We start from the raw sequence: 125,558 nt of genomic DNA, 5'->3' as shown, positions 1-125,558 counted from the left end.
TGATACAAGTAATTTTTCCAACAATTGTTTACAGACACATTATTTAATTTATAATCCACTGTATAACAATTCCAGTGGGTCAGTCGTTAACATACACTAAATTGACTGCCTTTAAACAGCTTGGAAAATTTCAGAAAATAATGTCATGGCTTTAGAAGCTTCTGAAAGGCTAATTGACATAATTTGAGTCAATTGAAGGTGTACCTGTGGATGTATTTCAAGGCCTACCTTCAAACTCAGTGCCAAACTCAGTGCCTCTTTGCTTGACATCATCGGAAAATCAAAAGAAATCAGACAAGACCTCAGAAAAAAGTTGTTGACCTCCACAAGTCTGGTTCATTTATTGGGCGCAATTTCCAGACACCTGAAGGTACCATGTTCATCTGTATAAACAATAGTACGCAAGTATAAACACCATGAGACCACGAGGCTGTCATATTGCTCAGGAAGGAGACGCATTGTGTCTCCTGGAGATGAATTTACTTTGGTGTGAAAAGTACAAATACATCCCAGAACAACAGCAAAGGACTTTGTGAAGATGCTGGAGGAAACAGGTACAAAAGTATCTATATCCACAGTAAAACGAGTCCTATGTCTACATAACCTGAAATGCCACTCAGCAAGGAAGAAGCCACTGCTCCAAAACTGACCCAAAAAAAGCCAGGCTACGGTTTGCAACTGTCCTCTGGTCTGCAAACCATGACAGATAAGTTTGAGACCGAAAGGAGCAAGTGCGACACTCACATGTCCAAAATCAGTACTCTAAGCGCTCAAGTGGACTCTGCAATGCAGCAGAATACCACCCTTAGGTACCATCTGGAGAAAGTCCAGAATGGTCACGCTCTACGGCACTGAGTAATATGGCACCTCTCGGCCAACAAAGCCAGAGCTTGGCTTCTCCTCTTGGCCTTTCGGCCCCACTTTCCCCACAGGATGAAGCCAACCCTCTCCGCCCGCTTGACGCGGAATCCCTTGACAAACCCGTCAAGAATTTCCCCACCTTTGACCCCGTTCCAGGTCAGCCAAATGATACTGAGACGTTCCTAGCTGACATAGAAGACGCGTTGGATGGCTACCCGAACGCTACGGGTTCTGACAGGGTTTACTTTTTGAAGCGAACTTCGAATAGACACGTGACAAGGTTCATTCACCTACAATACAACACGTGCTAAATGACGCTAAACTTGCCACAGCTTTGATATTAGAATTCAGTGGTTCTGCGACTCGCAAACACGATAGCTCACTGGCTAACATGGTCAAACAAGCTCGGAACAATCACCCACAAGCTTACTATCATAGGCTTCGTTCAGCTTACTTTGGCCTACTCACTGAAACAGGCATGGAAGACCTGTTACCATTTAAACAAATGTTCCTGTCGAACATGTATTCTACCTTCATTACCTACTTGGGCCCTGCCGCCCACGTTGGCTTGCCTATCTTACAACTTAGAGAGCTTGCAAGCACAGCTTTTGAGGAATCAAAAGCTCGCAACGCTAAGAGCCCTTGGTTTTGAAGTTTGACCAGGAGCACTCACTCCAGTTAGAGGGTGCATTATCAGGTATTGGAGCGTTAAGAGATGACGCACAACAACAGTTTCTACCACGAAACCATGATTCCAATAACCTCCGCAGTCGAAATAACTGTAATGTACGTCGCCATCAACATGACTACCGCTACAATCGACCTGTTCACTACGTTCCTGCACCCAACCCACACAAAGTGTCAGAGCACAAGGGTAACAAAGAGCACAAGGGTAACAAAGGGTTGAAGGATTATCAAAACGTAGACCAATGTTCTCCAGAAGTTACAATACGTGAAGAACTAAAGTGAGAAACATTTGAGAAAAGGGTAAAAGATAAGTCACAAGGACTAGACGGGGAATTACCGTACACCAGGTCCGCAGCAATTAACACCCATAGCAAGGAAGTTAAAATTCAAATCTCTCCCGCTCTCACTCGAGACCATATCCAGGGCCCGCTTGATCAAGAAACAAGCCCACGGGCTTTGTCTATAGACTCTGATACAAAGGTTGCGAAGAAAAAGTTCAAACGCTTCGTTAAAGCCAAGCCCACTCAAAATCTGAAAAATCAATCTGCTTCCACCTTGAACAGAATTGACACATTACGTTGTTGTGAACGACCACTCCACTTTGTGGGGAATATGTCCACTAAACACAAATCGAAACGCCCATACCTGGAAACAGTCCTGGAGGACTGCTTAACTTGTCATGCGCTAATTGATTCGGGTGCGACAACATCACTCATCTCTCAAACATTGTTTGATGATCTAAAAAGGGCTTTGAAGCCAACTAAACGTTGGTTAAAAGTGGAACGATGCGACACGAAGTGTCGAGGGGTCACTCCGACTACCTCGCCTCTCACATTGAGGGTCATGCTGAAACTACACTTCCAGGACGTATCGCTCGTTCACCCTGTGTATGTTACCAGCCTCGAAACTGTACCCCTGCTACTTGGAGCAGACTTGATGGATCGGTCACTCCCTTTGATGGTTTGGAAAACCTACCAGGTATGGTCACAGGCTACAGTGCCTTCTCCACCGACCACACTGTCTCCCCCTAACGCTAGCTGCAACGCAGTCATTCACGAGGGTTATCTGTCGAAAGCACCCCCTGGGAAAAAGACGTTTAGGAAACAATTGGTGCAGAATCCGATCCAAGGAGACATTACGATATCTCGACACATTCCATCAGCCAATCTGATTGAAAATGATCTTCATGATTTCGAGCCAGCTGTCTCTGTGAATGAGCAACTTCCCTCCTCCTTGCAGTCGTGCAATATGGTAGTTGAGATGAACTTCTCTTGCCCTTCGGACACATCCGCAAACACTGCGGCTGTCCCAGCAAGAAAAACTTTGATGTGCAGAGTATACTCTGCTTCCAATGATACACCTTCTGCTTTGTGGGAGATTGTCAACCCTTACATTGACACTAATTGCGTCAGTCCGGCAACTGACCCGATGACTCCCACTGGTGAAACACTTTGCGATATCACAGACCAATATCCTAGTCTCAGTTTGCAGGTACTGAAGAGGTTGCCACACGAGGACGTGGTGGTGACTGACAGACCTCGACAGCCACTGAGGGTATTGAAGCACAAACACCAGGAGATTTGGTTGAAAGGTTACAGCCACTCTCATAATAACATGGCCACTGACAACTCGTACATAGGGTCTGAACCTTTTGTTTGCACCTTGGATACCAACACCACGTGCTGGTGGGGGTTCCCGAGACACAAAGGGGGGGAATAGTAGCCCAGACCCATGTTGAGCCTTATCGAGGCCGGTGGGGGGGTCGAGACTATGGACAACACCGTACGAGGCCGCCAGAGCATAAATCAAATCTAGTTGTTAACTCCCCTTTGAGAACAGCGAGGAGCAGACAGGCCCCTAGACGGGGATTATCTTAGAACACATCTAAGATAGTACTGAGGTGTACCACACTGGTCGTAAAGGAAGTCCAGTGGACTTGTCCACCTCCAAAACAAATGGCAACAATAATCATTCCTTGCCATGTGTTGTAGTCACTACAAGACAACAGGTAAAATGCTCTAATGATGTATTCCTGTAGGATAACATTTCAGAATAAATCGTTAGGACAACTGGACCCCTTGAGTACCAGTACCAATACCACAGTCAGTCCAGCAACACTCAGTAAGAGGATTAGTAACCTCACAAGTTAAATTGCTATTGATAATAGCAACATAGGAGTCACTCAGAGTGCAGCACGGGGAAGGGAATCTCCATTGCACTCTTCCAATGGTTAACACACATGCCACTAATAAATAGAACCCTCCGTTCAGGAGAAAAGTTATTACAAGTCATGGACCACGATCACACCACGTACGACTGGTCTAATACTTAGAGTACTTCCGTCGTGAGGTTAGCTCCTCCGTGGATAATATAGCTATGAAGTATACTTCTTCATACCAACAGCCACTACAATAGCGGAAGACAGTGACTGGTAGTAAAACCACTACAGACTCCCTCGACACCAATTCTGACTGACCTCCAGGCAGTGACTTGAAAATTACCTGTTTACGTCAGACTCATTCTGAACAAGTTGTAATCTGCCAGGACACTTGGTTTCCTTCCCTTGACATGTGCGCTTGCGTAAGCATAAACGCACATGCACAACGGAACATCCAATTAGGATTTATGCTAGGATCACTTAAGGGTCCGAGCAAAATACCAGCCTTTGTAAAGTTGAACATTTATTTTGAGGCCTACAGCTACAGTACTAACTGTTTTCTTCTCAGAAGTCCATAGGTCATCCCAGTAGACTGCCCAAAACTAGTGCCTTACAGCTGGAGACTTATCATATAGTTATCAACTTAGGATAGTTCCCTAAGCAACACCCCGCAAATTAGGAAAGCCCTAGATATGACATTAGACAATGCCATGATAGGGTCATTTTTCCAAGACCATGGACGTAGATAGAATACAGTCCAATTAGATGATTAAGGGGGCATAACTATAATTTAGTTTTGTTTATGCTTTCATTCATTTTGTTTCATTTTCTTCGGCACATAGAAAGTGATAGAGCCATAAACAACTTCCCCATACAACCATCAGTTAGTGCCACAACACCGCTCATTTGGGAGGAAATGTAATGATATATTTCATGAGTGTGTGTGTGCGTTGTTAACATCTGCCTAAGTTACTGCCCAGATCTTCCTGTCTGGGCGACCATACGACGGGTCCGGAACTGCGATCCCAATCCGGACATCCGCTGCCCAGCCATGGAGTGGACTTCATTCGCAGAAACCCTACCCGGGTCGACCACCAGATGGGGACCACAACGATGGTCCACAACCAGGATAATCCACAGTAATTTTTATGTTGGTTTGCAACATGCAGGTTAATCGCAAGATTGAACCCAACATGGGGGGACTGTCATGACGTTGGCCTGGGTGTAGGTTTATGACAGTCATAAAAACCTCTTTCCCCTTTTTCCTCTCTCTACCCTACTGATGTTACATTTGCAAAACCCTTGGTTAACAAAGATACTCTGGGAACATCAGAAGGTGGGGAGAAATGAACTATATTCTGGTAATCCGACCAATGTGGTGGTACTTAATGAATATGATGTCAGTTCGGTTGTCATCTGAGACATTCTCATCAATGATAAGATGACATGAACTCTATAGTGGAAAGTCTACACATCAGAGTTATCGGATTCACATGGAATTGTTGTTCAATTTAAATGTTTGAATATGAAATTATTCGTGATGGGATGAAATGTGATTTTAGCTTCTAAAATGTGAGATTTGGGTTTTCGTAAGGTTAGGGCTCTGCTCAATCAGTGGCCCGCCCCTGTGGAGGGACATGGGCTATAAAACTTTTCAAACACGCCCTCCTCTCCCTTCCTATATAAAGCATTGACGACAATATAACCTCCTGTTCTGAGGATGTGGGGACGACGGTCCGATGTCAGAATGGTTCAGATAATAACTGCAGAACGAAGCCAACATCAGCGTGAGCTTTGGTTGCGAACGGTATGCACTTTGAACTCTTATTCACTACAGAAGTGATACCTCCTAGCCGCTGCAAATGAGGGTTAGGAAGGAACAGACAGAGTATCCCGTCTATTACACAACGACGTTACTACAACGTATCCAATTGACAACCAGAGACATTCTTCAAAGGACAAAGGACTCGGTTGGACAACACGACCTTCCATCTACCACCAACCTACCGAAGCGCAACTCAGAGTAAATATTTATTGCATTTTCCTTTTCCATATGGGCAGTAATTTAGAATGCATAAGATACTGTATTTACGATAGCACAGCTTCACCCTTTGTTCCTCAGTCTTCCCGCTCTTTCACTCAAACCCAGTCCCTTTTCTTTTGTGTAACAAGCTGTCATATAATTTCCGCCCGCTAGGGACGTTTTCGTTTATGACGTAATTTGAAATCAAGTTATGATTTAATTATGTGTATGTGTAATTCTGTGTGATTAGTTAGGTATTTAGTAAATAAATAATTAAACCCAATTTTGTATTGCTGATTCAACTTGTTAGCCAGGGTTCGTGCAGATAACCAAGAATTTACAACTTTCAGATGAGACTGAATTAAGATGACAATTAATATTGACTGCTATTGATGTAAAATATTACTAGGTCTTTAAGAGTTTATTTGGAAGATAACAGCTCTATAAATATTATTTTGTGGTGCCCCGACATTCTAGTTAATTACATTTACATGATTAGCTCAATCAGGTAATATTAATTACGGAGAAATTATTTTATAGAATAGCATGTCATATCACTTAATCCGGCATAGCCAAAGATATGACACTGGGAAGAAGCAGCACTGTGCGGGAACTTTTTAAATGTATTTTATTTTTATTTAACCTTTATTTAACTAGGCAAGTCAGTTAAGAACAAATTCTTATTTAAAATGCTGGCCTACCAAAAGGCAAAAGGCCTCCTGCGGGGACGGGGGCTGGGATTTAAAAAAAAATGACAACACAGCATGGTAGCAGCACAAAACATGGTACAAACATTATTGGGCACAGACAACAGCACAAAGGGCAAGATGGCAGAGACAACAATACATCAAGCAAAGCAGCCACAACTGTCAGTAAGAGTGTCCGTGATTGAGTCTTGGAATGAAGAATGAACTTGTCAAGCATTGAGCTGAAGTTAATACGTTTAATTACTGCAAGAGGTAGGCTAGGTGTTCCAACCATCACACACACATTAAATAATAATCTCTAATAATACACAATTATATCATGGACAATTTGATTTTAAAACACAGGTTTTTCCCCACTGTATTGTGCGGCTCTCTGGGGCCAGTTTGAGACAGTGAAACATTTTGGGGAACTTTGTGCCGGCCTGCAGGCAAACAACTTCTGCGGGGGGAGGGCCAGGGAAGTTGCCTCTCATTATTACAAAATGGATTGTGCAGAATATCTTACCTGGGCAAGTTAGATAGAGTGAAAGTATGAGAATGAGGCACCTGTGTGTGTGTGTGTGTGTGTGTGTGTGTGTGTGTGTGTGTGTGTGTGTGTGTGTGTGTGTGTGTGTGTGTGTGTGTGAGATATATGAGAGAAACTTCCTTTCATAGTATGTGCTGCAAGTAAAATTATAATTATTCACTCACTCCAGAGGCTAAGCAGGACTTGAAGTCATATATAACACATGTGAGAGACACCATTGATGACCCAGAGAAGGTTCAAGGAAAACTCAACAAGGAGGATAAGGTAACACAAATACATCAACTCTAAACTACTATACTCCGAGTAGATACGTCTCACTCTTGTTTTGTTTTTTACACCTACTAAATGAAGTCATTGTTTTCTCGCTTCTTAGAACATATGTACGAACACCTGCTCAGCGAAGTTGGATTGGATCCAGAATACCAAGAACTCATCTATCCAAGACTTAATTGGGCAATGTCTTCAGGACATTATTATACCCATTCTGTCCGAGCTCACGACTCAACGTGAGAAAGACTATTGAGGATGCCAAGGTAACCGGTCTAAATAACTACCGCCACGTACAGTTCTGTCTGTACTAGGTCTGAAGTTCAAATGTATGCAGATGATACAGTGATATATGTGCATGCAAAGAGCAAACAACAAGCTGCACAAGAACTCACTACTGTAATGGTCCAGGTTACAAAGTGGCTCAGTGACTCGTGTTTGCATCTCAATGTGAAAAAAACTGTTTGCATGTTCTTCACAAAGAGGGCAACAGATGCTGCTGAGCCAGATGTCCATGTGTCAAGGGAGAAGCTCCAGGTGGTATCTGATTTTAAGTACCTTGGCATCATACTTGATTCCAACCTCTCTTTTTAAAAGCATGTGAAAATGGTCATTCAAAATACCAAATTCAACCTAGCTCATTTCCGATTTATACGAAATTGTTTGACTACAGATGGAGCAAAACTGTACTTCAAATCTATGATACTCCCCCACTTAACATACTGCTTGACTAGTTGGGTCCAAGCTTGTTGTACAACATTAAAACCTATTCTGTCTGTCTACAAACAGGCTCTCAAAGTGCTTGATAGGAAGCCCAATAGCCATCATCACTGTTACATCCTCAGAAAGCATGAGCTCCTGAGTTGGGAAAATCTTGTGCAATACACCGACGCATGTCTTGTATTCAAGATCCTAAATGACCTGGGTCCCTCTCCACTCAGTATTTTTGTTAAACAGAAAAGATATGGCAACAGATCCACAAGGTCTGCCATGAGAGGTGACTGTATAGTTCCCTTAAGGAAAAGCACCTTAAGTAAATCTGCTTTCTCTGTGAGCACTTCCCATGTCTGGAATACACTGCCATCAGACACACATAACTGCACCACATTTCACACTTTCACAAAATGCATGAAGACATGGCTAAAGGTCCAGATTTATGAACATAATCCCTAGCTGTGTATTGCCACTTTCCATGGTGTCTGTTGTCTGTATCTTGTGAGGTGTGGAAACACTTTGTTGCTTTTATGAATTTTGTCTTGCTGCTTTTTGTTCTATGTTGCTGTCTGTATGCTACGTCTTGCTTGTCCAATGTTGCTCTGTCTGTATGCTATGTCTTGCTTGTCCTACATTGCTCTGTGTGTGCTCACTGCTCAGTGATCGTCTATATTGTAATTGTTTTTAATAACCTGCCCAGGGACTGCGGTTGAAAGTTAGCCGGCTGGCTAAAACCGGCACTTTTACTGAAATGTTGATTAATGTGCACTGTCCCTGTAAAAATAAAATAAGCTCAACCCAACATAGCACTCACATCTGTAGCCATGAAATGCTTTGAAACGCTGGTCATGGCTCACATCTACACGATCATCCCAGAAACCCTGGACCCACTCCAATTCACATACCGCCCCAACAAATCCACAGATGAGGCAATCTCTATTGCACTCTTTCACACCTGGACAAAAGGAACACCTACTTGAGAATGCTGTTCATTGACTACAGCTCAGCGTTCAACACCATAGTGCCCTTCAAGCTCATCACTAAGCTAAGGCCCCTCAGGGGTGCGTGCTCAGTCCCCTCCTGTACTCCCTGTTCACCCACGACTGTGTGGCCCCACACGACTCCAACACTATCATTAAGTTTACCGACAACACGACAGTGGTAGGCCTGATCACCGACAATGAAGAGACAGCCTATAGGGAAGAGGTCAGAGACCTCTCTCAACGTGGGCAAGGCAAAGGAGATAATCTTGGACTACATGAAACATAGGGCTGAACCCGACCTCATTCACATCGATGAAGCTGTAGCGGGTTGAGAGCTTCAAGTTCCTCAGTGTCCACATAACTTAGGACCTATTATGGTCCAAACACACCAACACAGTCGTGAAGAGGGCACAACTAATGCCTCTTCCCTTCAGGAGGCTGAAAATATGTGTCATGGGGGCTCAGAGCCTCAAAAAGTTCTACAGCTGCACCATTGATAGCAACTTGACTGGCTTTATCGTTGCTTGGTATGGCAACTGCTCCGCATCCGACCGCAAGGCACTACAGAGGGTACTGCGTATGGCCCAGTACATCACTGGAGTCGAACTCACACACCTGCATTGACTCCACACACACATAGACACATTTTCACACTCTTTACCTACACTGCTGCTACTCTGTTTATAATATATCCTGATTGCCTAGTCAATTTTAACCCTACCTACATACAGTGCCTTGCGAAAGTATTCGGCCCCCTTGAACTTTGCGACCTTTTGCCACATTTCAGGCTTCAAACATAAAGATATAAAACTGTATTTTTTTGTGAAGAATCAACAACAAGTGGGACACAATCATGAAGTGGAACGACATTTATTGGATATTTCAAACTTTTTTAACAAATCAAAAACTGAAAAATTGGGGAAGCAAAATTATTTAGCCCCCTTGAGTTAATACTTTGTAGCGCCACCCTTTGCTGCGATTACAGCTGTAAGTCGCTTGGGGTATGTCTCTATCAGTTTTGCACATCGAGAGACTGAAATGTTTTCCCATTCCTCCTTGCAAAACAGCTCGTGCTCAGTGAGGTTGGATGGAGAGCATTTGTGAACAGCAGTTTTCAGTTCTTTCCACAGATTCTCGATTGGATTCAGGTCTGGACTTTGACTTGGCCATTCTAACACCTGGATATGTTTATTTTTGAACCATTCCATTGTAGATTTTGCTTTATGTTTTGGATCATTGTCTTGTTGGAAGACAAATCTCCGTCCCAGTCTCAGGTCTTTTGCAGACCATCAGGTTTTCTTCCAGAATGGTCCTGTATTTGGCTCCATCCATCTTCCCATCAATTTTAACCATCTTCCCTGTCCCTGTTGAAGAAAAGCAGGCCCAAACCATGATGCTGCCACCACCATGTTTGACAGTGGGGATGGTGTGTTCAGCTGTGTTGCTTTTACGCCAAACATAACGTTTTGCATTGTTGCCAAAAAAGTTCAATTTTGGTTTCATCTGACCAGAGCACCTTCTTCCACATGTTTGGTGTGTCTCCCAGGTGGCTTGTGGCAAACTTTAAATTACACTTTTTAATGGATATCTTTAAGAAATGTCTTTCTTCTTGCCACTCTTCCATAAAGGCCAGATTTGTGCAATATACGACTGATTGTTGTCCTATGGACAGAGTCTCCCACCTCAGCTGTAGATCTCTGCAGTTCATCCAGAGTGGTCATGGGCCTCTTGGCTGCATCTCTGATCAGTTTTCTCCTTGTATGAGCTGAAAGTTTAGAGGGATGGCCAGGTCTTGGTAGATTTGCAGTGGTCTGATACTCCTTCCATTTCAATATTATCGCTTGCACAGTGCTCTTTGGGATGTTTAAAGCTTGGGAAATCTTTTTGTATCCAAATCCGGCTTTAAACTTCTTCACAACAGTATCTTGGACCTGCCAGGTGTGTTCCTTGTTCTTCATGATGCTCTCTGCGCTTTTGACGGACCTCTGAGACTATCACAGTGCAGGTGCATTTATACGGAGACTTGATTACACACAGGTGGATTGTATTTATCATCATTAGTCATTTAGGTCAACATTGGATCATTCAGAGATCCTCACTGAACTTCTGGAGAGAGTTTGCTGCACTGAAAGTAAAGGGGCTGAATAATTTTGCACGCCCAATTTTTCAGTTTTTGATTTGTTAAAAAAGTTTGAAATATCCAATAAATGTCGTTCCACTTCATGATTGTGTCCCACTTGTAGTTGATTCTTCACAAAAAAAATACAGTTTTATATCTTTATGTTTGAAGCCTGAAATGTGGCAAAAGGTCGCAAAGTTCAAGGGGGCCGAATACTTTCGCAAGGCACTGTACGTATCACCTCAATTACCTCAACTACCTTGTAGCCCTGCACATTGACTCAGTATCAGTACTCCTTGCATAGGCCTTGTTATTTTATTGTTACTATTTCCTTTTTTATTGAGTAAATATTTGCCTTAGTTTTTAACTCTGCATTGTTGAGAATAGGCTCGAAAGTAAGCATTTCACGGTGAAGTCTACAACTGTTGTATTCGGCGCATGTGACCAATACAATTTGATTTGATTTGAGTATGATCGTAATTCAAGTCTACCTCTTGTATCTTTTCTTGCAAAGGTCATTTTACTTTGTCCTTTTATCTACACGAGAAACACGCCACTTCGATACAAGCTACGACTGGAAGTGCATTTTTCGTAGCAGATCAGGAGAGTTTACGCAGCAGGTTAGAATAATTAACGTAGCAGTTTAGGAAAAGGTTAAGGTTAGGAAACAAGTTAGGACACATGTTCTCCTAACCTGCTACGAAGATCATTTCTGGTCGTAGCTGTATTGAAGTGGTGTGAAAAGAGTGTGCCCCTTATCTACACAGCCCATTATGCATAATCACTGACTGAATATCTGTTGCATGAGAGTGATTCATTGCTATTTCTATTTGCAGCTGAAACCACAGCTAAAGAAATCAAAAACTGGAGATATAGAATGTGTCACAATCAAATATGCTCACAAATAGTCCGGAGAAGGTGACCAAAGTGGAATTTGTCCATCATTGCATGTACTATCAAAATATTTTAAATAATAAAACATCAGAACCACCATCGTGTATTATGTGTGCATTGTCTTTGCAAGTTAGCAGATGATGGAAATTAATATGACTGGGTTGATGACTGGATTTAGTGTTTTAAGATTTAATTATCAACAGACTGTGAACTATAATTACCACAGGGTGGAGACATAATACAAAGTCCTATATTATGAGAAGCCTGAGTCTTCATGAGAGAGAAAATCACTTTGTATTTCAAGACATGCTGAAAGGTGGTATTTATGTAATGTATTGACAAATTATAAAACTAGCAATAACATCATTATGAGGTATAGTAGTTTCCCTCACTTGAAGAAAACTTAGCGCATTTTAAATGACAATCAAATAAGTCCATTAGGTATGAATTAAATGTATCAAATAGGAAATGAATGTCTGCCCCAGTTTTTTAAAAATATTACTTAAAAAATATATTCAATTGCAGTCTACATCAGACATACAGTTGAAGTCAAAAGTCTACATACACTTAGGTTGGAGTCATTAAAACTTGTTTTTCAACGACTCCACACATTTCTTGTTAACAAACTATAGTTTTGGCAAGTGACACAAGTAATTTTTCCAACAATTGTTTACAGACAGATTATTTCACTTATTATTCACTGTATCACAATTCCAGTGGGTCAGAAGTTTACATACACTAAGTTGACTGTGCCTTTAAACAGCTTGGAAAATTCCAGAAAATGATGAAGCTTCTGATAGGCTAATTGACATAATTTGAGTCAATTGGAGGTGTACCTGTGTATGTATTTCAAGGCCTACCTTCAAACTCAGTGCCTCTTTGCTTGACGTCATCGGAAAATCAAAATAACTCAGCCAAGACGTCAGAAAAAATTGTTGACCTCCACAAGTCTGGTTCATCCTTGGGAGCAATTTCCAAACGCCTGAAGGTACCATGTTCATCTGTATAAACAATAGTATGCAAGTATAAACACCATGGAACCATGTAGCTTTCATACCGCTCAGGAAGGAGACGTGTTCTGTTTCCTAGAGTTGAACGTACTTTGGTGCGAAAAGTGTAAATCGATCCCAGAACAATAGCAAAGGGTCGTGAAGATGCTGGAGGAAATAGGTACAAAAGTATCTATATCCACAGTAAAATGAGTCCTTTGTCTACATAACCTGAAAGGCTGCTCAGCAAGGAAGAAACCACTACTCCAAAACTGCCATAAAATAGCCAGACTACGGTTTGCAACTGCACATGGGGACAAAGATCATACTTTTTGGAGAAATGTCCTCTGGTCTGATGAAACACAAACAGAACTGTTTGTCCATAATGACCATTCTTATGTTTGGAGGAAAAAGGGTGAGGCTTGCAAGCCGAAGAACACCATCCCAACCGTGAAGCACAGGGGTGACAGCATCATGTTGCTTTGCTGCAGGAGGGACTGGTACACTTCATAAAATGATGGCATCATGAGGTAGGAAAATTGTGGCTATATTGAAGCAACATCTCTAAGACATCAGTCAGGAAGTTAAAGCTTGGTTGGAAATGGGTCTTCCAAATGGACAATGACCCAAAGCATACTTCCAAAGTTGTGGCAAAATGGCTTAAGGACAACAAAGTCAAGGTATTGGAGTGGCCATCACAAAGCCCTGACCTCAATTTGTGAGCAGAACTGAAAAGGCGTGTGTGAGCAAGGAGGCCTACAAACCTAACTCTGTTACACAAGCTCTGTCAGAATGAATCGGCCACAATTCACAACTTATTGTGGAAGTCTAGCTGAAACGTTTGACGGCAAGTTAAACAATTTAAAGGCAATGCTACCAAATACTGATTGAGTGTATGTAAACTTCTGACCCACTGGGAATGTGATTAAAGCAATTCAATCTGAAAGTTATTCTGACATTTCACATTCTTAAAATAAAGTGGAGATCCTAACTGACCTAAGACAGGGGATTTTTACTAGGATTAAATCTCAGGAGTTGTGAAGAACTGAATTGAAACGTATTTGGCTAAGGTGTATGTGAACTTCCGACTTCAACTGTATCTGCGATGTAAATACTATTTAAGCCGGTGCTTAAAATATTTATAATCATTATAAAATATGTGCATGATACATATAATAAGTACATCATAGTTGCTTAGGAATGTTTCTTCTAGTTTGTGGAATCTGACAGAAGGGCACGGCCCCTTTGAACCCATGCGTAAACGATTCTCTCTGGGATCCGCTGCTCTCTCCTGAATCCCTAGAATCTTGCGCTGGCATGTGATCGAAGTGGAACATTGGTTTGGATTTAAATGTGAAAAGGATTTTTGATCCCCTTGGAAGAGTGAAGAGAAACCCAACCTCGTGAGCGCTGCTTCGAGTATTCAAGAATGGGCGAATAATTGAGGCCATGGCCGCACAAACTTAATATTTAGTTCCCTACACAATTGCTTGGAACAACAGGGGAGCGTACCAGACGTTCGGGACTTTTTCTGCGCGTGGTCCTGTTGGAGCAGCACTCCACCTCTGATCTCTGGGCAGCGACAATGTCAACAGCGTAGCTAGCCATAGCTAAAAAAACGATTGATTCTAGACTACACAGACAGCTACCCAGCATTTACAATGTTGATTGCTAGCCCTCAGCAGTCTGGGAGATAAAAAAAAATAATATGGTAGGGCTTTCGTCTAGCCAGAACGGCTTGTGCCAAACAATGAAATAGCTTGGGCTAGCTAGTAAACGTGAGAGAATTTAGCCGGGTTAAACGTGATTATTTTGTTGTCATAAAGCTAACTTCCCAGCAGGTTATTGCTTCCCTTTGACGATTACGTCGTGGACTTCTCAGTTTTGGACTCTTGTTTCTACCTGGAAGTTGTTGGAAAGGTGATTTCTAGTATGGAGCCCGACTCAGCCATAGGCGACGTGGATTCTCTACATGGGGGGCTGCTTTCCTTGGATCCATTGCTGGACCGAATCCTGGTGGATTCTTTATGCCAGCAACAAGGATGGGTGCGCGTATATGGTGAGATGGACATACATTTTCAAAGATGCTTAGTTAACCAGTGCACTGAGATGAGAGGTGTAATATACGTTTTGGTTTTGACATCTCAAATCCTATTCCAAAGTTGTCATAACAACAGTGCCGTTGGTTGGAAAAAATGGGACCACTGTAACCAAGTTCTTCTGTCACATAGAAAAGTAACGTTAGGCTACATGGTTGAGGGAACGAGCCATGTATCCAATCATAGTATTACATAATTGTTTGGCCCTATTGCCAACATCACAGTATTTAGAGTGTTTGCCATTGCGTTGGTAGATATCCTTCTGTTGGATGGTAAATATTTAACTAACAACTTTATTTAATATTTGTGTAGGGTGAGTCATGGAGGGATTGAATTACGTATTTTGGTGACAAGAACACAGATGTCAAGTTCAGAAGACATGAAAGGCACATTTTCAGAATTCCATGTACATCACATGTCAACACAATGAAATATGGCAACAACCAAAGATAAATGAAGGTCATATATTTTTCTTGACATGCCTTCAATTCAGATGATCTACTACTAAGCCCAATAATGTAATTTTCAATATTTGGCATGCTTAGTTCCCAAGCCCTATCATAGGCTACACATAGACCGAAAGAGCTGTTAATTAAAACACCTCCATATTATCAGGGGGCAGTTTATGCTGCTGCCACCAGTAGTAGTGGGGAATTTAGAGGCTCTCACATTATGTATTTACATGAATATGTCATCCTTTTGTTGGGTCTGGATGAGGAGCAGTAGGAATAGACGTGATGGATGGGAGTTTTCCTCTGAAAAAAATGCAATATGGTTGTGACTTGTGATCATATCTTGTGTGGTCAGGGAAGATTAGTAACTGCTTTCAGCTGGTGTTAATTTACTGTCCTCATTAATGATTTAAGATTGCTAAATGGAAATGCTATTTATAGATAGCTTGGCTTTACAGCAAGGGTTTTATGTAAGAATGCTGGCTAAATTTGAACTGATGTGTCTTTGTAGCCTACATCCTGTAGTCATGTTGGCAGGGACTGTTGTCATGGTAGCTCACTTCAATGAATGGAAAGGGATAGCTCAATAATATTGTGCTTAGACAGAACGTCCTTTGCTTTCCACTACTGTTTTTCTTATTGTATGTATTAAGATCGGATTGCATTCTGTTTACATTTCTCTTGATGTTTGCAACCATTTTTTGTGTTTGAAATTACTCTTAACGCCTACATTGGCTTTGCATTTCCTTGGTCATGTTATAAGCTACCTAGAGTAGCTTTGGGTAATTGAACTCTAAGACTGGATTGATTTCTAGCTATTTTTTGATCCTCTCTCAAAGATTATTATTGAACCTTCAGAGGAAGGAGTGATACAATGGAGAACAGAAGCAGAATGATGTTGACAGTGTCTTGTTAATCTGCAATTCTGCTGCCCACTTGCAGAGTAACCGGAAGAGAGCTTTTTTCTTAATAAAAATGGAACATTTTGTTTTCTATGGATGAAGTTGTTCTCGAGGGACTCCTGGGAATGTTTTGCCAGGCCTATTTTTGGTTTTATTTGTTAATATCCTGGGAAAGTCACTTGATGTTAAGGGGTCAGTTGACACCATATTTAGTAGGCCATTAATAAATCTTAACTGCTACGTGATGTCTGATTTATGAGGATGATGTCAAATGTGCTGAAATATTGAGAGGGTGTCACTGTTCAGATTTTTGCTTTAGGCTAACATTGTTTTAATTGTTGTGGCTATAAAAAAAAAAAGTCACGGCTTGTATTTCAAATTGAAAGTGTGAACTGTTGAGTACGTAGGTGAGTTTAAGATTAGTTTGTTTTGCTCTGGAGATCTTTGGTTTTAGAGCAGGCGAGTGACTAGCCTACTGTAGCTGAAGTGAATAGTGTGATTGTACTGTGGCCCATAGACAGCAGCAGCTCTGTTTCTGAGTCCTAGCACACTCAGGATGTTTGCCTCCACTTCCCTCCTCTCCCCTACCTTTTTCAAATGACTCGCCGGAGCTGTGATGTAAGCAGACAGTTCTGTGAATGACCTCAGTGGCCAGGATTCCAGAGCAGCAGGCACCAGTGTTCCAACGTCACTGCGTTCCAACGCTGAAATAACTCAATAAGGATGCCGGGCCAGCTGATCCCAATGTCCATGTTTTTCCAGTAAGAAAAAAACCGTCTTCTCTTAGTGTTTTGTCATTAAGTTCCAGACATGTAACCAAAGGCCAAAAATGATCTACATTTTTAACTGAAGTTTGTATTTTCTTCTTCTTCAGAAAGTAGGCAACATTCTCAATTACATTGGTTGCCAGTTGAACTGGGAAATTGGGGATTCATTTGACTTTTTTGGCTATTCAGAAATGATTTGGTGTTGAATGAGTATCCAGTGTTCAGCCACAGTGGAACAAAAAAATGGCAAGGTATGGTAGAACAATTATACTCCTAATTTTTGCTTGTTGGCTGAGCTGGCAATTTTAGTTCTATTCAGGCTGAAAGAGTGGTTGTCATGGCTGCTTCTCATATAGTGCTCAGGGTCACCATAGCAGCTGTCTACAATTTCTTCAATTAGGCTAGTAAACACTCAGAACAACAATTGCAATTTCCAGATATGGGAATACATGTTGTTAAAGTAGGCACAGCCTAGATTTCAGATCCTAGGCCTAAGCGTTAGTTTGTGTTACTCAAAAGCAAGACTTGATCCAACTGTCTGTCCCTGAATATCAAACATAGCACCATACGGATTAGGATTATGTCCCATTAATAAGGATTGTGGTGCCCTGCTTGAATCCTTTGAAAACGTTGACAAAGTGCATTACCCAGAGAAAGGGCATTGTGCATAAGCCTATTAAAATTTGACTGAAGAAGGAAGACCGAAGAAAGGGTTTATCAGTGGCCCTCATACTCCTATTCAAATCAGCCATGCCTCATTTAAGGAAGTAGGCTTGGTAGTGAATTATTACAATATCATAAGTCTCTAGCTGTAGTTTAGGGGTAAACACAGATTTTATAATCCCTGTCCTCTAACAATACAGAATCGTTTTTTTTCTAATCCACCCCAACTCTATCGGTTTAGGCAATGGCCTAAATCGAGTCAATGAAATTGAAATCATAAACCAATCCCTTTACTGCCATAGTTCGTCCTCAGTAGTCCAAATGATCCATAGAGGTGCAATTTGCTTGTATGGCCTGCTGTTTTAGACAGTTTTATATTCCCATTCATAGAAGACCAGTGGTTGACGGCCTCCCTGTGTTTGACTGCAGATAAAGGCAGGTATCTACAAATCCTCAACCCATTCCTTCGACACAAAGACGAATTGGCTGCACGACAACATTCTGGGATTCCAGGCGTTACCTGAAAACACAGGAAGTCCCCTTCCTGTTTTAGATCCAATTCCAGATCTTTGAAGGACAGCCTGTCATTTCCAATGGGAACAAATGAGCCATAGTGGGCAGAACAAGTAAGGAGGGGGGGTAGAGCGAAGCACGAGCTTGAGAGATCCTATTGGTGCGTTCTAGCATCATCTGCTTATTTCCGTTAGGGAACGCCTGTGAAGTGCACGTGTGCAGTAACTAAATTTTCCTTTGCACTCCTTCTAAACAATGCAATTTGTTTTTCAAACTTTTGCAAAGGGTAATGTTTACAAACCTTATTCCACTCTGTTTATAACAGATTCTAGTTTTGGGAACAACTGTATTGAGATCAAATGTTTCATCGATGAGAAGATTTGCAGAATGTCGTCCAAAATCCATCTCATTTCATCTTCTCCCACTGCCCACCAGTGGGCTTCATCTCACTACGATATGTGGATGCAAAACATTTATACATCCAGTGAAATATCTGTCTCATTGTTCTGTCTGTGATAGGCAATGTTCCCGCTAATTTCTTTTGGCACTGAGCAAACTTCAGGACTTGTAAATGGACATTTGAATTCTGTGCCACTTCCAGTATCAATTTGAGCATAATGTAGGAGTGGCCTACCAAGAAAACCAATAGAGAAAATCCAATCACATTTTCACATGAAAATAGGCTATATCATAGAAATGAAAAGCTATGTGGTGTTCAATGCAAGCCTACATTCATCATGAGACTATTAAAACATTTTTTAGACTATGCAGGGCATGACATTAATTCATGTAACACCATGGGCCAAATAGGTGACTGCAAATGACATATTGTTGTATAATGCAAGGAACCACTTTACAAAGTACAAATCATTATTATTACCATACAGAAAACTAGACAATGTAGGCTACCCTCTGACTATTGGCTTTTTTGCATATTTAAGCCTGTTCCAAAATACTACACTGCCTCTTAAATATTAACAAGCTTTTTACCTGACTCGTTTTTCAAAGATTACTTAAAATGTGCTAGAGGTCGACTGATTAATCGGAAGGGCCGATTTCAAGTTTTCATAACAATCGGAAATCGGTATTTTTTGGCGCGATTTTTGACGATTTTTATTTTTTATTTTTTTTCTTTTTTTTCTTTTTTTATATAAATATTTTTTATACTTTTTTATTTAACTAGGCAAGTCGGTTAAGAACACATTCTTCAATGACGTCCTAGGAACGGTGGGTTAACTGCCTCGTTCAGGGGCAGAACAACAGATTTTCACCTTGTCAGCTCGGGGGATTCAATCTTGCAACTTTACAGTTAACTAGTCCAACGCAATAATGACCTGCCTCTCTCTCGTTGCACTCCACAAGGAGACTGCCTGTTACGCAAATGCAGTAAGCCAAGGTAAGTTGCTTGCTAGCATTAAACTTATCTTATAAAAAAACTATCAATCATAATCATTAGTTAACTACATATGGTTGATATTACTAGATATTATCTAGCGTGTCCTGCGTTGCATATAATCTGACCTAGCATATAAGCATTCAAAGCATTCATATCTGACTGAGCGGTGTTAGGCAGAAGCAGGCGCGTAAACATTAATTCAAACAGCACTTTCGTGCGTTTTGCCAGCAGCTCTTCGTTGTGCGTCAAGCATTGCGCTGTTTATGACTTCAAGCCTATCAACTCCCGAGATGAGGCTGGTATAACTGAAGTGAAATGGCTAGCTAGTTAGCGTGCGCTAATAGCGTTTCAAACGTCACTCGCTCTGAGCCTTCTAGTAGTTGTTCCCCTTGCTCTGCATGGGTAACGCTGCTTCGATGGTGGCTGTTATCGTTGTTTTGCTGTTTCGAGCCCAAGGAGGAGCGAGGAGAGGGACGGAAGCTATACTGTTAAACTGGCAATACTAAAGTGCCTATAAGAACATCCAATAGTCAAATGTTAATGAAATACAAATGGTATAGAGGGAAATAGTCCTATCATTCCTATAATAACTACAACCTAAAACGTATATAATAGCTACAAAATATGTACAGTGCATTTGGAAAGTATTCAGACCCCTTGACTTTTTCCAAACATTTCAGCCTTATTCTAACAGGTTTTGTTTTTTTGCAAATAAAAATGTAAAATAGATACCTTGTTTGCATAACTTTTCAGACCCTTTGCTATGAGACTAAACATTGAGCTCAAGTGCATCCTGTTTACATTGATCATCCTTGAGACGTTTCTACTAACTTGATTGGACATGATTTGGAAAGGCACACACCTGTCTGACTATAAGGTCCCACAGTTGACAGTGCATGTCAAAGCAAAAACCAAGCCATGAGGTCGAAGGAATTGTTCGTAGAGCTCCGAGACAGGATTGTGTCGAGGCACAGATCTGGGGAAGGGTACCCAAACATTTCTGCAGCATTGAAGGTCCCCAAGAACACAGTGGCCTCTATCATTATTAAATGAAAGGAGTTTGGAACCACCAAGACTCTTCCTGGAGCTGGCCCCCTGTCCAAACTAAGCCATTGGGGGAGAAGGGCCTTGGTCAGGGAGGTGACCAAGAACTTGGTCAGTCCGATAAAGCTCTGGCGTTCCTCTGTGGAGATGGGAGAACCTTCCAGAAGGACAACCATCTCTGCAGCACTCCACCAATCAAAAGGCACGTAAAGGACTCTCAGACCGATGAGAAACAAGATTCTCTGGTCTGATGAAACCAAGATTGAACTCTTTGGCCTGAATGCCAAGCGTCACATCTGGAGGAAAACCTGCCACCATCCCTACGGTGAAAGATTGTGGTGGCAGCATCGTGCTGTAGGGAGGGACTGGGAGACCTGTCAGGATCAAGGGAAAGATGAATGGAGAAAAGTACAGAGTACAGCTGTAATCGCTGCCAAAGGTGCTTCAACAAAGTACTGAGTAAAGGGTCTGAATACTTATATAAATGTGATATTTCAGTTTATTTTGAATACATTTGCAAAAATGTCAAACTGTTTTTGCTTTGTCATTATGGGATATTGTGTGTAGATTGAGGGGGGGGGGGGGGGGGGGGGAAACAATTTAACAATCACCCATCAATAGAATTGTACTCTGATGCACTCTGGCTCTGCCTAAAACAAATGTAGATTGTTTTTGGTTTGTTGCATCTCTGCGCGGCAGTCCTGGTGGAGGTGTGCGGCCACACACATGCTCAGCTTAGCGGGAACATGAGGCCTAAATGTTTTTTTTTTTTTTAGTTCTGAAATCAAATGAACAAGTTGTCTTGGAATTAATCTGGAAATGCACTACAACGAGGCTTAGACTTGGACCTAGGCTGCATTGCACATCTTCTAAATAAGTCGACCATTTGTATCTGAACCACCGTTAACTATGTCCTCCATTGGCATCAACACAAATGAAAACTTAAACGTTCCAGTTGTGCACAGGCAACACAGAGGGCTGTCTGCGTCAATGATGGATGGTGTGGCTATGCGGGTGTATTTAGGGTTTGACTGAGGTGAACATGTCATAAAAGATCCCTCTATGTAAAGCTGCAACATGAGCAGTGTTGAATGAACAACAGACGCTTTAGTCTTCCAGGATGTGCCTCATCGTACTACTGCACCGAAGATTCAAACCTTTGCCCTGATTCATTTCACAGCTCCAAAGGTAGTTAAGGGATAGGAGAGCGGGAATAGCCTACGTCTAGACCTTTTGCCTTTCATTCAATACAGCCTGTTATTCAAAACAATAAATAAACGGGGACTGAATAAAAAAAATGTTCAGTCCTCAAAAAGCAGAAGAGGATTTCGACACCCACCATCTCAGATTGTTCTGCAATTGTTTCTGTAGGGCAAAACAGATGATAATTTCCACAACATTATTTTGTTGAAATATAATTTGATCTCTGAGAATTGGCCATTTTTCAATTTATAGGATTCATATAATATTCAATAAATATAGTACCCAATGTCCGATTTGCACAAAAACCTCTTAACAATGATTTAACATGTGAAGAATACCATAAAGTTATCAAACTCCATCCACGGTCCCCCAAACCCCACACCACCGCCACCCCAATGGCCAGTACACAGTATCAGTTCTCTGTTTGACAAGTTATATTAAGCTGCGACGTGGAATATTTTCTTTACAGCTTTTAATATGTTATGTAAAAAAAAAAAAATTGTTCTGAGGTATTTGCCATTGACGGCGCTTACATTTTCCCCATAAATTAAGTGAAAGTACCAGGTTTTGACCACGAAATGCCGCTGTTCCCGCTACTGCCCTTTTTGTCCATTTTGCTGGTCTCTTGTGTTTATCGAAACTGTCACAACATTTTCTTTGTGACTTTGGGTAGAAAACCAGGCGTTTTTGCTCATGGTGAAAATGCTTTGTGGTCATCCTCAGGAAACTGCCACCTGTGTGCGTTTGAACAAGCAAACTATGAGGCGACACCAGTTCTAAAGGTTTCAGGACTATGGCCTCAGGGCTTTCAATGGTAAAAGTCAAGAAAAACACACTGTACAGTGTTTTGTAATGGTGTTTGGTTTAATGGTGTCAAGCTCATCTAGATGGCTTTACAGCAGACCCTCGGTGTCTCATGAATGACATACATGGTCTTCAACCATCCTACTACTGAAAGAAGATCGTAGCTAAGCATGCATCTGCATCTTTCTTCTCCACTGCTTTGTCGACGTTTGTTGAAATACAAGACCGGGAACTCCAAAATATTATGACATGATATAGCCTAATCCGCCTGTGAATATTTCCTCTTTGAGTTATTTACACTGACTGTTTCACTCTACACATAAAATGTTTTTTCAATCGCACACCACCACTCAGTGCTCTGCAAAGCGAAGTAGGCTTGCCAAGAGAAAGTGAGGCAGAAATAAATGGCTGTTGAAAATCCTGCTTAATGGTCAGGAGTGCAGGGCAGGGTGGCTATTTTCAGTTTGTTTTGTAGCAGCAGGCAACTTGGCAACTGTGAAGGGCTTAAGGATATTTGGCAGCGTTTTAGAGAACCTTCTGATTGTATGGTAGGAGCCTGTTAACTGGGGCCAGGTCATAGGCTGCAGCCCGAGAGGTTTTCTTATTCATATTGGATGGGGACTGTGGGAGTCTGCCTTGTTTTTTTCCCAGCTTATTCACACATGACACACCACACAAGGATGTATAGGCCTCTACATGGAGGATTGGATCTGTCATCTTAACACCCCTATCATGAATGTTTTTTTTTCTTCTCTTTTCTTTTTTTTAGTACCTTGCCAAGTCACCATGCTATTTGAAATAATATTTTGGCTGAACCTCTTTCTTTTTCCTTTCCTCCTGCCACTCGTTACAAATTCAGGTTACATTTTATATGGTATAGAATATTTATTGGTAGGCTGCCTAGACTAATAGGTTAGATATGAACCTCACGCTTTGGTTGTGCGTCACTGTGAGGAAACCTTTCTCTCTTGGAGAGAGGAGACATGGTTTATTGGTCATCTTTAACAAAGGAGAGAAATGCTTCCTGCACTGGAAGATTAATCCTCTCTCTAAACCAGGGCTGTTCAAGGTCGGTCGTGGAGGGCCGTAACACTCCTGGTTTCCATCCTCTCCTTTTAATAAGGGACTAATTCAGACCTGGGACACCAGGTGAGTGCAATTAATCACCAGGTAGAAACAAAAACCAGAAGAAGTGTTTCAGGCCTTCAGAACTGGAATTGAACAGCTCTCAACCTCATTTACCAATCCAAGGTCAATGCTGCATAACTGTTGTGCTATCTAGAAATGAGGTAAACGGCTATGAAGCACCATAACAGATTTGAAATGAAGTGTTGTGTCTACAGAAGAGTGATGGGGAGAAGAGGGAGATTAGGTCTACGTCTATCATTGTATGCCCTCCCTCCCAACCACCCTACAATGGCTCAGCAGAGACAGATCAGAGGAGGAAATGGAATGTTCCCTGTGTTCTTCTGTCCCACCCCAGCTTGCACCAAAGCAGCCATGCTGTCATTATGGGGTTGGGATGGGGGGCAGGATTTCCCTTCCCTTCTGAAAATCAAAACAAGAAACTAACCTGTGCTGTTTAAAAAAAAATAAGCACTTGTGTTTCAGTTTTTCTATCATCCTGGTGAGTGGAAGAACACACAGGTTAGGAAACTAGGCTGATTGTGTGTTAAGAGAATGGCTTGAGCTAGTTTTGTGTACTGATTGAGTTGCTGTTTTCTCAGATGCCTTTTTCTGTTTTGTAGTCCCTTTGGTGTAGCTAAGCTGTTGAATTCCAGTGATGGGATAATCATTATACGCAGCTATTTAGCGTTATTATAACAGCATTAAGCCATGTTTCCTATCATGAAGTGAAATAATTTAACAGCTCTTGGCTGGTTGTGGTGTCAAATACCATACCATACCATACTGCGGGTTTTATCAGAGAACCAGCAGTACTCCGGACCTCAGAGTAAGATTTGAACACTCCAGGTGTTCTATAGGCCCATTACTTTTGACCATACCCCTGGGTATAGGGTGCCATTTAAAACACAGACATTCGTATTTTTGCACGGGGGATGTTCAATGCTTTGTCACCCTATACCCCCCTCCCTCTTCACTCACTATTATTCATGGTCTGATTTATTGCCCTTTTTAATGGCAAGGTGCTATTTCTAGATCTGGCGGTGTTCATGCTCTCACAGGTACTGGGTACAGTCCTGATTTCCCGACAGGGCTGAATAAAGACGTCAATGTGGCCATTGGATAAAGCCATTCCAGCAGCCCAATGTCATTTTTCCTGTGCTCCAGATCGGAGACAGTATTTACCCTTACATCACAATGGAAGAAGCATCAGCCAGACTCTCAGGGAGATGAGTTATGGGACTGGAATAGTAAGTCAGTCTAACTGTCATCAGTCAACAACTCTTCAACCGAAAAGGTTGTTGTCTCGCAATGCATATTTGGCGGTCTCATTCTCACGCTACGTTGACTAGACCATAAAGCAACACACACACACACAGACATGCATTGCCAAACAACGCTACTGCCACATTCTGGAGTATTTTAACAAGGCTGAGTGGCTGACGACTTCAAGGTCTTTGCTGTGTGAACACACAAAAGGGGTTGACTGCCAACTCTGACACTCTGTTCAGAGGTAGGTGCTAAGGACTGTTGGCAGGAAAATGTTTGACATCCCTACTGGTGTGTCTGAGTTGAAGTCCACACTTTATTGGTTTCTGATGCAGCTAGAATCATTTAGTCACTTGTCCATACACATATTATATAAAACACCATTATTTACAGTATGTACAACAGCTGGCAGTATCTATACCACAATGCAGTTGTGAGCATACTAGGTGTTCTATATTATACTACAATGTCAATCTAACTGAATATGGATGTTGTGTTGGTTGAATGTTCCAGGCAAGTTCCAGAATGTTCTTCAGCTGGTGAACCTCTTCTTGTGTTGGCTAATGGCAGCTGGTTCAGCAGGCTTTGGCAGTGTTGGCAGGGATGTTTGGTTTGGGGGGCTGTGACTTTGGCTCCTTGAAGACAACTGTGTCTGGTCCTTTCTGCACTCCAGCCAGGTGGACTAGCCTTTCGGACACTTTCTTCACCACCCACTGCTTCGACCTCTTGCAGAAGATTTGTTTAATGCAAGTCTCCTGGAAAGACATGAAGACTGACCATGAGGTTGTGTAACCATACAATAAACCATGTTCATCTGTAAACAAAAAAAAGGGTACAGTAGACCGGTATGCGTTTTGTTACACTCATTCAATAATGGGGCATTGAGATGGGCCGTTAACGAAGATGTGAAAAGTTTGAGGGGGGCTTGACTTGTCGAACGTCTAGTCGTGTATTGTTGTATATGAGCACCTACAGTTGTACTGGTGAGTAGACAAGTACTGCCAACAATAGTGAGTTGTCTGGAAGAGTATACTAACTACCCCTCTCCCCCATGCCGAAGACCTGACTGCAAGGGTGTGAAAAGTCTTGTGGAAAGTTTAGCACTGGTCTTGTAGATAGTTTAGTGTATTGGGGATTCCCCCCCCCCCCCCCCCCCCCCCGATCATGCATACTAACCTTCACACACTATACCCACCCTCAAAAGACACGAGTCAGTCACCCACACCATCCTCTCCTTACTAATACCACATTCTCTCAAATTTAGGCTTAATGCTTTGCATGAACAATCAACTAAGACTCCATAATACAGAGAGAACAACAGTAGAAATCAAATCAAAGTTTATTTATCACATGCACCGAATACAACAGGTGTAGTAGACCTTACAGTATTATGCTTACAAGCCCTAATCAACAGTGCAATTTTTAAGAAAAAAATTTATATTAGGTAAACAATAGATGAGTAAAGAAAAAAGAAACTGAAAATAACAGTACCGGTACAGAGTCAATGTTCGTTGGACACCAGTTAGTCGGGCTAACTGAGGTAATATGTACATGTAGGTATAGTTAAAGTGACTATGCATAGATGATAAACAGAGAGTAGTAGCAGCATAAAAGAGAGGTTGGGGTGGTGAGTGGCGGGACACAATGCAAATAGTCCGGGTAGCCATTTGATCACCTGTTCAGGAGTCTTATGGTTTGGGGGTAAAAGCTGTTGAGAAGCCTTTTGAACCTAGACATGGCGCTCCAATACCGCTTGCCATGCGGTAGCAGAGAGAACAGTCTATAACTGGGGTGGCTGGAGTCTTTGACAATTTTTAGGGCCTTCCTCTGACACCTCTTTAGAGGTCCTGGATGTTAGGCAGCTTAGCCCTAGTGATGTACTGGGCCGTACACTACTAGGGCTGGGCGATATGGCAAACAAATTATCACGATAGATATATTTAATTTGATAAAGATAATTATCATGATATTAATCAAATAATGTTTAAAAGGTACATATTTCCTTTGTTTCTTATTTATTGTTAGAAGTACAACTCACAAATAACAAACTTTTTTTTAAAGCTGTAAAACCTTAAGTAATGAGCAAGAAGTAAAAAAAGAATATGGTGCACATAGCAGTTTGTTGGGGTAATTCTTGTCTGACAAGTTACAAGCAAGAAAGACAAGTCTGTCTGTCTAGAGGTCGACCGATTAATCGGAATGGCCGATTTAATTAGGGCCGATTTCAAGTTTTCAACAATCGGAAATCGATATTTTTGGACACCGATTTTGCCGTTTTTTTAAATGTATTTGGGAACTGCATTTGGATTGGTAGCCACAGTTGGGTCACCTGCTACTGTCTTCCCTTCCACTGGTATACTGTTAAGTTTTTTTTCTTTCTGTCGTCTGGTGGTCAAAGCAAGACTGTAAAAACAGTCTGGACTCACTCACTCACTCACCCACACACACCACACACGTATTTGTTTGATTGGGATCAAGTCCGGGCTGTGACTGGGCTACTCAAAAACATTGAGAGACTTGACTCAAAGCCACTCCTGCGTTGTCTTCGCTGTGTGCGTAAGGTCATTGTCCTGTTGGAAGTTGAACCTTAGCCCCAGTCTGAAGTCCTGAGCGCTCTGGAGCAAGTTTTCATCAAGAATCTCTCAGTACTTTCCTCCGCTCATCTTTCCCTCGATCCTGACATGTCTCCCAGTCCCTGCCGCTGAAAAGCATCCCTACAGCACGATGCTGCCACCACCATGCTTCACCGTAGGGATGGTGCCACACTCCAGACATGACGCATGGCATTCAGGCCAAAGAGTTCAATCTTGGTTTCATCAGACCAGAGAATATTGTTTCTCATGGTTTGAGAGTGCTTTAGGTGCCTTTTGGCAAACTCCAAGCAGGCTGTCGTGCCTTTTACTGAGGAGTGGCTTCCGTCTTGCCACTCTAAGGCCTGATTGGTGGAGTGCTGCAGAGATGGTTGTCCTTCTGGAAGGTTCTCCCATCTCCCTGACCAAGACCCTTCTCCCCCGATTGCTCAGTTTGGCTGGGCGGCCAGCTCCAGGAAGAGTCTTGGTGGTACCAAACTTCTTCCATTTATGAATGATGGAGGCCAGTGTGTTCTTGGGGACCTTCAATGCTGCTTACACCTTTTGGTACCCAGATCTGTGCCTCGACACAGTCCTGTGCCGGAGCTCTACGAACAATTCCTTCAACCTCATGGCTTGGTTTCTGCTCTGACATGCACTGTCAACTGTGGGACCTTTTTATATAGACAGGTGTGTGTGTGCCTTTCCAGATCATGTCCAATAAATTGAATTTACCACAGGTGGACTGCAATGTAGTTGTAGAAACATCTCAAGGATGATCAATGGAAACAGGATGCACCTAAGCTCAATTTCGAGTCTAATAGCAAAGGGTCTGAATATATATATATATATACTTATTAAGGACCGGGGAGTTTTTCAGGATAAAAAAGAAACAGAATGGAGCTAAGCACAGGCAAAGTCCTAGAGGAAAAACTGGTTCAGTCTGCTTTCCACCAGGCACTGGGAGATTAATTCACTTTTCAGCAGGAAAATAACCCAAAACACAAGGCCAAATCTACACTAGAGTTGCTTACTGAGAAGACTGAATGTTCTGGAGTGGCTGAATTACAGTTGACTTAAATCAGTTTGAAAATCTATGGCAAGACCTGAAAATGGTTGTCTAGCAATGATCCACAACCAATTTGACAGAGCTTGAAGAATAAGAAAAATCAAAAAATAAAAATCTAATGTTGCACAGTCCAGGTGTGGAAAGCTCTGAGACTTACCCAAAAAGACTCATCGCTGCTAAAGGTGCTTCTATAAAGTATTATCTCAGGGGTGTGAATACTTATGTCAATTAGATATTTCTGTATTTCATTCTGAATAAATTTGCAGAAATTTCTAAAACATGTTTTCATGTTGTTATTATGGGGTGTTGTGTGTGTGTGTGTGTGTGTGGATATATATGGGTTAGAAAAAAAAATATTTAATCCATTTTAAATTCATACTGAAACACAACAAAATTTGGATTACTTCAAGAGGTATGAATGTTTCCTCAAGGCACTATATTTCACAACTGCTGTCGTTCAACACCAACAAAAATGAATCAGCTGATGATTAACAAAAAACGGGGTTCAATTTCACAGAAAGATGCTTATTATATTGAAAGGCAAACACTGCCATTAATACAAGGAACGAAAAGTGTTTTTTATGTCACACAATTTTGGACAGCTTAAACGTTAAACTAAAAGACCATGATTCCTAAGAGACGGTTCTAGTTTTAGGTCATACTTAATTAAATGTTTTAGGCATACTTGCCCAATAATTTGTATTTTTCTAAGCCTTTTTGTTTATAAATGAATCCTTTTTGTTTTATAGTGTTTGGTTGGTGTTGATGGATGGTGTGAAAACTAGAGAAAATACAATATTTAGAAACTAGATATAGGCCAATATATAGTATAGGCTGTTTTTAGCCTTCAGCCTTTATATAACCATATTAATTAATTTATATACAATATTCTGCCTATATGAACAAATGTATATAGGCCTAGGTTACAATATTCTACCCATATGAACACTTATTTTAGGCCATAACTGAACCAGTTTCGGTAGTCTATATACTAAGGAAATATTGTGCCACTTGTGACACAGCCATGCTTTTCTTTCTTCTAAAACTAAAGCATCCATATCAAGGTTTTCAAGCGTCAGTCTTGCTGTGGTGGGTTTCAAGTTGTGCTCCCTCCATTTCTGTCCCTGATAAGGATGTGCACTCCAATAAGCCCCGATGACAAAGGCAAGCCGGGGTGACTATGGCCTGTAGCTAGCCCCCAGTGGGACTCCTCTCCCATTTCCTCTCTGATCACAGAGGACTGGGGCCCAGCCAGGGCACCGCATTTAGCAGGACACATGAATATTTTTGACACCATGCCATTCAGTTCGGGGTGGCCGGCAGCCGAGTGAGTGACATACAGTGGGGAGAACAAGTATTTGATACACTGCTGATTTTGCAGGTTTTCCTACTTACAAAGCATGTAGAGGTCTGTAATTGTTATCATAGGTACACTTCAACTGTGAGAGACGGAATCTAAAACAAAAATCCAGAAACTCACATTGTATGATTTTTAAGTAGGTACAGTTCTCACAGTTGAAGTGTACCTATGATAAAAATTACAGACCTCTACATGCTTTGTAAGTAGGAAAACCTGCAAAATTGGCAATGTATCAAATACTTGTTCTCCCCACTGTATAAGCCACATGGTCTACGTCATGTGGTAGTTGTTGATGGAAAATGCCACAGTGGCTGGGTTGAATGGATGTTATGATTGATATTTGAGGAATGACTCCAATAACCAACATTTTGTGAATGTTAGTAATGGGTATTGAATAGGAAGTATACCCATGAGAACATGTGTAATCAACACATTTTCCATGTTCAGGACCACTTCACTGTGGAATTGCCATTGCCGCACTTTTCGCTCTTAACTCGATGAGTGTATGCGCTAAACTACTTCAGCATCCATTGACACACAGTCCCCATCATGGATACTGTTATGTTCCCCGGAGTTAAAGACACCCCCCAGTTCCACTGCGTTAATGGCACCCCCTCCAGTTCCCCAGAGTTAATGGCACTCCCTTGACAATCATAAATTGTTTGAATTACTTACTAATGCTCCATCTCCTGTTTTAAATTAGGCGTACTTGAAATGTCAAAAGGCATAATGTTTTTTTCTTTTGCTCTCAAGTGTAACGTTGGTTAATTATGCCCTACAACTAAAAACCCCTCTGGAGGTCTTCTTCACACTTACATTTTAAATGTGTGAAGGACTCCAGTGAATGGCAGAGGTCTAATTTAATTTAGCCGACATAATGTGTTTTGTAGCAAATGGATTGCAGCAGTATTGTGGCCTATTTATGCTGTCTAGACTGTTATGCTGACAGTGGAAGTTACACAATGTACGTAATGCAGTATTTTTTTGGAACATCTGATTGAGAAACATTGCCAAGTCTTTGGGGTGTTTGTGACGTCTATGAAAAATGTATATTCATATCCTGGCGCAGTAATGACAACAAACAGTCCTTTCCATCTTTTAACAAGATCTCCAAGACCGATCTCAAAAAAAAATCTTGACTGTTGATACGGAAAACCACAACCTGAGGCCTACAGTATAATAGCATCTGATTGGAGCGTCTAAGGAAGCTTACGTATTCATCTGACACCCCACTTCCTCTCAGGAAGGCTACAGTCAGCCAGTAAGCAAGATACTGAACTCTCAGACCTGAAACGTACTACTCAAATACGGAACATTACCAATACACAAAGAAATGGTCGCTGTAGTCTGTTAAAATATTACAAAGCTGTCAACCAACCATCAGGTTTGGCAGCCATTCGATGGTGACCTTCATCTGAAAGCTTTTAGGTTTACATTCGATTATGAGTCTACCGAGAAAGTTTCCAGAGCACAGCAGACAATCCGGTCCGAAACCACCTCAGTTTGGCATGGAGGGTTCTTACCACTGGCACCATTACAGAACGCGCTGGCTGAAGCAGCACTCCAAGTCCTCTCCTGAGCAGCCACTGAGCGGCTACGAGTGGAGGACCTCTGCCAGGCTGACACCTAAAATACCAAACGTGCCGAGGTTGGACAGTAATGATCACATCGTAATGGAACCTATCGACTTCAGGGTATTGAGTCTACCTAGGAGGACTACCACCACCACCAGCAGTACTGGACCTGTGGAGCAGCACAGTGGGCAGGGGAGGATGCGGTCTCTGCTCTCCCTGATTCCCTACCAAAGGTCTGTGTCAGAGCCAGGGGCTGGCAGCAGCACAAAGCAGACTGCAGTCAGGAAGGTGCGCTTAGACGAGCAGGAGCAAAATGTCCCCTTTGTCCACGGCCTGTTGTCCTCTGTATCACAGAGGATCAGTAGGATTCTCAGCATCAAGGATGAGCCAGACCCTGAGAACCAAGTGCCTGGTAGGAGAGCTCTCTCTCTACTCTCTCTACTCTCTCACTCAGTCACTCACTCTCTCAATCTCTCAATTCAATTTAAGGGGCTTTATTGGCATGGGAAACGTGTTAACATTGCCAAAGCAAGTGAGGTAGATAATATACAAAAGTGAAATAAACAATAAAAATACACATACAGAAGTTTCAAAAGAATAAAGACATTACAAATTTCATTATGTATATTTACAGTGTTGTAACAATGTACAAATGGTTAAAGTACACAAGAGAAAATAAATTAGCATAAATATGGGTTGTATTTACAATGGTATTTGTTCTTCACTAGTTGCCCTTTTCTTGTGGCAACAGGTCACAAATCTTGCTGCTGTGATGGCACACAGTGGAATTTCACCCAGTAGATATGGGAGTTTATCAAAATTGGGTTTGTTTTCGAATTCTTCGTGTATCTGTGTAATCTGAGGGAAATATGTGTCTCTAAAATGGTCATACATTGGGCAGGTTAGGAAGTGCAGCTCAGTTTCCACCTCATTTTGTTGGCAATGTGCACATAGTCTGTCTTCTTTTGAGAGCCATGCCTGCCTATGGCGGCCTTTCTCAATAGCAAGGCTTTGTGCCCAATTTAGATTTCTGTTGCTATTATTTACTGCAATACAGGTGTGTACATTTTTACATTTTAGTCATTTAGAAGATCCCATTAACCAGAGTGACTTACAGTAGTGAGTGCATACATTTTCATACAGCGCCATGCTCTGCCAACTGAGCTACAAGGGACTACTGTGCATTTTCAGATCTTTCCTCTGTGCTGTGGGGAGGAGTCTGCTGCTAATTGATAGTAAGGGGTCTGCCTTTGGCCTGCCTTTCCAATAAAGGAGTAGAAATTCACAATTGAATTGACTCAAATCCTGTAATGCTCAACCAAAGTGCAGGGTGTATGAACATTTTTTGCTGGAGGTTAATGCTAATTGGATTTTCCAACTACTCTGAGGCTCAAAAAAAGAATGACTGCATTTTGTCTTCCTATTCCCGACAACCAACATGAAAAGGAAGAAATATCTTGCCTGAAAATTGCTAGATCGTTTCTGATCTGAAGAACCATGGTATTTTATTTCCCATCAGCATATGAGAATTGAGCGGTGCGTGATAGCCCTGTTGATTTGTCATGCTGAAATGAATGGAAACATTTGCGGATATCTTTCACCCCACAGCACATGAGTGTGCTGTGTGTATGATCAGGTCACACATGCATTTAGGCCAACTGTAATTCAAGAGCAGAAATGACAATGCTTATTCAACTGTGGTTTGGCGTTCTTCTATTTCATGTTCCTGAAATGAGTCATAAGGGAACATTGGGGCCAGATTTCCTCAAAAAGAACTGTTGTAGGGTTGGTTAGGACTGATGTGCTACATTGGCTTTTGTAGGGGAAAACACACTTTGGTGATTTAAATTTCACTTCCTTATGTTAAAAAATGCATTTTAACAAGATAACATGTGGTTATTCATGTTCTGAATCGTTCAGTAGGGTCTTTCATCTAACATGTCATTAACATTGTATCCAAAAAGTTGGATTTAATAAAGTAATACATCCGATAATAAGCACTGAGCTCTGTTGACATAGGGGTGCAGGTTTCTCTTTTGAGGATTTTGCATTTTGTGGTCGTCGCCGTCTTCAGTGTTGTTTCCGCGTGTCGCAAAAGCAAAGTTAGCGTGACACGAGCTGAATTGAAAATAAAAAGCCTGGAATTTCACACAGACGCTTGTTTTTGGAAAAATAAAAGTAAAAAGGATTTCAAATTGATATGTAAATCGTGCATAAAAATCTGAAAATACTTTTGAACGGATTATGATGGTGATATAAGGTTTGGACCATTGGTTTTCTTAGAGGATTATCCAAACAATGAACATTATTTTACCCATTGGTCTAAAGGTGCGTTTTTGATTGGACACCCTAGCTTTTGTGTAATAAGTCTCACGACACTGTGGTCTAAGATGTGTAAATATTCCTACTTTTTCTAAGGGTCTGAAGGTGTAGTCCACTAGGCCCTGTGGACAATTTACGCTGTCACAAAAATGGCTTCCCTGTGTATTTGTAACATGTTTTAGTTTATTGAGGAGGGGGGGGGGGGGGGTGAGGATATGTAGGGGGGTGGGGCAGGGTATTGCCTGAGTGGTAATCATCCTTATTATGCAGCAGTGTTCTCAAACATTTCAACATAAGTGTAAGGAAGCCTCCATGAAGCCCGCTATACTAGCCTGTAACTGTAGGCTCACTATGACATGAAACCACAATGCTCTCCATTTGATGTTTCACTTCTCCTCGATAGTGTAAGCAACGTGGGCTTCCTCATTGTAGATTCACAGAACCTCCCTCAAGCCTGCCTACATTTCTCACACCAAGCAGTCAGCTGAGGCTTCTCTCATGAAAATGAATTGAAACTAATTGGAGGACAATAAAACTGTATGCATCCATGTGCCTGAACTAAAAGTGTTCAGTTAGTCTCATGCCTCCCGCCTGTTCTGTGATAAACCTAAATTAGATTGCCTTGCGCATCTTCCACACAAATATATTACATTTCAAAGGTTGGTTGCTCACAAAAACAGAGCCTGCTGAATGCAGAGGGGAAACTGCATTACCCCACCTTTCGTATGCAAATGCCCCTCTGCAAATAAATGTACCATGCTATAACACAAAGAATGTGGCAGCAGCACCTAAGAGCTCATTAACCTTTCAAAGCTCGGGCCAACGTTTGCATCCAGTCCTGGGAAAACTAACCGTAGCTTTGCATTTAATTTGGGGCATCTACCGGAATGAGGCCTGGTGGGGTGGGGGGGGGGGGGGGGGGGGGGGGCTTTATGTATTAAAAGAGACATCTGTTGTGATGGACCACTGTTCTGAAAAAGGGAAGAATTTGTGTGTCAGATATGCACAACGTGCTTGATGGTTATGTGAGATAAGCTTGTGTGTCTGTCTGCGCACCTCTTCACTGAACGTTTAACCTATGCTTATCTAATAGGCTATAGGCTTAACGTGATAAGAAATGACATTGGGTGATTCCCTATGGGCCCTGTTCAAAAGTAGTGCTCTATATAGTGAGTAGTGTGCCATTTGGGATGCACACATTATCCCTCACCTTCGACCTCAGAGACTCCACCCCTTCCCATGCTCCAAGCACAGAGGGTTAACCCTTTTGAAACAAGGAAAAAAGAAGCCCATGCAAATGTGAGAAACCTCACTAATGGCAGCGTATTTAAATATTTAACAATGTCATTGAGTTCTGGAGTGAGCTCACCACAGGAACAAAGAGCATTTATCCCCATCGTCCTGCACTGAATACAAATTATTTATTGTGACTGTTTTTGGACAGCTAGAAATACTTGTCCCATGAGGTACCTATGGCTATGTAGGTAGGACTAATTTAGATTATATATATATATATATATATATATATATATATATATATATATATACACACACACACACAGTTGAAGTCGGAAGTTTACATACACCTTAGCCAAATACATTTAAACTCAGTTCTTCACAATTCCTGACATTTAATCAGAGTAAAAATTCCCTGTTTTAGGTAGGTAGGATCACCACTTTATTTTAAGAATGTGAAATGTCAGAATAGTAATAGAGTGATTTATTTCAGCTTTTACTTATTTCCTCACATTCTCAGTGGGTCAGACGTTTACATACATTCAATTAGTATTTGGTAGCATTGTCTTTAAATTGTTTAACTTGCGTCAAAGTTTTGGGGTTGCCTTCCACAAGCTTCCCACAATAAGTTGTGTGAATATTGGCCCATTCCTCTTGACAGAGCTGGTGTAACGGAGTCAGGTTTGTAGGTCTCCTTGCTCACACACATGCTTTTTCAGTTCTGCCCACAGATTTTCTATAGGATTGAGGTCAGGGCTTTGTGATGGCCACTCCAATACCTTGACTTTGTTGACCTCAAGCCATTTTGCCACAACTTTGGAAGTATGCTTGGGGTCAATGTCCATTTGGAAGACTCCTTTGCGACCAAGCTTTAACTTCCTGACTGATGTCTTGAGATGTTGCTTCAATATATCCACGTAATTTTCCTATCTCATGATGCCATCTATTTTGTGAATTGCACCAGTCCCTCTTGCAGCAAAGCACCCCGACAACATGATGCTGCCACCCCTGTGCTTCACGGTTGTGATGTTGTTCTTCTGCTTGCAAGCCTCCCCCTTTTTCCTCCAAACATAACGATGGTCATTATGGCCAAACAGTTCTATTTGTGTTTCATCAGACCAGTGGACATTTCTCCAAAAAGTACCATCTTTGTCCCCATGTGCAGTTGCAAACCGTAGTCTGTCTTTTTTGTGGTGGTTTTGGAGCAGTGGCTTCTTACTTGCTGAGCGGTCTTTTAGGTTATGTCGATATGGACTCATTTTTACTGTGGATATAGATACTTTTGTACCCGTTTCCTCCAGCATCTTCACAAGGTCCTTTGGAGTTTTGGAGTAGTGGTTTCTTCCTTGCTGAGCAGCCTTTCAGGTTATGTAGACAAAGGACTAATTTTACTGTGGATATAGATACTTTTGTACCTATTTCCTCCAGCATCTTCACGACCCTTTGCTATTGTTCTGGGATTGATTTTCACTTTAAGCACTAAAGTACGTTCATCTTTAGGAGACAGACCGCGTCTCCTTCCTGAGCGGTATGACGGCTGCGTGGTCCCATGGTGTTTATACTTGCATACTATTGTTTTTACAGATGAACGTGGTACCTTCAGGCATTTGGAAATTGCTCCCAAGGATGAACCAGACTTGTCGAGGTCAACAATTTATTTTCTGAGGTCTTGTCTGATTTTCCGATGATGTAAAGCAAATAGGCACTGAGTTTGAAGGTAGGCCTTGAAATACATCCACAGGTACACCTCCAATTGACTCAAATGATTTAGAAGCCTATCAGAAGCTTCTAAAGCCATGACATAATTTTCTGGAATTTTCCAAGCTGTTTAAAGGCACAGTCAACTTAGTTAACTACTTGTTAACTACCAACTGGAATTGTGATACAGTGAATTATAAGTGAAATAATCTGTCTGTAAACAATTGTTGGAAAAATTACTTGTGTCATGCACTAAGGAGATGTCCTAACCAACTTGCCAAAACTATAGTTTGTTAACAAGAATTTGTGGAGTCGTTGAAAAATTAGTTTTAATGGCTCCAACCTAAGTGTATGTAAAATTCAGACTTCAACTGTATATATCTTTACATTTTATAAACGTGTGAACTTTCCAATTCGTGGCGCAGCGGTCTATGGCACTGCATCTCAGTTGAAGAGGTGTCACTACAGTCCCTGGTTCGATTCCAGGCTGTATCACATCCAGCCGCGATTGGGAGTCCCATAAGGCGGCGCACAATTGGCCCAGCGTCTTACGGGTTTAGCCGGGGTAGGCCATCATTGTAAATACACATTTGTTCTTAACTGACTTGCCTAATTAAGTAAAGGTTAAAAAAAAAATATATATATATATATATCCAGACATGTCTGTGGGCTGAGCTTGTAAAACAATTTCACTCACTCCAGTAGCGCTGTGCATTTAATAGAATAGAATGGGACTTATTTTTAGGACTTTTTATGGTGCATGAACATGCCCATCTCGATTGTGAATGTCAGCATTTAAGCTAGCTGAATTCCTGTCATGTTCCTTTACTCATGCATGCCTGATTAGAAATGGAGTGCCACTGCTTTGCCGAGATAAGTTGTTTATGCTCAGATGGTCATACATTCATTCACATATACATCTATCTTCTGTATTGGCCTCCCGAGTGGCACAGCGGTCTAAGGCACTGCATCTCAGTGCTAGAGGCGTCACTTCAGACATCCTGGTTCAAATCCAGGCTGTATCACAACCGGCTGTGATTGGGAGTCCCATAGGCGGCTCACAATTGGCTCAGTGTCGTCCTGGTTTTGCCGGTGTGGACCGGCATTGTAAATAAGAATTTGTTCTTAACTGACTTGCCTAGTTAAATAAAAAAACATGTTTTAGATGTGCAATTATCTAAACATGACACTTGTGCAAATTACTATAAAAAGCACTGGGCTCTAGGTATCTTTTTGTGATGGATTGTGAGGCAGGGGTGAGTTTGTGGCTAGAACTGAGTCCTCAACACGCAGTCTTGAATCACTTGACTCCTCTAAAAGGAAACTATTTTCATGAAGCTCACCTAGTAATAACCAGGCTGTTGTAACCTATGCCATAGAGATGAACAATGATTTATCTATATGGCCTATGCTGCCTTATCATATATTATATTTGGGGAAAGCAGCAGTATGTAAGGTGCGTCCCAAATGGCACCCTATGACCAGGGCCCATAGGGAATAGAGACGCAACCCTAGTCTGTCTAGTGTCTTCCTACCCCCTTCAGGGAGCAGCTGGTCAGAGAGCGAGAACACCTTACTGTGATCACAGATAGCCCTCTATACTAAGAAAGCATAACAAAAAACCCTGAATCAACCTCCACTCTGTGGTCCCACATGGCTTACAGCTGGAATGCCACACAATTCAATAAAGACAGGGACATATTCACGAGCCAATCAGTTAATTGCAATAATTTCTTCCTTTTGAGTCAGGCTCCACCTCTATCGCTCCAGCTACCAATTACTGTTGTTAATATGCAATGTTCTTGAATAGCTTGCTTTTGTCTTCTGGGATACAAAGGCGTGCATTTCAGCTATTGTAGTTAAGCCCCTGTAATATAGGGAGAACAATACAGCTATTATGTCCTATTCCCAATTTTGTGGTGAGTTTTTTTTTTTTTTCTTTAGTGACAGACTGCGTGCGTGTAGCTGTGTACAGTAGGTCAGTTTCAGTACCACACCTCTCTCTGTTTGTGTCTGTTTGTATTCTAAACCCTCCTCTCTTTCCTCCCTCTCCCCACCTGTTGGCCAGGTTTTCTGGATAAAGGAGATGTCAGGCCATTGTCATTGGAGGAGCTGCTTTTATTTACTGGTTGCCACAGCGACCTGGCTATTGCTTACACATAGGTATAGGTTGGTCTCTGTCTGTGTAGGGCTTGAGGTTAAGATTGTTGGCGCACACAGAGCATCCTCTATTGCCCTATGTAGTAGAGGCTCTGGGTGTGGACCCACCTGGCAGCAAACACTATGGGAATTAAGTGTGGCGAGATGTATTACGCTTTTACCGGGTTGCAGCCTAAAATGTAGGTTTATGTCCCACGTGATAATTGTTATGTTATTCGGCGTGGTGAGTCACCCTTGAGCTAAAGGACTTTGTTTTTTAGATGTCTTTAAACAAGTGGTAAATGCCTCCAAACAGTTTCCCCCCATCAGAAAGAAAACACTGTGTGAGCACTGTGGTAAGTTGGCAGGATATTCCCCACCATATTTAAGATTTCCAAACAGCTGCTACTTCCCTGTTTTTAATCACAGCCGTAAGCAAATTCAGTAGGCTTATAGTCTACTTCTGGAGAGGTCAAAACCGAACTAACTTTTTTTTCCTCGAGAAACCATGTTCGCCTTTAAGCTTTTTTCCTAGGAAAATAGAAGTGAATTCTCTAGTTTGAGCCGCAAAGGAGAAGTTCAAGATCCTATATGCCGACTGCATTACAAATAGGTCTCTGTGTGTGAATGTCTGTGTGTCTGTGTTAGGCTGTTAGGAAAATTAGGTGCTGGACATTTGACCAGCCGTTTTTTTTTCTCCGAAATTTGGGAAATCTGCCAGACAAATATGCATTGGGTGCGTGACCTGATTAGGGTGTCCACCCACGGTGCTCAGAATGATAGAAATCCCATTTAGGTTATATGGTAATTCATATGAATAGAACTTGCAAGTCAAGGACGCAACGATGTGCGAACGGTTCTTCTTACCGAATTCGGATGTGCAGTTTTACTTTTCCTCAGTCAACAAGACAAGTAACGAACAGTAAAATCACTAGCCTATGCCAATTTACTATCCCCCATAGTAGAAAAGTTGACCTATTCTGTTAGTCAGCTTGTCAATAAAGAAATGGACTCTGGGACAGTTGTGGGAAGATGGATTCCAAATTCATACAACCAGTAGAGGCCTATGCTACTTAAACAGCATGTTAAAAAGCAATGAGTCTGATGCAACAGATCAGAACGTTTAGCTTAAAATGTTGATAAACAATTTCTTCATATTATAGTGCAGCAATGCGCACAAAGCAGTAGGCAGTTGTTCCATAATGTAATTAGCAGGAATTCGTTGTCAAAAGGGCACTGCACGTGTGCGCAGTTTCATGTGACAGAGATTTTAAAAAAAAATATCAATTAGAAATGTTGAGAGAGGAGATCTAATAGGCTACTTTGAAGCAAGGTAAGACATGTCTCATAATATGTATTAAAAGAGTTCGCGTTTCAAACAATGAAGTATTTATTTTTCTGAATGCATAGCCTACTGCCTCCAGGTCATTGCAAAGGGTCGTGTGAGGTGTAGCCTGCCTTTCTTTGTTTGAGATGCTGCTGCAGCTCTCGCGCTGTCTGACAGATTTTCTGCTTAAAGACTCAATCTGTATGCTGTATGCGTGTGATTGAATAAGATGCATTACAAATATACTTTGGTCTACACACACGTCAATTTAATTCCACTAAATTATGCAAATTAACGAATAGAACGATAAGCATGACCAGGCAAATGGATATCCATCAATGAAAATGCTAAAAAGCAGTATTTTCCACAATAGTATTTTTTTCTTCTCCTGGACAATTGGCCAGTGGCAATTAAGTTTTTCTTCTTTTTTAATTGTTATAGGCCAAAAACCAGCTATTACCGGATAACGGAAACCCTGGTCTGTATGTATGTGTGTGTGTGTGTGTGTTGAGGACGATCTATCCTGTATTGGCAGTGATGAGCAACCAAAGTATGCCCCTGAAACCCCACCCTGGACAGGTGGTAGAACCTCACCCTGGTTCTCAGACATTCCAGACAGGCCTCTGGAGGGTTGGGTTTCTCCCTGGCCATGTGGACTGGGCCTGGTCAGGGTCTGCAGCTGGACATCTCTGCCTGGTTGGGGACTGACCAGAGTATTCATAGATGCCACAAGTGCCAGTTGCCTTAGTTCCAGTCACACATTCTCTCTCTCCCTCGCTGTCCTCTCTTTCTGTCTTTCACACATGTATTGTAGACACACCCAGTCAGAGGACCTCTGTTTCTCTCACTGTTGCCACTATTTGTGTACTTTGCTTTGACCCCCTCCGGGTCACAAACTGGCAACGTTCTTTAACTTCCAGCTGGCAAGACTTCGCTGCTAATTGTTTTCAGACCCGTATGCCTCACAAACAAGCATATGGCAGTATGGGGGCTCAACTCTAGGACACCCACACAGTGACGACCTCATTACTCAATAACCAAAAGCATTACCTCTCTGTGAGCTGGGGAGCTGGTCTGATGATTTGTCTCCATTTATTTTCTCCTGACGCTCACTTAGGCCAGGCAGCAATCACACACAGACAAACACACACACAGACACACACACACACACACACAGAGACTTCTCTCTTGTCTAGAGAAGTTGACTCTTTTGCTGCTTGTTGACTGTAACATCAGTTTTCCACTAGTGTATACACCCTTATGTTACACTAGAGAAATTGTTTCCATAGCTAGGGCTGACAGTGAGGAATTGTGAAGAGCAGAATCAACAACCTCTGCATAATCAACCCAGTTGCTTTGTGAGAAGGTGTTAAAGTTCAGAGTTAGCCATTGTTATGTAAATGCAGGGTGAAAAATACCAGTGGCCTGGCTTTGGCCCCAAGTGAGAGCAGGTCCACTGGAGCCATGGCCCAAGTGAGACACTGGTACCGGCCCGCGTAGATGGATGGAGTCTTTTGGGTAAATCCTGGATGGAAATGTGCCATAAAAGTGGCTCTGATCATTAATGCTTTTCATTGAACTTAATGTAACTATCAAAGTGTCAGTGACAGATATAGGACCTTAAGCCCTCTGTCGGTCTGTTTCCAGGGGGGGATGTTCAGTGAGGGGGAACGTGTTTCCTGTTCTGTCATTGAATTAACTGCTTTGTTGCACCCACACAACTCAGTACAAGTCCCCATCAGATTTTATAAACCCCCAAATGCGTTTTTTGGGGTCTGATATTCCAGGCACAGATTAGGCCTAGTCCTGGACAAAAGCATGCTGTGGAGATTCTTCATTGAAAGTGCTTTTTAGTCCAGGACTCGGTTTAGGGCCCATCCTGTATCTGGGAAACCGGCCATTTCGATTGAATTAAAATCTGTCTTTGCTAGCCTACAGTTTTGCTGGTGTTGATCATATTGACATTGCTTATATAATTCATATTTCTTGGATATTCTACCGCTTTATGAGTGCAAATGAAACCAAATCAAATTATGCCTGTTTGAGTCGTCACTGAAGTACTTGCTCTGCCTTAGTCCTGAAAACGGGATGGGGACATCAGATAGCATATGGTCTTAAACCAACCAGGCCAACAGGCTTCTGCAGTCGAGCATAGATGCGTTATATAGTGAGATGAATTTGCAACAGCAGTCTTCTGACTAAATGGTCACATCTACCTTAAATATATTTTTTTATGTAACCTTTATTTAACTTGGCAAGTAAGTTAAGAACAAATTCTTATTTACATTGACGGCCTACACCGATGAAACCCGCACAACGCTGGGCCAATTGTGCACCGCCCTATGAGACACCTTATCACGGCCGGTTATGATACAGCCTGTTGGCTGATGCAGCCTGTCAATAGACTGTTGGTAATTAGGCCTAGTTAGTGACGAGTGTAAGGGTTTCTGTGGATGTGGTAGTTGGATATTCTTACAGGAGAAACACAGAATACTCCAATTTGTTTTTTACTCCTGCTTAGGTGAGGCTATTTTGTGGAATTTGTGGCCTTCTTGAATTCCCTTGAGAAACGTGGCAATTTCACACAGTAGCCGGCTACATTTGAACAGTAGCAGGTGAGAGAAGATTCTGTTCTCTTGGGTGTTGAGGCAGTGAACCTTTGTGGTACATGATTTAATATGCATACAGGAATATCTGGTAACGGGTACATTTCTTCTCTGTAGAGAGTACCATTGTACAGTACAGTGCTATCATGGGATGGGGAAAACATCGGTGGATGCAGTTTTATTCTTTTCAGTGTTGAAGATTTAATGACACACTGTTCCAGTGATGACACACTCAAGTTTAGTTCATTCTTTTGTCTCAAAATAACTTGAAGTCCCTGTATTTCGGAAATGATGAGTGATAAATTGTACCACATGTCTGAAAGAAAAAAATATCTTATTCCCTCTTGTCTGTAATCTGTGTATGGGAAAGTTGGCCAGATTCAAAAGGAGCTGTGCTGTTCACTCCTCTCCAGTCAATTAGTCAACTGGCACTGAGTGTCTAATTTGAGCTCTCAGCTCACATACCCATATGTTGAACATAAACAATGAATACATGCAGCCAGCCATCCTATTCAAAGCAGCCTACGCTATCTCTGGATTACGTTCCCCCCTTGCCCACGTCTTCTATATTCCGTGTGTGTGTGTGTGTGTGTGTGGGGAGCAGTCTCCAACACAGTGCTGCGGCCAAAAGACGGCACATTACCATCTCAAGTCAGACACTATAAAAACATGTCTGTTTACTCTGTCATTACATCCGTGTTTGGTGAGCCGGCGTTGTAAAAAACTATTTGCTATCAGCCCTCGTCATTGCACTCTGTCCTATTGTTCAGCACTCCTTATTGCTATTGGAGTACATTACAGGATTGTGGCCAGTTAACATGGAGGGGGGAGGGGCAGCATTGGTCTCCCAAATGGTACCCTATTCCCTACATAATGCACTACACTATATAAGGAATAGGGTGTCATTTGGGACGCTCCCAATGACCGACTTGCGAGGTAGTACATGAACCTCTGGGAATAGGGCCTCCTTTGGACTCAACCTTGTTAGTCAAAGGAGATTGATTACGCCTGAAGGGTCACCTATAGACCTATAGCCCTTCCCACTTATGCTTGGTGACATGGGGGCTGACCTATGCACTCTTATTCCACAACTACCCTGCACCAACCAGACAGCTAGCCTATCATCAGGCAGATGCACCCGGTGGATTGATGAACCTTGAATACAACACTTTAATATTTAATCCCAAAAAGCCCCCCTTGGCTTGCAATGACCTCATCAACTATAATTGCCTACCTGCTGTGTCTGCTGCCTCCTAAAACATTGTTTGCATCCAAAATACCACCCTATTCCCTATATAGTGCATTATGGACACAGGTCAAAAGTAGTGCACTATATAGGGGACAGTGCGCCATTTGTGACGGAACCATCTCACCAGTAGGGAAAAGGTCACATCCTGCAGAAGACATCCTGTAGGAGCAGTGAGGTAGTTAATGGACACAAGGCAGTGCACCTCATCACATAATGATGGGTTGACCGACAGCTGTGAATGAATGAAGCAATAAGGCCCGAGGAGGTGTGGTATATGGCCAATATACCATGTCTAAGGGCTGTTCTTATGCATGACGCAACGCGGATACACCACAAACCCCCGAGGTGCCTTATTGCTATTATAAACTGGTTACCAACGTAATTGGAACAGTAAAAATATACCATGGCTTTCAGCCAGTCACCATTCACATTCTTTTGCAATAATTCCATTTGCTAGGTTAGGTAGGCTATCAAGCTTGGTTTCAGGTATGATGATAACACATTTGTTTATTGAGCAAGGGGATTAAACTGCACACACGGCAATGTTTTTATTGTATGACAAGGTATGGATTCACCTTTTCCAGTTTTGCATGTCAGTGGATAATGTAGGCTTAGTTGTATTTAATACACCCCCCCCCCATATAATCAATATTAAATTAATCTATATAAGATGTAATTGAAGGCCTGCAGTACCCTAACATCCATTCTTTGTTGCAGAGGACAACTCTGCCCTCTACAGACAAGCTGTGATGACTTCACCTTATTTTCTCTGGGCTCAACAGAGTTGGTGCTAATTCAATTTCCTACCTAATGCTGGTTCCTCTCAGTCAGTGGGATCAACAATACAGCTGTGTCTCGTGATGATCTATTTTCTGTTAGGCAGCAGACTTTGATCAGTCAAAGTGAGGCATAGCCCAAAAAGCAGTTCACCTCAGTATGGCATCCTATCATTGCATACAAAAGGTGGTGTATAAAGTAAAGTTGAAAGGGTGAAGAGAATGTTCCTACATTTTTTAAAGTTTAGTATCTTCCTGATTTACAGTGAGATCTTCTGTGCTGCTTACTCCCTCCTGAGGTGTCTTTCTTCTCCCCTCTGTGCAGATGTGAAGGGACCACCCACACACCGCTTTTCCTGTGGCCAGTCGCCCTACTCCGAGACCAGTATGTGGGAGAGGAAGTACTGCATCCTGACTGATAGCCAGCTCATCCTGCTCAATAAAGAGGAAGAGGTGAATAAAGTTCCTCCTAATACTACTCCTCTTATACCACCATACACACACACCATTTCAGAGGAACAAAGCAAGGTGTGGATAGTGAGGGGGCTGAATCTGACATCTTATCTCTAAAAATCTATCCCGTCTTCTGTGTGTGCAGGAAACATTTACATTTAAAGAGAATACCTTAATATTGTATGTCCCAGGCTGATCATGGTCCTAAGCTACTAGGAAAACTATTACTTATTCAGTATACATACTATAGAAATAAAAATAATACATTTGCTGATGAATGCTTCCGTTTTTTCCCCCCTGTGTGATTTTTCAGATGCCAGGTGAGGTGGTTGATAATCCTACAGAGTCGTCAAAGAGCAGGAGCCTGCGTCGGACAGTCAGTGTTCCATCAGAGGGACAGTTCCCAGAGTTCCAGGCAGAGGGCGCCTCCATTCTAGGTAAGACTGCCACAGACTGAAGAGGAGAGGAGGAAGCATATTCAGGCCATTTGGAAAGTATTCAGACCCCTTCCCCTTTTCCATATTTTGTTACATTAGAGCCTTATTCTAAAATGGATTGAATTAAAAAAAATCCTCATCAATCGACACACAATACCCCATAATGAGAAAGTGAAAACAGGTTTTTAGAATGTTTTTCACAATGTATAAAAAATGAATAACAAATACCTTGAGCTCAGGCATCCTGTTTCCGTTGATCATCATTGAGATGTTTCTACAACTTGATTGGAGTCGACCTGTGGTAAATTCAATTGATTGGAAATTATTTGGAAAGGCACACACCTGTCTATATAAGGTCCCACAGTTGACAGAGCATGTCAGAGCAAAAACCAAGCTATGACGTCAAAGAAATTGTCCTTAGAGCTCCGAGACAGGATTGTGTCGAGGCACAGATCTGGGGAAGGGTGCGAAAAATTCTGCAGCATTGAATGTCCCCAAAAACACAGTGGCTTCTATCATTCTTAAATGGAATAAGTTTGGAACCACCAAGACTCTTCCTAGAGCTGGCCGCCCAGCCAAACTGAGCAATCGATGGAGAAGGGCCTTGGTCACGGAGGTGACCAAGACCTTGATGGTCACTCTGACAGAGCTCCAGAGTTCCTCTGTGGAGATGGTAGAACCTTCCAGAAAGACAACCATCTCTGCATCTCTGGACTGGGAGACTTGTAAGGATCTAGGGAAAGGTGAACGGAGCAAAGTACAAAGAAATCCTTCATGAAAACCTGCTCCAGGATGGTCAGGACCTCAGACTGGGGCGAAGGTTCATATTCCAACAAGACAATGGCCCTAAGCACACAACCAATACAATGTCCTTGAGTGGCCCAGCCAGAGCCCGGACTTGAACCCGATCGAACATCTCTGGAGAGACCTGAAAATAGCTGTGCCGCGACGCTCACCATCCAACCTGACAGAGCTTGAGAGGATCTGTATAGTCCCTATGCCTTCTGTAGCCATGAAGTGCTTTGGAAGGCTGGTCATGGCTCACTTCAACACCATCATCCCAGAAACCCACGTCTGCAATCTTTATTGCACTCCACAGTGCCCTTTCCCACCTGGACAAAAGAAACACCTACGTGAGAATGTTTTTCTGGCTGTGTGGTGCCAGGATAACAACCTCTCCCTCAACGTGATCAAGACAGAGGTAATTGTGGACAACAGGAAAAGGAAGGACCCAGCACGCCCCCATTCTCATCGACGGGACTGTAGTGGAGCAAGTTGAGAGCTTCAAGTTCCTTGGTGTCCACATCACCAACAAACTAACATGGTCCAAACACACCAAGACAGTCGTGAAAACAACACAACAAAGTATTATTCAGGAGACTGAAAAGATCTGGCATGGGTCCTCAGTTCCTCAAAGTTCTACAGCTGCACCATTTAGCGCATTGCCTGGTACGGCAACTGCTCGGCCTCCGACCGCAAGGCACTACATAGCGTAGTGCGTACGGCCCAGTACATCACTGGGGCCAAGCTTCCTGCCATCCAGGACCGCTATACCAGGCGGTGTCAGAGGAAGGCCCTAAAAATGGTCAAAGACTCCAGCCACCCTAGTCATAGACTGCACGGCAAGCGGTAGCGGAGCGCCAAGTCTGTGCCCAAAAGGCTTCTTAGCAGCGTCTACGCCCAAGCCATGAGACTCCTGAACAGCTAATCAAATGCCTTCCCAGACTATTTGCATTGTCCTGCCCCTCCCTCATTTACGCTGCTGTTACTCTGGTTATTATCTATTCAGAGTCACTTTAACTCTACCTACATGCACATATTACCTCAATTACCTCGACTAACCAGTGCCCCCCGCACATTGACTCTGTACTGGTACCCCGTGTATATAGCCTCGCTATTGTTATTTTACTGCTGCTCTTTAATTATTTTTCATATTTAAAAGGACACTCTAAATTGTGCAGTTTTGTCATACAACACAATGCCACAGATGTTTTGAGGGAATGTGCAATTCGCATGCTGACTGCAGGAATGTCCACCAGCGCTGTCTCCAGAAAATTGAATGTTCATTTCTCTACCAAAAGCCGTCTCCCACTTTGTTTTAGTGATTTTTGCAGTATGTCCAACCGGTTACCTCGTGTAACCACGGCAGCCCAGGACCTCCACATCCGGCTTCTTTGCCTGTGGAATCATCTGAGACCAGCCACCCGGACAGCTGATGAAACTGAGGAGTATTTCTGTCTGAAAAACAAATTCTGATTGGCTGGGACTGACTCCCCAGTGGCTGGGCCTGGCTCCCAAATGGGTGGGCCTATGCCCTCCTAGGCCCACCCATGGCTGCTCCCCTTCCCAATCCTGTGAAATCCATAGATTAGGGTCTAATAAATGTATTTCAATTGACCGATATCCTTATTTGAACTGTAACTCAATAAAATCATTGTTGCATGCTGCATTTACATTTTTGTTCAGTATGGTTACCAATCTGTTACACCAATGCACTGACTAGAGTGGGAGAGGAAGACTTTGGATGCATCCCACAATTCACCCTATTTAGTGCACTACTTGGACCAGAGCCCATCTTTTGACCATCTTTTGACCAGAGCCCAGTAGTGTACTAAATAGGGAATAGGGAATAGATTGCCATTTTCTGTTAGCTTTAATGAGAGGATATGCCGCACACAGTAAATTCATTATAGACAGAGGCTTTCCGCCATAGTTGATTATATAAAATAATTAATAAATGTTATGTATGCAGTTCCGTGTGAGGACTTATAGTTTTTAAAATGGGTACAGACACCTCTGAACATTACTAACTGCTGCAACAATAATTAAACTAGTCTGCAATTTTTTATCTCCATTGGCTCAGGTCCGTAGAGAAACCTTGAAATTATTTATCTGGATGATGGTTGATCACTATCCATGTATCCCTCGTCCGTAATACACCCTGCGACAAAGAAGCAGTCTGCAAGTATTTTATTTATTTATTTAGTCAGTTAAGAACAAATTCTTATTTTCAATGACGGCCTAGTGGGTTAACTGCCTGTTCAGGGGCAGAACGACAGATTCTGACAAAACCCTGTTCAGGGGGTTTGAACTTGCAACCTTCCGGTTACTAGTCCACCGCTCTAACCACTAGGCTACCCTGCCGCCCTAAGTATGAAGTATGAAGAACAATGGCACAAACGCATCTGTTGAGTGGATAAAAAACTGCCAGCAGTGCCCATTACATAACTACAGCAGAGCATTTTAGAAAATACGACAGAGCTGCAGCAGCGAGATTAGTATCAACTGAAGTAACTTAATTCTCTTATGATGAGTATGTGGACTGCTGCTGACCTCTTCCCTGCCTGGTCAGTGAGAAACAGCTGTAAGCTCCCAAAAGGAACAAAATTGCAAGTTGTAATAATAACAAAATGACCGCTATGTTCAGTGTCTTGTGTCTGTTTTCATGATGGTTTAATTTAATTTATGCCAGTTAGTGTTTGCGTTCTACTACTTTGCGTTCTACTACTCCGTCCATAGGCCGGGAAATGCTCTGTAGAGTCGGTGTCTTTGGGAATGTATCAGGGACAATGTACCCTGTGTCCAGTCTATTGCTCCATCTCACAGGGTCTGAGTAACATGGCTGACCCTGCTGTCTTGATGTGGGCTTTTCTCAACCAGGGCATTCACTGGGGGAATCTGCGGGGGTGCGGCCGCTGGCTGGAGGGATGCTGGGCTGGGGGTCAGTGGGAACAGGGAAGGGGTCTTTGGGCTGGTTGATTTGTGACTGCAGCTGATGGGTAGAGGAATGAGGATGAACACGGGCTTACATCCCAAATGGCACACTGTCCCCTATATGGTTGAAAGTTGTTCACTATGTAGGGAATGGGGTGCCGTTTGAGATGCCGCCCCTCTAACTCAGGGAGTCATCCACCCGTGATGACCCTCTTAATGTTTTCTGTCCTACCCTCAACCAGGGGAGAGGGCCTTATTTACAGTGCCTTGCGAAAGTATTCGGCCCCCTTGAACTTTGCGACCTTTTGCCACATTTCAGGCTTCAAACATAAAGATATAAAACTGTATTTTTTTGTGAAGAATCAACAACAAGTGGGACACAATCATGAAGTGGAACAACATTTATTGGATATTTTAAACTTTTTTAACAAATCAAAAACTGAAAAATTGGGCGTGCAAAATTATTCAGCCCCTTTACTTTCAGTGCAGCAAACTCTCTCCAGAAGTTCAGTGAGGATCTCTGAATGATCCAATGTTGACCTAAATGACTGATGATAAATACAATCCACCTGTGTGTAATCAAGTCTCCGTATAAATGCACCTGCATTGTGATAGTCTCAGAGGTCCGTTAAAAGCGCAGAGAGCATCATGAAGAACAAGGAACACACCAGGCAGGTCCGAGATACTGTTGTGAAGAAGTTTAAAGCCGGATTTGGATACAAAAAGATTTCCAAAGCTTTAAACATCCCAAGGTGCACTGTGCAAGCGATAATATTGAAATGGAAGGAGTATCAGACCACTGCAAATCTACCAAGACCTGGCCGTCCCTCTAAACTTTCAGCTCATACAAGGAGAAGACTGATCAGAGATGCAGCCAAGAGGCCCATGATCACTCTGGATGAACTGCAGAGATCTACAGCTGAGGTGGGAGACTCTGTCCATAGGACAACAATCAGTCGTATATTGCACAAATCTGGCCTTTATGGAAGAGTGGCAAGAAGAAAGCCATTTCTTAAAGATATCCATAAAAAGTGTAGTTTAAAGTTTGCCACAAGCCACCTGGGAGACACACCAAACATGTGGAAGAAGGTGCTCTGGTCAGATGAATCCAATATTGAACTTTTTGGCAACAATGCAAAATGTTATGTTTGGCGTAAAAGCAACACAGCTGAACACACCATCCCCACTGTCAAACATTGTGGTGGCAGCATCATGGTTTGGGCCTGCTTTTCTTCAGCAGGGACAGGGAAGATGGTTAAAATTGATGGGAAGATGGATGGAGCCAAATACAGGACCATTCTGGAAGAAAACCTGATGGAGTCTGCAAAAGACCTGAGACTGGGATGGAGATTTGTCTTCCAACAAGACAATGATCCAAAACATAAAGCAAAATCTACAATGGAATGGTTCAAAAATAAACATATCCAGGTGTTAGAATGGCCAAGTCAAAGTCCAGACCTGAATCCAATCGAGAATCTGTGGAAAGAACTGAAAACTGCTGTTCACAAATGCTCTCCATCCAACCTCACTGAGCTCGAGCTGTTTTGCAAGGAGGAATGGGAAAAAATGTCAGTCTCTCGATGTGCAAAACTGATAGAGACATACCCCAAGCGACTTACAGCTGTAATCGCAGCAAAAGGTGGCGCTACAAAGTATTAACTTAAGGGGGCTGAATAATTTTGCACGCGCAATTTTTCAGTTTTTGATTTGTTAAAAAAGTTTGAAATATCTAATAAATGTCGTTTCATTTCATGATTGTGTCCCACTTGTTGTTGATTCAGTTTTATATCTTTATGTTTGAAGCCTGAAATGTGGCAAAAGGTCGCAAAGTTCAAGGGGGCCGAATACTTTCGCAAGGCACTGGATATGTTAATCTATACTCTTGCTTGACAAAGTGTCTGCTATACTGGGTTTTAGGCCAATACTGGGATTCTATGGGCATTCAACTATCATTTTGATTGACATGTAGAGCAAACAGAAAAAGATTAAACGTTCTGAGATGAATGCAGTCTTCCTCCTTTAATATTATCTTTTTGTTTTCTAAATATGGTGTTGAGTGATGCACATTTTAATAGAGCTCAGAGTACATAGCCTATTTTGTTTAGATTTATTCTACAAGGGAAATAATAACTTTGCCACCATGTTGTTATATTCCTCCACCATTGGCATTTTTTAGATTACCAGTTTTTGTGACACTGACTGGCATTTTTTAGAGGGAAGTCAGTGACATTTTTGGTACTTTTTTTGTCCCCCACACCAAGTTATTTACAAGTCATAAATCTCAGTGCATTGGGCGCATTCATCCCCTCCAAGGTTTGTATACAACAACAGTATTTGAATGAAACTATTTCACTGACTTTCCTTGTACTCCACCTGTAACCTTGTAGTAAGAGGGTTAATACAATACAGGTCGCTTGGTCAGCTGGTACCTGAGGTTGCTGTATCGATGAGATGACTGATATCTGAAGGTTATGATATGCGTGTGAAAGTTAACAGAGGATGACAGCTTTTCAGTCTTGAATGGAGGAATTTTGACTTGACGTTTCTGCAGGGCAACACACGTATTGACATCAATTTGTACAATCAACCGTAAATAAATTGCCTTATCATTTGCTGCACACCCCGTTTTTTTACTGAGGTGCAGAGGCTTCGCTCTGACGGGTATGTTCGACGATGCGTCTTGAGTACGTATGTGGAAGGGCTGCTATTGTATTGTTCAATTCAAAAGATTAGAGAAGAGCGAGGGTGTGTGGGTTTGACCGGCTTGGGCGCAGGCTTTTCTGCATTCCTGCATGTCTTGAAAGGAGTCAAAATAGCAGCCAGGTTAAGATAGAAAGTGAGCACCAGGATTTGGTATATTTTCAGCGAAATGTGATTTCTGGATTGTAAACTATGGAATACATTTGGGGTAAGTTCAAGTCGTTTTAATTAAAAAATGTTACTTGCCAAACAATTCTAGAATACAAAGAGCAATTCTGTGAGAGCTCTTGGGCTGCTACTCAGGAGGACCGTCTGTACTGTAGAGTTTGTACAGAAATAACTTTTCCAAGCGCAACCTGTTACTCTTTGCCACTCGAAACAACACCTATGAATTTGTTTGGATGTTCCATCAATTTGTCTAGTCTTTGGTCAGAAACATTTAGGCTATGCCTATGTTACATCCTTGTTGTAAGATACAATGTAACATAATTTGGCGATATGTAAAAACGCTGTTACTTTTAGCATGTTGACAAGCATGTGATATTGGGGCCACGTAATCGCTCAAATGATTTCTTATCTATTCTCCAATCTATTGTTAACTGCCATCCATAACTTGAACATAATAAACAATGGTTACTGTCATCTAGTCGGGAACATATGTGAATACATTTTTCCGGTGCCTTGCACTTCGCTGCCCTTATCTAACTGACACAATGTGGCAGTTATAGTTAGCCAAAATGTTGAACACTGTCTGGGTTTGACCACAGCTGTCCTTCCATCGGTATGTCTGGAGAATGGAGATTATCATTGATATTTCTACAGTATTCGGAGGCAATCTCATTACTTCACTTGGTTTGTCAATCAAAAGGTTGTTTATGATCGTTATGAAATATTGCCAAATAGCACTTATTACAGCCTATAGCATCTGTCAACTCTGTCACAACTCTTTTACTTACATGTGTTTTCCTCGGGGAAATTATTTCTCTGCTCACAGCCAATGTTTACTGTATTTTGGGTTGGGCAGTTTTAATTTGCACGTTTATGATGACTGCGTGCACATTTTTCTGAAGAAAATGTCATCACAGAGAAGTGTCAGTACCGGCCACAAAGCATTCATGTGAAAATAGAAAATAGGGCATGGAAACGGTTATGTAACAGTGGATAAAGTCAAGAGCATTGCTTTGTTACCTGGACTTATAACTGTGTCCATGAGTTGATAGGAATTCCTTGTACAGTTGGACAATGGATACATTGCATTGCGTCATTCAGAACAAGTGGCAGTGTCAATGGTTTCTGATGAGGATGCTTTCATGGCATACATGTTGGGACATTTTTTATGGGTTTTCTGAAACTTCCCTTATCTGAATAGATTAATTCTAGATACAGTGCATGATGACACCGGTGATGATGTGACACAAAGAAGTTGCCAACAGTGGCTCATAACTGTATTTTTTCCCCCTGTCTTGACCTTACTTGAGGCATTGTGTTTTTGTATAGAGCAGGGGTTTTCAACATTTCCTTGACCAGGAACCCCTTCCCAGGCAAAGCGGTGACCCAGGGACCCCCCACCATACACTATAGAAAAGTATGTGGACACCCCTTCAAATTAGTGGATTTGTCTATTTCAGCCACACCCGTTGCTGACAGGTGTTTAAAACCGAGCACACAGCCATGCAATCTCCATAGACAAACATTGGCAGTAGAATGGCCTTACTGAAGACCTCAGGTACATTCAATGTGGCACCGTCATAGAATGCCACCTTTCCACTAGTCAGTTCTTCAAATTTCTGCCCCGCATTAGCTGCCTCGGTCAACTGTAAGTGCTATTATTGTGAAGTGGAAACGTCTAGGAGCAACAACGGCTCATCCGCGAAGCGCTTGTGTGGCGTACCACACGTAAAAAAATAAATAAATAAATAAATAAATAAATAAAATTGCAGACCCCTTGCAGTACCCTCAGTTAAATAGCCCTGGTATAGAGCCCTTCACACATTTATTTGTTCGTAGGTTTTGCTTGTCATATGGCAAACATTGTTTCGCCACGTGCTCCTGTGCTGACCTTACAGTGCAGGTGTGTCTGTTCTGGTTCATGATTGGACAGTGAATGGAACAGATTGTATTTCACATTCCACACATTCTTCACACAGTTGCCGTGTGCATCACGCCTTACCATTGATATGCCTTCACTTCACAAAATATACACTCGTTCCCACACCACCATGTTGCTTGTGTAGCAAGTTTTCTATGTAGCAACTGTGTTTTTCCCCCTTGTTGTGACATCTGTGGACAACCAGCACTGAGGTTGCAAGTTTTATGTATTAAGAAATTCATTTCTATGAAGGCTGCCCCTATAATCCTTTCTAAAATAACCCTAAAGCTGCTGTTCTGTAGTAGATCCTCAACTCCACTTGAAATCTCTGTTTTCAATGGATTTTTCATCACAAAATCATTCAGATTTTTCTTTCTTTCAGCATCATCCAAATGATATCATGAATGAACATGATACATGCCTATCTAGAAATTGTTACAGTGGCATTTTATCAAATTATGTATCAATTCCTTCTTCGCTGACTGGCTGTCAGTGTTTGCCAATCCAGCCTTTATCTAGCACAGTATGTCAAGGTCACCACTCAGGGTTGTATACAGGAGCTAGTGATGAGGCAAGCAGTTGTCAGGCAGTCTGGTGGGGCCCATCCTGCAGACAACATGGTCCAGTTTCAAATGGCACCCTATTTATTCCCGAAATAGAGCACTACTTTTGACCAGGGCCCATGAAAATTAACGCACTATATAGGGAATATGTTACCATTTGAGACACCTCCTGCTGCATCCGTTCCAGAAAATTCAGTTAAACAATTGATCGGGTGCAGGCCTTCCAGAAATCGATATCATGTTAAAAGATAAGCGCAGGATTAAAACGCATTGCCTGCCACGTGGTGAAATTAGGCCGTCGCTGTAATTAGAAGTGATGCTTGCTGGGAGATTCCTACCAGAACCCCCTTTATACCAGGTAGCTGCTAGCCTAATCTTCTGGGCCTGTATTCAGAAAGCATCTCAGAGTAGGAGTCCATTCATTAGTCAGGTCCATTCATTAGTCAGGTCCATTCATTAGTCAGGTCCATTCATTAGTCAGGTCCATTCATTAGCCTATAATCTAAAAGGCAAAAGTGAGTTTAGATCCTCCTTGTTAGCATGCACAATAGCTGATATGGTAGGCTATTCGTCTGCTGTTTCTCCAAGGCGCTCCATTATTTCTAAAAAAATAGCGGTTAAGATATCACAATGTAGCATTGCGATATCTAATATGAAGTGTGGATGGTGATCATCAATAATTAATATTTAAAAGTACTTGGGGGTGTTATTTAACTTAGCCCAGCCCTAAGTTCTTGATTAACTCACAACGCTCACACCGTTGGTGCTACTGCATGATAAGGACTATAGAAATCATATTCCCTGAGGATAATTCTGCAGTTTCAGTAACTTTCAGTGTTGTCACATGCTGCGCAATGGTCAACAATGTAGCAAAATTATGCAGACGAATATGCACTAAACCTCTGAGGTAGAGGACAAGGCACTGCTGCACTGTTCAAATACTGTTACCGGGGATTGCTGATCCACAAATCTGTATTGTGTTCATTGTTGTTTTACCTAGGTGTCTCTCCCAACCACTGCATATTCTTACCACTGAGTTTCTGGACTAATGAGGGATAGTTCAAAGAACAGCTTTTTAGCAAGGGTCTGGAGTTTTGTCTGTGTGGATTGCTGCATAGTAACTTTGTAAATGAACACGAACTCAGTCTTTGTCATCTTTTTGTGTATAAGGAGAAGTCTGGCTGGATCTTGCAGTTAGCCTTAAATAGTGGATATTTCTCATTTTCTGATTCACTGTATCTTGTCGCAAATCTTCCAATTTTGTAAATTGCCATTTCCGACTGACGATAAGGATTGTCTTGTACAGGGGGTTAATATTTTTTTTGTTTCTCTCTCCCCCCCCCCGTCCCTCTCTCCCCCCTACCCCTGTCCCTCACACACAAAGATGAGAAAGCCCCCAGGGTTGTGTCCTACATCAGTCGACTAAGGCAGCAAGTTTTTTTGTAATTCGCCTTAAAGCGTGGCTCTAGATTTGTCCTGTATGTCCTGTGGTTCCAGCAGTGAGGCTGCATTTCAGCTGCAGTAGCAGTCCAGCAGATGCTTCAGTACACATAGAGAGGGAGGGAGGGGGGAGGGAGCGCAACTGAAGAGGGAAGTACTTGCAGTCCTGTTCTGTTCTGTTGAGAGGAACGGTGGAGTGCAGTTACAGCGATTGATTGAATAAATGCGGTAAAATCTCTTCCGCTGCTGGCATGCCAAAAAGGAGTCTGATGAAGTGAAGGTTAGAATTGCTGCCAAGAGGAGAGAGTGAGTGTGATAGGGAAAGGAAGAAGAAGAGGGAGGTAGATAGCAGAGGGAGACTCCAAGAGAGAAGGGGAGTGAGAGGGGGACCAGGAGAAGCATGGAGTGGAGTGCTATTTCAGGGAGAAATAGGTGGGATGCCAGACTGCAGGAAAAAAACTAGTTCATTAAGAAAACTGAGATCCTGGGATGATCTTGAAAGAAATCTGAGATCAATGGGATGGCTTCATAGTACTGTAGAAGATGAACAGTTAAAAGGGAAATGACTTCGCCTCGTTAGCTGATGGTGATGTTCTGTGTTTAGCCAATCGGATGCTGGCTAACCCTGTTCATCTCCTCCTCAGATGATGGGGAACAGCTGTGACCGAGGTACTGACTCACTCTACCGTCTTTTTTCTATAGACTCTATTGTTTGAAATTAAGTTGATTATTCATGCTTAATTATCATATGCGCAGAGCATCATCGTTAAAAAACTGTTATGTTCAGTTCTGTTTGTCTGTTTATTTTCATTTAGGGTCTGTACTGTATACATGCAATGCTCCATATGATGGGTTTGCTGCCATCTTTCACGAACACTGAACTGAAGATGTGCGTAACTTTGATCATCTTTACTTTGTGCTGTTTGTCAATGTCCATAGTTTTATTAAGTAGTAAGGATGTGCATTAAGTTTGATAGGTGTCTCTCTTCCCCAGCCAGAGAGCTCAGTCTCCTCTGAATCAGAGTAAGTGGAGTTGAGCGTCTGAAATCCCGCTCACAGGGTGGTGAGCAAGGCGCTCAATGTCCTTTCCTACCGCTAAAACATGCTCCTTGCTCAAAGGGGAAAAAAACTCTCCAAATTCCCTCCATTCATCCTTTTGTTTAGAATCACAATTTAAACAACACCCATCGATTTGAGACTACATGGATCTACCATTTTGATTTGAAGTATTGAAACCAAACCATATGATTTTAATTCAAATTATTTTAATAAACAACATTCAAATGTGACTGTAAGAAGCAGTCATCATTTAAATAGGCTACATATTAATCTGTATGTAAACACTAAATAGGTCAGGAGCCAAAACGGGTAGTCTAAGAAGGAACAAATATTTTATTATTTAGGCTATATCATTAGCCTATTATTTCAGTTATTTCAAGGCTATAGCCTACAAATAAATTAATTGTGAAGCATTTGCAAGTGTGACACAATAGGCTAGCAGGAACATTAAGCGCTCAACATTTAAATAACATTTGTCTTATTCAATCGTTCATTCACTCACTCCTCTAGAATGTAGAGAAAAACAGGGCAATTCAAGAGGGTGCTATGAAATTAATTTCAAATACATGAACTCTAACGTGCTAAATTCTCAGAGAAAATCATCTAACTTTTTAACCATACAGTTGGGCAAAAAAAGTATTTAGTCAGCCACCAATTGTGCAAGTTCTCCCACTTAAAAAGATGAGAGAGGCCTGTAATTTTCATCATAGGTACACTTCAACTATGACAGACAAATTGAGGAAAAAATCCAGAAAATCACATTGTAGGATTTTTAATGAATTTATTTGCAAATTATGGTGGAAAATAAGTATTTGGTCAATAACAAAAGTTTATCTCAATACTTTGTTTATATACCCTTTGTTGGCAATGACAGAGGTCAAATGTTTTCTGTAAGTCTTCACAAGGTTTTCACACACTGCTGCTGCTATTTTGGCCCATTCCTCCATGCAGATCTCCTCTAGAGCAGTGATGTTTTTGGGCTGTTGCTGGGCAACACAGACTTTCAACTCCCTCCAAAGATTTTCTATGGGGTTGAGATCTGGAGACTGGCTAGGCCACTCCAGGACCTTGAAATGCTTCTTACGAAGCCACTCCTTCGTTGCCCGGGCGTGTGTTTGGGATCATTGTCATGCTGAAAGACCCAGCCACATTTCATCTTCAATGCCCTTGCTGACGGAAGGAGGTTTTCACTCAAAATCTCACGATACATGGCCCCATTCATTCTTTCCTTTACACGGATCAGTCGTCCTGGTCCCTTTGCAGAAAAACAGCCCCAAAGCATGATGTTTCCACCCCCATGCTTCACAGTAGGTATGGTGTTCTTTGGATGCAACTCTGCATTCTTTGTCCTCCAAACACGACGAGTTGAGGTTTTACCCAAAAATTATATTTTGGTTTCATCTGACCATATGACATTCTCCCAATCTTCTTCTGGATCATCCAAATGCTCTCTAGCAAACTTCAGACGGGCCTGGACATGTACTGGCTTAAGCAGGGGGACACGTCTGGCACTGCAGGATTTGAGTCCCTGGCGGCGTAGTGTGTTACTGATGGTAGGCTTTGTTACTTTGGTCCCAGCTCTCTGCAGGTCATTCACTAGGTCCCCCCGTGTGGTTCGGGGTTTTTTGCTCACCGTTCTTGTGATCATTTTGACCCCTCAGGGTGAGATCTTGCGTGGAGCCCCAAATCGAGGGAGATTATCAGTGGTCTTGTATGTCTTCCATTTCCTAATAATTGCTCCCGCAGTTGATTTCTTCAAACCAAGCTGCTTACCTATTGCAGATTCAGTCTTCCCAGCCTGGTGCAGGTCTACAATTTTGTTTCTGGTGTCCTTTGATAGCTCTTTGGTCTTGGCCATAGTGGAGTTTGGAGTGTGACTGTTTGAGGTTCTGGACAGGTGTCTTTTATACTGATAACAAGTTCAAACGAGTGGAGGACAGAGGAGCCTCTTAAAGAAGAAGTTACAGGTCTGTGAGAGCCAGAAATCTTGCTTGTTTGTAGGTGATCAAATACTTATTTTCCACCATAATTTTCAAATAAATTAATTAAAAATCCAACCATGTGATTCTCTGGATTTCTTTTTCTCATTTTGTCTGTTATAGTTGAAGTGTACCTATGAGGAAAATTACAGGCCTCTCTCATCTTTTTAAGTGGGAGAACTTGCACAATTGGTGGCTGACTAAATACTTTTTTGCCCCACTGTATGGTAGAAACATGGGGTTTAGAATATGGGGTTTAGAATTTGTATAAACCTTGAATTAATTAATAATTTTATGGGTGAACACCCTACTTATTAGGCTCAGTGCCTTTCGAATGAACTATTAGAAGTTTGGCCAGAGTCTCTAGATTCAGGCTCATGAGATGGTGCCTGCAGAGGCCAGCAGTGGAGAATACACTCTGCAGAACCACTGGGGATGCTAAACACCCTTCGGGCCACTCTTGCCAGGTGGGAGAAGGGATACAGAGTTGTCTTTCCAAAAGGTGATAACATCCTCGTCTGCATTGCTTCTCACAGCCGTTAAGTACTCCTCTACCTCTTCTTTCTTGTCTATAGAGGACTGCTGCTGCTGAATGAAGTAGAATCTGAACATGCAAGGTCTTTTGGGCACTTTGTTTTGCTAAGGGGCAGGGATAGGTACTGCTGGTGCTACTGGTATGGCAGATGCACCTGCCAGAGGAGCGTTGATAGCCTCGGTTTCCTTCATAAAGAGGTCTCATCTCTCCAAGAGATTACGCACCAGTTTATCCCTTATCTCCCACTAACTTTTAAACCTGGGGTCCAGGACAGCGGCTAGACAAGATGTTTATCATTCTAGTACCGCCTGTACCCAGTGGAAACGTTATCTGATTGTGTTTCTGCAAAAGCAGCAATGTCTATGGTCAGACACAGTAGTCAACAGTTTATTTATTTCAGACAAGGCAGGGAGATTCATGCCTAGGGTCCCTAACTCTTTTTGAGGTCAGTTAGTGGTGTCAGAACCTCGGCCAGGACCTGTAGGCGACGCACTTCGTTTAAGGTGAGTTTTACATCATCGAAGGTAGACTTCGGTTTGTTTTGCCACAAGGGGTGTTTTTCGAACATCTTCAACACAGATTCAATCATGCGTAATTGGCTCTTCCATCTTGTCATGCAGACTGATTTGGGACGCACTCCCAATCTGTCCCTTTCCTCTGTGTTCAATGTACACTTCCTAATGCTTTTCACAAGTTTCCCCACTTTCTGGATCTGTCCACTCACCCCATCATATATGTTAAAGGAATCCTTCATTGCGAGCCTGAGCATGTGAATTGGGCACTGTAAATGGAGATTTTACTTTGAAGTAGTGGTTTACCATCATGTCCACGTTGTTGGCTATATGGTCAGTTTGGAACTGAGAGATCCCAGGTGGCGCGCCCTCCTCCGTGTCGGATGCCTCATTTTCCTCCTGTCCATCATCATTGATCTCCTCAAAACCAGGTAAGTTGAAGGCCTCGACCATGTTGCTTACGCTGTCAGTCACCACTTGCTGGATGTTCACCTGTCGCTGCACGTACCAGTTCCTCAGGACACTTTCATATTTCTGCTAAATGGCCTTTGATGTGTGGTGTCCTTGAGCTGCGAGCACATACAACAACACCGTGTGGCATTTATATTTTCCTTCAATGAAACTGGCGACAATCCCCAGTAAACTGTCCCCTTCTGCTAATCCAAATGTCCGTTGACACAACGAAACCATCACCAAGTTGAAATAGTTCTCTCAGCTTGGCTTCCATTTCTTTGAGGGCATGAGACATGAGGGTGTCTCAGACCGTACTATTAGCAAGGCAGTGTGTAGCCTGGTTGTGCTGCACTTGAAAAGTACCACATCCCTTCCCGTTCTCCTTTTTTGTTACGAGCTCATAGTCCAAGTGAACAATTTCAAAGAAAGCCTCGTCGAATCTTTTTCTCCTGTGACACTGCTGGGACTTTACGGGCAGAAAAGTAATCTTGGAATGTGTATTTCTCCTGCAAAGTGCGTTGCTGCTGCGTCTTGTCTATAAATACAAATGAAAGCTTAATTAGTCTAATGATAGCCTACCTTAAATTGGCACCACAATAAGCCTAGACACAAAGTAATGGATATATGCCTAATCAGACATGTAGCCTACATTTTTATATGCTCCTCAATCGGCGTGATAATACATTTAAATTACTTTAATTGTAATGTGTATTAATTTTTATTGTCATATGGAAAACATGAATTAGGGCTGGGCGACATGGCCTAAAAATCTGCTTTTTAAAAAAATATTTTTACGTATGGGAATTTCACTGTGTATCAAATATATATTTTTAACAAATCTCAAAATAAACGTTTTACAATTTAAATGTCAAATACACTGCATTTCAAACAGTCAGTAATAATGTAATGCATTCAGGGTGTGTGAAATTATATGCCCTACTCATAATGTTATTATTTTTTGCAATAATCACTGATCTGGCTTTGAAGTCCGCCTATGAAAATGCAATTTTTGTTAAATGTTACCAGAACCATGCATAATGCACATTCACTAATAATGACATACTTTTTGTAGCAGGCATTTTAGAAAATGAAAATGAACACAGGTCTCATAAACAATTCCTCAAGCACAAGCCCACATGCTAGTGAGTAGCCAGACAGCTAATCTTTATATTTCAAGTTTAGCCAACTTGAATCTATTTTCTAGCCAACAAGGCAGAACAGTTGAATTGTTATGAACACTCCCTTCTGTCTGTCTCCAACTGTATGAACAGTATGCTAGCCTGTCCACTTTGTTTCTCAAAATAAGAATGTTTTGCTAATTCCTTTATATAATTGTGTTTTTATGCTTATTGTACATTTATAAACAGGCTGGACAGCTAGTGTAGGTCTTTGACTTAAATGCTGCCAGTATTACTTCAATGCCACGCGCAACGAGCTGAGCATTCATTTTCCAGAATCAATGTTCATTGATACTCCTGTTTTAGTAGTGTCTTCTCTGCACACAATTTGAGGAGTTGAGACATAAAAAGGGTAACTTCAACTCTTTTACAGTAAAATAATGTCTCAATTTCCTTATGACCGATTCTGTTGGACCAAACCTCAAATGCAGTTGAAAACATGTACACAAGCAGACATAAACTCTCATAAGAAAAAATGATTATTGCATTTGGAATATTCATTCAAATTAATTTAATATATAGCCTAGCTGTAAAGGTTTTTAGGCAAAATAACTCTACCAAAACAGAAAGCTCCTTGAAAGAGGTAATATGTCAGACCTATTGGGCCAAAATCAATGATAGCCTATTGTATTGATAATAAAACGAAAATGAACTAAACTTTTAAGCGGTTGGATGTTTTTGTTTATAAATACTTTTCTACAATGACACACTTAGCTAGCTACCAACCTCGTTCCTTTTTGTTGGCATGTGTACACAGTACATTTGCATGGGTGTTTTATCAGTTTCTTTATGAAATGATTTAGCAAACTCCTTGACTGTAGCTAAAGCAAGGGGCTATAGCAGCACACAAGTACAGTACCAGTCAAAAGTTTGGACATCTACTCATATTTGTACTATTTTCTATATTGTAGAATCATAGTGAAGACATGAAAACTATAAAAGGACACATATGGAATCATGGTAGTAACCAAAAAAAGTGGCATTCTCTCAACCAGCTTCATGATGTAGTCACCTGGAATGCATTTCAATTAATTAATTGTTAAAAGTTAATTTGTGGAATTTCTTTCCTTATTAATGTGTTTGAGCCAATCAGTTGTGTTGTGACAAGGTAGGGGTGATATACAGAAGATAGACCTATTTGGTAAAAGACCAAGTCCATATTATGGCAAGAACCGCTCAAATAACCAAAGAGAAACGACGGTCCATCATTACTTTAAGACATGAAGGTCAGTCAATCCTGAAAATGTCAAGAACTTTGAAAGTTTCTTCAAGTGCAGTCGCAAAAACCATCAAGAGCTATGATGAAACTTGCTCTCATGAAGACGGCCACAGGAAAGGAAGACCCAGAGTTACCTCTGATGCAGAGGAATAATTCATTAAAGTTACCAGCCTCAGAAATTGCAGCCCAAATAAATGTTTCACAGAGTTCAAGTAACAGACACATCTCAACATCAACTGTTCAGAGGATACTTTGTGAATAAGGTCTTCATGGTCAAATTGCTGCAAAGGAACCGCTAGTAAAGGACGCCAATAAGAAGAAAAGACTTGCTTGGGCAAAGAAACATGAGCAATGTACATTAGACCTGGGGAAATCTGTCCTTTGGTCTAATGAGTCCAAATTTGAGATTTTTGGTTCCAACCGTAATGTATTTATGAGAAGCAGAGTAGGTGAATGGATTATCTCCTCATGTGTGGTTCCCATAGTGGAGCATGGAGGAGGAGGAGGTGTGATGGTGCTTTGCTGGTGACACTGTCAGTGATTTATTTAGAATTCAAGGCACACTTAACCAGCATGGCTACCACATTATTTTGTAGCGATACGCCATCCCATCGTGTTTGCGCTTAGTCCCACTATCATTTGTTTTTCAACAGGTCAATGACACAACACACCTCCCAGACTATGTAAGGGCAATTTGACCAATAAAAACAGTGATGGAGTGCTGCATCAGATGACCTGGCCTCCAGAATCACCCGACCTCAACCCACATGAGATGGTTTGGGATGAGTTGGAACGCAGAGTAAAAGGAAAATCAGCCAACATGTGCTCAGCATATGTGGGAACACATTCAAGACTGTTGGAAAAGCATTCCAGGTGAAGCTGGTTGAGAGAATGTCAAGAGTGTGCAAAACTGTCATCAAGGCAAAGGGTGGCTACTTTGAAGAATCTCAAAGATGATAAAATATATTTTGATTTGCTCAACACTGTTTTGTTTACTACATGATTCCATATGTGTTATTTCATAGTTTTCATGTCTTCACTATTATTCTACAATGTAGAAAATAGTACAAATAAAGAAAAACCCTTGAATGAGTAGGTGTGTCCAAACTTTTGACTAGTACTGTAGCTTACAAATAAATGCATGCTATGCATGCTGGGCTCTGAATTATGATGCATGCAATGTTTATAAGACCAATCGGGCTACTGCCAGGGGTGCCAAGAGGACAGTGTCTGAGGAATAACTTGATATAGCACTTTGCAAAGTAGCCTTTTTAATAGCTGACTGCTGTCTCACAACCTGTCTGAAATGCGGGATCGGTCACCGTATGTGGTGTTGCTCTAGCCTAGACGTTCTCAGTTCATTATCTTGTCCAGTAAAACTTGTTTTCTTTACTGAGCATTAAATGGTTCTGGCTTCTTCTTTCACAGCACAGGCTGCATTCATGTCGCACAGGGCTTATCCTCAAGGGGCTAAATTTAGCTTCCAATCAATAGCTCCCTGGATATCGGCCAGCGATCTCAATGTGACGGACAGTTTGGGACTTCTGTATTTGGAAGACGTGGCTTTCTTTGCTCCGTGAAGCATTGATAAGGCAGACGGTAGTCTTGTATACAGCTGCAGCAGCAGCAGAACTGGCTGTGGAAGTCTAGGAATGTGTTCTAAATGGCCCTCTATTCCCTATATAGTGCATTGCTTTTGACCAGGACATTGGTGAAAAGTAGTGCACTATATAAGTTGGGTAGGAAACTACACTTTACAAAAATATAGATTTGGACCTAATGAATTTAATTCAATTGACCGATTTTCCTCATATGAATTGTAACACAATATTAATAAATGAATGTGTTGCGTTTTATATTTTTGTTCAAATATAGATTCAGCTATGGGTCTAATTTTTGGTGAAACAGATGGTCGGGGGGGGGGCTGGAACATAATTATAATTTGTACACAAATTGACCATAACTAAGCACAAAAAGAGATTTGTATTTGAAAATATAAATTTCATACATTGATTACACATACAGTGTCTATATAGAGTCTACACCTCCCTTGAACTGTTACAAAGTGGGATTGAAATAGATGTTATTTGTCATTTTCTTTCATTGATCTAGACAAAATACTCCATAATGTCAGTGAAAATAAAACTCTAGAAATGTTTACAAATTTAATAACTAAAATATTTGTTGAATAAGTAGTCACCCCCTTTGTTAGGCAAGCCTAAATTAGTTCTGAAGTAAAATGTGGCTTAACAAATCACTAAAGATATTTGGACTAAATAATAGGGGTTGACATGATTTTTTAATGACTATTCCTTCCTTTGTCCCCCATACATACAGTACATCTGTAAGGTCCCTCAGTCAAGTATTGAATTCCAAGCACAGATTCAACTACAAAGACCAGGGAGCTTTTCAAAAGTTTATAAAGAAAGGCAGTTGTAGGTAGATGGGTAACAGTAGCAAATCAGACATTGAATATATCTTTAAGCATGGTCAAGCTAATAATTATGCTGTGGATGATGTATTAAACCACCCAGACACATCAAAGATTCTGAACTGAGCTGCATGGACAGGAAGGAAACTGCTTAGGGATGTCACCATGAGGCCATTGGTGATGGTAAAACTGTGGCTGTGATGGGAGGAAACTGAGTAAGGATCAACAACATTGTAGTGACTCCACAATAATGACCAACATGACAGGGTGAAAAGAATACAAATATACAGAACTAAAATATTCAGAAATATGTATACAACAAGGCACTAAAGTAATACTGCAAAAAGACACTGCAAAGGAATACACTTTTTAGACTAAGTGCAAAGTGTTATGTTCGGGGCACACGTATCACTGAGTAACTGCCTCTTTATTTTCAAGTATGGTGGTGGCTGCATCATGGTATTGGTATGCTTGACATCGGCAAAGACTGGGGAGTTTTTCAGGATAAAAAGAAACAGGATTGAGCTAAGCACAAGCAAAATCCTACAGGAAAACATGCTTTACACCAGACACTGGGAGAGGAATTCACCTTTCAGAAGGACAATAACCTACAACACCAAGTACAATCTACACTGGAGTTGCTTACCAAGAAGATGGTGATTGTTCCTGAGTGAACAAGTTACAGGTTTGACTTAAATCTGCTTGAAAATCTATGGCAAGACTTAAATAGCTTTCTAGCCATGATCCCCAACACCTTGACAGAGCTTTAAGAATTTTGAAAAGAATGGGCAAATATTGCACAATACAGGTGTGCAAAGCTCTTAGAGGCTTACCCCAAAATACAACAGCTGTAATCGCTGCCAAAGGTGTTTCTAACATTTATTGACTCAGAGGGTTGAATACTCATCTAATCAAGGTATATTGTGTAGATCATTGACCAAAAATGACAAGTATACAGTGCATTCGGAAACTATTCAGAACCCTTGACTTTCCCCCAAAAAATGTACTTTACAACCTTATTTTAAAATGGATGAAATAGTTTGGATTTCATAGTTTCCCCCCCCTCATCAATCTACACACAATACCCCATAATGGCAAAGCAAAAACAGGTTTTAGAAAATGTTGCCAAAATATTAAATAAAATATTACATTTACATACGTTTTCAGACCCTTTACTCAGTACTTTGTTGGAAGCACCTTTGGCAGCGATTACAGCCGTGAGTCTTTTTGGGTTACAAGCTTGGCACACCTGTATTTAGAGTTTCTCTAATTCTACTCTAATCATCTCAAGCTCTGTCCGGTTGGATGGGGAGCGTTGCTGCACAGCTGTTTTCAGGTCTCTCCAGAGATGTTCGATCAGGTTCAAGTTCGGGCTCTGGCTGGGCCACTCAAGGACATTCAGAGACTTGTCCCGAATCCACTCCTGCGTATTTCTTGGCTGTGTGCCTTCGCCCCAGTCGGTGGTCCTGAATTCCTGGTGACTTTTGTATTTTTTGGCCCATGGGCAGCCTGTTTCCGACCCCTGATATAGGTATTAAGGTGTCATTTGGGATATAGCCAGGGACTCAGGGATGAGAAATTGGGGTGTTTTTCAGTTGAGGGCAGCTCTGCTCCAGGAGACTAGGCTGAGCTGACACTCCGGTGCCCAGGCTTACTAGGTTCTAGCAGCTGGCAGCTGGAGTCCCATGATAATGGCCTTGCCCTGCCACTGTAAACTGAGACCACCAGAGGGAAAATTAAATGTGGGTTGAGTCCATCCTCATCCTTGACGCACATAGCCATAACCTTACTGAAAGAGACAGAATCGTTTGTCAGAACAGACCAACAATAAAATCTTCTACAGAGAATTAGATTAATATTGTCATGTTTTTATTTTATCATCCAGAATGTTCACAGAGGATTACAGGGAAGCAAATAACACTGTGACCTTATAGCAGGAACCTCAATGTCAATGAATTACAGACCCCTCTGAATAGCATTCTGAGATTTATTTTACTTGAGTTAGTGCATTAATTCAATGCTATAGCTTGTCTTTTGGGGGACCACAACACAGACTCGTGGCAGCCTGTGGCTTGAGGTAATTGCTTGCTCGATACAGCCCACCTCAGTCTCGTCCTTGGTGATCTAGATATCGTCAACAGCTTGTTCACCCATCACTCTGGCTCCCTCTCCCAAATGTGGCAGAATCTGTGTTCATATAACTCAACCTCCCCCAGTCCAAGGCAGCTAGCTTGATTGATTGAGTAGTATTGAGTTAGTGGAGTAAAGTGCAGACTCACTCCTCTTGTCTGTCCTGTCTAATCTCTGTCGCTCTATCTTTCTCTTGCTCGCTCTCGTTCTCTCTCTCTCTTGTCCACAGAAGTGTCTGCTGAGAGGTCCCCCAGGAGGCGGAGTATCACAGGCCTGGGGAATTCAGAGAAGAACATATCCCTGGACGTACCCAACTCATCTCCCTTCAAAGTACCAGTGAGTGCTATTGTTATGATTAGAAAATATGTTTATTGTCCAATGTACACGGATGTCCAACGAAAACTTGTCTTTTGCTTTATAACAAACCCCTCAGAAAAAAACGCACACATTAGACATTTTAAGCCACTTTGTACAGTTTGACGTACAATAACTTGTGTTGGAAGCCATTAATATTTGTTGCCGTTTTATATTATTTTGCTATTTTATATAAGTTTGATATCCAGAAGTCTTTCTCTTGTTTGAAGCATATGGGCAGACTGCAGACCCAACACTCTCTGTACTTGATTAGACTTTATTTCAGTTAAAACTCCCCAAAGCCCCATTGATGGCCATGGGCTTTCAGCAGCTCAGTCAGTGGTAAAACTCTCCGCTATAAACATGGTCTTCCTATTCCATCCTAGGACATGGATAATATCAATCTAGTTGTTTTTTCTTTGCACCAGCAGGACAGAACGTCCGAGTTGGGTAAGATCAGGGGGGGTGGTGTATGTCTCTTTTATTAACAACATCTCCGATCTCCAATATTAAGGTTCTGCTATTCTGAGTTAGAGTACCTCATGGTAAGCTGTAGACTATACTATTTACCAAGAGTTTTCATCTGTAATTTAAAGTAGCCGTCTATTTACCATCACAATCCGATGTTGACATTAAGACCGCACTCAACGAGTTGTATCAGGCCATAAGCAAACAAGAAAATGCTCATCCAGAGGCGGTGCTCCTAGTGGCCGGTGATTCTAATGCAGGAAAACTGAAATCTGTTTTACTTCATTTCCACCAGCATATGTCACCTGTGCAACTAGAGGGATAACAACTCTAGATCACCTTTACTCCACACACAGAGACATGTACAAAGCTCTCCCCCGCCCTTCATTTGGGAAATTGGACCTTAACTCTATCCTCCTGTTAAAAAGCAAAAACTCAAACAGGAAGTACCAGTGACGCTCTCAATACGAAAGTGGTCTGATGAAGTGGATGCTAAGCTACAGGACTGTTTCACTAGCAGATATTGGAATATGTTCCGGGATTCATCTGATACCATTGAGGAGTTTACCACATCAGTCACCGGCTTCATTAATAAGTACATCGATGATGTCCCCACAGTGACCATACGTACATATCCCAACCAGAAGCCATGGATTACAGGCAACATTCACACTGAGCTAAAGGCTAGAGCTGCCACTTACAAGGAGCAGGACACTAATCCGGATGCTTACAAGTGATCCCGCTACATCCTGCAACGAACCATCAAATAGGCAAAGTGTCAATGCATTACTAAGATCGAATCCTACTACACCGGCGCTGACGCTTGTTGGATGTGGCAGGGCTTGCAAACTATCCCGGATTACAAAGGGAAACCAAGCAGAGAGCTGCCCAGTGACGGAAGCCTACCAGCCGAGCTAAATGTCTTCTATGCTCGCTTCGAGGCAAGCAACACTGAACCATGCGTGAGAGTACCAGCTGTTCCAAACAACTGTATGATCACGCTCTCCGTAGCTGATGTAAGACCTTTAAACAGGCTAACATTCACAAGGTCGCAGGACCAGATTGATTACCAGGACGCGTACTCAGAGCATGCTCTAACTAGCTGGCAAGTGTCTTCACTGAAATGTTCATCCTCTCTCTGACCCAGTCTGTAATACCTACATGTCTCAAGCAAACCACCATAGTCCCTGTGCCAAATAACGCAAGGTAAACTGTCTAAACGACTACCGCCCCGTAGCACTCACATCTGTAGCCATGAAATGCTTTAAAAGGCTGGTCATGGCTCACACCACCATCATCCCATTAACCGTGGACCTACTTTAATTCACATAGCACCCCAACAGCACTCCACACTGCCCTTTCCCATCTGGATAAAAGGGAGACCTATGTGAGAATGCCGTTCATTGACTACAGCTCAGCGTCCAACACCATAGTTCCCTCCAAACTCATCACTAAACTCAGGACCCTGGGACTGAACACCTCCCTCTGCAGCTGGATCCTGGTCTTCCTGACGGGCCGTCCCCAGGTGGTGAATTTCGAAACGACACATCCACCAATCTGACCTTCACCACGGGGGGCTCTTCAGGGGTGCGTGCTCAGTCCCCTTCTGTACTCCATATTCACCCACTACAGCGTGGCCATGCACGACTCCAACACCATCATTAAGTTTGCTCACCGACGACGAGCACGGCCTATAGGGAAGAGGTCAAAGACCTGGCAGTGTGGTGCCAGGACTAAAACCTCTATCTCAACATGGGCAATACAAAGGAGCTTGTTGTGGACTACAGGAAATGTAGGGCCAAACATGTCCCCATTCACATCAACGGGACTGTAGTGGAGCGGGTCGAGAGCTTAAAGTTCCTTGGTGTCCACATCACTAAGGACCTATAATGGTCCAAACACACCAACACAGTCGTGAAGAAGGTACGACAATGCCTCTTGCTCTTCAAAAGGCTGAAAATAATTGGCATATTGAGAGCATCTTCACTGGCTGCATCACGGTTTGGTGTGTGTGCTGGCTAGGCAACCCCGGTTCCATCGGTGGCGACCCAGAGCCGATACCAACCGGAACGCCAGTGCTCTCCGATGCTTCGTGTGATGGCTTCTGCATTCTGTCACATGGATGGACTCTGAAGAGACGAAGCAGGTACCGGAAGTAAAACATTTAATAAACAACGGACATGGAACGAGACAGGAACAGCGTCAGCAAACGAGTAACACAAACAAAAAACAATTACTGCAGAAGCGGGGAGCTGGGGAACTGACAAATATAGGGGAGCTAATAACAGATGATGAGTGAGTCCAATATTGCTGATGCGCGTGACGAGGGAAGGCAGGTGTTGCTTAATGGATGATAGGCGTGCGTGATGCAGGGCAGCCTGGCGCCGGGGAGAGCAGGAGCAAACGTGCACTACCCACATACTCACACACACACATGCATATTGACGCCACACTCACACACACACTTTCACAATTCACATATGCTTCTGCTGCTCCCTTTATTATACTGTACATCCTAGTCACCTTTACCCACATGTTCATGCTGTATTACCGCAATTACCTCATACCCCTTCACATTGACTCAGTACTGGTACTCCTTGTATATAGCCTCGTTATTTTTTTGTGTTACTATTTCCTTTTTTATTTAGCAATTATGTATATTTTCCTTACTTTTTAACTCTTCACTGTTGGGAATGGGCTCGTAAGTAAGCATTTCATTGTAAAGTCTACACCTGTTGTATTCAGCGCATGTGACCAATAAAATTGGATTTGATTTGAAACCATTCAAGGATTTCACCATGAGGCCGTGATAGGAGAAACTGAGGATGGATGAACAACATTGTAGTTACTCCACAATACTAACCTAAATGACAGAGTGACGAGAATAAAGGCGGTACAGAATAAAAAATATTTGAGAACATGCATCCTATTTCCAATAAGACACTAAAGTAAAACTGTAAAAAATGTGGCAAATTAACTTTATGTCCTGAATACAAAGCGTTATGTTTGGGGCAAATCCAACAAAACAAAAATAATGATGTGCAAATATTGTACAATCTAGGTGTGGAAAGCTCGCTGCGAAAGGTGACTCTCTAACATGTATTGACTCAGGGGTTGAATACTTATGTAATCCAGATAAATTGGTGTTTTATTTTTCATATTTTTTGTAGATCGTTGACAAAAAATTACAATTAAATACATTTTAATCCCACTTTGTAATACAACAATGTGAAAAAAGTCTAGGAATGCAAATCCTTTCTGAATGCACTGTAATGCAGTAATTTAGACCATGGCCCATAGGGTGCACTATGCAGGGAATAGGGTGCTTCAACCTTGTTAGGAAAAGGGGATACTTAGTCAGTTGCACAACTGAATGCATTCAACCGAAATGCATCTTCCGCATTTAACCCAACCCTTCTGAATCAGAGAGGTGCGAAGGGCTGCCTTAATCGACATCCACGTCATCGGTGCCCAGGGAGCTGTTGTTGTTGTTGCTCAAGGGCAGAACATCCTATTTTTCCACCTTGCCAGATCGGGGATTAGTTTACTGGCCCAACGCTCTTAACCGCTAGACTACCTGCCGCCCTCTCTGTTATACCACCACGTCTCTCATAGAGCTACATTCTGATTCATGTCATTCTGGTCTCCTCCTCAAAGTGAAGCAGTACTTGTCATTATTGTGTTGGCCTAAGGAGGAGGGATTGTCCATAGAATTACACATAGAACTCATTTAATAGGAGCTCTGTGGGTTTATCTAGCTAAATCTTACCTTATTATAGCTTCTCACATAATGCATCAGCATTTTTCACATTCTTAGACATGGACTTGAAGTCTAGAACCAACTCTGTGCAGGTGTTGTGAAGTAAATATGGAAGTGTGTTATGAGATATATATATATGAAAACTTTTGCTTGCTAATCAGAGACTATGTGGGAGTGTGCCTCAAAGGGCTGCGAAAACTCAGAGACATGCTTTTGGTGATATTTATAGCCAAAAGAATTGGGCCATGCATCACCGTTACTCATATCTCTGGCCTGTTATATGGCTTCTTGTTACGCGTTTAGAATATTTTGTTAAGGATAGATGAAGAACAACTTCTACATTTGAAGAAAAACGTATACTTTTAAAAAGGTCTCTGATAGCTTACATTTTTTTTCTATGTCATGCTTTTTAGATTCACCAAAGGGTTTAGCCTACTTCCACTAGTGGGTAGGTGACTCATGTTTGTCTGCTTAAATGTTTGTCCGTTTCTATAGACAAGCTATTTTACCTGCACAACAATATGGGAATGTTCCCAGTGGTGTAAAGTAAAAATACTTAAAAATACTACTAATGTAGTTTTTTTTTTTTAGGTATCTGTACTTAACTATTGACATTTTTGACAACTTGTACTCCACTACATTCATAAAGAAAATATTGTACTTTTTATTCCATACATTTTCCCTGACAACCAAAAGTACTTGTTACATTTTGAATGCTTAGCAGGACAGGAAAATGGTCCAATTCATGCACTTATCATGAGAACACGTGATCATCCCTACTGCCTCTGGCAGACTGACTATACACAAATGCATCTTATGTAAATAATGTGTTTGAGTGTGCCCCTGGATGTCCATGAATTTTAAAAACAAGAAAATGGTACTGTCTGCTTTGCCCCTACCGACATGTACATATTACCTCAATTACCTCGACTAACCTGTTCTCCAGCACATTGACTAGGTATCTGTACCCTCTGTATATACTGTAGCCTCGTTATTGTTATTTTGTGATACTTTAGTTTATTTAGTAAATATTTTCTTAACTCTATTTTTCTTAAAACGGCATTGTTGGTTAAGAGTTTGAAAGTAAGCATTTCACAGTAAGGTCTGCACCTGTTTTATTCGGTGCATGTGACAAATACATTTTGATTTGATTAATATAAAGATTTAAAAATTATTTTTTACATTTGATACTTAAGTATATTTAAAACCAAATACTTTTAGACTTTTGCTCAAGTAGTATTTTACTGGCCAACTTTTTCTTGAATACGTTTCTATTAAGGTATCTATACTTTGACAATTGGGTACTTTTTCCACCACTGAATGTTCTCAATGGTGTAACCTGGCTGTTTCAAGTAAGAGAGATTCAGTGTGTCTCTCAGAGTGGGAGTGCTGATAGGATCAGGTCCGTGTAATCTTATTCATTATGATCTAAAAGGCAACACTGTGTCTAGATCAGCACTTCTAATTAGAGATGTCTAGGTCCCTGGCACTCAAAAAACGGACAGACTTCCTGTACCTGTGCTCTCTGTGGACGTAAAATGTTTTATTTCTCTCTACCACTCCTCATTGTGAATCATTTTTACAAAGCATATCAACACCTAATTATAGTGGAGTGCACTTCCTAGTGTTTATTGCAGCTTTGCTAATAAGTAACATGGCTTTCCTGTTTAGACTTAGCAATACTCTCTCACTGTCACGGGTCACAATATGTACTCTGTGTTGCATTACCATATCCTATGTCAATATACAGGCCAGGGTAAGCATTATACACCACTCCAAGATATACAATATCTGGCTATGAATCATTTCAAAGTTACAAGTTTCTTCTTTCAACCATTCAATTAAGTCATAAAAGAACAACATATATATATATATATATATATATATATATATATATATATACAGTGGGGCAAAAAAGTATTTAGTCAGCCACCAATTGTGCAAGTTCTCCCACTTAAAAAGATGAGAGGCCTGTCATTTTCATCATAGGTACACTTCAACTATGACAGACAAAATGAGACAAAATCCAGAAAATCACATTGTAGGATTTTTAATGAATTTATTTGCAAATTATGGTGGAAAATAAGCATTTGGTCACCTACAAACAAGCAAGATTTCTGGCTCTCACAGACCTGTAACTTCTTCTTTAAGAGGCTCCTCTGTCCTCCACTCGTTACCTGTATTAATGGGACCTGTTTGAACTTGTTATCAGTATAAAAGACACCTGTCCACAACCTCAAACAGTCACACTCCAAACTCCACTATGGCCAAGACCAAAGAGCTGTCAAAGGACACCAGAAACAAAATTGTAGACCTGCACCAGGCTGGGAAGACTGAATCTGCAATAGGTAAGCAGCTTGTTTTGAAGAAATCAACTGTGGGAGCAATTATTAGGAAATGGAAGACATACAAGAACACTGATAATCTCCCTCGATCTGGGGCTCCATGCAAGATCTCACCCCATGGGGTCAAAATGATCACAAGAATGGTGAGCAAAAATCCCAGAACCACACGGGGGGACCTAGTGAATGACCTGCAGAGAGCTGGGACCAAAGTAACAAAGCCTACCATCAGTAACACACTACGGCGCCAGGGACTCAAATCCTGCAGTGCCAGACATGTCCCCCTGCTCAAGCCAGTACATGTCCAGGCCCGTCTGAAGTTTGCTAGAGAGCATTTGGATGATCATGTGAAATCAAAATATATAACTTTTTGGTAAAAACTCAACTTGTCGTGTTTGGAGGACAAAGAATGCTGAGTTGCATCCAAAGAACACCATACCTACTGTGAAGCATGGGGGTGGAAACATGCTTTGGGGCTGTTTTTCTGCAAAGGGACCAGGACGACTGATCCGTGTAAAGGAAAGAATGAATGGGGCCATGTATCGTGAGATTTTGAGTGAAAACCTCCTTCCATCAGCAAGGGCATTGAAGATGAAACGTGGCTGGGTCTTTCAGCATGACAATAATCCCAAACACACCGCACGGGCAATGAAGGAGTGGCTTCGTAAGAAGCATTTCAAGGTCCTGGAGTGGCCTAGCCAGTCTCTAGATCTCAACCCCATAGAAAATCTTTGGAGGGAGTTGAAAGTCCGTGTTGCCCAGCAACAGCCCCAAAACATCACTGCTCTAGAGGAGATCTGCATGGAGGAATGGGCCAAAATACCAGCAACAGTGTGTGAAAACCTTGTGAAGACTTACAGAAAACGTCATTGCCAACAAAGGGTATATAACAAAGTATTGAGATAAACTTTTGTTATCGACCAAATACTTATTTTCCACCATAATTTGCAAATTAATTAATTAAAAATCCTACAATGTGATTTTCTGGATTTTTTTTCTTCTCATTTTGTCTGTCATAGTTGAAGTGTACCTATGATGAAAATTACAGGCCTCTCTCATCTTTTTAAGTGGGAGAACTTGCACAATTGGTGGCTGACTAAATACTTTTTTGCCCCACTGTGTGTGTGTGTGTGTGTGTGTGTGTGTGTGTGTGTGTGTATATATATATATATTATATATATATATATATAATATATATATATCCAGATTGTTTTATTTGATATCTCACCCTTCACTGTAAATTAAGCAGAAACAGCTTAAGGAAGTGATTGGGTGTTAGATGTGAGTAATACTGGGGTAAAATGTCACTGACGACACCCCTGTCTCAGCTCTGACTCAAGACCCCTATTGGTTTCAATGTGACCTCGTCATAGTATTCAGACTGATTGGGGTTATTTCACGATACACTACCAGACACGCTGTTCAGTTTCCTATGTGTCACCAGAGCATGACAATGCAATTCACTCCCCAACTTGGTCATTGTGGTCAGCTGGTCAGTCACACTGTAGTTTCTATATCACAAAATGAGCAAACAAAAGTCTAAGACAGTGATAGTGTTGTACAAAACTTCATTCTAGGTCTATGTAGGCTACACATTACACAACATTCGTTAGAAATTCTGAACTGACAGAGTTTATGACCGGTGTGACACATTAGCCATTCATTGGTACAGCAGCTCGCCCAATGCAGACAGACTAGTTGCAACAACTGCTGATGCCCACAGTAGAGACAGCCGTACATACTAACAAATGTGCGTCTCTGAGTGTAGCACTTCTCCTGAAGGTCATTTCTTCTGTTGTGTCTTTCAGGGGTTTTTCAGCAAACGACTGAAGGGATCCATAAAGCGGACGAAGAGTCAGACCAAACTGGACCGCAACACCAGCTTCAGGCTGCCCTCCCTGAGACCTTCAGAAAATGACAGGTAGGCTGTTCAATTATCTCCTTCCATATTTTTTAAAGTTTTAATACCGAGGAACTGAATTCACATCTCTTTTCTTAATTCTGCCTCTATATGAGTGGATTTAGGCCTATCTACTGGATCATCATTTGGTTATTCATATTTCACAACCAAAGTATAGCTGATATTGTAGATATTAAAATGTGGAAGGGGGGGGGGGGTTGTACAGCCTTTTAAGAAGATAGCCACATCTTACATTATGTTCCCATCAATTATCAGTCCTGAGTGCTATTCTGAGATCTGTCTTTGATTCCAGGATTATACGCCTGTGAAATAATGGCCTTACTGTAAGCCTGACTGCTTTCTTCCCTCCCTCGCATGCCGTCAATTTAATAGGACAATTAGGCATTGTTGTATCCATGCACGTGAGACCAAGACATTTGTAATCCACAGTGCGCTTCCTCCCTCCATTGGTCTGAACAGGGGGCTAATGTTGATATATTTGGGGTTCTCAACGCTGCAGTGAGTTTGCTGAATAGTATTGTTCTGAGGACGGGGGCGGAGGGTCAGCAGACAGTGGGAAATGTCAGTGAGTTGCCTGCCCCCCTCCTCCCCCTGCGGATCCCTGCCTGGCGGGTTTGCTCTGAGGGGAGGGGTCTTCCCCATGCTGGGCTCTTTGCTGCCTGCCGAGGGCCGTGCCCGACTGTGTTGATATGCAGCTCTGTGCGCCAGGCCAAATATGAAGCTTCTACCACTACACAGATACTCACTCACTCACTCTGACTGTTCTGTGCAGATTGTAGCCTACAGAGTTAGTGATGAACAGGCTAGCGGCCATAGACAAGTACTGTATCTATCTATGCTAGTGGCTGAGCGGGTAGCTGGTAGGCTACGTGCATATAGTACTGTCGAGCTTTGCTCAGGCTGACATGACATCTGTCACTGTGTAGGGCTGTACGCCCACGTGGATGGCATCTGCCTGCCCCGTGAGCCAGAGTAGTGAAAGTGTACTTTAGAACCAGCAGGAGTCAGGGATAATGGTCAGTGAGGCGGAGATGCAGCCTCTCTCTGCCATGGTTAACTAATGTGAGTGACTCCCAGTAAGGACCATACTACAGCATCAGCATTGTCACCATGGCGACCAGCGCCTCCTCTTCACTCTTAAGGAGGGCCAGAATTCCCACCTGCCCAAGTCGCTGCACTTCAGGTAGGGCAGCATCATAGAAATAGAATGAGAACTCATTCTAGTTCTGTGGACAGCATGTCTTCTACTTAGAGAATGCTGAGCTGAATGACCAACACATTGTTTGCTACATTTATAATGATCTAATTGGTGGCAATCCTGTCTTTTGTTTATAGATGGGTCATGTAGATGGGTCATGTTTCCTCTGCTGTTTCCTCTATTTCACCTTTATTTAACCAAGTAAGCTAGTTGAGAACAAGTTCTCATTTACAATTGCAACCTGGCCAAGATAAAGCAAAGCAGTGCGACACAAACAACAACAGAGTTACACATGGAATAAACAAACGTACAGTCAATAGCACAATGTGTGTAAATGGCGTGAGGAGGTAGGCAATAAATTGGCCATAGTAGCGAAATAATTACAATTTAGCAGATTAACACTGGAGTGATAAATGAGCAGATGATGATGTGCAAGTAGAGATACTGGTGTGCAACAGAGCAGAAAAGTAAATAAAAACAATATGGGGATGAGGTAGGTAGATTGGGTGGGCGATTTACAGATGGACTATGTACAGCTGCAGCGATCGGTTAGCTGCTCAGGTAGCTGATGTTTAAAATTAGCGAGGGAAATATAAGTTTCCAGCTTCAGCGAATTTTGCAATTCGTTCCAGTCACTGGCAGCAGAGAACTGGAAGGAAAGACGGCCAAAGGAGGTGTTGGCTTTGGGGATGACCAGTGAGATATATCTGCTGGAGCGCGTGCTATGGGTGGGTGTTGTTATTGTGACCAGTGAGCTGAGATAAGGCGGAGCTTTACCTAGCATAGACTTATAGATGACCTGGAGCCAGTGGGTCTGGCGACGAATATGTAGCGAGGGCCAGCCGACTAGAGCATACAGGTCGCAGTGGTGGGTGGTATAAGGGGCTTTGGTAACAAAACGGATGGCAATGTGATAGACTACATCCAGTTTGCTGAGTAGAGTATTGGAAGCTGATGATGTTTTGTTGTTTCATACAATACTGCACTGTTTTTGTCCCATCTGAACCAGCTGAATTATAGAAATTAACTGCAGTTACAACATGCAATATCATGCCAGGTTGAATTGTATGTGATTCTGCTTCAAAGTACTACCAGTTCAGAATCATATGGCAGCATTTTGTTAATTCAAGGACCTGGTCACAGCCGAGTACGTTCCTATCCTTCCTCCCATTAAACGTATCATGTTTCCATCTTAATGCATTGGACATGGTGAGGACTGGCGTTCAGACAGGCAATCTGATTAGCTTTCAAAAGACTTTGAGGATGGGGGGCAGCAGCAGGTTTTTAAAGAGATCAGACTCCCTCAGAAATGTACTCAAGTGTTAGCTTTTTCACCACAAGTGCTCTGTGATGAATTTCAGTATGTCGGCTAGTTATCCACTTCGGTACTGATATAAACACTGATTGTTCTCAACATAATGCATATTTCTCATGTTCTCATAAACAGTGTTATGCGACGGCTCAAAGCACAACAAATGACATTACTGCCCACAATGTGTTTATGACTTTAGCCTAACTGTGACACACAGGTACAGATCTGAATAAATACCCAGGTTGTGAATCACATAAGTAGCATTGTTGTATGTATGCATCTATGGCATCCATTGCTGTATTGAGGGCAGATCTGTTTCTGCCCAAATCCTTAATCTGGGTTTACATAATTCAGTTGGCTAAGTATGTTAAAATAGCTCATACCAGGAGATTACAGGGGCACATATGCCCGCTGCAGAAGACACAGTCACAATGGATGGATTTGTGCTAGTAATTAGTGAGGCGGCTGCAGACCTGAAAGAAGAAGACAGAGGTGTCTGCTTTCTCTTTCCTCTGTTGCTACTCATATTACTTGTTCCAATGGGTAGGCATCAGCACATCCTCACTCCCTTGTGTGTGGGATTTTGTGTGAACAGTCTAAAGACTACCTGGTTGATAAATTTGTTGTGACACTTTATAAGCAAGATAATGTGAAGAAAATGGCTTCCCTTTGTATATGGGGAACTCAAGCAATCATGCTGCAAATCTGAGATGTAGGCTGTGTTCCAAATGGGACCCTATTCTTCCTAGTGGTTAAAGCGTTGGGCCACTAACTGAAAGGTTGCTGGTTCGAATACCTAAGTCGACAAGGTGAGCAAGACACTTAAATCCGAATTTGCTCCTGGGGCACTATATTACTATGGCTGACCCTGTAAAACACCTATCCAGTGTATGTGACAATAAAACATATATATACATATATATAAAAAAATATTCTAAATAGTCCACTGCTTTTGACCAGAGCCCTATGGGAAAGGGAATAATAGAGGTGCCATTTGGAACACAACCATGGTAGGTATAGGTCATTTCCATGAAAGAGGCACTGTCCTGTAAGGAGATAAGTTGATAAATAATGAAGAATGGTATTGTGACACTTGGTCGAGCTTGGAAGATAAACCGAAAATGATTGACACCGACCATACCACTTATCGCAGGCATTTTGCTGATATTGTTCATTACGATAAGTAGCCTATACTAGAGAAATGTCAAGTTTGATGTGAAATACGTTTGCTAATATGGGTGGTTGTTAATGGGACAATTGGTGGCTACAACCGTCAAACTTGTAGAAGTTGTTTAAAGAATAATACAAAAAGAACTGGTGCATATTGTTGTAAATGTATCATTATCACATCAATTCAGGCAATTTATCACAATTTGAATTTTTGTCTATATTGCCTAGCTCTAATGCTTGGCCAGTGAGGTAATGTAGGTAGAATGTTGTTTTATAGTTGTATGTAGGCCATGACGCTTTAACCCAGACATGTGCCACATAATTAATGAAGACTATTTGCCAGGCCATTGTGGCCTAAAGCAACAGACAGGCAGTTTGTTTTCTCAGCATGCTATCAGGATAACGACGCCTCAATTCTCCAAATGCCTCAAAAGACAAACATATTTTATTAAGGCTATGAATTTTCAGAATAATTGTTATGTATTTGTGCCCAATTTTCCCTCCCCAAAAAATCCCATAACATTTTAACATGGAAATAGCTGTTCTATCATTCAGCCTACAGTAGCAGCCAATGTGTGGCGTTCAATGTAGGCCTACATTCCACAGGGGAAAAAACATGTAGGGATTGACACTAACCTGTTTATCCACTTGTCCTTCAGACAAGGAGGTGACTGAAAATGCTGATGCATTTTGTTATGTGAAACCACTTAACAAAATAACATTATTATTCCCATACCATTATTACAGAGAATCAGACAAAATTATGCTACCCTCTGCCTATTGATTACTTAGCTTCTTCTCAAAATACAACACTGCCCCTTACAGAAAAAACGCACTTTATCTGACTTGCTTTTCAAAGATGGCTGGAAATGCACACGTTTTGTGCTGCTCTTTTAGGATGCAACCACTCCCCCATTGCTGACTAGAACGGATCTATAACTGGGCTAATAACGCTACAACGCTCGCGACCAATGTTCGCTCTAATTGTTTGGGGCACTGAGCAAATGTTAGGTCTTGTGAGCGGAAATGTTAACGTTTTGAGAATTTTGTGCGACTTCCGGCGCACGTTTACAGTGAACACTGAGGCTGTACCCTTACAGTTTTAGACAGTAGCCAATAAGCTATTTGAGCATAATGTAGGTCTACCGACAAAAACAATGGAGCAAATCCCATAACATTTTCACATGGAAATAGCTTTTCTATGATATGGCCTAAATGTGGTGTTCAATGCAGGCCTACATTGCATGAGACTTTTAAAAAAAAAAAGTTTTTTTTTTTTTACATTATGAATGATTTTTTTACTTGGTCTGTAACACCATGGGCCAAATAGGTGACAGTTAATTGCATTGTATTACGTTGTATGATGCAAGAAAGAACTTCACAAAATACAATTAATTATTATTACCATACAGAGAATTAGACAATGTAGGCTACCCCTAAGCCTATTGGCTTATTTGCATATTCAAGCCTGTCTCAAAATACAACACTGCCCCTTTAAGACATAAGCTTTTTACCTGACTGGCTTTTCAAAGACTGCTTGAAATGTAGCCTACACGTTTTGTGCTCTTGTGGGCAGCAGTAACTCCCCATTGCTGACCTATACTTATCTATAACTGGGCTAATAACTCGCTAACTAGCAAAGAATATCAACAAATGTTCACGAGCGCATTCAAGACCCCTCGAGAGCTACCCGCCAATAGAATGCTACTCTGTTGCGCTCTGGCTCTGCCTACAACAAAATCTCAGACTCAATCTTGCAAAGTTAGATTTGTTTTGGTTTGTTGCATTGAAAAGGTGCTGATATAATGTTGATTTGATCACAAACTTTGATCTATATAGTGCAAACTAATGGAGTGAATTCAATGAAGTTCAATCTCTTGCTCCTCTGCGCGGCCCGGCATTTCTTCAGCGCGGCAGTTCTGGAGGAGGTGCGGAAGCTGCGACTGCTTCTGAGCGCAGCTTAGAGGGAACATGGCCAATGACCATACGATAGTTAGAATAACACACATCATGTTGAAAGGGCCTTGAACGTCTTTTCTTTTAACGGTTCGATTTTTCCAAACCAAGTTTCCCTAAAAGAATGGCTAAGATTTGCCTCTTCTCAGACAGTCTCCCAGACAAGTTACGGTATACAGCTTTATTTTATTACAGTAATGCCTCCAGACTACTTTCTCCTAAATTGTCTCACTGTCTTCAATAACTCGTAAACACACCATTGATTGTCTGGAATCTCTTACTTTCCTTCAGACACTCGAGGGTGTCCTGTAATTCAGAATAAACAGCTTTAACTGCTTTCAGTTCATCTTTGGTATTAACCACCGCTACTGCCTACGTATTTGTCTTCTAAAGAATGAATGATTACCAGCAACTGAAAGTGACAACAGATCACAATCTAATTGCAATGACCTGTCCATTACTATCTATCCAAGCAATGTTGCTTGTACATTACCCTTGGAAATGAATACATATGGGATATTTGTTGGTGATGTTTTACTACCAGAGAAAATGGTCATTTACACTGAACAAAATATAAATGCAATATGCAACAATTTCAAAGATTTGACTGAGTTACAGTTCATATAAGGACATCAGGACACTTGAAATACTTTAGGCCCTAATCTTTGGATTTCACATGACTGGGATTACAGATATTCATCTGTTGGTCACAGATACCTTAAAAAAAAGGTAGGGGCGTAGATCAGAAAACCAGTCAGTTTCTGGTGTGACCACCATTTGCCTCATACAGCGCGACACATCTCCTTCGCATAGAGTTGATCAGGCTGTTGATTGTGGAATGTTGTCCCACTCCTCTTCAATGGCTGTGCGAAGTTACTGGATATTGGAGGGAACTGGAACACGGTATCTCTGTGCATTCAAATTGCCATCAATAAAATGTAATTGTGTTTGTTGTCCATAGCTTATGCCTGCCCATACCATAACCATCATGGGGCACTCTGTTTACAATGTTAACATCAGCGAACCGCTCGCCCACATGACGCCATACATGCTGTCTACGTGAAGAGCTCACTTCTCCAGCGTGCCAGTGGCCCTCTAAGGTGAGCATTTGCCCACAGAAGTTGGTTACGAAACCAAACTGTAGTCAGGTCAAAATCCTGGTGAGGATAACGAGCATGCAGATCTTCGGTTGTGCAAACCCACAGTTTCATCAGCTGTCCAGGTGGCTGGTATCCGACGATCCTGCAAGTGAAGAAGCAGATGTGGAGGATCTGGAATGGTGTGGTCTGCGCTTGTGAGGCTGGTTGGAAATACTGCCAAATTCTCAAAATTATGTTGGAGGCGGCTTATGATCGAGGAATGAGCATTCAATTTTCAGGCAGCAGCTCTGATGGACATTCCTGCAATCAGCATGCCAACTGCACGCCCCCTCAAAACTTGAGACTTGTGTGGCGTTGTGTGACAAAACTGCACATTTGAGTGGCCATTTGTTGTCCCCATTACAAGGTACACCTGTGTAATCAGCTTCATGATATGCCACACCTGTCAGCTGGATGGATTATCATGGCAAAGGAGAAATACTCACTAACAGGGATGTAAACAAATTTGTGCGTATGGAACATTTCTGTGATCTTTTTTTTATCCTCAACATAATGAGGACAGGATTTTTGAGCATATGTCTTTCCCCTGGGTACGTCACCAAACAAAATGACCCTCGTCACTAAAGTGAGTTAGATTTCTTGATCTGACATGTGGCGATTATGTAAGGCTACTGTTATAATATTATAATGTGGCTATTTTATTATGCATTTTGTGCATTTTCAAAAAGCATGTGTTACTTTGCTACACTTTTGTCAGTGATTTTTATCCTTTGACTAATGTCCCCCTCTCCTACCATGTGGCTATTACGTAAGGGTATGTTTTTGTGTTATGTATTTTCAATGATCATGTATAAACGCATGAAGCATTTTGATATTGTTGCATTTTGAACATTCAAATGAATGGTTTGCCATTTGGAACGCATACAGTCCTTTGCTAAACAACACCTTCAGCCAGTGACTTCCATTCCCCTCCACTACCTGTAGTGTTATGCTCTGATGGAAAGCCCAGGTTGTTTTGTCCAAGGTGTTTGTGAGCACAGCAGCACATCCTCCCTCTGTCATCCTCTGCTGCTGCTTTAGAGAGTCAAGTCTCATTGTAGGGGCATCCCTATGGAAACTGGCCCAAGGGGCCAATGGATTGGCCAGCCCAGGTCCCTGTTTACCATCTGTGAATCAAAGGAAATCTGCAGCAAGGAAGAGCGAAGGGCATTGGAGCTGCTGGTCCTTCTTCACTTATCAGCATTTCATGGGGGTAGAATGAACAGTTGCGATTGTATGGTAGAGGCAGTAGAACCAAGGACAGCGAACTAGAACCGAGAAGAGAAGAGAAGAGAACCGTCCCAAAGGGAATGTATTGAGCAACAGGGAGAGATGCTCTGGGGATATTCCTTCAAGTGCCTGTTTAGATGTTTTTCGTAGGTATTACTACTTCCTGAAATGTCCTAGTGAGTGGTTAGATGCTGGAATAGTACGGAAAAAGCTTGAATTCCTTACAGAAACACAAAAGCTGGTTGTGTTCTGTTTTGGGATCACATGTAGGCGACAGCATCGATTCTCTACTGGTGGGTCGGGAGGTTTTGAGTGGTTCGCAGGTGTCTCAAAAAAAATTGAATCTCCAATCTGAACTTGAATGACTTAAACCTGGTAGGAAGTGTGGAGACATTATAATGAACCTACATTTTTTTTTACAATGATCTCTGAACAACTTTTCTTTAATCACAGTATTTTCAATATACTGCTATTAGCAGTGCTATTTTAGTTGATTTATTAACTGAGTTTATTAACATTCTTCATCAAGAATATGGGCAACATTTTATTATTGACAATGAAAGAGGTGGGAATTTTGTTCCCTTGTCATATAATTGTAACCTTATTTACTATCAATATAGCATTAAAAATAGTTTTCCAGATTGTATTTTTGCGCTTATTTTTCATGGTGCAAATATTTGGTCGTGACTGAGACAACCTGGTTCAATTTGGTTACCGAGGCAAAACCAGTTGAGAACCACTGGGCTACAGTATATTACTTTTTCATTATCCTCCAACTTTCTGTGTTGTGTTAGTGGCCATTTCCTTTCTGTGGTATACCTAGTGAATAATACAACTAGTCAGTGGAGGAGCACAAGGTCTTTTGACTCATTTTAGGATTTAGAGCCTTGGAGCAGGTTACTCTGCCATGCTTTGAATGCTCTGAATGAAGAAGTTATGTTGTAAACTGTAACCAACTGCCATGATTTTATCTTTCAGATCCCGAGGGCTTCCTAAGTTAAAGGAGTCGTGTTCTCACGAGTCCCTGCTCAGCCCAGGCAGTGCAGTAGAAGCCCTGGATCTGGGAATGGAGGAAGATGTCTATGTCAAACCGCTCCACAGTAGCATATTGGGACAGGAGTTCTGCTTCGAGGTAAGCCTAAACAGTAGTTAGTCCTGTTCGACTGCTTTGAAGTAGTACTTTAAGCTTTTAGCAAGTAATGGAAGATCAAAATCCTGATGATGCATAGTGAAAAGAGCACACTGACAAATTGCTAATTTTTATATTACTTGGATCGTTTAGCTTACTGGTTTAACAAGGCTATATTTTTACATTTCGTTACAGAACAATTTTACTGTATGCTCTTTGTCTTTTGATATATATATTTTTGATATAATGCATAGAAGACCTTGTTTGTTATGCTCCTCATGCTTCTGTCTTCTCCAGGTGACCTACTCAGGAGGAAGTAAGTGTTTCAGCTGCTCCTCAGCCTCAGAGAGAGACAAATGGATGGAGAACCTGAGGAGGACGGTCCAGCCAAACAAGGTGAGACCAGAGACATAGGTTTGCATCCCAAATCGCACCATATTCCCTTCAAAAGTAGTGCACTATGTTGGAAATAGGGTGCCAATTGGGGCATGGACATATTGATGCCCTTTACATTGTCCAAATGCTAGTTAATGCTACAATGTCCTCCTTAACTTCGCTTCTTGTTCTTTTCAACTTCATCTTCTTAACATTGTCAGTTTAGTGTCACTGTTCCCCCCCCATTGGGGCGGCAGGTAGCCTAGTGGTTAGAGTGTTGGGCCAGAAAGCGAAAGGTTGCTGGATCAAATCCCCGAGCTGACAAGGTAAAAAATCTGTCATTCTGCACCTGAACAAGGCAGAATGACCCACTGCTCCCCGGTAGGCCGTCATTGTAAAATAAGAATTTGTTCTTAACTGACTTGCCTAGTTAAATAAAGGTTAAAGAAAAAGACAAATGTTTTGATTCTGTACTCATTTGATGTCTTCCCAGGATAACTGCAGACGAACTGAGAATGTCCTCCGGCTATGGATCATCGAAGCCAAGGACCTGCCTCCCAAGAAGAAGTACTTCTGTGAACTGTGCCTGGATGATATACTATACGCCCGCACCACCAGCAAAACCCGGGCCGACTGCCTGTTCTGGGGGGAACACTTTGAGTTCTACAGCCTGCCTTCTGTCCGTAGCATCACTGTGCACATCTACAAGGACGTGGACAAGAAGAAGAAGAAGGACAAGAACAACTACGTGGGCCTGGTCAACATCCCCATCGGGGGGGTGACAGGGAGGCAGTTTGTGGAGAAGTGGTACCCAGTCAGCACCCCCACCACCAACAAGGGTAAAGGAGGAGGTCCATCGATCCGGATCAAGTCCCGCTTCCAGACCATCTCCATACTGCCCATGGAGCAGTATAAGGAGTTTGCAGAGTTCATCACTAACAACTACACCATGCTGTGTTCTGTTCTGGAGCCGGTGATCAGTGTGAAGAACAAGGAGGAGATGGCCTGTGCCCTGGTTCACATCCTACAGAGCACCGGACGGGCCAAGGTAATACATACACTTTAGAAACTCCATCTCTGCTCTGTACAGACTACTTCATCTTTTTCATAACATTGTCTGTCACTGTGCCTCCCTCCCTACACTGATCATAACTTCCCTCTATTTGCCCACATTAGTACATTAAGTACCGTACTGCAGTATTTCTCAGTAAATCAAAGTTCCCTCTCCTCCACCCCAGGACTTCCTGACAGATCTAGTGATGTCTGAGGTGGACCGCTGTGCAGACCACGACGTCTTGATCTTCAGAGAGAACACTCTGGCCACCAAGGCCATAGAGGAGTACCTCAAACTGGTGGGACAGAAGTACCTGCATGATGCACTAGGTGAGAGGGCAGGGTTTATTATAGAAGACATCTGACATGATGATATAAATGTTCTTATGTTCCACTTTAAATTCAGTGGAAGCTCTTGATGTATGGCATTTTATTGATTGCTGAATTGGCAGGTTTTCAAACTATTCCATGGGTTTTTGGCAATGCCGTATTACTGTTCTTCAACCCAGTCTGTGTTTTCTCCTGGGTACTGTAGGAGAGTTCATCAAAGCGTTGTATGAGTCAGATGAGAACTGTGAGGTGGATCCGGGGAAGTGCTCCAGTAGTGAACTCCCTGAGCACCAGAGCAACCTGAAGATGTGCTGCGAGCTGGCCTTCTGCAAGATCATCAACTCCTACTGGTGAGATCAGCCCCTCAGCACTGTGAAGCCTAAAGCCACATAGCCTGCTTCTTAAGGTCAATGACCCTGAGCCACATAGCCAGAGGGCCTTAACTTGCCTCCACTTAAGGCAAGCCCCAGCGCCTTGTAAATGGGTAGCTATGACATTATGTGAATAGAGAAGAATATCTGCAGCACTGCGGAACTTGAAACACAGATTTGGGGTACTTGTTTAGTCTTGTTGTTTTGAAAGAGATAGAGATGGATGGTACAGCATGTCTGGCTTGGCTTCAATTTAGTGATGATGTAAAGTGCATGCTGCCACCTGGTGGTAATATGTGGTGGTGCATGTGCATTTTGTCTGATACACACCACGGTCGTCACACTCGGGAAACCAGCATCTTAACCAAGAGGACATTCCCTCTTGGACCGAGTGTTACACTAGTAGGCAGGGCTACCGCATGAGCTTATGATTCCAAATAATCTCCACTACTCTGACTTTTCCCTCTGCCTCCCTAGTGTGTTCCCGCGGGAGCTAAAGGAGGTGTTTGCAGCGTGGAAGCAGCAGTGTCTGACCCGAGGGAACCAGGACATTAGCAAGCGCCTCATCAGCGCCTCCTTGTTCCTCCGCTTCCTCTGTCCCGCCATCATGTCCCCCTCGCTCTTCAGCCTCATGCAGGAGTACCCTGACGACCGCACTTCCCGTACCCTCACCCTCATCGCCAAGGTCATTCAGAACCTGGCCAACTTCGCCAAGTAGGTTTAGCCTGTTGCTGGTGATATGGTAGATCACGGCTACGTGTGTAAACGGCACCCTATAATACATTACTTTTGACCAGGCCCTGGTTCTGTATAGGGAATAAGGTAGCATTTCGTTTAGAATTTCACCTTTGCAAATTGACAAGACAATCAAAGCATGTCGCCCTAAGTAGAAAGTGCATCATATGAACGCTTGTTATTGTCCGTGTCCAAGGTTTGGCAACAAAGAGGAGTACATGGCTTTCATGAACGACTTCCTGGAGCATGAATGGGCAGGTATGATGCGTTTCCTCACGGAGATCTCCAACCCAGAGACCATCTCCAACACGCCAGGATTCGAAGGTTACATCGACCTTGGCCGAGAGCTGTCTGTCCTCCACTCGCTCCTGTGGGACGTGGTGTCCCAGTTGGACAAGGTAAGGAAGACCTTGGAGTGGGAAGCAATGATACCTCTGTTAACAGATGTTGTAAAAACATAATTTGCATCCCAAATGGCACCCTGTTCCCTTTATTGTGAACTACTTTTGAGCAGGGCCCATAAGGCATTACATAGGGAATGTAGTGCAATTTGGGATACATACATACATATCTTTTGTAAGCCCAAAGATGAAATGGAAAGCACTGTACTTTAATGAGATGCTAAGGCTCCTAATTGTGGCCCTTAGTAGGTTTCTGTTGAGTTAAGAGGCTCTGCTGCAAATGGTAACTTGCAGTGGTGTGTAGTGGATTTGCGTCTGCCCAAAATTATTGTGTGTTATTCTGACAAAGATCTTTCTTTCCCTAATCTGTTTGACTACTATGTTTGCAGGCTTGGAGGGGATTTGTTACAGCTGCTATGAATCTAAATGCACAGATGTATGATTCTGAATAATACTGAGTGTAATAATGTTTTTCTGGATGAAATATGGGTGGATGGGTCTAATACGATCACTGTGACATAATCCTGTGCAATGGTCTAATAATATTAAGTGGCGTTAGGACAAGTCTGTCTAATCAGCTTACACCACATTGACTTACATCTCAAGCCTGCCGTGCTGTAGCTAAAGGGTTAGTTAATGACTTTATGAGAAGAGGGAAACTTAATTATTACTGTCCGGGATGTTTTTACCCCACATTTCTTTCACTAGGATGTTCCTTAGTGTCTGTCGAGTTTAGAAGTCTATGTTAAAGGTTTTGAAGCAGGGTAACATCACCCACTCGTTCACTGTTCCCACCACTCCCCCTAACCTTAATCCCGCAAGGCTCCTGCGCTGTACATCAGTTTATTTTAATGCATGTTTATTCTACTGCGTTATTTACACCTCTCTGCACAAATGTTCCGTGAACCCTAGTTGTTTTACAACATCCATTTAAATCCTTCCTGCATCTTACCTCACAACCTTATGTATTAGTTTGCCCTTGATGCATGTTTGCTGTGTTTGGAATGTCTGTTATTTAGTGGCATGTGTTTACATTTTTTACCCCAAACTTATTCATTTCCTTATGTTTTTTCCTCTTATGTATCTACTTTCTTTCCTTTTGCCTCTACGCCCACCCCTTCCCTCTCCCCTTTTCCACTCCACCCGACACACACACTTGGTGTCTTCATGGTTACGCTGTCCCGCCAATACCAATGCATTATGGTGCCTCTCATTGCCAACCAACCAACAAATCCAACCCATCAATCCTCCGCCCTCCAAACCTTCTGCCATCCTCATTCCATGCTGGGTGACGTGGCCTGGTGCTGCTGCCTCTTGTCTTGGTAACATGCAACCCAGGGTGAAAATTCCTTCCTGCAGGCGACCGTAGCCAAGCTGGGCCCCCTGCCCCGCATCCTGGGGGACATAGCCCGCTCTCTGTCTAGCCCCACACCCATCCAGCAGCAGCTCCGACGCTTCCAGGACTACAGCTCCTCACATAACATCAGCGGCAGCGTCTCCTCAGGCCTGCAGAGGATATTCGAAGATCCGGCCGACAGGTAGTGCTTCAAATTGGTCACAACTGCAGCAATGGTATTGCCAATCACCACCCAGCCATGCATGGCCTAATTCTGTGGTGTAGTTATTTTCAAAGGCTGTTTTATCTGGTGATTTTGTATCAGTTATCCTGGAGGTTGAAAGCTGTTGGTGTGCTCATGCATTTTATATAGATGGGTTGTTTCATGGTGTATTGACTTGATGACTCGCTGCTAGGATCTTTCTAAATAAAGCTGCAGCTAGAGACTTCCTATTTTTAGCGGCTGTGAGGTAATGAGGGAATCCGAGATGGAGGGTTTTCCGGCTTTAAAGTGAATCAGCGTAAACATTGTTGCTAAAGGAACATTTGAGTTAAACTTGAAAAGACGGTAGCTTACATTTCATGTAGTGAGTCCCAAATAGAACCCTAGTCATTTATAGTGCACAAATTTTTACCAGACCCCTATGGGCCCTGTTCAAAAGTAGTGCGCTACATATGGAATAGGATGCCATTTGGGATGTACCCATGTTCTTGGTCTGGTCCTAGCTTTGGTTTCGGAACTCTCTGTTAATGTGTTGTGTGTTTACTATCCACGTCTTGCAGTGAGGTTGACAGAATCAAGTCCCCAGTCCAAGAGCATGTTACAAACGGCCTTCACCGGGGGAAGCACCCTCTCCTGGGCCAGCAGCCGTCCGGCCATAGCATGAGCTTCTCAGACAAGGAGGAGAGAGAGAACCTCCTGACCAACGGACGCAGCATTTCCCTGGTGGACCTTCAGGACTCTCACATGGTCCAGAGTGGCAAGGGACCCCTCCACGATGCTCCCCCCAAGCTGAGCAGGGTGGGCTCCCAGCTCTCTATCGGACACCCCCACCAGGCTACCACCTCACAGTCATACCAAGCCCTCCACCAGAAGCCCTCTTTACAGGACAACCTCCCCCAGAGTGCACCACAGGTGCGTCGGCCCCTGCACCCTTCCCTCAGCCAGCAGAGGAGCCTCCAGCCCCTGTCTTTCCAGAACCCTGTCTATCACCTTAGCAACCAGACACAACAACAACACACAGCAGTACACTCCACAACACACTCGGTCCACTCCCACTCAGTGCACTCCCTGCAGCCGGACTCCAGCTCTGAGAACCTGAGCACTGATAGCTCCCGCAGCCACAGCAACTCGGAGGTTGAGTTTGGAGGCGGGAGCCAGGGGGGGAAAGGGGGCAGGGTCCCGTCCAATAGCAGTCTGGAGGAGTTCAGCCGGCGGAGCACGCAGAGCGAAGACTGCTCCACGCCGCGCCGCCACAACCTGCCAGACCACCACAGAGGAGCCCACGCTGTAGCAGTGCCCAGGCAAAGCAGCACGGCCCACATCGTGAGGGTGGAGCAGCAGAGCCGCAGTGGGGGGAGTGGTGGGGCCCGGACGCCCCGCTCCCTGCCCCGCTCCCTGCCCCACAGCGCCTCTCTGCGCAGCAGCAGCTCCATCAACACAGAGCCCATGCCTATCCCCATCCAGGCCCAGCCAGGCACAGGAGGCCGCTCACACCAACAGTCCACCTGCTCCATGGAGAGCCCTGTGCCCCCCGTCAGGAGCGTTGCCAAGCAGCAGACGCCACCGCAGGTACTGGTCTGGCATACAGAACTACACTTAGATTCACACACATTCCGCTCCGACACCCCTATATAATATCTGTTATTATCAAGAAATAAAGTGGGGCCAAAGGCACTCAGGGTAGATTTGATTGACATACATGTATCTGTGGTGGTGCAGGTGGCGTCGCCGGTAGAGCCAGTCACCATGTCACCGGTAGAGAGGACAGCGGCGTGGGTACTGAATAACGGCCAGTTCGAGGACGAGGCGGCCCCAGCAGATCAGAGCAGGGAGGACAGCAGGCACGCCAAGAAGGTAAAGACATAGCCAGAGTTACAGTCAATTAAGGTTTGATGGCCAAAATATTTCCAAGTTAAATGACTGACTTCTTCCTAATCATCCAAGTCAACACATCAGCCTGCTAAGCCAGTGTAGGCAGACAGAGATAGTCTTAGTCATGACTAACACGATCATCCCCTCCCACTCACTTTCTCTCTCTTTCCCTCTCTCTCACTTTCCCTCTGTCTGTCTGCCTCGCTTTCTCTTTCCCTCTATCTCTGTTTTTCTCGCCTCTCTCCCGCCAGTATGAACAGGAGATCTCCAAGCTGAAGGAGCGCCTGCGGGTGTCTAGTCGGTGTCTGGAGGAGTACGAGAGACGTCTGCTGGCCCAGGAGCAGCAGATGCAGAAACTGCTGATGGAGTACAAGGCCCGACTGGAGGACAGCGAGGAGAGGCTGCGCCGGCAGCAGGAGGAGAAGGACAACCAGATGAAGAGCATCATCTGCAGGTAGGCATTACTAGGCACCCTCTGGATGATTTTGCTTAAAACAAGCCCATACTCCAGTAGGAATTCCTTTGAATGAATGAATGAATGAATGAATGAATGAATGAATGGAAGCAAAATCACAGATTGACTGCTTAATGGCGTGCCTATAGTGTCTTGTATAGTTGTCCCAAATGGCACCATATTCCCTATATACAGTGCATTCGGAAAGTATTCAGACCCCTTGACTTTTTTCCACATTTTGTTACAGCCTTATTCTGTAAAATTGATAAAATGATTTTCTTCCTCATCAATCTGCACACAATACCCCATAATGACAAAGCAAAAACAGGTTTTTAGAAATACCTTATTTACATAGATAGGTATTCAGACCCTTTGCTATGAGACTCTAAATTGAGCTCAGGTGCATCCTGTTTCCATTGATCATCCTTGAATTGATTGGACATGATTTGGAAAGGCACACACCTGTCTATATAATGTCCCACAGTTGACAGTGCATGTCAGAGCAAAAACCAAGCCATGAGGTTGAAGGAATTGTCCGTAGAGCTCCGAGACATGATAGTGTCGAGGCACAGATCTGGGGAAGGGTACCAAAATATCTCTGCAGCATTGAAGGTCCCCAAGAACACAGTGGCCGCCATCATTCTTAAAAGGTTTGGAACCACCAAGACCGCCATCATTCTTAAAAGGTTTGGCACCAACAAGACTCTTCCGAGAGCTGGCCACCCGGCCAAACTGCACAATCGGGGGAGAAGGGCCTTGGTTATTGATATATTTGCAAATATTTCAAAAAACCTGGTTTTGCTCTGCCATTATGGGTTATTGTGTGTAGATTGAGGAGGGGGGGGGGAACAACTTAATCCATTTTAGAATAAGGCTGTAACGTAACAAAATGTGGAAAAGGGGAAGGGGACTGAATACTTTCCAAATGCACTACTTTTGATCAGGGTCTACCATTTGAGGTGCAGCCTATGACCTCCCTTTTTGGTTTGTATGCGTCTGAGATGGCAATGCTCTGTCACTCACAGGTTAATTGCTGTAGAGGAGGAGCTGAAGAGAGACCATGCAGAGATGCAAGCTGTCATAGATGCCAAGCAGAAGATCATTGATGCACAGGTATAGTAACAGAAAACGCTACACATATTTTGTCTGTACTCTGTGTAGGGCTTGAATAAATCCAATACTCAAACCATCCCCTTATGAATGAATCTTCTACTCTCCATGGAAACCGATTCATTCAGTCTTACATTTGGGGTTGCTTACCATTGTTTTATATCCTTGACAGCTTTTCAGAGCAATAGACTTGACATGCAGTTAATTCTCTAATCCCATCCAAACAACACTTTTTAAGCTTTGGAGGGGGGTGGAGTTCTTGTACTCTGTATTGGAGCAGAGAACCTGTTGACGTGCTCACTATCACTATGTTCCACTGAATTCCAGGTCAATAAAGCAACAGAGGTAATCCAAGAAGGCAAGTAAACCAGTCAGTCCTCAGGTTTTGGAAAATGCCGGCAAGCCTTGTATGAGCGCAACCCCACTTGACACCCATTCCTACCCTCCCTGACAAAAAAAAAGTCCTTATTTGTGTGCAGACTAGAGGTTGTTTGGCTGTTGTTTGGCATTGCTTTTGGATTTCCCCATCAGTCACAATATAAATATAAAACATAATCTAATACATTTTCATTACTTTTGCAGTTTGAGTACGCCCCTGCTGCTACACTTAATGTTTCTCCAAGTCCGATGTCAATATCATCTCAGACACAAAGTGGTGCTCATAGCTAATAATCAACAATATTATAGTATGTGAATGTCTGTCACGAGATGGAATTAGGTCTGTAAATATTAAGCATCTACATTGATGTGTTCACCATTTCTGTTTCTCCAGGAATGTGTGTTGTGAGTTGCGCTCTTAGCAGATGATAGCTTTGGCTGCTTTTCACCCTGCCTTCCTAATTGAGCTACTGTCACTCCCAAAACCCATTTCCCTTCCCCCCCCCCCTCACTCAGTTCTGCAGGAACAGTGCCATGACCTGGCTAGATGAGGTTGCCCGTGGCTGGTGACACAACTTTATTTTGTTGCTGATTTCAAGGAGAGCAAACTGAATCAGTTTTCTTCCATCTAGGTTGGCATCACAGTGGTGGTCATTGGGGGGAACAATCGAATACATAGTGTAGAGGATACTTCAGTCCAAGGGTTAGGCATAGAATTGGGATTTCAGTAAAACAATGAAATGATAGTTGAATACAACTAATGTGTTTACACAATATAAATGTACAATTGTTTTCAGTTGAAAGCCATGCCACTGTTGACATGTAGGCTCTGTGAATGGTATACGAATGGATAGATACAGGACTAGTCAAAAGTTTGGACACCTACTCATTCAAGGGTTTTTCTTTATTTTTACCATTTTCTACATTGTAGAATAATAGTGAAGACATGAAAACTATGAAATAACACACATGGAATCATGAAGTAACCAAAACATTGTTACACAAATCAAAATATATTTTAGGTTGTTCAAAGTAGCCACCCTTTGCATTGATGACAGCTTTGCACACTGTTAGCATTCTCTCAACCAGATTCATGAGGAATGCTTTTCCAACAGTCTTGATGGAGTTCCCACATACAGTGGCAAAAGAAAGTATGCGAATCCTTTGGAATTACCTGGATTTCTGCATAAATTGGTCATCAAATTTGATCTGATCTTCATCTAAGTCACAACAATAGACAAACATAGTGTGCTTAACCTAATAACACAAATTATTGTATTTTTATTGTCTATATTGAATACATCATTTAAACATTCACAGTGTAGGTTGGAAAATATGTGAACCCCTAGGCTAATGACTTCTCCAAAAGCTAATTGGAGTCAGGAGTCAGCTAACCAGGAGTACAATCATTGAGACGAGATTGGCGTTGTTGGTTAGAGCTGCCATGCCCTATAAAAAAAAAAAAAACTATTCACAAGAAGCATTGCCTGATGTGAACCATGCCTCGAACAAAAGAAATCTCAGAAGACCCAAGATAAAGAATTGTTGACTTGCATAAAGCTGGAAAGGGTCAGAAAAGTATCTCTAAAAGCCTTGATGTTCATCAGTCCACGGTAAGACAAATTGTCTATAAATGGAGAAAGTTCAGCACTGTTGCTACTCTCCCTAGGAGTGGCCGTCCTGCAAAGATTACTGCAAGAGCACAGCGCAGAATGTTCAATGAGGTTAAGACGAATCCTAGAGTGTCAGCTAAAGACTTACAGAAATCTCTGGAACATCTCTGTTGACGAGTCTACGATACGTAAAACACTAAACAAGAATGGTGTTCATGGGAGGACACCACGGAAGAATCCACTGCTGTCAAAAAAAAACTTTACTGCACGTCTGAAGTTTGCAAAAGTGCACCTGGATGTTCCACAGCGCTACTGGAAAAATATTCTGTGGACCGATGAAACTACAGTTGAGTTGTTTGGAAGGAACACACAATATGTGTGGAGAAAAAAAGGCACAGCACACCAACATCTAAACCTCATCCCAAATGTAAAGTATGGTGGAAGGAGCATCATGGTTTGGGGCTGCTTTGCTGCCTCAGGGTCTGGACAGCTTGCCATCATCAATGGAAAAATGCCTTCTGGAGTGGCCCAATCAGAGTCCTGACTTCAACCCGATTGAGATGCTGTGGCATGACCTCGAGCAGTTTACACCAGACATACCAAATTATTGCTAAACTGAAACAGTTGTGTAAGAGGAATAGTCAAAAATTCCTCAGGACCGTTGTGCAGGTCTGATCCGCAACTACAGAAAACATTTGGTTGAGGTTATTGCTGCCAAAGGAGGGTCAACCAGTTATTAAATCCATACTTTTTACATCCATTTACATACTTTTCCCACCCTGCACTGAGAATGTTTATACGGTGTGTTCAATAAAGACATAAAAATGTATAACTGCTTTGTGTGTTATTAGTTTAGGCAGACTGTTTGTCTACTGTTGTGACCTAGATGAAGATCAGATCCAATTTTATTACCAATTTATGCAGAAATCCAGGTATTACATACTTTGTTGTGAACCCGCTGTATGCTGAGCACTGGTTGGCTGCTTTTCCTTCACTCTGCAGTCCCCCCCCCACACACACACACCTCCTCCTCCATGCTTCACGGTGGGAACCACACATGCAGAGTAGAAGTTGACCGATAATGGGAGGACCAAAAAAGCCGATAACGATTTAATTGGCCTATTTTATTTTATTTATTTATTTGTAATAATGACAATTACAACAATACTGAATGAACACTTATTTTAACTTTAACCCTCTATACCATTTGTATTTCATTAACCTTTGACTATTGGATGGTCTTATAGGCACTTTAGTATTGCCAGTGTAACAGTATAGCTTCCGTCCCTCTCCTCGCCCCTCCCTGGGCTCGAACCAGGAACACAACGACAACAGCCACCATCGAAGCAGCGTTACCAATGCAGAGCAAGGGGAACTACTAGATTCTCAGAGCGAGTGACGTTTGAAACGCTATTAGCGCCCGCTAACTAGCTAGCCATTTCACTTCGGTTACACCAGCTTCATCTTGGGAGTTGATAGGCTTGAAGTCATAAACAGCGCAATGCTTGACGCACAATGAAGAGCTGCTGGCAAAACGCCCGAACGTGCTGTTTGAATGAATGTTTACGCGCCTGCTTCTGCCTACCACCGCTCAGTCAGATACTTGTATGCTCAGTCAGATTATATGCAATGCAGGACACGCTAGATAATATCTAGTAATATCATCAACCATGTGTAGCTAACTAGTGATTATGATTGATTGTTTTTTATAAGATAAGTTTAACTAGCTAGCAACTTACCTTGGCTTACTGCATTCGCTTAACAGGCTCCTTGTGGAGTGCAACGAGAGAGAGGCAGGTCCTTACGTTGGACTAGTTAACTGTAAGGTTGCAAGATTGAATCCCCCGAGCTGACAAGGTGAAAATCTGTCGTTCTGCCCCTGAACACGGCAGTTAACCCACCGTTCCTAGGCCGTCATTGAAAATAAGAATGTGTTCTTAACTGACTTGCCTAGTTAAATAAAGGTGTAAAAAAAATGGCAAAATCGGTGTCCAAAAATACCATTCCGATTAATCGGTCAACCTCTAATGCAGAGATCCTCCGTTCACCCACTCTGCGTCTCACAAAGACACGGCGGTTGGAACCAAACATTTCTAATTTGGACTCATCAGACCAAAGGACAGATTTCCACCGGTCTAATGTCCATTGCTCGTGTTTCTTGACCCAAGCAAGTATCTTCTTCTTATTGGTGTCTTTTCAGCTATTTGACCATTAAGGCCTGATTCACGCATTCTCCTCTGAACAGTTGATGTTGAGATGCCTGTTACTTGAACTCTGTAGCATTTATTTGGGTTGCAATTTCTGAGGCTGACAACTAATGCTCTGCAGCAGAGGTAACTCTGGGTCTTCCTTTCCTGTGGCGGTCCTCATGAGAGCCAGTTTCATCATAACGCTTGATGGTTTTTGTGACTGCACTTGAAGAAGCTTTCAAAGTTCTTGAAATTTTCCGGATTGACATGAGTAATGATGGACTGTCATTTCTCTTTGCTTATTTGAGCTGTTCTTGCCATTATATGGACTTGGTCTTTTACCATATAGGGAGGGCTATCTTCTGTATACCAACCCTACCCTGTCACAACACAACTGATTGTTAAGGAAAGAAATTCCATAAATACATTTAACAAGGAACACCTGTTAATTGAAACGCATTCCAGGTGACTACCTCAAATCAAATGTTATTAGTCACAAGCGCCAAATACAACAACCTTACAGTGAAATGCTTACTTACGAGCCCCTAACCAACAGTGCAGTTTCAAAACAATATGGATAAGAATAAGAGAGAAGTACAAGTAATTAAAGAGCAGCAGTAAAAAATAACCATTTATACATGGGGCTGCTGGTACAGAGTCAATGTGCAGGGGCACCGGTTAGTTGAGGTAGTATGTACATGTAGGTAGCGTTATTAAAGTGACTATGCATAGATAGCCATTTGACTAGAGGTTCAGGAGTCTTATGGCTCGGGGTAGAAGCTGTTATTAAGAAGCCTCTTGGACCTAGACTTGGCGCGCCGGTACCGCTTGCAGTGCGGAAGCAGAGAGAACAGGCAAAGACTAGGGTGGCTGGAGTCTTTGGCAATTTTTAGGGCCTTCCTCTGACATCGCCTGGTATAGAGGTCATGGATGGCAGGAAGCTTGTCCCCAGTGATGTACTGGGCCGTACGCACTACCCTCTGCAGTGCCTTTCGGTCAGAGGCCGATGAACCTTTTGAGGAGTCAGGTAGAACCTTTTGAGGATTTGAGGACCCATGCCAAATCTTTGTCTCCTGAGGGGGGAATAGGTTTTGTTGTGCCCACTTCAAGACTGTCTTGTGTGCTTGGACCATGTTAGTTTGTTGGTGATGTGGACACCAAGGAACTTGAAGCTCTCAACCTGCTCCACTGCAGCCACGTCGATGAGAATGGGGGCGTGCCCGGGCCTCTTTTTCCTGTAGTCCACAATCATTTCCTTTGTCTTGCTCACGTTGAGGGAGAGGTTGTTGTCCTGTCACCACACTGCCAGGTCTCTGACCTCCTCCCTATAGGCTGTCTCATTGTTGTCGGCGATCAGGCCTACCACTGTTGTGTCATCTGCAAATTTAATGATGGTGTTGGAGTCGTGCCTGGCCGTGCAGTCATGAGTGAACAGGGAGTACAGGAGAGGGCTGGCACGCACATAGGTGTTCCTTTTGTCCAGGTGGGAAAGGGCAGTGTGGAGTTCAATAGAGATTGCATCATCTGTGGATCTGTTTGGGTGGTATGCAAATTGGAGTGGGTCTAGGGTTTCTAGGATGATGGTGTTGATGTGAGCCATGACCTTTCAAAGCACTGGCTACAGACATGAATGCTACGTCTCGGTAGTCATTTAGGCAGGTTACCTTAGTGTTCTTGGGCACAGTCACTGTGGTCTGCTTAAAACATGTTGGTATTACAGACTCGGACAAGGAGAGGTTGAAAATGTCAGTGAAGACACTTGCCAGTTGGTCAGAGCATGCTCACAGTACACGTCCTGGTGACCTGTCTAAAGGTCTTACTCACATTGGCTTGTGGTATTACAGACTCGGACAAGGAGAGGTTGAAAATTGTGATCACACAATCTGCCTGTACATCTGGTGCTTTCATTCATGTTTCAGTGTTATTTGCCTCGAAATGAGCATAGAAGTAGTTCAGCTCGTCTGGTAGGCTCGTGTCACTGGGCAGCTCTCGGCTGTGCTTCCCTTTGTAGTCTGTAATGGTTTGCAAGCCCTGCCATATCCGACGGGCGTCGGAGCCGGTGTTGTACGACTCTATCTTAGTCCTGTATTGATGCTTTGCCTGTTTGATGGTTCGTCGGAAGGCATAGTGGGATTTCTTATAAGCTTCCGGGTTAGAGTCTCATTCCTTGAAAGCAGCAGCTCCAGCCTTTAGCTTAGTGCCGATGCTGTCTGTAATCCATGGCTTCTGGTTGGGGTATGTATGTACGGTCACTGTGGAGACGACACGGGAATCAGGAGGATGGAATTATGGTCAGATTTGCCAAATGGAGGGGAGGGAGAGCTTTGTATGCGTCTCTGTGTGTGGAGTAAAGGTGGTCCAGAGTTCTTTTCCCTCTGGTTGCACATTTAACATGATAATAGAAAGCTGGTTGAGAGAATGTCAAGAGTGTGCAAAGCTGTCATCAAGGCCAAAAGTGGCTACTTTGAAGAATCTCAAAAAATATTTGTATTTGTTGAACACTTTTTTGATTACTATTTGATTCCATATGTGTTCATAGTTTGTTTTCACTATTATTCTACAATGTAGAAAATAGTTTTAAAAAATAAAGAAAAACCCTGGAATGAGTAGGTGTGTCATCTTTTGAATGGTACTGTTTATTAAAAAATATGTTTTCGTTTTAAAAACAAACACGATGCAATGCTTGGATATGAGTTTGTTTTATCTATAATTTTGGCTGGTAAACAAAAACTATTTCAGTGAGGTATATTTCAGACTTTGCTTGTGATATTTGAATTTCACCATCTACATAGTTGTAATCATCTTTTAGCTTATCCTGCTAATTCATTCTTCAATGTAAAATGAATGTTTTCCTCTCTTTCTCACTCCCTCCCTCTTTCCCTTCACTCTTTCTGTCTTCAGGAGAAGAGGATAAGCTCCCTGGATGCAGCCAACTCTCGGCTAATGAGTGCCCTGACACAGGTGAAGGAGCGCTATAGCATGCAGAACCTGCGCAACGGCCTCTCGCCAACCAACCCCACAAAACTGTCGATCACTGAGAACGGAGAGTTCAAAAACAGCAGCTGCTGATTTAGTCAGACAGTGTGAGATGGTGTTATGGTCACACTCTCTCCATGCACACAGACCAATTACCTGTGGCTCTACAAGGAATGTCTAGATATTAATGTAAATAGCTTGTATCTTGCATTGGTTGTGTACAGAGATGATACTGAAAGACGTGTCTTTTGAAGACGTGAACAGGGGGATCAACTGTTGTCATGAAATAGCGAATTGTTGTTTTATAAATGACATTCCCATATGCAGACAAATGCAGTTTTAAATAGATTTGAAGTATTCTCTAATTAAGAGATTATATATTGAGTAGATGTACATATCAAAGGGGTTTGTTTCAATAAATAAGCACATAGTGAGCAGTTATAGCTCTAAAAACATAGTCATGATAGGAATGGAAGGGCAAAATAAACCAAAAAACGTTTTATGCACTGTTTTTCTAACCCTACTTTTTAAAAATATTTTTAACTTCTGTTTTTGTCGTCTTAACCTAGGGGTTGCATTGGTTTTGATTGTCTGATTTTGAGTATATTGGGACTGCTGCTTTTGCCCATTGTTAGCTGAAACCATAGGCCTTTGAGTTCAGGTTCTTACGGCCTACTGGATCTTCAAAACAAAGTGTCTGCTCACTCCCACCTTGCCACAGAATAGCAAATGTTATTTATTTCTGTACCTTCTACTGGCACGCCTTCAAGATCCCATGAGAAGATGTTCAACATGACAGCCCTCCTGACTTTGTACAATTTTCTATTTCATGTCAATAACTACTGTTTAAGAGTCTGTTTTCTGTTCTCACCCACCCAACCTCCCCCTAGGCACACACTTTTTTGTTGCACAAAAATCTATGAACTGGTGAATGTCAATGATAGCTTATGTCAGTTGTTGAACGTTGTTGAGAATAAAAACTGCCTGTAACATTGTGGATGTTTTGCATTCGTGACTTTAATATGGTTTGTAATTCAACTACTGCTGAAGCACATGCATATTTGCAGTGCTCGACTTGGGCAGTGCTTGTGCTACTGCTTGAGCTTCTGCAACGTACAAATACAAGTCGTACCAATTGTGTCATGTAACTAGCTAGCTGGTCATATCCATAATTCCCATGCAACATCCGTTAACGTTAGTACAGAAGCGTAATCTTCTAAACGAGCTAACATTTTTATCTATGTTTTGTGTATCTTTCAGCTAACGTTAGCCTAGCTGGCTAGCTAGGTTACGTATACCGTTTTTTTTGTCTGACCTAACTACATATGCATGCATTTTGATGTAGCCTGCGTCGAATAAATGAATATACGTTAACGGAGTCCTCACATCGGTGATATTGTTAGTCAAATAGCTAGCTAAAATAGCATGGGATTGGATTTTCTGGTGCCTTCATCAATGTGCCCATTCACACGTTTACCTGCACTCTCACTGGCTAGAATGGTCCCATCTGATCTCACTTCCCCTCTCGTCTGCCTTCCATATTTGAGAACACACATTTCCATTGTTAGAGCTGTCATAAGACTATCTTGTTAATATATTATTATTTGTAGGTCAGTCACGGCCAATTAACCCTGCTCCAACAGATATCCACAAATCCGCCATGGCAGACATCAAGAACTTCCTGTATGCTTGGTGTGGGAAGAAGAAACTTACACCCAGCTATGACATTCGAGCAGCTGGAAACAAAAACCGGCAGAAGTTTCTGCGTGAGGTCAGTTGTATTCTTTAAAATGTGTCTGCATCAGCAATGATCTGGTAAATAACATTCATATTTTGACCTTTTCCAAGGTTCTTATTGAGGGATTCAACTACACTGGAATGGGAAACTCCACCAATAAGAAGGATTCCCAGGCAAATGCTGCCAGAGACTTAGTCAATTATCTTGTCGGAGCTGGAGAAATGAATGCAGCTGAAGTCCAAGCCCTTGGGGTCAGCTATTAACATATTACACCTCATGCTTTTTTATCATTCAAGATAAAACATTTTGTCATGCACATGTGATGATAACGTATTAAAAATACTTTTCATATTTATAGGTAAGTGTACCTGACTTCAGTGAGCCTAGCTGTGGGGGAGCAGGGGGTGATAAAGGCAACGTCGGCTTTGGAAGTCTTCCTCCAAGTGCACCTCACCTGGTTGTGAAAGCTGAGAAAGGTATTGTTTTATTTTTTATTTAACTAGGGAAGTCAGTTAAGAACAAATTCTTATTTACAATGACGGCCTAGGAACAGTGGGTTAACCGCCTTGTTCAGGGGCAAAACGGCAGATTTTTACCTTGTCAGCTCTGGGATTCGGTTATTGGCCCAACGCTTTAACCACTAGGCTACTTGCTGCCCCACTAGCCTGACTTCACCAAGTCCTGTATAGTCTGTTTTGTGAACTCTCTTTATGTGGTGTCATTAACTCATGTTGATGTTTAACTGTTGCTTCAGCGAATGCACCTTCTGGACCATTCCCAAGTGTCACTGGTTTGGGATATTCGGGAGGTGATAGTGGAGGCAATTATTCTGGAGGTGCTGGAAACAGCAATGCTCCATGGGATCGTGGGGCCAATCTAAATGACTACTACTCAAAGAGAGATGAGCAAGAGGCACAGGCAGTAGGACCTGTCAATTCACAATATTTATAAAGCGTTGTGGTTTCATGTCTATCATTAGCTATGTTTATGCTGAATTACATGTAATAGGCAATGCATTTGTAGTAATTCATGTTCTTCACACATGTTGTATTTTAAACTTTGACATGTTTATTTTCCCCTTCAAGACTCTGGAGTCTGAGGAGGTAGATCTGAATGCAGGACTCCATGGCAACTGGACTTTAGAGAATGCCAAAGCCCGTCTGAACCAGTTTTTCCAGAAGGAGAAGAATCAAACCGATTACAAATACAGCCAAGTTGGGCCTGACCACAACAGGTCAGGTGGATATTTCAGCCTGGAAGTTGATCAGCTAGCCTGGTGGAACCAGCCTGAGCTATGGTGTACCAGGCTGGTTCCAATTGGCTAGTGATCAAATTGTATTTGTCACATGGCCGAATACAACAGGTGTTGCCCTTACAGTGCAATGCTTACTTACAAGCCCTTAACCAACAATGTAGTTTAAAGAAAATACCTAAAAAAGTAAGCGATAAGAATAACAAGTAATTAAAAGAGCTGCAGTAAATAACAATAGTGGGGCTATATAATAGTGGGTACCAGTACAATGTGCGGGGGCACCGGTGTCAAGGTAATTGAGGTAATATGTATATGTAGGTAAAGTTATTAAAGTGACTATGCACCTATAGTAACAGAGTAGTAGCAGCAGCGCGTGGGGGGCTTCCTCTGACACCGCCCGGCACAGAGGTTCTGGATGGCAGGAAGCCCGGCCCTCTGTAGTGCCTTGTGGTCTGAGGCCGAGCAGCCGCCACACCAGGCAACGATGCAACCCATCGGGATGCCTAGTTATTGAGATTTTCTATAGATTCATTTGTAACCTAGTTTATCAGGAATATTGCTCCAATGCATTCATGACAAACCAAAGAGCTGAGCCTTAGACATACATTAGTTATGTGGACTGTATGTTTTTCTGCTGGACTGCTATGGAGACAGAGCCCTCGTGGGTGTGCGGTTAACACCTGAGAGATCTCGGTGAAGGCATTTTGGAACTATTTATACTTCAACCATAGAGATTCTATAATCCAATAATTAGTTATTGGATATCTATGACCTCAACCAATACCTTGTACAATATTGATCCTATTTGAATTCAACTGGAATAAGTCATTCTTAATATAAAAAGAAGTGGACATGTGATGCCAGAATTCACAACCTTATACTTGTCAAGACATATGGTATCCTTTAGGCTGCACTAAAGTTGTCACATGGTTGCATCCACAATGGGGTACGGAATGGGCAGAGTATTGTGTGGTTTTGATTTATGGTGTTACTTGTTCCACTAGGGGTGGGACAGTCTGGCTGTGGTGATCAGGTTGATTGTTGATTGAAGTCTGACAGAAAAACATACTGGCTCCCTCAAGTTCTCATCAGAGTGGACAATGGACTTGTCAAGCTCCGAGGTCAGTTGGTCCAATGTTTGATACATGTTTTATCAACTCTAAAAGCATGACAGTTACACATCATTCTGAATTCAGATACACTAGGCTTAGTAACATTATGGATGATGGGATTTTTTCACTTCTACTTTAGGAGCTTTATTGCTGAGATGCAGTTGTTTGTTAGACAGCTTGGTAGAAGGAAGTACCGAGTTTTTCAGTCAACTCAAACTTAATTGTCTATCGGACGTAAACTGCTTTGTTTAAATGTTTGTAGATGAGTCTCAGAAATAATCGATATTACCAATTTCTGGAGAAAAATGTAAGCGATGACAAAATTGTTTAGTGCCTCTCTGGAGATGACAAGTATGACTTCACATGCCGAGTAAGAAATACATTTGAATTTGTTTTGTAGAGATAATTGCCCGCGAGCATGGCTCTAACAAGAAGCTGGCGGCCCAGTCCTCTGCGCTGTCTATCGTCCGTCAACTTTACCATCTGGGTGTCATTGAGCCTCATACTGACATGACTAAGAAGAAAGAGGGGGAAATTGTAAGTAACGTGTTTTTCTGCTGAAAAAAAAATAGTTTCACTTTTTGGAGTACATTTGTTTAATAATACGACGTCTACATGTTGTATGCTTTGTGTTTGTTCACCTTATTTCAACATCTGTCTCAAGATTACAACAAAGTATGCAGCAAGTCTTTTTTAACCCTAGGGTTGAACCTTGGTGTCTTCACAGTTGGAAGCTTTTGAGGTGAATGTGGTGGATGATCTGCAACATCAGCTAAAGAGTATTGCCCAAGAACTGGGTGTTGTAATTCCACCTCCAGTAAGTCTAATTTATATGATTACATTTATTAACCTTTATACAGTTTCAATTAGTATCTGACCTGTTGCACAGAAAAGCAAGGTACTGTATGTGATTGATTTGAGTATGACTTTGAATATGAGGATTGAGTTAAACATTTTGCCTGTCTCCCGCCACCTGATCCAAGTACCCCAGTGTCCCTAATCCAAGGGAAGATGGCTGTGTTTGGGCCCTCCCAGAGACAAACCTTGGCCGGGGTGGTGCCCTGGTCCCCCTCCGCAAGTTAACTGGAACCCCTGGACCAGCAGCAATATCGACGAGGGCCCACTAGCATTTGTGAGACAGACTTGTTTCTAGCTTTACATTTACTAAAAGAAATGCAACAATATATCTGTATTTTCTGTGGTTATTCTCTTCATTATGTGTCCTTACTTTCTCTAAAGTAAAGCAGTCTATTTTGTCATGGTAGACCTGCCATCCCATCTAAAAGTATCATTCCCATTTCCCCCTAGTGCACCCCAGAGCAAATCAGCGCTGACCTCCAACATGAGCTGACCTGTCAATTGGAACAAGATCAAAGCTTTCTGAAGGTGTTGTTGCCTTGACTTACTAGCTATTATCTTGATTTAGTGTTAAATTATGGTCTGTTATGTTTGACTGACATGCAAAAACTTGTCTCCTAGGTCATTGGGGAGTGAGATAGGCTTCCAGTGAAGAATTTTGAGAGGGGGAACATGTCTGCTGGTCAGGGTAACTCAGTGGTGATCATTCGAGGGGCGACTGGCTGTGGCAAAACCACCCAGGTTCCCCAGTACATCCTGGATCAGTTCATCAAGAGTGGGAGGGCGTCCGACTGTAACATTATTGTAACCCAGGTAAGACTCAAAATGAAATATGCATGGACTTCCTTGTTTGTGATAAGATAATGACTTTGTCTCCTTGGGACATTTTGGCAGTGTGTAAACGTTAAAAGACATTACAAACAGAAACACAGGTCCAGGACATGTTCTGTGACATGAATGTACATAGAATGTAAAAGTGCAGATGGCTTAATGACTGACTGCTTTATCACAGTGTCCTCCTTCCCTTCTTTCTCAGCCCCGGCGTATCAGTGCAGTGTCTGTTGCAGAGCTTGTTTCCTACGAGAGAGGAGAGAATGTCGGTAAGACCTGTGGGTACAGTGTCCGCTTTGAATCCATCCTCCCACGGCCCCATGCCAGCATCATGTTCTGCACTGTTGGTAAGTGTCTCTCATATCCTCATTTCTCATTCATACATTAGGTGTTTTTGTGTAGCTAATACAGCCTGGATGTAAGCATTGCAGAAGTAGGGCTGTCCCAGACAAAATAAAATCTTGGTCGACCAAGAGTGAAACATTTCTTGTGAAATGTTTAAACGTGTATTTTTCCATATACAGACACATCCTATGTGTTTTAATCAAATCAACTGTATGCACTGTTTGTCTGATGCTTTAAGCAAATTGTTTGATGAAATAATTAAAAAACACATGACTAGAGGGAGTCTGACCGCAATTGATTTGATTGTGCCGGGCCTGGCTCAGACAGCGAGTTACTGGGTGACTAAGCACCCATTTTTTTCTCTCTATTCCCTGCTGCAGCGACCATCACGATACACAAACCGTTTGTGTTCCTGAAGCTGCAACATAATTACAGCCATTTCTGACTGAAAAATACTGTTACCGAAATCCCTAATTTGTTGTTTTGGAAAAACATTCCCTATTCCCTCAAGCCTTGCTCTCTTTACATGACACATGTACGCATCTCATGCATGTGACCAATAGGGCCTGACCTTTTAGCCTTTCATAATTACATCAATAAATAGGTTATAACAAACTCTGAACACTGTAATACATGTGACAGAAAAATTGGATGCAGAGGACGTGACAAATAAACTCAAAACGGGGGAACGTTTACTGGTTGCTCAGGGGGTAAAGGGAAGTCAGATGTGTGGCATAAATTTGACTAGTTGTGGAAAGTACTGGAGAACAAGAAAGGTAAGGAGCAAACGCTTCGTGCATATTGTGTGTGCCAAACTGGTGCTGTTAGATTACAATATCATTTTCATGACCGTTTCGAACAATGTAAACAACACCAAATAAATTCTATGCATAACAGAGAGTCTGATGTAAAACCTTTTATTACAGCAAAGATCAAAAACAGTTGCATTCATTTGTGAATGCAATATCCGAAATGGAGCGCTTTTGCCCTATTTATTGTGTACACTAATTATTCAATGGTCGCTTTATTTTACTTTAAAACTAAAATTCTTGATTGCATTTCAAATCATGATTGACTCGTATGCTGTGTGATAACATGAATGAATAAAAGATTGATTGATACAGTAGCCTATATAATTGAAATATAGGTCTAAGTAAGTTACGGTATTAAGACTAAACTGGACGTGCTCTGAGGCCTACAGCTCGATGGTTATACAAGGCTGCTATACTAAGCTTACTAATGATAATAACATTACTTATTATTATAATGATGATAATAATAGCAATATTAACAAGAAGTAGATCAAGGAAATACTAGGGTTATTATTTTATATATATATATATTTTTTTTTTTAATGTTTTTTTGGAACAGTGTAAACAACACTAAATCAATTAAAAATAATACCAGAGAATTAAGTTGGTTTCCTCTCTCCTCACTTTTCTTACGTAATATAACCATATACAATTTCAGTAGCACATGTTTTAGACTGATGGACTGTACCATCCCCATGGTTACACAATGGATCAGTCCACTCAGATGGGCACGAATCAGACAGGTGTCTTGAACACCATGATCTTTTTATTTTCTTTTTTTTGCTCATACTCGACTAAAGAACACTAAGAAACAGCCTATCCACCAAACAATTGATCATTCGACTAAATGAGGTCGGCCCTAAGCAGAAGACATATTGAATTGTTTTGATATTGTCATGTTAATATACAGTGCCTTCGGTAAGTATTCAAATCCTTGACTTTTTCCACATTTTGTTACGTTACAACCTTATTCTACAAGGGATTAAATCGTTTTTCCCCATCAATCTATGCACAATACCCCATAATGACAAAGCAAAAAAAGGTTTTTAGAAATAAAAAAAAATGGAAATATACATTTACTTAAGTATTCAGACCCTTTACTCAGTATGTTGTTGATACACCTTCGGCAGCGATTACAGCCTCGAGTCTTCTTGCGTATGACGCTACAAGCTTGGCACACCTGTATTTGGTGATTTTCTCCCATTTATCTCTGCAGATCCTCTTAAGCTCTGTCAGGTGGATGGGGAGCATCGCTGCACAGCTGTTTTCTGTTCTTTCAAGAGATATTTGGTCGGGTTCAAGTCTGGGCTCTGGCTAGGCAACTCAAGGACATTCAGAGACTTGTCCCGAAGCCACTCCGGCGTTGTCTTGGCTGTGTGCTTAGGGTCATTGTCCTGTTGGAAGGTGAACCTTCGCCACAATCTGAGGTCCTGAGCGCTCTGGAGGAGGTTTTCATCAAGGATCTTTCTGTACTTTGCGCCGTTCATCTTTGCCTCGATCCTGACTAGTCTCCCAGTCCCTGCCGCTGAAAAACATCCCCACAGCATGATGCTGCCACTTCCATGCCTCACCGTAGGTATGGCGCCAGGTTTCCTTCAGACGTGACGCTTGGCGTTCAGGCCAAAGAGTTCCATCTTGGTTTCATCAGACCAGATAATCTTGTTTCTCATGTTCTGAGTCTGCCTTTTGGCAAACTCCAAGTGGGCAGTCATGTGCCTTTTACTGAGGAGTGGCTTATGTGGGGCGCCAGGGTAGCCTAGTGGTTAGAGCGTTGGACTAGTAACCGGAAGGTTGCAAGTTCAAATCCCCGAGCTGACAAGGTACAAATCTGTCGTTCTGCCCCTGAACAGGCAGTTCCTAGGCCGTCATTGAAAATAAGAATTTGTTCTTAACTAACTTGCCTAGTTAAATAAAGGTTTAAAAAAAATGTCTGGCCACTCTACCATAAAGGCCTGATTGCTGGAGTGCTACAAAGATGGAAGGTCCTCCCATCTCCACAAAGGAACTCTAGAGCTCTGTCAGAGTGAGCATCAGGTTCTTGGCCTCCCTCCCTTCTCCCCCGATTGCTCAGTTTGGCCAGGCGGACAGCTGGCCAGTTAACAATGATGTTCTTGGAGACTTTCAATGCTGCAGGGCCCCGATCTGTGCCTCGATACAATCCTGTATCGAAGCTCTACGGACATTTCCTTCGACCTCATGGGGCAGTTGGTTTTTGCTCTGACATGCACTGTCAAGTGTGCCTTTCCAAATCATGTCCAATCAATGTAATTTTCTACAGGTGGACTCCAATGAAGTTGTAGAAACATCTCAAGGATGATCAATGGAAACAGGATGCACCTGGGCTCCATTTCAAGTCTCATAGCAAAGGGTCTAAATTCTTATGTAAATGAGGTGTTTTTGTTTTTTTATAAATTTGCTAACATTTCTAAAAATCTGTTTTTGGTTTGTCATTATGTGGCATTGTGTGTAGATTGCGTAGTTTTTATTTAATCCATTTTAGAATAAGGCTGTAATTTAACAAAGTGTGCAAAAAGGGCTGTCTGAATACTTTCCGAAGGCGCTGTATAGCGTAAATTGATCTGTATTGATCTATTTCTAGGTGTGTTATTGCGGAAGCTGGAAACAGGTATTCGTGGGATCAGCCATGTGATTGTGGATGAAATCCACGAGAGAGACCTCAATGTGCGTATAGCTGATGATCACCCAAATCAGAATCCGTAGGGGCAGTTATACAGATTGAGCCTAGCCCTGGACTAAAAAGTTGACTAAATGGAGAATCTACATTGATAATTCTTTGTAGTCCAGGACTAGACTTGATCTGTGTCTGGGAAATCAGCCCTCGATGTACTATATATAGAGTAACTGTTTACTTTTCACAGACTGACTTCCTCACGTGGTGCTGAAGGATGTGGTCCAGACATACCCAGAAGTGCGCATCATACTCATGTCTGCCACCATCGAAACCACCATGTTCAGAGAGTACTATTTCAACTGCCCCGTCATCGAGGTGTTTGGCCGCACATTCCCAGTACAATGTAGGAGAGCTCAGTCAAATGGAGCTTGCACACTTTCTTAAATCAATTTAACCTTTTATATGATCTAGTTTATGGGCTCGTAATGGACAGGTCTAAGGTGTTTCTAGCAAAGTTTCAATCTTTTCCAGAGTACTTTTTAGAAGATTGCATTCAGATGACTCATTTTATTCCTCCTCCGAATGATAGAAAGAGGAAGGAGGAGATGAAGATTGGATAATAATTTGTCCAATTTTCACCCCAGAGACAAAGCGCTCCATGGCCCAGATGAATGAGAAGGAGACTCCCTTTGGGCTGGTGGAGGCCCTGCTGAAGTACATTGAGACCCTCCAGGTGGCCGGGGCCGTGCTCGTCTTCCTGCCCGGCTGGAACCTCATCTACTCCATGCAGAAACACCTGGAGATGAACCCACACTTTGGTGTGTATTCTCGCTACTAGTCCCTTGTTCTACCAGTAAAAATGCTATTGGTCAAGCTATTTGTATTAATATCAACAAATGCATCGTCATTTTAGTCTCAAATCTCCCGTTTTTCTGCCATATTGGTCCTAATTGTAATGATAACAGTATATTGACTTGTTATTAATTTGGTTTCACCCAGGAAGTCAACGGTACCTGATTCTACTGCTCCACTCTCAGATCCCCAGAGAGGAGCAAAGAAGTGTATTTGAGCCTGTGCCTGAAAACATCACCATGGTCAGTCAGTCAGGCGTCCTAGGGTTTTTCCTGTATTGGTGTTTAATGTTGCTTATGTGTTCTTTATTTTTGATGTTATTAATATTTTATCCTTTTCAGGTGATCTTGTCAACAAACATCGCAGAGACCATTATTACCATCAATGATGTAGTATACGTCATCAACTCTTGCAAGTAAGTGCTTCTCACTTGATATACTGTACTTTGTGATCTGCTTTAATTAGATAAATTTTCATTGTATTGTATGGGAGTGTAGCTACTAATGACTAGGGTTGAATGGTGGAAACCGGGTTACCGGAATTTACTGCCCTAGACCACTCCCCTTTCCCGGGATAAATAACTTGAATATCGTTGCTGTAAATCAGTGCACGCGTGAGCACTCTCTCGCAGTCTTGCTTTATTTACTCAATTCAAATTGCATCCGAAATAGATAATCCTGTTCTAGATTATGTATGTATGTGTGTATACAGTGGGGCAAAAAAGTATTTAGTCAGCCACCAATTGTGCAAGTTCTCCCACTTAAAAAGATGAGAGAGGCCTGTAATTTTCATCATAGGTACACTTCAACTATGACAGACAACATGAGAAAAACAAATCCAGAAAATCACATTGTAGGATTTTTAATGAATTTATTTGCAAATTATGGTGGAAAATAAGTATTTGGTCAATAACAAAAGTTTATCTCAATACTTTGTTATATACCCTTTGTTGGCAATGACAAAGGTCAAATGTTTTCTGTGAGTCTTCACAAGGTTTTCACACACTGTTGTTGGTATTTTGGCCCATTCCTCCATGCAGATCTCCTCTAGAGCAGTGATGTTTTGGGGCTGTTGCTGGGCAACACGGACTTTCAACTCCCTCCAAAGATTTTCTATGGGGTTGAGATCTGGAGACTGGCTAGGCCACTCCAGGACCTTGAAATGCTTCTTACAAAGCCACTCCTTCATTGCCCGTGCGGTGTGTTTGGGATTATTGTCATGCTGAAAGACCCAGTCACGTTTCATCTTCAATGCCCTTGCTGATGGAAGGAGGTTTTCACTCAAAATCTCACGATACATGGCCCCATTCATTCTTTCCTTTACACGGATCAATCTTCCTGGTCCCTTTGCAGAAAAACAGCCCCAAAGTATGATGTTTCCACCCCCATGCTTCACAGTAGGTATGGTGTTATTTGGATGCAACTCAGCATTCTTTGTCCTCCAAACACGACGAGTTGAGTTTTTACCAAAAAGTGATATTTTGGTTTCATCTGACCATATGACATTCTCCCAATCTTCTTCTGGATCATCCATATGCTCTCTAGCAAACTTCAGACAGGCCTGGACATGTACTGGCTTAAGCAGGGGGACACGTCTGGCACTGTAGGATTTGAGTCCCTGGCGGCGTAGTGTGTTACTGATGGTAGGCTGTGTTACTTTGGTCCCAGCTCTCTGCAGGTCATTCACTAGGTCCCCCCGTGTGGTTCTGGGATTTTTGCTCACTGTTCTTGTGATCATTTTGACCCCACGGGGTGAGATCTTGCGTGGAGCCCCAGATCAAGGGAGATTATCAGTGGTCTTGTATGTCTTCCATTTCCTAATAATTGCTCCCACAGTTGATTTCTTCAAACCAAGCTGCTTACCTATTGCAGATTCAGTCTTCCCAGCCTGGTGCAGGTCTACAATTTTGTTTCTGGTGTCCTTTGACAGCTCTTTGGTCTTGGCCATAGTGGAGTTTGGAGTGTGACTGTTTGAGGTTGTGGACAGGTGTCTTTTATACTGATAACAAGTTCAAACAGGTGCCATTAATACAGGTAACGAGTGGAGGACAGAGGAGCCTCTTAAAGAAGTTACAGGTCTGTGAGAGCCAGAAATCTTGCTTGTTTGTAGGTGACCAAATACTTATTTATTGCAAATAAATTCATTAAAAATCCTACAATGTTATTTTCAGGATCTATTTTTTCTCATTTTGTCTGTCATAGTTGAAGTGTACCTATGATGAAAATTACAGGCCTCTCTCATCTTTTTAAGTGGAAGAACTTGCACAATTGGTGGCTGACAATACTTTTTTCCCCCACTGTACGTACGTACATACATACATACATACATACATACATACGTACATACATACATTTTGGGCATACCTACTCATCCAAGGTTTTTCTTTATCTCTACTATTTTACACGTTGTAGAATAATAGTGAAGACATCAAAACAATGAAAAAACACATACGGAATCATGTTGTAACAAAAAATTGTTAAACAAATCAAAATATATTTTAGATTCTTCAAAGTAGCCACCCTTTGCCTTGATGGCAGCTTTGCACACTCTTGGCATTCTCTCAACCAGCTTCATGAGGAATACTTTTCCAACAGTCTTGAAGGAGTTCCCACATATGCTGAGCATTTGTTCGCTGCATTTCCTTCACGTTGCAGTCCAACTCATCCCAAACCATCTCAATCGGGTTGAGGTCAGGTGAGGTCATCTGGTCATCTGATGCAGCACTCCATCACTCTCCTTGGTCAAATAGCACTTACACATCCTGGAGGTGTGCTGGGTCATTGTCCTGTTGAAAAACAAATGATAGTCCCACTAAGTGCAAACGAAATGGGATGGTGTATAGCTGCAGAATGCTGTGGTAGCCATGCTGGTTAAGTGTGCCTTGAATTCTAAATAAACCACAGGCAGTGTCACCAGCAAAGCTACCCCACACCGTCACACCTCCTCCATGCATTACGGTGGGAACCACACATTTGAAGATCATCCATTCACCTACTCTGAGTCTCACAATGACACAGCAGTTGGAACCAAAAATCTCAAATTTGGACTCATCAGACCAAAGAACAGATTTCCACCGGTCTAATGTCCAATGCTCATGTTTCTTGGCCCAAGCAAGTCTTTCCTCTGATTGGTGTCCTTTAATAGTGGTTTCTTTGCAGCAGTTCGACCATGAAGGCCTGATTCACGCAGTCTCCTCTGAACAGTTGATGTTAAGATGTGTCTGTTACTTGAGCTCTGTGACGCATTTATTTGGGATGCAATTTCTGAGGCTGGTAACTAATGAACTTATCCTCTGCAGCAAGGTAACTTTGTATCTTCCTTTCCTGTGGCCGTCCTCATGAGAGCCAGTTTCATCAGCGCTTGATGGTTTTTGCGACCACACTTGAAGAGACTTTCAAAGTTCTTGACATTTTCAGGATTGACTGACCTTCACGTCTTAAAGTAATGATGGACTGTCGTTTCTCTTTGCTTAGTTGAACTATTCTTGCCATAATATGGTCTTGGTCTTTTACCAAACAGGGCTATCTTCTGTATACCACCCCAACACAAGTGATTGGCTCAAACGCATTAAGAAGGAAAGAAACTCCACAAATTAACTTTGAACAAAGCACACCTGTTAAGCTGGTTGAGAGAATCCCAAGAGTGTGCAAAGCTGTCATCAAGGCAAAGGGTGGCTACTTTGAATAATCTCAAATATATTTTGATTTGTTTAACAATTTTTTTGGTTACTACACTATTCCATATGTGTTAGTTCATGGTTTTGATGTCTTCACTATTATTATACAATGTACAAAATTTAGAAAACCCTGGAATGAGTAGGTATGTATAAACTTTTGACTGGTACTGTATTTCAAAATGAAAATCAAATTTACTAGCCTAACTTTGTAGGCCGCATGTGCTGCACCAGAATCACATGTTCTCTCCCTCCTTTGTCAAGGTTTGAACGTTGTGCATATTACAGTCCATATAATACATTACAGTAATCCAGTTCCCACTCAAAAGGATTAACCTACTGGAGCTAGTTTCAGTTATTTACCCAAGACGGCATATACAGTGCCTACGGAAAGTATTCAGACCCATTTACTTTTTCCACGTTTTGTTTCGTTACAGCCTTACTCTAAAATTGGTTAAATAAATGTTTTCCCTCAATCTACACACAATACTCCATAATGACAGAGCGAAAAATTGCACACAAAAAACGAACTCTTATTTACGTAAGTATTCAGACCCTTTACTATGAAACTTGCAATGGAGTTCAGGTGCATCCTGTTTCCAATGATCATTTATGAGATGTTTCTACAACTTTATTGGAGTCCACCTGTGGTAAATTCAATTGATTGGACATACACCTGTCTATATAAGGTCCCACAGTTGACAGTGCATGTCAGAGCAAAAACCAAGCCAGGAGGTTGAAGGAATTGTCCGTGGAGCTCAGAGACAGGATTGTGACGAGGCACAGATCTGGGGAAGAGTACCCAAAAACTTCTGCAGCATTGAAGGTCCCCAAGAACACAGTGGCCTCAATCATTCTTAAATGGAAGAAGTTTGGAACCACCAAGACTTCCTAGAGCTGGCCACACTGAGCAATCGGGTGAGAAGAGCCTTGGTCAGGGAGGTGGCCAAGTACCCGATGGGAGAACCATCTCTGCAGCACTCCACCAATCAGGCCTTTATGGTAGAGTGGACAGACAGAAGCCACTCCTCAGTAAAAGGCACACGACAGCCAGATTGGCGTTTGCCGAACTGGGACGAATTTTCAACCTTCCAAACTGGACAACGACGCTAAGCACACAGCCAAGACAACGCAGGAGTGGCTTTGGGACAAGTCTCTCAATGTCCTTGAGTGGCCCAGCCAGAGCCCAGACTTGAACCCAATCAAACATGTCTGGAGAGACCTCCCCATCTAACCTGACAGCTTGAGAGGATCTGAAGGGTCTGAATACCTATGTAAGTGTGAAAAAATACTGTTTTTGCTTTGTAGTTAAGGGGTATTGTGTGTAGATTGATGTGGAAAAAAAATACTATTTAATAAATTTTAGAATATTGCTGTAACAAAATGTGGAAAAGGTTAAGGGGTCTGAATAGTTTTCCAAATGCACTGTAATTAGCTACGCTTATGGGATTTTATTTTTCTGTTGTGCGTAATGTGCAGTAGTGTGTGTGTGTGTGTGTGTGTGTGTGTGTCAGTCAGATAACAGCACAATCATTTGGTATTTTTTGGGCTTGGGCTCATTAAATATATTTAATGTATGGCTCAGTTAGTGTCAGGCTTAAATTTTCTCTCAAAGCTCTAACAACCTCCAGACCCAGGCCAATTTTATACGCTTTATAATGCTTTTGAATGACACTTCCGGTTTTGGTAGGAAATACCGGGTTACCTGGGAGAAAAGTGATTTATTCTCGGGATGGAACGTTTGTAAAATACCTGCAAAATATTAAACCCTACGAATGACCACCCATGATGGTGTGTTTTCTCTCAGGCAGAAAGTGACACTGTTCACGTCTCACAACAACATGACCAACTACGCCATGGTCTGGGGCTCTGTTTTATCTGTGTAGCAGAGCACACTTTGACAAGTACGTCTCTGCACCGCAACCTTCATTGAATTGAAGAGATGCCAAACAGCTGGGCCTGTATTCAAAAAGCCTCTCAGAGTAGGATCGCTGATCTCGGATCAGGTCCCCCCTTCCATGTAACATATTAATTATGAAATAAAAGGCTAAACCGATCAGCACTACAACTCTGAGCTGCTTTATGGATATGGGCCCTGTTTATTCACTCTTACCCTTACTTGTATGTCAAACTATGAGTTGGATTTGAAAAACACAAGTGAAGAATGTATGCCTCTGCTTCTGTGCTTACCCTTTTCTTCATTCCAGACTGGAGACCCATATGACCCCTGAGATATTCCGTACTCCTCTCCATGAGGTAGCCCTGAGCATCAAGCTGCTGAGACTAGGATCCATTGGCCATTTCCTTTCCAAGGCCATCGAGCCCCCTCCCCTGGACGCGGTTATCGAGGCAGAACACACACTGAGAGGTTAGTATTTTAGCTTTGACCTTAAAGCTAGAACCCTTAGTAGTTACATCCATTTTTGGACTGATAAATGAATGTATATTAAACACATTGATTCTTACAGAATAAAACTATAATGTTGACATGGATGGTCAGTCCTTGCATCCATAGCTCTGTCTATGAATTTGAGTGGTTACATTTCTCCAGGCCCATCCATCAGCTTTATGCCAACAGAGGTGGGGTAACCGCTTTATTGTTTCTATTGAGGTTCTAGCTTTAATAGATTTAGTTTTTTCCTCGAGTTCTAAATGAGGCCCATTGTGGTAAGTATTACCAACAACCTTGAATAGTGTTGGCATTTACGGTTCTTCAGTATTTTTCCTCTAGAACTGGATGCCTTGGACACTAATGACGAGTTGACTCCACTTGGTCGGATCCTTGCAAAGCTTCTAATCGAGCCACGGCTGGGAAAGATGATGATTATGCGCTGCATTTTCAAGTGAGTGCTGCATCAGAAGTAATGCATGAATTTAGTAAAAATCCTTCCCTAAGATACTATTCACTATTGACAAATCGCTATACACATGCACTGTTTTGATTCCAATGAGAAATGGTTTCAGTAGTAGGTGCTTTCTCTGCTGTGCGTTCTAGTGTTTGGAGATGCAGTGTGCACCATCTCCGCAGCGTCATGCTTCCCAGAGCCCTTCATCAACGATGGCAAGCGCTTGCGCTACGTGCACCGTAACTTTGCTGGCACCCGCTTCTCAGACCACGTGGCACTGCTGTCAGTCTTCCAGGCTTGGGACGAGGTGAGTCCTGGCTTCATAGAAACATGCAACATGTACATCTAGAAAACAACCAATCCGCTCTTATGGATTAGAATGAAATGCTCCTATTCTCTCTCACTGCCTGGAAAATGAAGGTTAGAAAGGCTTGTTAACTTCATTGTAGAATTTGGAGGTGAGGATGCGGAGTGCAGATTCTGTGAACACGAAGCTCAACATGTCCACACTGAGGATGACCTGGGAGGCCAAAGTGCAGCTGAAGGAGAGCCTCATCAACTCTGGCTTCCCTGAGGGTAAATTGTCTGTCTCAAATGCCCTATGGATCCTGGGAAAAAGTAGTGTACTTTATTGGGAATAGGGTGCTATGTGAGCACATTTGAAATAGTTTACTGTTTTTTGTCTTTTTCTAAGAGTGTTTGATGACACAGATGTTCAACAACGTTGGACCTGACCGCAACCTTGACGTGGTCATCTCTCTCCTGACATACGGCTCCTATCCCAACGTGTGCTACCACAAGGAGAAGAGGAAGATTCTCACCACTGAGGGGCGCAATGCCCTCATCCATAAATGCTCTATCAACTGCCCCTTCAGCAGCCAGGACATGACCTACCCATCACCGTTCTTTGTCTTTAGCGAAAAGGTAGGATCTCAAATTAGAAGTTGTCAATGTCTACATAATATGAATATACTGGTGTGTCATAGGTTTACTATGCTATAGGTTGTGTACCGGTTATTTAGGCGCTTAAATGTGAGCTAACGGGGTCACTCTGTCAGTGTTCGATGACAATTTATGATTGTAAATTGGTGTACAATTCAGTCTGACTGCACCAACCAGTTAACACTACTACTACAGTTCATGACCACTCGTCTTTTGTTTTCCACCAGATCCGGACTCGAATGACACTAGTCAGCCCACTCCAGCTGATCTTATTTGCCGCCAAGAAAATCACATCAAACGGGGAAATCATTGAGCTGGATGATTGGTGAGTGTAGCTACCATCTTTAAAGTGGTGCAATAGTGGAAACATGTTTTTTCCTGCATATTTACTTAGAATACTAAAAAGGGTTTTAGATTAAGCATAAATTGTGGGGTCAAGCAAATAAAACCACCATCGGTATTTACAGGATCAAACTGAAGATACCTCATGACGTGGCTGGTTGCATAGCTGCATTGAGGGCTGGAATGGAGGCCCTTGTTGTGGAAGTCATCAAAGACCCTGAGTACATCAGACAGCTGGACCCCACAAACGAGCGCATGCTCAACATCATCCGCCAAATCTCCAAGCCCTCCGCATCCGGGCTTAACCTCAAGGTCAACAATCTACAGTAAGATCAACACGACTGACTTCTCAGCTCAGGGTAGTAGGAAAATATCGAGATCATGTCCCAAATGGCACCCTTTTCACAACAGTGCACTACTTTTGACCAAAGCTCTAGCAGCCATAGTCTGATAAACATGACATACCATACATACTTGTAGTGGCATTATTGGATTAGTTTATTCTGTGTAGGTTATCAACATTTGTGCACAGTATGATCTACTCCACTCAGTGAGTAGTAGCATAGCATATTACTTTTTTCAGTAGTGAAATACAGTGGGGCAAAAAAGTATTTAGTCAGCCACCAATTGTGCAAGTTCTCCCACTTAAAAAAATGAGAGGCCTGTAATTTTCATCATAGGTACACTTCAACTATGACAGACAAAATGAGAAAAAAAATCCAGAAAATCACATTGTAGGATTTTTTATGAATTTATTTGCAAATTATGGTGGAAAATAAGTATTTGGTCACCTACAAACAAGCAAGATTTCTGGATTTCTGAACTTGTTATCAGTATAAAAGACACCTGTCCAGAACCTCAAACAGTCACACTCCAAACTCCACTATGGCCAAGACCAAAGAGCTGTCAAAGGACACCAGAAACAAAATTGTAGACCTGCACCAGGCTGGGAAGACTGAATCTGCAATAGGTAAGCAGCTTGGTTTGAAGAAATCAACTGTGGGAGCAATTATTAGGAAATGGAAGACATACAAGACCACTGATAATCTCCCTTGATCTGGGGCTCCACGCAAGATCTCACCCCGTGGGGTCAAAATGATCACAAGAACAGTGAGCAAAAATCCCAGAACCACACGGGGGGACCTAGTGAATGACCTGCAGAGAGCTGGGACCAAAGTAACACAGCCTACCATCAGTAACACACTACGCCGCCAGGGACTCAAATCCTACAGTGCCAGACATGTCCCCCTGCTTAAGCCAGTACATGTCCAGGCCCGTCTAAAGTTTGCTAGAGAGCATTTGGATGATCCAGAAGAAGATTGGGAGAATGTCATATGGTCAGATGAAACCAAAATATAACTTTTTGGTAAAAACTCGTCGTGTTTGGAGGACAAAGAATGCTGAGTTGCATCCAAAGAACACCATACCTACTGTGAAGCATGGGGGTGGAAACATCATGCTTTGGGGCTGTTTCTCTGCAAAGGGACCAGGACGACTGATCCGTGTAAAGGAAAGAATGAATGGGGCCATGTATCGTGAGATTTTGAGTGAAAACCTCCTTCCATCAGCAAGGGCATTGAAGATGAAACGTGACTGGGTCTTTCAGCATGACAATGATCCCAAACACACTGCCCGGGCAATGAAGGAGTGGCTTCGTAAGAAGCATTTCAAGGTCCTGGAGTGGCCTAGCCAGTCTCCAGATCTCAACCCCATAGAAAATCTTTGGAGGGAGTTGAAATCCGTGTTGCCCAGCAACAGCCCCAAAACATCACTGCTCTAGAGGAGATTTGCATGGAGGAATGGGCCAAAATACCAGCAACAGTGTGTGAAAACCTTGTGAGGACTTACAGAAAACGTTTGACCTCTGTCATTGCCGACAAAGGGTATATAACAAAGTATTGAGATAAACTTTTGTTATTGACCAAATACTTATTTTCCACCATAATTTGCAAATAAATTCATTAAAAATCCTACAATGTGATTTTCTGGATTTGTTTTTTCTCATGTTGTCTGTCATACTTGAAGTGTACCTATGATGAAAATTACAGGCCTCTCTCATCTTTTTAAGTGGGAGAACTTGCACAATTGGTGGCTGACTAAATACTTTTTTGCCCCACTGTATGTCTGTTTTGAAAACCAAATACAGCTGGTTTACATATTTTTCTGTCTTTATCAGTTTTGGCGTTGGTCCACGTCCTCCTAAAATGGGCAGGTTTGATGGAAGTGGAGGAGGGGTACAGAGGAGGAGGAAGTAACAGAGGAAGCGGTGGCGGAGTGTAGGTGGTGGATACAGGGGGTGTCAGGGATAATAGAGCAGGTACATGTTTGGATGTTGTATATAAAAATGCATAATATGATGTTTGTTTATTTGACTGTAATATTAGAAAAATGTCTACGGATGTTTTTGTTTTAGTTGTGCATTGTGTGACACCCCACCACCACCACTTTGAAGTCAAGGTTATTGGCCCACATATAATAATTTAACAATTTTAAGTCTTTGTTATATAGATCATCCATTCTCTGTATTATCTCTTAGACTGACTCATTGGATTAGTTAGCGTTAAATATTTAATTTCATGAGCTTCATTTTGTCAGTGATTTATAACTTAAAGATGATCATTAAAGAAATCAATTCAATAAAATACTTTTCTCCAACACCGCCAGATTTCCTTTGCATTTACTCTGAAGGCACAAAAAGGAGCACCATTTTGAAAAAAACATTTAATGAATTGTTCATATAAAGTGCACGTTTATGGGGCCAGTGCATAAAGAAAGCTTTTAACTTTACATTGAAATGGATTTGAACGCAAGAAAAATAATCGACTTAAGTAGTAACAGCTGTTACATGGCAAGATACGGAGCAAACGGCTACATTCAACAGTGAATTGTCTGTCAAAGGTCTGGTTACTTCAACTTGTTTTAACCATTGTGTACAACACATTTACGCTGCAATCCTAGACTCAGGAATCCACCCACATTTTGTGCAGCAAGCCTACATCGCCCTTTGTGTTGTACTCCAGTTTGTTGGTGGTGATCTCCAAGCTGAGTTTCTGCAGGGCCTTGGAAAGATGATCTGTCTTGTTCTTGTCCCCACTGGCTGTCTGCTCCAGGTCCTCACTCACTTTGTACAGATTGTCAGGAACAAGAATGGTCACGCCATACCCGTGGTTATCATGACTGTGGTTGTTGGTGAGCTTCAGTTGGGGCTGAGGGAGAAGCTGAATAGAAAGAACATTTCATGTTACTGATCAATTCTTGGTTTTCTACTTGAGTCGACATGAGTGAGGTTGTACACTATTTTCACTGAGGTGAAGCTTACAGCGTACACCTATTTTAAATTAGGTCTGCTTTACTATGCCACATTTATTACACTTACTACAACACTATCACAGATGATCATGCTGCTGACAATCTAGGGTTCCTCCTAGCTTTAGTTGATTAATTTCCCCAGAATCACCACTTTCCCAAGAGAGTAAGCGGAGATGAGAGAGATTTTACTGCACCCAAAATCTGTCCACAAAAACAGACCCACGAAGTGAGGATTTTTTTGTATGGAGGTCAATGAGTGTTAAACTGTAATTACCAATTTGCTGAGTAAAGCTTACTTGATCAAATAGAAGTTCCATAATGGTTAGGTTGTTACGAATGCACTGATAAAAGTGGACGCACATGGCATTTTGATAACTTTGAAAAAAAAAAAATATATAGGCGTTGTGCATGTTGTCATAGCGGACATCATGTATATAACCTGTTTTAGCATGGACATTGTCAGCGAGGACTTCCATAATTTAAAAGTAGTAAACTGAGTCGGGATTCCTATGAGTTGGGAGCAATCAGCCAATGAAGAAAATTGACAGCTTCAAAATTGAGATAGCCTCAATGGCACTGCCCATGCTATCAACGATTGCTATAATGGCAAAGATACAAAGATGAGTCCTCTATCCATCTCTATGGCTTGTTGTTCATGGATATCTGCCCTCTCATTGGCTAGAAGGGTCTCACCTGAGGACATATTTCTATTGTTAGAGTGGCACTTGACTTTCTGGTCAATATAATAGACAATCTTTGCTTCCCCTTAAAGCTGCAATATGTAAACTTTTTGGGCGACTTGACCAAATTCTCATAGAATTGTGAGTTATAGATCCGACACACATTGAAAGCAAGTCTAAGAAGCTGAAGAGCTGTTCTGTGTGCGCTATTTAAGTGTTTTCTGTTCTTAAGTTTTGTTTTTGCGTCTTTTACTTTCGGTTTTTGTACACCAGCTTCAAACAGCTGGAAATACAATATTTTGGTTACTGGAAGGATATTTCACAGCAGTTTAGATGGTACAATGATTCTCTACACTACACATTGCTTGTTTTGTCACAAACTGAAATTAGGCAAACTATTTGAATTTTAGCAACCCGGAAATGGCGGAGCTATTTCTGCATATTGCACCTTTTAATGTTCCATACTACGAAACCTTTTCTTGCCCCCGTCATATGTTAGCTAAATGGGGGCGGTTAAGACCAGAGTTAAGTACGTTTAAATGGAATGTACAGTGCATTCGTAAAGTATTCAGACCGTGACTTTTTCCACATTTTGTTACGTTACAGCCTTATTCTAAAATTGATTAAATAAAACAATTCTCATCACTATACACACACAATACCCCATAATGACAAAGCGATAACAGGTTTTTATAAATGTTACTTCTTTAGATAAGTATTCAGACCCTTTGCTATGAGACTCAAAATTGAACTCAGGTGCATCTTGTTTCCATTGATCATCCTTGATGTTTCCACAACTTGATTGGAGTCCACCTATGGTAAATTCAATTGATTGGACATGATTTGGAAAGGCGCACACACCTGTCTATATAAGTTCCCACAGTTGACAGTGCATGTCAGAGCAAAAACCAGGCCATGAGGTCAAAGAAATCGTCCGTAGAGCTCCGAGACAGGATTGGGTCGAGGTACTGAAGGTCCCCAAAAACACAGTGGCCTCCATTGTTAAATGGAAGGAGTTTGGAACCACCAAGACTCTTCTTAGAGCTGGCCACCCAGCCAAACTGAGCAATCAGGGGAGAAGGGCCTTGTTCAGGGAGGTGACAAAGAACCCTATGATAACTGACAGAGCTCCAGAGTTCCTCTGTGGGGATGGTTGTCTTTCTGGAAGGTTCTCTCATCTCTGCAGCACTCCACCAATCAGGCCTTTATGGTAGAGTGGCCAGACAGAAGCAACTCCTCAGTAAAAGGCACATGACAGCCCGCTTGGAGTTTGCCAAAAGGCACCTAAAGGACTCTCAGACCATGAGAATCAACAATATCTGGTATGATGGAACCAAGATTGAACTCTTTGGCCTGAATGCCAAGCGTCATGTCTGGAGGAAAGCTGGCACCACCCCTACGGTGAAGCATTGTGGTGGCAGCATCATGCTGGGGGTATGTTTTTCAAGCGGCAGGGACTGGGAGACTAGCCAGGATTGAGGGAATGATGAACGGTGCAAGGTACAGAGAGATCCTTGATGAAAATCCCCTCCAGAGCGCTCAGGACCTCAGATGGGGGCGAAGGTTCACCTTCCAACAGGACAACAACCCTAAGCACACAGCACACAGAATGTCCTTGAGTGACCCAGCCAGAGCCCGGACTTGAAACCGATCAAACATCTCTGGAGAGACCTGAAAATGGCTATGCAGCAACGCTGCTTGAGAGGATCTTTAGAGAAGAATGGGAGAAACTCCCAAATACAGGTGGCTAAGCTTGTAGTGTCATAACCAAGAAAGCTTGAGGCTGTAATCACTGCCAAAAAGTGCTTCAACAAAGTGCTGAGTAAAGGGTCTGAATACTTATGTAAATGTGATAGTTCATTTTATTTGCTTTGTCATTATGTGGTATTGTGTGTAGATTGATGAGGGAAAAATACAAATTATTCAATTTTAGAATAAGGCTGTAACGTAAGAAAA

At 42.2% G+C, this 125,558-nt stretch overlaps 1 protein-coding gene and 1 pseudogene across 8 annotated transcripts; both read left to right on the top strand.

The window, feature by feature from the left end:
* The first annotated feature begins 12,882 nt into the window (after positions 1-12,882).
* LOC110530304 (ras GTPase-activating protein nGAP) lies at positions 12,883-102,375 on the top strand. Of its 8 annotated transcripts, none has more exons than XM_036985931.1 (18): positions 12,883-12,927; positions 45,417-45,544; positions 45,858-45,981; positions 68,213-68,319; positions 76,716-76,828; positions 85,812-85,965; positions 86,260-86,358; positions 86,831-87,385; positions 87,576-87,720; positions 87,926-88,070; positions 88,569-88,805; positions 89,023-89,224; positions 90,566-90,765; positions 91,347-92,355; positions 92,506-92,640; positions 92,910-93,112; positions 94,138-94,225; positions 101,304-102,375. In XM_036985931.1, the coding sequence occupies exons 2-18, from the start codon at positions 45,479-45,481 to the stop codon at positions 101,469-101,471; spliced, it is 3,750 nt and encodes a 1,249-aa protein (XP_036841826.1). In that variant the 5' UTR covers positions 12,883-12,927; positions 45,417-45,478; the 3' UTR covers positions 101,472-102,375. The 8 variants fall into 8 exon arrangements, with proteins under 8 accessions (XP_036841826.1, XP_036841825.1, XP_036841824.1 ...); XM_036985930.1 differs by lacking the exon at positions 12,883-12,927 and adding an exon at positions 14,189-14,987; XM_036985929.1 differs by lacking the exons at positions 12,883-12,927; positions 101,304-102,375 and adding exons at positions 31,429-32,150; positions 94,550-95,571.
* A 567-nt stretch (positions 102,376-102,942) lies between these two features.
* Positions 102,943-122,268, top strand: LOC110530961 (annotated as a pseudogene).
* The last annotated feature ends 3,290 nt before the right edge of the window (positions 122,269-125,558 follow it).

This window comes from Oncorhynchus mykiss, chromosome 8, assembly GCF_013265735.2.
Source record: "Oncorhynchus mykiss isolate Arlee chromosome 8, USDA_OmykA_1.1, whole genome shotgun sequence".
NCBI lineage: Eukaryota > Metazoa > Chordata > Actinopteri > Salmoniformes > Salmonidae > Oncorhynchus > Oncorhynchus mykiss.
Note: the sequence above shows the minus strand (reverse complement) of the source record. Positions and strands in the feature narration are given on the sequence as shown.

Bases quoted from the DNA above. Each gene is read 5' to 3' on its own strand.
- LOC110530304 (XM_036985926.1), top strand. From the start codon at position 31,607: ATGAGTCTACCGAGAAAGTTTCCAGAGCACAGCAGACAATCCGGTCCG. The intron at 86,359-86,830 runs GTGAGACCAGAG...ATGTCTTCCCAG, and splicing joins GGACGGTCCAGCCAAACAAG to GATAACTGCAGACGAACTGA. The intron at 87,386-87,575 runs GTAATACATACA...CCTCCACCCCAG, and splicing joins AGAGCACCGGACGGGCCAAG to GACTTCCTGACAGATCTAGT.